General features: G+C 41.0%; 1 long non-coding RNA gene across 2 annotated transcripts; it reads left to right on the top strand.

The window, feature by feature from the left end:
- The first annotated feature begins 35427 nt into the window (after window positions 1-35427).
- On the top strand, window positions 35428-99382 carry LOC108544140 (uncharacterized). 2 transcript variants are annotated; one of them, XR_001889745.1, is made up of 6 exons: window positions 35428-35568; window positions 71529-71629; window positions 72370-73551; window positions 73771-73838; window positions 77575-77762; window positions 99262-99382. It is a non-coding gene; the product is annotated as an uncharacterized LOC108544140 (long non-coding RNA). The 2 variants fall into 2 exon arrangements; XR_001889746.1 differs by lacking the exon at window positions 77575-77762.
- Window positions 99383-134076: the final 34694 nt, after the last annotated feature.

Below are 134076 nucleotides of genomic sequence, written 5' to 3'. Positions count from 1 at the left end.
AGTCGCCGGCCTTTCTATGCACCTTCTTCCTCACATAGTTCCCTGGTATCCAAGCCCCATGTTTCGGTGCCACGTGTCCCGTCCAGCGGGATCGTTAACACAGACCTTGGAGGAGGGGGTGGGAATTTAGAGAGACAAGAGACACAAGAAATGGAGACAAGACAGTATCCGGATCAAGTCTCGTTTATTGAGGGCGTTGGTACAGCTTATATAGGCTGGTAAGAAAGAGGAAGTGCGGCAGAGCAGGCGGGGAGGTGAATAATGAGAGACGTCACCAGACACATGCTCAGTAGACTTAGTCTTTCCCGGGCACGGGAACTTATCTACGGGGGCACGGGAAAAGTTCGCGTGCACGGGAAAAGTTGATGATGAAGAACCAGGAAGTGCGCCATCTTGTCTCCGCAATGCGGAGCTTAAGCAACAGAGGCCGTGGCAATTTCCGGGCCTCACGGCTCTGGACAAAAAGGAAGAATGGATACTCTTTTGTTGTGGGGCTTAGGTACGACATGATTGCATAAATCTTGTTCAGTGTAGATGGTCATGGGGCACTAAGAATGAGAGGAGGCACATAGATTCTGAAGAGCCATTCAAACAACGATAGGCTGAGGTACCACAGACAAAAAGTATTCCTGAGAGTAGGCAGACTGTGTGGGAGGACTTACCCACCTGATGCATTGGGAGTTGGTTGTATCTATAGTAGTGCTAAATTTTACATAGGTGAGGTTTGAGGTATTGGTTATTTCCAGATTGGAAACAAGAGGTCCTACTAAAACGAAAGTGGTATTTATTTCTGTGCTGAAGTTGTTCCATTATTCAGGTACAGGGATTGAAATATATGGCCTGGCCGGGCGCGGTGGCTCAAGCCTGTAATTCCAGCACTTTGGGAGGCCGAGACGGGCGGATCACGAGGTCAGGAAATCGAGACCATCCTGGCCAACACAATGAAACCCCGTCTCTACTAAAATACAAAAAACTAGCCGAGCGAGGTGGCGGGCGCCTGTAGTCCCAGCTACTTGGGAGGCTGAGGCAGGAGAATGGCATGAACCCGGGAGGTGGAGCTTGCAGTGAGCTGAGATCTGGCCACTGCACTCCAGCCCGGGCGACAGAGCAAGACTCCATCTCAAAAAAAAAAAAAAAAAAGAAAGAAACATATGGCCTGAAGTGCAGGGGGAGGCACATCTGACAGTAGTGTTTTGGGCTGAGACCTCATGGAGCCCAATGAGGGTGGTATTAAATAGGCTTACCAGGCGAGTATGTGTGTGGAGGGTTTCATGCAGTTTTGAGAGATCTAGTCCTTTGTAGGGGCTATGGGTGCTATGTACCTGGGTCAGTTGGGAGATTACTTCCTTTATGTGTTTTTCTCTTGCCTGATCTTGAACCCCACCGCCATCAGACATACCAGTATGGGTGAAGTAAGTCCAACAGACAGTGGCTGCGAGTCCTCCAGGACAACTAGGATTAATCATTTTCCCTATCCAGTAATGAGTATTTGCATGCATGCAAAGAGTGTCAGTTATAGCAGTTTCTGGGTATATGGGTGTGGGCAGTGAAGGTGGGGGTTCCCTTAGATAAACTCCTATATGATGGGGTATCAATATTTTTGGGATGCCACATTCTCCACAGTAACTCTTGGTAAGGGGAGCTACTGATCGTACAGTGGCATGGAGGGGGTGCAGTGAGAGTGAAAGGGGGTAAGAGAACAGTAAAGAGAAAGATATGATAAGGGAGGGCCATGAGGATTTATGATTTTGTTACTTTCCTCCTGGTTGTCGTTTGAAGAGCAGGCACAGATCCTCTAGAGGTTCACAGCAATAGCTAGCGTTGTCTCCTGGATTTTTGGGTTCCTTTGGCAGTATCCAGGGTTTGACTCGAGTGTGATGTATCCAAGACTCCACTTCAGTCACTGTAACCGTGATTGGGGTAGATAAAATGACTGGGTAGTGTCCTTCCCAGGATGTGTCTAAGGATGGAGAATTAGAGGGAAGGGACTTGACTAATACCAGGTCACCAGGGTGGAATAGTTCCTTTCCCTCTTCTCTGGGACAGGCTCCTTGTAATGTTTTAAGAACTTGTTAATATTTGGCTAAGGAGGTGATGTCTGCAACTAAGTATGCCATCTCTCAGTTAAGTACAAGGTCATTGGCTAGGAAGGGCCATCCATACAGCATTTCATATGGACTAAGTCCTTCTTTTTGGGGAGAGTTTCAGATTCTTAGTAAGGCTATAGACAACAGAGCAGGCCATGCGAGGTGGGTTTCCTGGGTTAGCTTTTTTAGATGTCATTTGAGTGTTTCGTTCATTTTCTCGACCTTCCTTGTGGACTGTGACCTCCAGGTGCAGTGTAAGTGATATTGTATACCTAACCCTGAGATACTCCCTGGGTTACTGTAGCCTTGAAAGCAGGGCCGTTGTCACTCTGTAAGCCTCAGGGAAGTCCGAATCTGGGAATTATTTCATGAACTAGTGCCTTCGTTACCTCTTGGGCCTTTTCTGTCCTACAGGGGAAAACCTCTGTCCAACCAGTGAAAGTATCTACCCAAACTAGTAGATACTGAAATCCCTGAGATTTGGGCATGTGGGTAAAATCTAGTTGCCAGTCTTCTCCTGGGTAATGGCCTGTCCTTTGTTCTCCTGAAGGAGTTTGGCAATAAGACAGGGGATTATTTCTTTGGCAAACTTCACAGGCCCTGATTATCTGCTTGATAGTTTTGAAAAGGCCTGGTCTGGTAAATAATAATCCGGCCATCTGATGGGTGCTATCAATGCCTAAGTGAAAGGTTTGGTGAAGGATTTTAAGTTATTTCCATTGGTTAGTTGCAGGCAAAAGTATTTTCCTTCTTCGGTGGCTAGCCATCCTGAGGGAAGGAAACTATGTCCTTGTGAGGTTCCCTATTCTATTTCTNTGCTATCAATGCCTAAGTGAAAGGTTTGGTGAAGGATTTTAAGTTATTTCCATTGGTTAGTTGCAGGCAAAAGTATTTTTCCTTCTTCGGTGGCTAGCCATCCTGAGGGAAGGAAACTATGTCCTTGTGAGGTTCCCTATTCTATTTCTCCTGTTGAGTACTGGGGCTTGGTTTCCTGGAGGGGATTACCCCATACTAAGGGTCCTTCTATAAGCATTTCTAATGGAGGGTCCTGCATGCGCCTCTTTTGGCTTCAATATCTGCTTAGTGGTTCCCTTCTATTTCCCTTTCCTTTCCTTTCTGATGACCCCAGCAGTGGAAGACTGCCACTTCTTCAGGATTCTGTACCGCCAATAATAATCTGCTAATGGCTTCCTGATGTTTGATAGGTGTTCCCTCAGAAGTTACAAATTCCCTTTCTCTCCATATTGCTGCGTGGGCATGGAGGACTAGGTAAGCATACTTAGAGTCTGTATATAGATTTACCCTTTTTCCTTCTCCTAATTCCAGTGCCCAAGTGAGGGCTATTAGTTCTGCCAGCTGAGCACTAGTTCCTGGAGTGAGGGGATTACTTTTAAGTATTCCCTTATCACTGACCACTGCATACCCAACTTTTCAAAGTCCTTTTTCTACAAAGGAACTTCCATCAGTATACAAGTTGAGGTCAGGATCAGTCAAGGAACCTCTAAAAGGTCCCCTCGAGTGGCATAAGTTTGAGCAATCACCTGTTGACAGTTATGTTCTATCTTTTCTTTATTGTCTGGAAGAAATGTGGCTGGGTTAAGATTTGCAAAAGTGTGCAGTTGCAGCACTGGCCCTTCAAGTAATAGAGCCTGATATTTAAGTAAACGGTTGTCTAACAGCCACAAGTGTCCTTTAGCAGTGAGTATGCCATTCACATCATCAGATGTCCACACAGTAAGATCTCTTCCTTATATTATTTTAACTGCTTCAGATACTAAGACTGCTACTGCCGCCACTACCCGTAAACGAGGCCAACCCTTTGCCACTACATCAATTTCCTTACTCAGGTATGCCACGGGTTGCAAGCTCGTCCCTTGGACCTGTGTAAGGACTCCTAGAGCTATTCCTGTTTTTTCTGTGACGTATTAAGAAAAATCTTGCCCTGTTGGCAAGCTTAACACTGGGGCTTGGGTTAGGGCCTTCTTTAGGGCCTGGAAAGCTGCTTCTGCTTCAGGTGTCCATCTTACTAAATGGGTTTTGGCTTTCTGAGTTTCCTTAATTAGTGTATATAGTGGTCTGGCTATTTCACCGTACCTGGGAATTCATATTCGGCAGAAACTTGTTATGCCAAGGAACCCTCTTAGTTGCTTTAGGGTTTGGGGATGAGGATAAGCCAGTACAGGCTGGATACATTTCTCACTGAGGGCCCTGGTGCCTTTGGATAATTTTAGCTGTAAGTATTTAATGTGCTGTGAGCAGAGCTAAGCCGTTGGCTTGGAAACCTTGTAGCCACAGGTAGCGAGGAAATTTAAGAGTGCTTGGGTGGCTTGATGGCACAAGGTTTCTGAACAGGTGGCTAAAAGTAAATCATCCATGTACTGAAGGACAAGAGTGTCCAGGTATGAGAACTGGCTCAAGTCTTGGGCTAATGCCTGGCCAAATAGATGGGGGCTATCCCTGAACCCTTGGGGTAAAACAGTCCAGGTGAGTTGGGATGTTGGGTTTGAAGGATTTTCAAAGGCAAACAAGAATTGAGAGTCAGGATGTACAGGGATGCAGAAAAAGGCATCCTTAAGGTCCAGGACTGTAAACCACTCTGCTTCCTCTGGTGTTTGGGAAAGCAGAGTGTAAGAGTTAGCTATAGCTGGGTATAGGGGAACAACGGCCTCATTGATAATCCTGAGATCCTGCACTAACCTCCACTGTCCTTTGGGTTTCTGTACTCCTAACTAGTATCTACCCAACTGGAGTATTGCAGGGGCTATTGCATGGTTTTACTAGGCCTTGGACTTTTAAGTCCTTAACTATCTTTTGGAGTCCTTGTTGGGCCTCGGTTCTAAGTGGGTACTGCTTTGGTGGGGAAAGGAATCCTTTAGTTTAACTTGAACAGGACAGGCATTCTTTGCTCGTCCATATTGTCCTTCTCTTGCCAAGACTTCAGGATTAATTCCTCCACAAGCGGGGCACAACAAACAGGTGTTCCTTCTCCTATGTTCAAGTGTATAATGGCCCCTGTTTTTGCTAGAATGTCTCTCCCTAACAAGGGAATGGGGCTTTCAGGCATAATTAGAAAAGCATGTGAAAGAGTAAAGTTCCACAGTCACAACTTAGTGACTGGGAGAAGCATCTAGTGACTGGCTGTCCTAGGACCCCTCGGATAGTGACAGATCTGGAGGACAGTTGTCCGGGACAGAGGAGTAAGACTCAGAAAGCCGTGCCAGTGTCCAGGAGACAGTTAACCTCCTGGCCCTCAATGATCAAGCATAGCCGGGGCTCTGGGAGGGTGATGGCATGGGCTGGCGCTTGCCCCAGGCACCCTCAGTCCTGCTGCCGGATCATCTGGTTAGTGGCTTCTGACTCAGAGGACCTTCATCCCCTGGGGCAGTGGGCCTTCCAGTGATTCCCTTGACATAAGGGGCATGGACAGGGGGCAGCTTACTTCTACTTGGACAATTTTTTTAAAAGTCTCCTTGTAGACTGCACTGGAAGCAAGCCCTATTAGGTGTTCAGTTTGCCCAGTTTTTCCCTTTTCCAGAGCCTCGAAAGTCTGCTTGCCTGAGGGCCATGACTAAAGCGGTGGCCTTTTTTTATCCCGTTTGTCCCATTCTGCCTGCTCCTCCTGATCTCTATTATAAAAAACCGAGGTTGCCAAGTTCAATAGGGTTTCTAAGTTTTGCTCTGGGCCTAAGGCAGACTTTTGAAGTTTTTTTCTAATGTCTGCAGCTGACTGAGTGATAAACTTATCCTTTAAGATTAGTTGGCCTTCAATAGAGTCAGATGACAGGGAGGTATGCTTCCTCAATGCCTCCCTTAGTCTCTCCAGAAAGGCAGTGGGATTTTCTTCCTTTCCCTGTGTTATAGTGGACATCATTGAATAATTCATAGGCTTCTTCCTAGTTTTCTTTATTCCTTCTAGCACGCAAGTTAGCAAATGTCTGCAGTACCGGTCTCCATGTTCTGATTCTGTGTCCCGATGAGAGTCTACAGTGGGAACTGCTTGCTGGCCTGTGGGCAATCATTCTCTTCCCTCTGTTGTCATCGTATCATTGACCTGACTTAGATACCAGAGATCGCCAAACTCTTGGGCTGCAGTTATGGCGGCACTTCTCTCATTTGGGGTTAGTGTCTGATTTAGCAGCAACATTATATCTCTCCATGTCAGATCAAAGGATTGCCCTAACCCTTGTAAAACATCAATATAGCCATCAGGGTTATCTGAGAATTTACCTAGGTCTATTTTAATTTGCTTTAAGTCTGAGAGAGAAAAAGGTACATGCACTCTGGCCAGGCTGAATTCTCCTCCTCCAACTGCTTGGAGGGCACGTAATCGGGGAATATTGGCACGCTTTGGTTCATTGTTTACCCCTTTGTCTACCTCCTTTTGGACCGTTTGGGTTGAAGGGGGGTCCTTATTAGTTGGAGGAGTCGGGGGGACACTGGAGTAGGGAAGTAGACTCTGAGGGCTTCCTGTAGGGCATAAATCACACTTTTTACATATTTGTGAGTTGTCTCTTAATGAAAGGAAAGTTTGTATATATCACACTTCACTCCATTTGCTTCTTTTCTACAAAAGAGGTCTAGCTGTAAGGTGGTGTTATAATTTATATTTCCTTCAGGAGGCCAGGTTTCTCCCCCTTGAAGAGGATATCGTGGCCAGACAGTACTGCAGAAGAATGTAAGTCGTTTCTTTCTTAGTGTCTGAGGGTCAAATTCATCCCAATTCTCTAGAATGCATCTTAGGGGCATTTTTGCCTTGGGGGGGGAATGTTTTCCATCTGAAAAAAGAACTTAGGGATGCCAGCACCCCTAGTCATTTTCTGATGGACATTAGTCCTAGAGCATGCTCTATGGTCCTAATGCTTATTCCTTTCCAGGATGCGTAACCACCCATGGACCTCTGCTTATTGGATTAGTTACGCTTACCGATGTCGCAGTCCTGTACCCCTTCTCCCACCTTTCTTAACCACAAAGAAAGGCATCCGGGCTGCTGGATTCTAGTGGTTCTTTACCAGCATGCCCAACATTGCCTTTGTGCTCAGCGGTGAGTCCTAGAGCTGGGCTGGGTTCCTGAGTATTTCATAACAACCCAGCTGCCTCATCAAGATGCATTCCCATAACAATAGTTTTTTATGCAAATTCATTTCAGAGAGGGTGTACGTAACCTTTTGAGTCAGGATTGAGGTAGTCCTTTTTTGATTCTGTAAGTACTTTAAGACTTAGCTGAGTGCAAAGAGCTTGCATGTTTGAGGAGACCAATTACTAGGCAATTTTTCTAACTCTGCTTCCATAAGAGTCTCCCTATCAATTACTGAATACCCATTGTGGTTTTTTCCTCAATCACCTAGGAGGAACCATCTATCCTCCCGTCCTGAAGGGAGTTCCTCCTAGGTCTGGTCGGACCTTTCTATGGTAATTAAGATTTAAATTCCCTGTAAGGAAATCTGCTGGGCTAAGGTAATTATCAGTGGTTAGTGTTAAATTATCTTTTTTTTTTTTTAACAGAATAATCCCATACTTTAAGATTTTTGAGTTAGTAAGTTACCTTTTTGCTTTTTTGACTTAGAATAATTTTGAACTGGTGAAATGTGCTCACAATGAGGTTTCCTCTAAAAGTTACTTTTCTACTTTCTTCTTTAGCAAAGCAGTTGTTGCTACAGATTGAATGCATCTGCAGGTTACTGGGTTAAGGATTTTTGATAGGAAATCTACAGGTTGTCAGTGGTCTCAGTGTTTTCAGGCTATGCCTTTGTTTACACTGACATCAAGGTAGGATTAGAGTGTTATAGGGTCACAGAGAAGACCTTCAATTATCAATTATAGGTTTTAAATTTACCCTGGCTTTTAAAGGAATAGGGCACACTGTTTTTGTGTGTGTGTGTGTGAGTGTGTTTTCTATTTCTATCTTTCTCTTTCTTTTTCTCTTTGACTTCCTCTTTGTCTCTCTCTCCATCTCTTTCTCTCTCTCCGTCTCTCTCTCTCTCCCCATCTCTCTCTCTGTCTCTCTCTTTCTCCATCTCTCTGTCTCCATCTCTCTCTCTGTCTCTCTCTCTCTCCATCTCTCTCTCTCTCTCTTTCTCTCTCTTAGCCATTACAAACTTGGGGCCCTAGCAAGGGTGGTGGGGAATGGGTCCCACATAACTGCCCATGTCAAGAGCTGTATACCTAAATTGGGAGGGACACCGGGGATAAGACTTCCTGGGTTTATAGGCTAGATGCCTAAGGATGCAGCATAGAGCTTCCTTAGATCCCTTTGGAGATACAACTTGCTAGAGGAAATGGAAGTCTGAACCATTAGTACCTAGGAGGCAGGAATCAGAGGAAGTAGATTCAGAGGTAAGGAGAATTTTGGAGCTACATATTCGAGAAAGTCATGGTCGGGACCCAGGTGGTATGGGTCAGAAGGAAAGGTAGGGGCGCACACATGGGCGACTGTTGAATAGAGACTTCTGGCTGTGCCATGATCTCAACCGGCTAATGCCAGGAGTTCAGAACACAGCTTTCTGCCTCTAGTTGGCCCTTGGCTTCTCCAAGAAAATTGAAAGTGGAAGCTGGCTCCAGGCAGACCAACGTTCCCAACTCAGAAGGGTTGGGGGTTGTTAGAAAGCCCTTCCCGAGATAGCCTCACACCTGAGTCTTAAGTCCAGTGACAATGCTAATCATTTTTAACTGGCCAACAGGTGCCTGGTATTTTCCTCCAATTCTAAGGAAGGATAGGACAGAATAGCAAGTGAAAGTGGTCCAATATTACCACTTTGGAGGTCCCTTTGTGGTCACCAAAATATTATCAGGGGGTTCCTTGCTCCCAGAGCTCCCAAGATGGCGGTGGGCCACTTTCAAGATGGTGGCAAGCCTCGTGTTCTCTGACCTGGGGTTCTTGGCCTCATGGATTCCAAGGAATGGAATCTTGGGCCATGTGGTGAGTGTTATAGCTCTATTAGAAGCTGTGGGTCATGGAAGAAAACCTTGGAACCCAGTGACTAGTGTTCAGCTCAATTAGGATGAACCCAGGCACTTAGCTGTGCAGGAACAATGGCAAGCCTTTAGCCCAATCGGGAACAGCAATGGGCACCTCGCTGGATCAGGAGCACAGCAGACACCCTGCCAGATCTGGAGGGATGGAAGTCAGTGGCAGGTCTGCGATGGCAGCAAACAGCAGTGGTGGACAGCTAGCAAAAGCTCGGCTTGAGCTGCAACTCAGCTTGAGCTGAACCAAGAGAGAGTGCAGTTGCAAGATTTAACAGAGTGAAGACAGAGCTCCCATACAAAAGGAGGGGACCCAAAGAGGGTAGAGCTGATTTTTTAAATTATAGCTGTCCTAGTGAGTGTAACATAGTATCCCATTATAGTTTGATTCACATTTCCTTGAAAGATAATGGTTCTGAGCATCTTTTCATATGCTTATTGGCTACTTTTTGTATTTTGTTAGGTAGATGTTTATCCAGATCCTTTGTCCCTTTTAAATTGGGTTATTTGTCTTTTATTACTGAATAATGAAGGTTCTTTATATGTTTTGGATACAAGTAACTTAGTAACTTAGATGTGTGAGTTGCAAAAATGTTGTCTTAATTTATAGATTGCCTTGTTTTACTTTCTTGATGATATTCTTTGTAAAAAGTATTTAATTTTGAGGAAGCCCAATTTATCTTTTTTTGTTGCTTGTGCTTTTGGTGTCATATCTAAGAAACCTTTGTTTAACTCAGGACACAAAGATTTACTTCTATTTTTCTTGTAAGAATTTTATAGTTTTAACTCTTACATTTATGTTTATGATCCATTTTGAGTTAACTTTTGTGTATGGTATGAGGTAGAAACTCAATATCATTTTTCAAATGTGAATAACCAATTGTTCCAGTATTATTTGTTGAAAAGATTTTCTTTCCTTATTGAAATGTCTTGGCACCCTTGTTTAAAATTGATTGTAAATGTCAGAATTTCTTTATAGACTCTCAATTCTATTCCATTGATCTGTATGTCTATTGTTATACCACTACCAATCTGTCTTAATTACTGTAGCTTTATAGTAAGTTTTGAAATAAAATGTGAAGTCTTCAACTTTGTTTTTCCTTTTCAAGATTGTTTTGGCTATTATGGATGTATCACATTTTCCTGTGAATTTTTGAATCAGCTTGCAAATTTCTGCAAAAAAGTCACTGGGATTTTAATAGTGGTTACACTAAATCTGTAGATCAATCTGGCAAGTATTGCCTGACTAACAATGTTAAGTCTTCTGCCACATAGCATGAATGCATTTCCATGTACCTAGTCCTTTATAGATTTATTTCAACAGTATTTCACAGTTTTCACTGGGCAAGTCTTGCACTTTTAAAATTTAATTCTAAGTTTTTTATTCTTTTTGATGCTATTGTAAATAGAATTGTTTTCTTAATTTCATTTTCAGATTTTTTATAAAATTGACTTTTGTACATTGTTCTTGTATCCTCCAATCTTGTTGAACTTATTTATTAGCCTAGTAGTGTTTTGTGCATTCCTTGGCATTTTCTATATAAAAGATAATGTCATCTACAGATAGACATAGTTTAGGTTCTTCCTTTCTAGTCTGGATACTTTTAATTTCATTTTTGTGCCTAATTGCCCTGGCTGGAACTTTTAGTACAATGTTGACTGAAAAGTAATGACAGTGGATATCTTGTCTTGTTCTTCATCTTAGGTGGAAATAATTTAGTCTTTTACCATTAAATATGATGTTAACTGTGGGTTTTTCATAGGTAATCTTTATTAGGTTGAGGAAGTTCCCTTTTATTCATAAGTGTATTTGTTATCTACTTAATCATCAAATGGTATTGGATTTTGTTGGATACGTTCTCTGCATTTATTAAGAAGATCAAGTAGGAGGGTTTTTGGTCCTTCATTCTATAATGTACATATTAATTGATTACACTGATAGAGTTTTGGATGTCAAAACAACTTTATATTCCTGAGATAAATTCCACTTGGGCACTTTTACATGTTGCAGGATTCTGCCTGCTAATATTTTGTTAAGAAATTTTGTATCTATATTTATGAAGAATATTGGTCTGTAGTGTTATTTTCTTGTGATACCTATTTTGTTTTGGTATCAGTGAAATATTGCCCTATAGAATGCTTTAGCAAGTGTTCCATCCTCTTTTTGGTAGAGTTTGTAAAAAAATAGTATTATTTCTTCTTCAAATGTGTGTTAGAATTCACTAATGAAGCCATTTGGGTCTTGACTTCCCTTTGGGGATAATTTTTAAACTGGTAAATCCATCTTGTTATTTGTTATAGGGCTATTCAGATTTTCTATTTCTTCTTGAGTCAGTTTTGGTGTTTTGTGTCTTTCTAGAAATTTGTTCATTTTATCCAGGCTATCTAATTTGTTGGTGTACAATGGTACATAATATTTCCTTATAATTCTTTATATTACTTTAAGGTCAGTAATAATATCCTCTCTTTCATTTTTTTAGAGACAGAGCTTCACTCTGTTGCCAGGCTGTAGTGCAATGGCACAATCATAGCTTACTGCAGTCTCAAACTCCTGGGCTCAAGCTATCCTCCCACCTCAGCCTTTCTTATTCCCAATTTTGGTAATTTGAGTTTCCTCTCTTTTTCCTTGGTCAAGCTAGTTAAAGATTTGTCTATTTTATTGATTTTTTCAAAAGCCAACTTTTGTTTCATTGATTCTCTCTGTTGTTTTTCTATTATCTATTTCATTTATTACTGCTTCAGTATTTCCTTGCTTTCAGTTAAGTTTGCTCTTTCCTTTTCCATTTCTTAAGGTGGAAGGTAAGGTTATTGATTTGAGATTCTTCTGTTTTAATGTAGCTGTTCATAGCTGTAGATTCCCCTGTGAGCACTGCTTTTGCTGCATTACAAAAGTTTTCATTTGTTGTGTTTAGTTACATGTATGTCAAAGTATTTTCTAATTTTCCTGTTATTTACTTTTTGATCCATTGGTTATTTTGAAGAATGTTTAATTTTCACATATTAGTACATTTTCAAGTTTCCTTCTGTTACGATTTCCAATTTTATTTTATTGTGGTTAGATAACATACCTTGTATGATTTCTTGAAAATTTACTGAGGTTTGCTTTATGTTTATTGTTTATTCTGGAAAATGTTCCATGTGTGTTTGAGAAGAATGTGTATTCTGCTATTGTCGGGTGGATTACTTTCTATATACATCTCTTAGATCTAGTTGGTTTATAGTTTGTTCATGTCTTCTAATTTTTTATTGAACTGCTGTCTATTGTTGCACCCATTATTGAAGATGGGGTATTGAAATCTCTGTTATAGTTGAATTGTCTATTTCTCCTTTTTATTCTGTCAGTTTTTCTTTCATATATTTTTGGGCTCTGTTGTTAGGTGCACATATGTTTATAATTGTTATGTCTACCAGATATATGGAAAATTTATCATTATAAAATTTCCTGCTTTGTTTCTGGTAAAAATTTTTGTTTTAAAATGGATTTTGTCTCATATTAATGCAAACATGTCTGCTTTCTTTTTGCCATTATGTGCATGATGCATTTTTTTCTGTTTTTTTTTTTACTTCTAACCTATTTGTGTTTTGAATCTACAGTGGAACCTTATAGCCAACAGACTGATGAATCATATTTGTTTAAAATCCATTTTTCCAACCTCTGACTTTTAATTGGAGGGTTTAATCCATTTACATTTAATATAATTGTTAAAATAGGATTTATGGCTGTCATTTTGCTGTTTGTTTTCTATATGCCTTATGACTTTTTGTTCCTCTATTCTTCCATTATTGCCTTCTTTTGTTTTAAAAGGGTATCTTCTCATATATAATTATAATTCCATTTTAACCAAATTTTTTGAGTTATTTTCTTAGCGGTTGCACTGAGAATTATAATTAGCATCTTAAAACATCCTACTTTGTACACTGGCAACCAGGAAAAAGCAAGCAGGAGTGCTGTAGCCAGTGCCATAGAGCACAGAGTCACTGCTCTAAAATGTAAGTAGCCAAAAGGATAGAACTCTTTTCAACCATTTTTGTAGCAGAATGAAAGCATACCTTCAGCAAGTACCTGGCTTCAAGCTGCTAAACTACCTCCGTTATGCAGATGTGAAAAGATTTTTTGTCATTGAATATAAACGATTAGCATACACAGATAGCCTCTTCAATCTCCATGTGAATTTAGGATGAACTATGTATGACATGGTGCTGTAAATTCTTCCACTTGTGGACTAATTTTGGTGACCATCTTTCTGTCTCTGCAGTCTCTTAAGCAGATTGACTATGATGCATGTCACATTCAAGTTTGATTTTGTAATAAAACAGTTTTCTTTTTGTTCTAAAAAAATCCTACTTTGGATTAATATTAATTTTATTAATATCTAGGAACTTAGTATCAGTATTGCTTGATTCCATCTGTACTCTTTTTTGTTTCAATCACAAATTAAATCTTGATATATTATAAGCCCATCCATATCATTTTATAATTGCTTTGTGAAACTCTCTTTTAAATCAGATAGCAGAAGAAAATATTATAAAAAGTACATTTATACTGTGATTTACATTTGTCTATGTAATTACCTTTACTGGTGCTCTTTATTTCTTTGTGTGAATTAGAGTTACCATCTAATATCCTTTCATTTCAGCCTGAAGAACTCCTTTATTATTTCTTGTAAAGCAGATTTACTATTGATAAATTTTCTCTATTTTAGGTTGTCTGAGAATGTTTTAAATTCCTTTCTAAGGATAATTTTGCTGTATGCAGTGCAGAATACTTGGTTAACAGACATTCTCTTCCCCTCATCCTCTAGTACTTTAAGTATGTCATTCCACTATCTTCTGGCCTCCATGAGTTCTGTTGAGAAGTCAGCTACTAATCTTGTTAAGGATTTCTTTTATGTAATGGATTGTTTTTCTCTTGCTATTTTCAAGATTCTGTATTTGACTTGGCTTCCAACAGTTTGATTATAGTATCTCCTTGAGATTACATTACTTAGTGTTTGTTCAGCTTCTTGAATGTGTTGATTAAAGATTTTTGTTTCTCCTCTCTTTCTGAAATTCCCATTGTACACATCTTAATCTGTTGGACAGTGTCTTGCAAGTCTCTAAGGCTCTGTTCATTTTCTTCCATCTTTTTCTTACTATTCTTCAGACTAGATAATCTTTGTTGAATGATTTTCAAGTTTGTTGCTTCTTCTGCCCACTCAAGTCTGCTGTTGAAACCTGATAGTATTTTTTTGTTCAAATAATTGTATTTCAGCTCTTTATTAAAAATAATTTCTATTCATTTCTTGATATTTTCTACATACTGAGTCACTGCTGTCATACTTTATTTAATTGTTTGGCTGTAGTCCCTTTAGTTCTTTGAATATATTGATAAAATTTAACATCTTAGTCTGGTAAGTTCAACATCTAGTCCCCCTTCAGGGATAATTTTCATTAACTGCTTTCTTTTCTTTGTATAGGTCACACCTTCCTATTTCTCTGTGTGTTTCACAATTTTTATTGAAAATTGGGTACTTTAGATAATATTATGTGGTAATTTTGGGAATAATTTTCTTCCTCTCCTGAGGGTTTGTTGTTGTTCATACTTTTGTTGCTATTGTCTGTATTCTTTGTGGTTTGTGAAGCTTCTGCTCAGTCAGTTTAGTGATTAGATGATGTTTAGTCAGAGATTTTTTTTTTTTCGAGACGGAGTCTTGCTCTTGTCACTCAGGCTAGAGTGCAATGGCATGATTTCGGCTCACAGCAACCTCCACCTCCTGGGTTCAAGCGATTCTCTTGCCTCAGCCTCCCAAGTAGCTGGGATTTCTTTTTGGAAGAGCCCGCCACCACACTGGGCTAATTTTTGTATTTTTGGTAGAGATGGGATTTCACTATGTTGGCCAGGCTGGTCTTGAACTCCTGACCTTGTGATCTGCCCTCCTCAGCCTCCCAAAGTGCTGGAATTACAGGCGTGAGCCACTGTGCCTGGCCGGTCAGAGTTTTTTTTTTAATGCTTTGAGCCAATACATCTTCCAGTTTTTGCTGAGGGACTCTGAGTGTGTAAAATCATGTCTTTCAACACTTAGACAGTTTACACCTTTACCTTAGACTTTACTTTGTAATAGCTCAGGGCCTCAAGGTCAGCCAGTGAGGAGTGATTGGGGTATTCTCAGGTCTTTTCTTCAATGCATATAGCATTGCATGGCATGCATCCTTCTAGGTCCCCAGGAATATGTGAGAGATTTTCAAGGTCCTTTATGGCATATTGCTCCCTAGATCTCCCTTTTAATTATTGGTCAGGTTCTTGTTTACCTCAACTGGTATTACAGGTTTGGGAAGCTGTGATGTTAAATAATTGACACTGATTTTTTAAAAAACTTTTTCATTAAAACTTTTAACTGACTAAAATAACTGTACATATTCATAGGGTACATAGCAATGCTTTCATCTGTATAATGAAGAATATTTGAATCAGGATAATTAGCATATTCATCTCAAGCATTTATCATTTCTTTGGGATCATTCAATATTATCCTTCTAGCTATTTGAAACTGTGTATTGTTGTTACTGTTGCCACTGATTATTTTGACAAATCTTCTGGAGTAAGGGCTTTTCCTATAGGGTGAGCTCTGAGTTAAGTAATGACAGCATGTTGCACGTGGGATTTCTTCAGGGAACTATGAGGTAGACGGCATAGTGACAACGCCCTAGGGTGGGGCTTTTTGAGAACCTCCAAATGCAGTACATTTTGACTGAATGGCTGCTGATTTTCAAGGCTACTGTAGAGTTAGAAAGACGGGAATGAGAGTAGGTGAAGTTAAAGTGCCGTGAACCCTGCTGTTCTTACTGAGGTAATCAGTTTTCATCAGATGAATGGTCTTCATGTTGTTGCAAGGCTTTGGTTAATCTTAGAGTTCTGAAAAGTTTGATTAAAACATTTTTGGGACTGTTTTATTTCTTTTTGGAAGAGCAGATTTATGGAGGCCTTTCTTTTAGCAATTTGGATGTCCAATCTTATTTAATTTTTTAATATTGTGAATAGTGTGATTACATTTTCTAAGAGTTCATGTAATAAAAATGAGAACAACTGCAATACAAATGCCAGCATAACCTTGACATTACTGGGAAAACAAAAGGCTCATTGACTGTGTAATTTTAATGAAAGATGTAAGGACACATACAACTGGATGAAGGAGATAAAGAATCAAAACATAGCATACTATGTGATATGTGAAAAAAAAGTTGAATTGTGCCTGATGGGGAAGGAGATATGAAAACAGATGGACACTGAATCCCTCAAGTCCAGAAAGAGACAGATACGTACTTCTAAATCAATCAAACAGTTTTTCATCTCTAAACAATACAATAAAGCTTAGCTGAAAACAGCACCTGCTGAATTAACTCGAGATAATCACACAAACATGCATTATCATGTAATTCCTCTGTTACCTGAAATTGAGTGAAATTTCCTTTCTTGATTAAAATAGCAATTAAACACAATTATAATGTCCTGAGAGTAAACCAAATGGAAAATTTTGGTAATAGATGTTGGTGTTGACACATTACAGTGTAGTACAGATTTTTTTCAGCTCTTACCAATGGTCATACTTTCTATCAAAAATACATTTGTATCAAAAAATGCATCTTATCCTGAAAACCAGCAACAGCTTGTAGGAATTAGTTTCCAGATCTCCACAAATGTCCATCCATTTGGTAAATACGGGCTTGTTTTGAAGAGCTAGAAACTAATTCCTATCAATCTAAAAGCCTGCTGCTGCTAGTAAGCAAAATATTTTTGTTATATTAAGTAACCCGTGCCAAACACTTTCACTGAGACCTGAAGGTATATTTAGCTTGATGTAATCACATTGAACCTATACCAGAATCCATATAGCATGCATTTGATAAGAACAGAACTACAAGTCAAAGTAACTCTTACGTTTGACTATATTCAGTTTTACCCCTACATAAAAGAAAAGAAAAAATATCCTAAAGGTTCCAGGGAGTTCAGAAAAGTATTATTGGCAAAGAAAAATCAAGGATAAAAATACCCTATTGTATCATCGAACAAAAAGAACAAATTTCATTGTTTTTTTTTTTTAAATATAGGTAATGTCTCTTTACATAACCACCATTGAGGTACTTAATCCTGTTCTTTTCAGACAGTCCTACAGTTTATGTATGTTAAGAATAACACAATATAGCCTATAAAATTTGAATATTGATTTAAAAGCTTTTTTAAAAAAAGAGTTTAAATAAGTTGCCCTATCAGAAGACAGAAAAAAATTATAAAAATGTTATATTTTATTACATATTTATTTTATTGGCCCTACGATTATTTGTTCAATGCTGCTGTTAGCTAGTCCTACTGTTGTTTTGTTTAAATAATAACCTTTTGTTGTAGAAAAGTAAATAATACAAAATAATATCAGTTGCACATAAATATTGTTCATATTTTATATTAAAATAGTAAAACGTGTATGATTATTACATACATTATTGTTATTATTTTATTTCACATGACTGTGTTCTGAGTTGGTTCTCTACAAAGTAGATACTATCCACAAACTACAAAACATCCTGGTCATTTTAGGGGCTTGGGTGCCCCAGGGTTGTTGGTGAAACAGAGAGAGGAACCCTGCCAATCTGTGCCAAGAGCCTGCAGTGTCCATCTAGAGGCTCAGAGAGCAGCAGAAGTTGGTGGGAAACTCTTGTGCCCAGGGAGAGATTTGAGGGCTGTACAGTACCTACAGGAAACAAGCCCATGTGATACTCCCTGTGACTCTCAGAAATACTGGGTGGGTAGGAGGCCTTTGGAGAGGAAACTAAGGTCTTCCACTAATATGTATGGTCAAATGCTGATAAATTTGGGTTATTAATGTTAATGTAACTGTATTAGATAGCTTGGGCTGCAATAACAAAATATTGTAGGCCAGAAGGCTTAAATGACAGAAATTCATTTTCTCACAATTCTGGAAGCTGGAAGTTCAAGACTAAGGTGCCAGAAGGGTTGGTTTCTCCAGAGGCTTCTCTCTTTGGCTTGCAAATGGCCACCTCCTCGCTGTGTCCTCACATGGTTTGTCCTCTGTACACTTTTCTTATAAAGCCACAGTCCTACTGGATTAGAGGCCTATCCTTATGACTTCGTTTACCTTATTACCTCCTTACAGGCCTTATCTCCAAATTATAGTCACATGGAGTTTTAAGGCCTCAATATATAAATTTGGGGTAGCACAATTCAGTCCATAACAATGGCCCTCATTGGCCCCCATAGGCAGGCAGAGCCCATAAAGCAGAAAATAGAAATGAGATCAAAGAAAGGAGATCAACTGAAGAAATATCAGTGGTTACATTCTCCTGTTTAATTATACAGACTCTATCTGAGTCTTTGAAAGATTATGCAAACCATTAATTATGATAGAGGATTTGAGTAATACATCAATAAAAATTATTAAATAAGTGTCCAAGGATCTTTGTGTTCTCTAAATAGAGAATATATATTCTTTTTTATTGCGTATAGCATATACCCACATACACAGAGACACACACACACTATTCCACACTCTTTGTTCATAATGCCACAAGATGTAAAGTAATAACAAAACCTCTAAATACATGGAAATTTTAAAATGCTATCCTTTAAAACTCTTGGGTCAAAGAGAAAATTCAAACTATAATTAGAATAATAGGAATAATTAATAACATAGCAACATTTGTGGAATGGGCCCCAAAGCATTACCAAATGGGAAATCAGTGGCCCTAAATGCTGCCATTAATAAACAGAGAGAATGAAAATAAATGAGCTCCTGATTCCATTCAATAAGTTCTAAAAAGAACATCAAATAAAGAAAAGAAATTAATGATGATAAAACGCAGACATTAATTAATTAGAAAGCAGAAAAGCAGAAGAACTGATAAATACCTTTAAAAGCTGGTTCTCTGAAAAAGGCAAAACAATAAAATAGAAAATATTCTGACCAGTTTAACAAAACAAAAGATAGAAAACACAAATTAATGAAATTGTGAATGAATAAGTGATGCAACCAAAATGGCTTGTAACAATTTGATTCTAAAACTTGTTAGAAAGGCTGTGACTCTCAATCTGCGAGGAAATCTAGTTTGTTCATTTAAATTGCAGAATTCTTTCCCAGCATGTGACTATATCACAGTATACTTATCTGCTCTGTCAATGAATATTTACATTGTTTTCTGGGTTTTTTTGCTGCAACAAATGCTACTACAATGGACATGGTTGTACATATACCTTGTGCATATGCCTAAGAGTTCTGCAAGGGCATTGATTTTCAAAGTGTGGTTCCTGGACCAGTAGCATCATCTGGGAACTGGTTAGCAATGCAAATTCTCAGGCCCCACCCCAGACATACTGAATCAGAAACTCCAGGGTTAGGTCCCAGGACTCTGTGTTTTAACAGGCCCTTCAGGTGATTCTTACGCATGCTCTAGTTTGCAAAGCACAGCTCTAGAGTGTATACCTAGAAATAGAATTGTTAATTGCAGGGTTAAGTGCAATTCATTTTTTATAGGACATTGCCAATGACCTTCCTAAAGGCTATGCCAATTTATACTTTGATAAGCAGTTAATAAGATTTTTGGTAAGCTGTAGTCTTGCAAACACTTGGTATTATAAGACTTAAAATGTCAAAGTGATAGGTGCAAAATAGTGCTTCATTGCTTTGGTTTGCATTTCTTTGATAACTGGTGAAGTTAAGCACCTTATCCTAGGTTTTTTTGATCCATTGGTTTTCTCCTATGTTCGTTGCCTGCTCATATTTCTTGCCCATTTTTCTGTTGGGTTGATGATCTCTTTCTAAATGACATGCAGAAGTTCTATATGTATGTCAAGCAAGCATATTGCAAATATCTTTTCCCACTCTCTGGTTTGTCTTTTTACTTTAATTAGGGAGATTATAATTAAACAGAAGTTTGACTTTCTATGTGATAATAAAATTCATCACTTTTTCCTAATTTGTACTTTGTGGGAGGTCTTGGTCAAGAAATCCTGTCTGACTCCAGTGTCATATAGAACTTCTCCACGTCTCTCATAAAACAGAGATAGCCTGAGAAGTAGTGCATAAGCATACACTTAATGAATATGCCAGAGTTCCAGAGCCATTGCCCACTGGCCTTCTTGAGGGCTTCTCCATGAAACAAGAACAATTATCTTCTTTTTGTAACTTTGTATTTCCATCCCTCGCCTCTGTCCCCACCTTGCTTCTGTTACCTTGTCTTTCCACTTCTAGGCAGAGACTGTGAATCCCAGACACTAACTACACCTGAAACATTGATGGTTGCTTATGATGGTGATGAAATTTATAATGGAAATGAGGTAACCAATTCTGAGAGGTGTAACCACCACAGAAACACCACTGGCTATACAGAGAACAGAAAATAAACCTAATAAAAATCTACCTATAGAATTATTGTTTTCACGTGATACATTATTTAGAACACAGATAACTAGGCAGGTAGAGTGTTTCACAAAAGGCTTCCTAAAACTGGCACTGGCTGTTGCTGCCATTAACATGTCCTTCAGACAGAGATTTGAAAAAAAAAAAAATTTGGTAGAAACCAAGGAAATCTATTCACCCTCGTATTTATGGATCGACCCTGTTTGAGGATAGAGAGAAAACTACCAACTTGTGGGATTTTCAAAAAATACTGAAGGAAAAGGAAATGGAATTACATCCAGAAGATTCAAGGGATGAGCACCCTTCTGAAAATGATCTGTTATAGGACCCAGAGGGGACAAAAACTGAGAAATTAGTCAGCATTCTTAATAGAGTGCTAAGTATGGAGTCTGATATGATTTGGATGTTTGACTCCTTCAAATCTCATGTTAAAGGGTGATTACCGATGTTAGGGTGGGGCCTGCTGGGAGGTGACTGAATCATGGGGATAGATCCCTCCTGTATGCTTTAGCACCATCCCCTTCATGAGAAGCTTGTTCTTGCTCAGTTAGTTCATGCAAGATCTGGCTATTTAAAAGCGTCTGGGACCTCTCCCTTCTCTCACTTGCTCCGGCCTTGCTATGTGATGTGCCTGCTCCCACTTCACCTTCCACCATGATTGTAAGCTTCCTGACACTCTTATCAGAAGCCAAGCAAATAGTGGTGCCATGCTTGTACAGCTTGCAGAACTGTGAGCCTATTAAACCTCTTTTCCTTATAAATTACTCAGCCTAAGGGATTTCTTTGTAGCAGTGCAAGAAAGGACTAACACAGAGTCTCTAGGAATCAATAGCATAAAGTCATAGAGAGCAGGCTAAGGTGATAAGGCAACAAAAAGAGAAGAAAAGAAAGTGAAATAAAAGAAATGAATGAAAAGGAAGTATTACATGGAAACTAAAATCTCAGCAACAAAACCAGTATCTCCATTGAAATCGGAAGTTATGTTATGTATTGTTTTATATTGTTATATGCTTCTATAAAGATGTTCTATACTTCTTTACATTGTTGGTATAGGGAAGTTATGTCAAGGGAACTATAAATAGTAACATGTTAAACTAAAGATACTCTCCCAGAATGCAAAGAAATATACTAAAAAGTGACAACGAAGGAAAAAAAATCATAAATATAGAACAATGAATACAAAGATAATTGATTCGCTTGAAGAAGGCAAGACATAATGAAACAAAAACAATACTAGTTCACCCATTTATTCAACATGTATTTATTGAGCTATCTACCATGTACTGTGCACTGTGCTATGTGCTGCATAGGCTGCAATGAGCATATTAAATGTGATTACTTCCTTCAATTAAGTTTCTATCTAATTAGATAGTACAGAAGCAAATACACAAATGAATATGTACTTGCAGATTTTGGTAAGCATTACAGAAGAATGTAGAACAATAATTAACAACATAACAGAATAAAACATTAGTGAGTTGAGGAAAGACCTCTGCATGGAGCTTGAAAGTAAGCTTTCCCTGTCAGGCAAAACCAATAAAACAGAACTATACCAGCTAGATAAAGACAGTATCTAAATTGTCATTTTTTAATTGTAAGAGAAAAAATTCGTAAGGGGTCATGCAGAACAATAACAACAAATTACCCTAACAGGACTCATCTCTTCAATGCTGAATGTCAGAAACTTCTGGATCATCTTACCTAGAGACTTTGGAAAAAGATCATGAATTTCATACCCAATAAAGTGTCTTCCATGTGCATAGGCACATGACTTTATCAGATAAACTCTTCAAAATATCTCTAATCCATGTAGTCTTCTTGTAGAAACTATTAGTTCAACCAAACAAGAGGAGGTGAAAAAGTAAGAGCTTAAGTATTAAACTAGTTTGAAATTAGATAAAACTAAATTATTGATGCACACAAATTAGAAAACTGAAACTTTGGGGAACCAAAAGGCAGCCAATGTGGGTGGAGTGAGATGGAAAACATGGAGGGCATAGGCTGCACACGTGTACTTGGGCCAGGTCCTACAGACCTTACAGGTCATGCACTTTTGTTTTCCTAACCTGTTCCTCTTTGAAAGAAGTATGTCTAACTTCCTGTAAAACATATTACTCTGATAATTGAAAATAGGTCTCTGCCTCAAATTATACAAAGCTTTCCCATTTCTATAAAATAAAGGTGAATACTCAATAGAAAATTTCTAAAAAATGAAAAGACTGGATCAAAAGGAAGACAACAAAATGTAATTAAAAATGCAAAATTAAAAAAATTAACATATCAGAATAAAAATAGCTGAAGAAAAGATACTCTGTAGTATTGGCAAGGGCAGGAGGAAATATACATTGCTTATACAATGTTTGTAGAAATGTAAATTGGAATGATTTTCCTGGAGGGCAATTTGCAACATATGCCAAATGCCTTGCAAATATGCTACTCTTTGACTCTGTAATTTCACTTCTAGGAATTTGTTCTTGTGACTTTCCTTCATAGCATTTTCCTCAGATTTTTAAAAATAATTTTTTGTATGATCATATGATTAATGCCTGTTTCTGTAAAGGCAGAGATTAGTCTTTTTTGCTTATTATTGTAACCTAGCATGCAGTATTTTCTTGAACACATGAATTATAATGTTTTGAGAAAATATACACATACGTATGTACATGTTATTGAAAAATTTTCAATGAACTGGGGCATACTAGAGCTGTCTTCTACCAAGTATCCTGAATCTTGATTGTGATGATGGTTACACATATTTATACCTGTGTTAAAGTTTATTAAGATGTTGATTATAGGGTATATAATATTTAAAAAAATAATAAAAAAGGAAAAATGTAATATATACTCAAAATTAATTACTTATTATGTTTTACTGTTTCTATGCTTTTGAGGTGATTTATGTGAACTTATGGTGAACATTCTGCATGATTGTGTGCTACGGCATTTTTATTTCCAACACTTTGTTCAGTGACTTCACTATGTTAGCTTGAAATTGATCACATGGGAGTATTTACACCACAGAAAGTGACAAATGCTTACAACTTAAGGTTTTTCTCTTTGGAGAGAGCCAGTTGTTAAATATTTATCAGCTCTCCCTTCTTATGAAGCCGGGCTTTGTAAGCAAATGTACCATGAGCATTTGGAACTTGGATACTGCTGATGAGAGGAGATAAGAGGGTGGGTGGGCATAGAGCCTCCATTTGCTTATTTTTCTGGGATCCTAAATGTATACAGGAACAGAGGAACTCTCTGGGGAAATGTGAAGGAGGTATAACATTTTCCCTTTTTAGGTAAAGTTATTAAACTATGTTTGAAACACAGGGATCATTGTGATGGAAGCCACCTGTTAGGAGAGGGAGCAAGACCCCTGTAGTGAATATTGTTGGAACACCCATATCCACCTGCTGAGAGTATTGGGCTGCTAATAGCTCACAGTTACCCCCTTCTTGAGAGAATTACCCTTGACTGACTGGAAGCTGCCTTGCCTGGAAGGTTATGCTTCCCACTCCTCCTCTGGGGACAGTCCATAGCCAATGACAAGCTTGCATGAGGTATAAAAGGCTGGATCCTTGAACCTCTAGGTGGGACAACTCTATGGTGCAATTGACTCATGCTGAGACTGCATCCTTGCTTAGCTCCTTCTCCTCCCCTGCCCTACTTCCCTTATTCCCTTCCCCTGAGAATCATCTTCAATAAATTATCATAAATCTCCAATTTCAAGCTCTGTTTCTATCTGGCCTCAGATAGAACAAAGAATGGTTTCAATAGGAGAGTAGGTGAAGACTTGACCAAGAACAGAGGCATGTGTTGGCTTCCAGGCCTGTCCTAGTCCTGTCCCAACAGTCATTCTGTTCACAAATGATGCTCTCAAAAAGTGGACGTGTGGATGAAACTAAGATCAGAAGGTTGAATGACCATGCACTTTCAATCATGAAGTGCCCTTATCTATACAACACACTGAGGTGGGAGCATCCTCACCATCACTCTAGGAACCATGCAGCTTGGGCAGAGACTAGGAAATGCAGGATCAGCAGGATTTCTATCTCTATAGATTCCTTGGGTTCAGTAAGCAGTGATAATAAGCCTCAAGATTTGTAAAGACTAGTGGAGGCAGGATCCAGAGACACTCAGAAATGGCGGCCAAGTTGGGATCTTGTCTCTGGCCACCGTTATGTTAGGCTGTTAACAAGAACTGGATGAGGCTCCTGGCTTCATCAAGAATAGAGGAGACAATGATGGGAAAATGTTGCAATAGTGTTGATGGTTGCACATGAATGGCTGACTTCTGACTTCCCCGGGACCCAGTGAAGTTTCTGTTTCATTGCTGAAGAGTTAAAGGCAGCAAGAATGAAGAAAGAGCCCCTAGGGAGTTCTGCATGTATTCATTCAACAAGTATTATTGAGCTAACCACTTGTCAAGCACAGTTCTACATTATCTTACATTATGCTCCCTGGAAACAAGCTGTGTGGCAGAAGTTAGCCTGCAGGAGGTTTACTGGGGAGTAATTGTAGAATAACATCAGTAGGGGAGTTAGAGGAGGACATTATAGGCCCCAGCCAATTCCACAGAAAGCTCTAGATTTGGAATGGCCCTTTGGAGTTGTTCCAAGTTGTGGTGAGGGGTCTGGGCCTTTAGGTACCTCCAAACCCATAGCTCATTGGATGTGGGCTACCTCTGGAGGATATGTAACTTTGGAAGAGTAGCTCCCTTGGCTGAAGGCTCTTCTGAGAGAAGAATTCATATATGAGCCAACCCTTGGAGCAGGTTGGGTAATAAGTACCTTGGTCCTGAGCATGTGATCTGGAGAGTGAACCTTGCCATCCATTAGCGATACTGGGATGCAACAGTGATAAAAAGAAATAAACTCTTGCTTTATGGAGATTACATTCTAATGGAGACAGATAATAAGCAAATGATATTCTCACAAAAATGCTACCACAGTGATCATTTTTGGTTGGGTAAGTTCATAAGGGATTTTAATTTTTCCTATTCTTACTTGTGTACATTTCCTAAGTAGCCAATAAGAAGTATGTATTACTTGGATAATTAAAACATAAACATTATTTTAAAAATATTCTAGAAGATGGGCTGGGTGCAGTGGCTCACACCTGTAATCCCAGCACTTTGGGAGGCTGAGGCGGGCAGATCACCTGAGGTCGGGAGATCAAGACCAGCCTGACCAACATGGAGAAACCCCATCTCTACTAAAAATACAAAATTAGCCAGGCATGGTGGCCCATGCCTGTAATCCCAGCTACTTGGAAGACTGAGGCAGGAGAATCGCTTGAACCAAGAAGGCAGAGGTTGCGGTGAGCCGAGTTCGACCCATTTGCACTCCAGCCTGGGCAACAAGAGCGAAACTCTCTCAAAAAAAAAAAAAAAGAAAGAAAAAAAATCTTCTAGAAGAATGTATGGGTAACAATAGTCAAGATTAATTTTGATTATGTAGAATCATCAGAGGCGTTTGTCCTATCAGCTGTTTAAATAATAAGATGCAAGTCTGTACTAACAGATCAATGGAACCAAACAAAAATTTCGGAAAGGAACCATGCTTGACGTAACAACTTGGTCTGTGATGCAAGTGGCATCATAGAAAGGTGTTTAAGGGAAGGGGCTGTTGGGAAGCAGAGTGTGTGTTGCTGGCTGTGTCCCTGCTCGACCTTTCTGAGGCTCAGTCCCCAGATCTGCATAGTGTTGTGAGGTTTAAAGCAAATGATGTATGCTAATGTGTGTAAAAAGATTTAGCACAATTCCAGGCATGTAGCAAGTACTGATAAGTGGTAGTGGATATGATTATTAATAAAATCATTAATATTCACTCTAGATGTATTAAAGATTTTACATTAAAAAAAGGAAGTACATTCCAGGAGAATTAAATAATTAAATGTAAAAAACTATCACTACATTTCAAATGAGTTTAAAATTTTTTAAAACCCCATACATTAACATTTAAATGTACCCAAATCAAAAGTCCTAAAATTATAGCTTTAAATGCAATTCAAGCAAAAAGAATTTTTTTTTGAGGAAAGGAATTTGGGTGTCATTAGAAGTCTCCTCACGATGACTGGACTTTTCCCTTGCAGAATCAATTTTCTTCCCTCTACTCTGATAGAAGTAGGAACTATGCTTCTTGTTTGGAAATTCCTTCTAAGTATCTATTTAGAATTCTGCTCTTGCAGCCCACCATTTTCTCTCCACCCTCTGCCTTGTATTTTACATCATCCAAAGCTCTACTAATAGGAGCCATCTCCAGAGACATTATCTGGCCTCCTCTACCTGAGATCTAATAACTCTGAGAGTTTTCAGATGTTTAAAGTGTCAGGCACACCATTATCCAAGGAAATATTTTACCTAGCCATTTACCAAGTTTCACAAAATCATTTTCCCAAACACTGACAGTGCTTTGTGAAGGATAAATAAGTATAGAAAATTGCGATGATGAACCAAACACCCAGTGATTTTGTAGATGGATCATTGCCAGAGCCTCCTGAAACTTTGTTTATCTTATTAAAGATAAATTAGTTAGAAATGAACAAAATGGTTTTGACAAAATAACTGTATTTGGCATATGTTTACTCTGACCTTCAAAACCACTCCAAGTGTTTCACATTTTAATATTCTGTTTTTTCACTAGCTCTTCCTGCTCAAGTAACATTAAAAATAATTTTGTATATTACTATTATTTTATTTATTGTTTGTCACTTCTTAAATTATGGTAGTTGTATATTATAGAGAATTAGGAAAATAGAGAAAAGTAGAAAGAGATGGAAAGTCAATATTAACCTCATGAAACAGATATAACCATAACTAACATTGTAAGATATCTCTTTCATGTTATTTTCAGGTATATACAGAGATATAGCAAAATTGGGATTACACAGCATAAAAGTTTTATCTCCTTTTAAAATTAAAGATTATGTAGTAAATTTATTTTCGCATCTTTAAATGATATTCAGAAACCTTATTTTTAGAGATTATCAAGTGTATGTTTATGTTGAATTACTATAATTTACCTAAGTGAGTTCTTCTTTTGGATATATAGGTTATTTTAATGTTCACTATTATATGTAACTTCTTTGTATATACCTATCAATAAATCTATTTTTGGATTTTTTATTTTGTCAAGTTAAATTTCTAGAAATGTAGTTACTAGTCATATGGCATGAACATTTTAAAGATTTTTCACATGTTAATTTACCCTCTCTGTATCTCAGTTTCCATATTGTAAAATGGGATACTATTAATGCAAACCTCACATGACTGTTAAAGGATCTAGTGAGATAATTTATTGTCAGTTTTTAGCAAATTATAAAGTACTATACAGTTTATTATCATTAGTCATTCCATTCCACCCCATTCTAATCCAAGCCAGTTGGTTCCCAGGCAGGCTAATTAGCTGCATCCTATTGCAAGCTTGCTGAACACAAAGGCAGACTATTAATAAATTCCTGGGTAGCCAGTGGCTGCTGGAACCAGATACTAGCATTTCATTCCCTTGAAAAGTCTCTGGTGCTTTTTGCTCCATTTCCCTACCTGTAGTTATATGCTTTGTATATAACACATATAACTATATGGGAAATGCATGGGCTAAAACAGAGCAGTATGAGGAGTGGTAAAAAGCTTGCACATTTTTTGCCATTCCATACCCAAAGGTTCAGCCCAGCTCCAAGAAGTTTGATCCCAAAGCTTCACTGTTTTGTGGAATCATGAAGAGTAACTAATAAATATAGCGTTTTATTTTGTAATGGAAAAAGGTAACTTCCTGAATGTGTTCCTAGAATCCATATTTATAGTCATAGGTACAAACACACACACACTCCACACACACGCATCATATGCATCATTACCAGGTTCAACATCCAATTTTAGGGAAATCGTCAGGGACAAGGCCAGCACATCCAGGTTCATTCCGGGTGGCAGCCTGAGTCTGCACTAGGGAGAATGAGAAAACTAACCCAAGAAAGCACTAGCTGAGTCCCTCTGAAGGCCCAGAGCTCTCTGACCATAAGCTGTCAAAGGGATAATGAGCTTCAAGTCACAAAGTGAAGCAAAATGCAAGAGAAATTCAGGCCAGTTAAATAAAGTTGAAGTGACTGGTATGCTGAGGGACAGCAATGGCTCACAAGGAGAATCTCATTTCATTGTTAATTTGCATATGGTGAAGATTGATTTTCTACGGCTAATCCAAATTTATGACACATCAGGTGATATTTAAAGGACTCAATGGAGCATTTAATAGCCAAACATTTTTCCTGATTAGTACCCACTTGACCTGGTGGCCCAGAGATGAATGCTGATTACCCTGTCCCCCTCCTCCTTCCAAGTGGCTCTAAGCAGAATAGCTGCCAATCAGGGAGCAGAAAAACACAGCCAGACTGTAGTCAGAACATCCTGACACTTAGAAGTTAGGAACTCTCGAAGTGTGGAAGGGGGTTGGTGGAGGGGAACTGATGGGTTTGTCTCTTTTCAAAAATTACACTTGTCAGAGACTTCATAGCTTTCACATCCCAGCCTCATTTATGCAGAGCACACTTATAGGGCAGTCATTAGATGCTATCATTTTTCTGATAAATAATCTCAACAATCTTGATAGATAAGGATTCTTAATCCCAATTGGCAAATCAGAAGACTGAGTCTCAGAGAAGTTAGGTAATCTATTTGTCCAATCACCTAGCTAATGAATGAGTGGTGGGGTCAGGATTGAAACTTGGTTCAGGGTAACTCCAAAGCTTAGACGAATTCCAGTTCTACACTGCTCATTGAAGACTTCTGGATCACTTCTTCGGTTGGTGTTGGATCTGAGAAGAAACTATCAGGACTCTAGGTCAAGGCATGGGGGTGAGAGTAGGCAGAGCCAGGCCAGAGGTCTCTGCATAAATCTAGACATCAGATATCAGAAAATTTTGATCATGGCTTTTATTTCTTTGCAACAGTCATCCAGAGGTTCTGAAGAGAAATCACTGGTTGTAGAGTCTGTGTTAATCACCCAGCATTAATATTTCCATTGCTCCATCATCATGTGTAAGCCTATCACAGCGTTTCTTCTCCAGAAGTAAACTTACCCAACCTTTAATTTCACATCAGTGAAGGCAGAATCTTTCACCAAGATAGACTTGTTTGTTCTCATGAAATCCATACAGCCCTGGTTGAAGAATTCAGAAATGCATTATTTATCTATTGATGCATAAAAAGCACCTATACAATTTTATGGTTTAATACAATGAGTTTTTCCTCATAATTCTGTGGGTCAGCAGTTTGGGCTGGGATCAGCTGGGCTGTTCCTCTGTTGGTTTTCCTGAGGACACTCATGTGACTGTTATCATCAGGCAGTTCCACTGGGGCTGGGTGATCCACCATGACTCACTTACATGCCTGGCTATGGGTGACAGCTCTTCTCTGGGACTTACTCTCCACGAGCTTTCTCATCCTCCAGCCAGCTGGACTGGGTTTCTCCACACAGTGTTCTCAGGGTCTCAAGAGAGCAAGAGCAGAAGCTGCCAGGCCGCTTGAGGTCCAGACTTGGCACTCTAACACCATCACTTCTACTGCAATTCATTGTTCAAAGCAGGACATTTGTCCGGAGCCATGAGGCCCGGAATTAGCCGACCTCTGTTGCTTGATCTCCGCAAAGCGGAGAAAAGATGGCACATTTCCGGGTTCTTTATTACAAACCTTTCCCGCGCGCCTAAAGTTTTTCCCCTGCCCGCCTAAACCCTTCCCGCCCGCGCCTAAACCTTTCCCGCGCGCACGCAAGCCTTTCCCGCGCGCGCGCAAACATTTTTCCCGCCCAGGAAGATATGCAGCCTACGGCGCAGGCGCCATCCCGCGCCCGGGAAAATTACCAACCAACGGCGCATGCGCAATTGTAATTTGAGAAAATCCGGCCCCCCGTCGCCGCCCTGGCCCAACCTCTTCCTCTGCCAGCCTATATAAGGCATTGCACTGCCACCATTAAACGAGACTTGATCAGGCTATTTGTCTTGTCTCCATTTGTCGTGTTTTCTTGTCTCCTCCATTCCCACTCCCCCTTCCAGGGCCCGTTCTACTGTCCTGCCGGTCGGGACAGACATTAAGCACCCGTATTCAAGGGGGTAGAGAAATAGACTCTACCACTTGATGGGGAAAGCAAAGGCACATGAAAACAGAAGTGGGAGAAATCTGTGACCATTTTTGTAGTCTTTCACAAGGAGAAAATAATCTTACCTGGACAAAGAAGAGGCTTCACCCCAGTGTTCTTTCAACTTTAACATGTATATGAATCACCTTAGGAACTTGTAACAATGTAGGTTCTGATTCATTCAGTCTGGTGTGGGACTGAAGGAATTTCTAACAAGCTCTCAGGTGATGCTGATGCAACTGGTTCACAGACTACAGTTGAACCAAGGTTCTAATCACCGACATGGGGTAAGTCCATACCCTTTTCTCTACTTAGTGGGGTGAGTGCTGGCCTGCCCAATAATGTACTGGTTCTTCCAAGGGTAGAGAGCCACCCAGCCTATGCCTATAATTTAAGATATGCAGCCAGTGAACTCAGTTAATGGAGTATGTATATTACAGGTCTACTTTAAGAACCACAGTGGCCTGACACGGATCACATACCTGCTGGAATTACTTGATTCTCTGTTAGCTCTGTGTCTGTGTTTTCCGGTTTGGTTTTGTGACCACACTGGGAAAGATCCACAAAGGTCAATATTAAAATGTTCACTTTGACTTTAAAAAATGTCATTATTGCCTTCTATAGGATTTTAAAATTAGATTTTAAACAGTTTCACATTTCAAGCATTATTATAACAGATTGCTTAGGCCAGATGGATGGTTCTCTGAGTTCTTTACCAGGACTGGTAAAGCTTGTCTAATTACATTCAATCACAACTTTCTCACATTTTAATTCCTCTTCCATCAGAGGCTGTGCATACCATCAAGTCAGGAAGGGGTCCCAAGCTTGGGGACAGATACCCAGATAACAGAAACATGGGTTAAAGTCGTTAAAGCCCGGGGCTCCGGTCACCAGGAGCCCAGAGTATCTTTCTCTTTCTGATATGAACTGATGATGCAGTTTGTAATACAGCTAAGGTGAATGTCCTGAGTGTGTGTCTGTTTCTGGCTGATGTGGGAGCAATAAAGCATTTATACACAAGAGTGGCCAATAATTATATTTGTTCACTTGTTTTATTTTTTGATGCCACCAAGCCATTTTATTTTTGTCCTCCCAAATGCTGATCACCTGGGGGAAACTGAGGCAATGCTTGTAGTTCTTCTTCTGATAGTATGGTGCTGCAAATTTGAAAAACAATTATAAGAAACACAGACATAGATGACGGGCCACAAACATAGTTATCTTTCTCTTTGAATGAAAACAAATAAAATTCAGGGATCGGGTCAACACCAAGAGACAGTTGTTTGTTTTTAATGGTTGCCCAGTTTCCTTTCAAAATGGAAGGCTGAAGTATGATACAGTTAGATAAGGAGAAAAAAAAGGTCTAGTTATAAATTGATAGAATGATAGCATTCCAAAGAACCACAGAAATCAATGAATACAAGCCTCTTACTTTACAAATAGGAAAACTGGGGCCCAGACTGGTGACATGACTTCCATGAAGCCATGGAGCTTCCCCCCGTCATCCACATTCACTCCACAGACTCCAACAAATCAGGAAGGAAATTTTACACTCTGAAGTTGATGTCGTGCTATTGGTCCCGCTTCTACGATTTCTTGCACCTTTACTAGAAACTTCTGGTCTTGTATTTGAGATTTTCCAAATTATTTGTTCAAAATCATGAGTCTGATAAAAACCCTGTTTTCCCCTTATGGCCTGTTCCATTCTTCCCTGGAAGTTTCTCATTTCACACTATCACATTTTTATTAAAGTCACACTGACAAATGAGGGAAATAAAATCCTTCTGAGGGTTGCTTTCCACCAAACTTTCTTTCTCTTCTGCGCTTTATTAAAGATAGAAAGGACAAGAAAAATCTCATATTATACTACGCCTCAGGCTTTCTGGAATTATACATTAAATTGGCTGCTTCTGTGAGGGTCCATCAGGGTTCGTGGGGGAGGAAGGGGAAGAAATTTTGTGTACAATGCTGGACACTTTTTATATACAAGACCATTTAATCCTCGTAACAACTTTCCTCTATTTTACTGGGAAAAAGAACTGAAGCTCAGAGTAGTTAAATAGCTTGCCCAAGATTACACTATTAGTAAGGAGAAGAAGTTGGTTTGGAACCTACATCTCCAAACTCTTTGGTCTTTGTTCTATACCAATGGTTCTCAAATGTTTGTCCAGGTTGTATTAGAATCATTGTGGAAATATTCAAACAATTAATTATCAGGATTCACTCTCTGGCATGATCTTATAAATCTGAGTTGGGATCCAAAAATTCTATTATACATCTTTGTTTCTATTTTATTTTCTACTTCTATATCTGCATGTATCTCTATCAATTAGTACTTGATACATAATCAGTTGTCCTCAAAAGTTTAATATACACTTTTTTAGCTCACGATTCTGTGACTAGGGAGTTGGGGCTATCCTCAGCTGGTTGGCTCTTCTGCTGGTCTTGCTGGGCTCATGCATCCATGATTGGCTGCCAGGTTGACTGGGGATTAGCTGGTCTATGATGGCCTCAGTTGAAACAGTTGACATTTGCTCCATTTGGTCTCTCACCTTCTAGCAGTTTAGCCCAGGTTTTTTACATGGTAGCGGTAATCAGGGGTCCCAGCAGCAAAGAGGGCAAGTTCCAATACATAAGCAATTTTCAAGCATCTACATGTATCACATTTGCTATTGTCCCACTGACCATAGCAAGTCAAGTGACCAAGCCTGGAGACAACGTAAGGGTACCACACAAGGGCAGGTATACAGGGAAGACAATTATTATGACCATTTTTGCAACCAATATACATCTCTAAGTAAATATAGATCCTTGCTGAACATGCATGGAGATAAAAGCTCGAACAGTATTTAAGGGTATGGAAATACGTGTGCACTTCATCTAGACCCCTTCCTCATAATCCTGCTCTCCAAAGGATCCTACTTTTACCTATGTTTTTGGCTAGTGGTGTATAACTTTTTTACTGTTATTTAACAATTTGAAAAAATATTATAGTTATATGAGTAAACTTACAGAGTCAAATTCTTCAATAAAGTCTGTTACAAACAACAGAAGCTTCCTTCTCATTTTGTTCCCCTCAGAGGCAAATACTTTCAATTCTTCTGGCTGATTCTTTTGGTAGTTACCTCCATATTACTAAGAATTCTTTATTTTGTTTTCACTTCTCAACTTTTCAGTATCTATTGTTTTTCTTCAGAAGAGGAGAGCCCAGACCTCTTTTACCTCATGTCTGCCCTCATCAAACCACACACCCTTTGCACCCCATTCCTGTCAGTGAAGCTGTCTTAGAACTTTCTTTACTACCAGCCTGGGATTCAGCTGTCCCAGGTTAGTTGAGAGTTAGTTCCAATCCATTTGCTTCCCAGCTTCCAACATTTTTCTGATGGTATACTTTACTCTTTCCTTTTGTTACTATGGGTTTTTTTTTGTTCTGTCATGTAAAAAGCCCCTTTACTGTTGTTTTGTTGGAATTTCAAGACAGAGTAAAAATATATCCATGTGCTCAATCTATCATCTTGATCTGGAAGTCCTATAGTATTTTTTCTTGTTTTGTCAACGTCAAGAAATATCTATTGATGCTCTACTTTGAAAAGCAAGCATTTTAGGTCATTTATACTACCCCTTTCATCCTCTTTTATTCCTTTTGATTTGGATTAGTTATATTTTTATTTTTATTTTATTTATTTGTGTCAGATCCTAGGCAGTAGGAACACAGCAACTAAAAAAAATAATCAAAGTCCCTGCACTCTCAGAGCTTACATTCTCATAAGGCAAACAGAGTCTAAATTATATATGCACACATATACATGTTGTTATTACAAACATAAAAGTATAATGTATAAAATTATAAAAATAAAATACATATATATATAATTTCTGGATCTTCTATATCTGAAGTCTTGTGTCTTTCTCTAGCTCTGGAAAATGTCTTCTATTGTTTTTAAAATATTTTCTCCCCTATATTTTCTGTTTTCTCTTTCTAGACTTTTACTTGATGGATGTTCCCCCTCCTGGTTAGACCTTTCTGCCATTTCCAGCCCTGCCAACAATTGCTTTCTCATCCGCCTTCTCTCTCCTCTGCTCCATCCCTCTCTTGCTTTACATCCTAGGACATTTTAAATTATAGCCCCTGCATTCAATGTTTAATGTAGTGATCATATTTTTAATTTTCATAATTGTATTTATGAACTTTTGTAAACTATTTCTTATTCTCTTATTGCTCCTTTATATAGCTGTGTGCCCTTGCGTAAATGGATGCAGTAGCCACTCAACTTTTTCTGGGAGGTAATGAGATTTCTTTGAGGTTTTCTTCTCCAAAAGTTAATTCTGCTTTCCTGGGGTCACTTGTTCTATTTGTATCTATTTGATCATATTGGCCCATCTCCTTCGTTTCACTTGTTTGCTTCAACAGGTAGTGAATCTTGGTAGTCCTGTCATATTTATGAAGGAATAACTATAGCAATTACCATGGATAAGTGGCTGGAGTTTTCTCTACTATTTTATTTTATTTTGTTTTATTTTATTTTATGAGACAGGGTCTCACTCTGTAGCCCAGGCTGTGGTGCAGTGGCTTGATCACAGCTCATTGTAGCCTCAACCTCCCAGCCTCAAGCAATCCTCTTGCATCAGCCTCCTAAGCAGCTGGGAACTACAGGCACATGCTACCACGCCTATCTAATTTTTGGGTTTTTTTTTTGTAGATATGGGGTGTCTCCATGTAGTCAAGGCTGGTCTTGAACTCCGGGCTCAAGTGATCCACCTGCCTCAGCCTCCCAAACTGCTGGGATTATAGGCATGAGCCTATAATCTGGCCTTTCTCTACCTTTTTAAATTTTCATTTTTATCGCAGGCTGCCTATGAGTGGACCAGATGGATAAACCAGAGACCTTCACCTTAAGGGGCCCAGCAGATCAGATGAGCACTTAATGTCCCCTGAAATTGTCAAGACGAAAAAGAGTCCAGCCCAAAGGTTCAGCCTCTCCATCAGATGTACAGGTAGGCATGTTGTTCATTGATTTTGAATCCTTCTCCTAGGACCGAATTTCGACACAACATATGCTCAGAGCAAGGGTCATCTGAGGGAGGGATCCTTTATAGCTGGCTTGACTATGGAAGCCATGGAGAAGGTAGTGTTTAAGCCAAGAATTCCTAGGCCAGGATGTATCAATTAGGAATCTTAGGTTACGTACAACAGAAAACATCACACAAAAATTTATTGACTCAAGTAACAAGTCCTGAGTTAGGATGGCCTTCAGGGTTGGTAGATCCAGTGACTTAGCTGTCTCATTGAGGAATTTCCTCTCTTCTATTCTCACTCCCTTGCACAGTGCTGACTTTGTTCTAAGGCTGGTTGGTTGACGGTTGACAGCAGCAGGTGGTGCCTTTGTTTCCCCTTTTGTGTCCAGTGGGTGAGAGGCAATGCTTTCGCCCCAGTGTTCCAAGCAAGAGACCTTAATTCCCAATGGGATGATGGCTTACATCACATGTCCACTCCTGGACCAATGACTGGGGTCAAAGGGTATAACATTCCGATTGTTCTGAGTCAACCAGCGTCTGCCCCTAGTGCTGAATGGAGTGGAATCAGCTTCCTGGAGTGGGAGGGTGGATAACTAAACAAGACTGTGGACACTGATAGGGTGGAGAGTGGGTGCAGGAGGGGCAACCAGCAATATTTACTGCAGCAGAAAATCGCAGATTAGACAAGGCATCAGTAGGAAGAGATGGCTGAGACTGAGCAGTGTAATCTGAGTTTGGGGGTTGCTGAATATCCCAATGTGACTTCATAAAAAGTAGAGTAGCATCTTTGTGCCTATCTTTACCTGGAGTATGGCTTTCCTCTCTAGGTCTTTAATTTGCTTTCCACAACTCTTCAGATTAGAGATCTTCGTGTTTGAGTCAGTATCCCAATAACTCCACTGGACAGACTCAGGAGATCTGTCAATCTCATGCAATTACATACAAAGCTGGATGTATTTGTACATTTTTCTGGGACAAGAAGGCTGGCACCCTATCGCCTTCTTGCTGATCAGCCTACCCTGATCCCTGTGATTCCTGCCCACCTGTATCCTGGACACAAACACATACCTCTTTCTTTCTGCTTCTACCAATTTCCATGGACTTGTCCTAGTATATACTTGATCCTTTCACGTTCGTTGACTTTTAAACCAATGAGGAAAGGCCAGATGGTTGATAAATGGAGTTGAGATATCTAGCTAAATATTTAGAAAAGATAAGCCTTGCAATTTCTACACAAAAATAGATTCCATATGGTGTAAGGGAATAAATGTAAAAAGTTTTACCAAGAACATACTAGAAGACGTTATACTTGAATAACAATATAATTTTTAAAGTATGAAAGGAATTTCTTAACATAAGCTCAAGGGCAGTTATCTTAAAAGAAAATTATGTAGGGATTAAAACCTCTGAACATCAAAAGAAACATAAAAGATTAGAAAGCAAATAAACTAAAAAATATATGAAACATGTGTGGCCAAGGATTAATATAATTAATCTATAAAAACATCCTTATACATCAATAACAAAAGATGAATTCTCCAAAAGAAACATGGGCTACAGACATGAACAGTTAGTTTACAAAAGATGAGTTACAAAGTACTAATAAAACTAATAAAATATAAAACCTTCCAACTTACTTACAACAGAAGAAAATGAAAACAATGAGATTTTTCTTAAAATTACAACAGTCAATAAAAGAAAGCTGTAAGGAAATGAACCAGGGTATAGTCTACTGATGGAGTTTAAATTAGCACCACATTTTTTAGACTGCCATGGTAGTTTTTAGCTTATAAAACTATAAAGTATCAAAACCTTAAAATGTGTGTTTTTTGATTTAGCAGTTCCACATTTGGAAATTTAGTATAATAAAATAGTCACACAGACAAAAATGTAGGTTCAAGGATATTTATTACAATGCACTTTGTTTAGTGAAAAATGGGAACATTCCACTGTTTACTAAAAGCATGTTGATTGAAGAAATTATGGCCCACTTTTAAAATGAAATGCTGTGGCTATTACAAATAATTTTAAAGAAATATGTCCAAAGGCGTGGAAATATGTTGAAATACATTACTAAGTGAAGAATGGGGGTCATGAAATAGAAGTACCACGATCCTTCCCTTACAATATGTATTTATGTACAGAGATACACAGAAAATTATCTTCTGAGCAACACTGTCCAACAGAAATATAATGCAAACCACCAATATAGTTTTGTTTTCTAGTAGCCACATTAAAAAAGGTAAAAATAAACTAATATAACAAATAATATGTTTTATTTAACCTAATATATTAACAATATTTTACTTTCAACATGTAATGAATCCTAAAATTATTAATGAGATATTTCACACCATTTTTCCATATTAAGTCTTCTGATGTGTATTTTCCTCTTACAACACATCTCAATTCAGACTAGCCACATTTCAAGTGCTTAACAGCCATGTGGGACTAGTGGTTATTAATTTGGAGAGTGCAGATCTAGAATTATATTCACCAAGCTGTTAAAAGCAGTTGGAATAATTAGTGTCCTTTTTTGTTTTTTTCTGTTATTTTGTATTTTCTGGAATAATCGTGAACTACATTTTTAACAGGAAAAAATGAGCAAAGGAACTTTTCTATTTGCTGAAAAGGGGAATAAAAATAACAATTTCAATATCAGACCAGGCAGAAGCAGAAAAGAGAATCCACTGCATTGATTGCATACTCCCAAAGAGTGGAACAGAGCTCCTGAGATCTCCACAGGTAAACTCCCAGTATAGTACACCCCATGAGGGTGCTTAGTTATTTCAGGGAAACTGGAATTTTGTTCAAGTAAAATTACTGATTTTAAAAATGGCTATCACCTAAACTTTGGAAATCAAAGTAATTCTACGGACATGTGATGAGAAAAACATTTGAAACCTTTCTACATATGGATGGTAAATCTTAAATGAAGAATTAGAAGAATCCTGAAATATACTTGTCCAGTAAGCCAGATCAGTGGGTGGAATTTTTCCTGAAGAGATAACATAAAAATGGAATCATTATTCAATTACAAATCAATTATTCAAATCTCTTCACATCATGTATACTTTAATTGAAGAGCTTGGAACAGCTTATTCTGGTCATTAGGATACACATGTAACATAGGTAGTGGTGATTCCCCTCTAGCTGTAAGCCTGTGAAATCCAGCAAGGGACCCACATGAAGCAAAGTATGTAAGCTGAGGAACTAACAGCATTCTTGCAAGTAAGCTTGTTTTGCCAATTTTGGGCCTGCCAATTAATTTTCTTTAACTATCCCAAGGGTTAAAGATAAATAAGCTGTAAATTCCATATTTTATTTGCTGGTGCCTCCACAAGGTCTAGCAGAGGACCTAGTATATGATAAAAGTTGGTTACTAATTTACTTAATAGCACTATTTAGTGACTATCTATTGCATGTCATCATGCTTAGAATGCTTGGAATACATCAGGGAACAAACAAGACAAAAATCCCTCATGGAGCTTCCATTTTTGTGAGGTAAAATAGATACTAAACAATATACGTGATAAATAAAGTAAATTATATAATGTTATAAAGTGATAAATACCATGAAAAAAATAGAGGTGAGTACACACTCATGTTCATTGTAACATTACTCACAATAACTAAGAGATGAAAGCAACCTAAGTGTTCATTGATGGATAAATGGATAAACAAAATGTGAGTAGATAGATAGATAGGTAGACACATATATATATGTACAATGTGTCTTAGTCTGTTCCTGCTGCTATAACAAAATACCTTAGACTGGGTTATTTATAAACAACAAATTTATTGCTCTTAGGTCTGGAGGCTGAGAATTCCAAGATCAAGGTGCCAACACATTCAATGCCTAGTGAAGGTTTGCTCTCTGCTTCAAAGATGGCGCCTTTCAGCTATGTCCTCACATGGCAGAAGGGGTAAACACTGTGTTCTCATATGTTTGCTCCCTGCAATCTCTTTTATAAGGGTATTAATCTTATCCATGAGGGCAGGGCCCTCATGAGAATCATTTTCCAAAAGCCTCCACTTCTTAATACTATCATATTGGATATTATATTTCAACATAAATTTTGGGGGAAATACTAACAAGCAGATCAAAGCATTCTGGTCCCCTGAGTTTTGTCCTTTTCACATGCAAAATACATTTATTCCATTCCAATAACCCCAAAAGTCTTTGTTTCAACATCAATACAAAAGTCTAAAGTACACAGGCTCATCCAAATATCACCTAAATCACATTTGAGTAAGACTCAAAGGTGTGATTTATCCTGAGGCAAATTCCACTCCAACTATCAGTCCATGAAATCTAACAAGTTCCGTGCTTCCAAACTACAATGGTGGGATAGACATACGGCAGGCATTTCCATCCTAGAAAGGAGAAACAGGAAAGAATGGAGAGATAACAGGTCCCAACCAAATTTAAAACCCAACAGGGCAAACATTAAATCTCAATGTTTCATAATAATCTTATTTGACTCCATGTCCCACTTTCTGGACACATGGGTAGGGTTTGGTCTCCCAAGGCTCTGGGTGACCCTGCCGCTATGGGTTCCTGAGTGTGGCAGCTCTCACAGATTGGAGTTTTGTACCTGCAGTTCTTCCAGGCTGGGGTTGCACAATGCGAGCTCTATAGTCCTGGGGTATTGGGAATAGCCCTGACTCCCATGGCTTCACCAGACATTGCCTTAGTGGGGACTTTCTGAGGCAGTCCCACCCTCAGGGTTCCACTGGGTATTGCCCTAGTTTGGGCTCATTATAGTTGTTCCACCCTTGCTGTGGTTCTCTTCCTGGGCCTTGAGGCTCTTTGGGGCATCCTTCCAAATTGAGGTGAAGGTAGCCATTCCTTCACAGTTCATCCACCCCTGCACCCTGGTGGAGATGGCACCTCATAGATGCTGCCAAGGTTTACCACCTGTGCTTCCTGGAAGGGGTGGACAAGCTGCACCTGCTTGAGTCACAAGTGGAGTGGCCAAGGAGTGCTGCACTGTAGTCAGGAGAGTGGAGCCATGAACTCATTCTGCTCTCAAAGTCCTGATATTCTGGGCCTGTGATGGGTAGGGCACCCCTCAAAGATCTCCAAAACATTCGTGCATTGTCATAAAGAATAGCAGTAGGCTTCTGCCCACCCACATTAATCTCTTTATCAAATGGTCACTTGGCCATGCCCTTGGCATTATCTCCCAAACATGCCTTTCAATTCTTTACAATATGGCCAGGCTGAGAATTTTCCAAATCTTTAAGTTTTGCTTCTCTTTTGATTATAAATTCCATCTTTAATTTTTTTTTGTTTCTTCCTCTATTTTACTATAAGTAGTCAAGAGCAGCCATGCCACACCCCCAACACTTTACTTGAAGATTTCTTCCACCAACTATTCTATTTCAGCACTCACAAGCTTTGCCTTCCACAAAACACTAGGACATGAATACAATTTAGCCAAGTGATCACTGATCCTTTATAACAAGGATCACTTTTCCTCCAGCTTTTAATAACATGTTTCAATTTCTGTCTGAGATTTCATGAGAACAGTTTTGATCATCCATATTTCTACCAATATTCTAATCATGACCTCTTAGGTAATCTCTAAGAAGATTGAGGCATTCCCTACAGTTCTTTTCTTTTTTTGAGCCCTCACACTAATCACCCTTAATGCTCTGTTCACAACAATGTAAGCTTTTTTCAGCATGCACCGCCAGACTCATTACCCATTACCCAGTTCCAAAGCCATTTCTACATTTTTACATTTTTAGCTGTCTGTTATAATAGCACACCACTTCTCAGTACCAATTTCTGTCTTACTTCAGGCTACTATAACAAAATACTTTAGATTAAGTAGTTTACAAACAATGTGAACTTATTGCTCACAATTCTAGAGGCTGGAAATTCCACGATCAAGGTGCCAGAAGATTCAGTGTCTGGTAAGGTTTCACTTTGCTTAATGCATCTGGCCTTCTGACTGTGTCCTCACATGGCCTAAGGGCAAGGCAGCCCCCTTCAACCTCTCTCATAAGGACACAAATCCCATTCGTGAGGGTGGAGCCTTCATGATTTAATCACTTCTCCAAAGGACCCATCTCTTAATACTCTCACACTGGATATTAGGTTTAAACATATGAATTTCAGGGGGACACCAACATTCAGACCATAGTACAATGGGATATTATTGAACCTTAAAAAGGAAGGAAATTCTGACACACACTACCATGTGGATAAACCTTGCGAAAAATATACCAAGTGGAATAAGCCAGACACAAAAGAATGAGTACTATATGATTCCACTCATAAAATAACTGGAGTAGTCAAATTCATAGAAACAGAAAGTAGAATGATAGTTGTCAGGGGCTGGAGGGGGAGGAAAAGGGAAGTTGTTGTTTAATAGGCACAGAGTTTCAGTTTTGCAAAATGAAAAAGTTCTGAATATTAGTAAAACAATGTGAGCTACTTAACACTACTGAACTATACACTTAGAAATAGTTTAAGATGGTACATTTTATATTAAGCACTTTTACCACAATTTAAAATATTTGAAAATAGAGAGTAGGACCGGGGTGCTGAGGGCAGGGGGCTCAGAGAGGTCTCAGTTTTAATGGAGTGGTTAGGATAGGTCTCACTGTGAAAGTAACATTTCAGTGAAGATTTGAAGGAAGGAGGGGATGGCCACATGGCTATCTGGAGGATATTTACATTCCAGGCAGAGAGAACAGACAATGCAAAGGAGAGGCCTTGACTTCGTATGTGTGAAGAATGGTCAGGAAGCTGATATGATTGGAGAGGAGTGAGAGGACAGGAGAGGGGATGAGGGTAGTCAGGTGATGGGAGCCAGGTCATGAAGGGCCCTGTACACCATTGTAAGGACTCTGGCTTTTTGTCTGAGATGGGAGCCATTGGTGTCCTTAGCCGAGGGGTGACATAATCTGACTTAGGTTTACAGGGGATGGCTCTAAACAAGGGAAAGGGTGGAAGCTGGAAGACCATTTAGGAGACTGTTAGAATGGTAAAAATGTTGCTTTAATACAGAAATGAATGAAGAAACAGGTAAATAAATGGAAACCATAAAATTAGGGAATTTTGAAGCTGTTATATATTATTGTGTAGTGAAGAATTAACTTTACCCAAAGCAAGTTCTGTCCTTTGTCCTCAGCTGCTAGAAGCTGATCTCTAGGTCCCTTGAATGTCTTGTTTGGTAGAAGTATTTTTGTTTTCCAAGGGTTTTTAGCCACTGGACAGCCTAATATTGCAATATGATGGGGACTTATGGCACATGCCATATCAGTTCTGATCTTTTCCCAGTTTCAGTTTAAGAACTGGAAACTAAAACTTTTAGCCCCAATCTCCAGGAGAGGCAGAGGGACTAAAGATCAGCTAACATGGGCAGTATGCGATCAAGCCCCGATAAAACACTGGACAGTGGAACTCAGTTCAGCTTCCCTAGTTGGCAGTACTCTTGAGTATTATTACTAATTGTAGTTGGGAGGAGGTAACATGATCAAGGACTCCACAGGAGATGACTGACAGTTTTCTGTTTGGGACCTTCCCAGATCTTGGCCCTATGTATCTCTTTCTTTGGCTTGTTCTGACTTGTATCCTTTTGCTATAATAAAACCATAATTAGAAACATAGCTGTTTCCTAAGTTCTGTGGGTACTTCTAGCAAATGGTCATGCTTGAGAAAGTCTGTGGGTGTGGACCCTTGAATTTGTAGCCAGTTGGTCAGAAGTGAGGGTGGCCCTGAAGATCTCTAAACTTTCAGCTGGTATCTGAATTTTGAGCAGATGCGATAGTTGTGTTGGAAGACTGTGCCCTTAACTGTGAGTTTGGCAAACTCATTGCAGCTGTGTATTTCATTACAGTGGCTACTGAACTATATCATATGCATTATATCACAAATCGTCACTTCCTGGATCAGAAGTTTGCAAATTACAGCCCATAGGCAAAATATGGCCCACTGTCTATTTTTACAAATAAAGTTTTATTAGAATGAGCTATGCTCATTCCTTTATGTATTGTCTGTGGCTGCTTTCATGCTACAACAGCAGAGCTGAGCAATTGTGGCAGAGATGGTACCGTCTGCAAAGCCTAAAATATTTACTGTCTGGCTCTTTATTAAAAAAAAAATTGCCAGTTCCTGCTCCTGATCTGGACCTGACCTTGACCTGGGAATTGGGAGTATGAACTCAGAGGGTCACTAAATATGGGCATTGTCTTTCATGGGACAACATTGTCATGATGGTTCATACAGGACAAGGAGAATGAGGCACAGTAATGGATTCAGCAAAAGAAGGGCAAATTGCTAGTTAAGTGTGGCACTATTGCTCTATTAATGTAAAATGACAGCCCTTAAAACTGGCTTCCACCTTGACCTCTGTCATCAAAATATATTCTATAGGCCAGATGCTGTGGCTCATGCCTATAATCCCAGCAATTTGGAAGGCCGAGGCAGGTGGATTACTTGAGGTCAAGAGTTTGAGACCAGCCTGGCCAACATGGTGAAACCTTGTCTCTACCAAAAATATAAAAACTAGCCGGGCATGATTGTGCATGACTGTAACCCCAGCTACTCAGGAGGCAGAGTCAGGAGAACTGCTTGAATCCAGGAGGTGAAGGTTGCAGTGAGCTGAGATTATGCCACTGCACTCCAGCCTGGGTGACAAGAGCAAGACTCCATCTCAAAATACATATATATATACTATATAAGGATTATTTTTTTGGTCCCCATGACACACATCTCTAATTTTAGGCTTAGCAATGATGGTAATTTACATTCAATATTCTACAAACCTTGCCAACAACCAAGGTAATAGGTGTTCAGTTCTTTTAAACAATGCCAACTGGAGTCATTGCGTCTGAAGATTGGCTCAAATTCCATTCTGAATCCTGTAGAAAGTGAAATGCCGCCCTGATATTCTACCAGGACTCTGGAAGTTATGTCCAGAGGGACACTCACACCGAGCTCCTGTCTCTGCTGAACTAGTTATGTTCTGGGCTTCTCTTCCCACCCGTGTGTGTTGTTCCCAGCCTGCCTCCTTGAACCATCTCTGACACTCATCCACTTTTAGACTCACAGAAGGCTGTTTCAGGTTTATGAGAATATGCTGAACGTTAGGAAAGACAGAAGAACTTGACGCAGCAGTCAACATCGGCAACTTACAAGTAAATACTACAGCACCATGGTTCCCAAACTGTGTGCGGAGACACCTTGTGATGCTGTAGCCAACTTACGGAAATGCTATGAGGGAGCTGGGTGTGGTGGCTCACGCCTTTTTAAATCCCAGCACTTTGGATTTTTTTCGCCATGTTGCCCAGGCTGATCTCGAACTCCTGAGCTCAAGCAATCTGCCAAGGAGCTTGAGATGAGCCTGGGCAACATGGCGAAGCCCCATCTCCAAAAGATACAAAAATTAGCCGGGTGTGGTAGTATGCACCTGTAGCCCTAGCTACTCGGGAGCATGAAGTAGGAGGATGGCTTGAGCCCAGGAGGTGGAAGTTACAGTGAACTGAGATCGCACCACTGCACTCTAGCCTGGGCAACAGAGCCAGACTGTGTCTCAAAAAACAAACAAACAAACAAACAAAGAAAAGAAAAGAAATGCTATGAGGTATTTTACATTTTCAAGATAAACAAAGCGATACTCAGTATCTGTCAGGTACTGCAGCAGAAGTTATTGGCTCAAAGTAGTTCACTGTTTCAACAGTAGATTGCGCCACATCCTTTCAATGATATCTTTGTGAATCTGGATGTTCTGGGTTACTGAGACAAAAAGCAAGCACTGAGTGAAAATCAACATGGAACAGGAAATGAGGGTGGAGGTGTCCAATCTTAGGCCAAGGTTTGAGAGGTGTGCACATCCAAGGTACACACACCTGATTAATAAATCATTTTAGCTATTTAACAATCAAATAACACTCTTTATTTAAATTTACATTATTATTTCAAACTACAATTAAGTTGTTAGGACATATGAAGCTGGTTGGGTTTGCACTTAATAAAGGTACTGTTCTTTCTTGTGGCCCAGGGGAGACTATGAAAAAATGCCGGAGGCACCAAGGGACCTGTGAACCAAGAAAGTTTGGGAACCGCTGTTACAGTAATTAATACTGTTGAAAATAAGTCACTGGGTCATTTCTACCATCTTAAGTGTCAGCTCCTGGCTAAGGGGCTAGGTGTTTATTGTCTTTCTCGGCTGTGTTTCTATTTCCCAGCTGCTATTTGCTTCCCATGCAGAACCCTTTAGTCATCTTCTCTGTTTCTCGGCCTCCTTTCAGATCATGCCCTCAGGGCGCTGCTCCCTTCTACCCTCCAGTAACTTATCAAGGTATTCCCCTAAACAAAGACAATTTCCTCTCTAAAAGAAATTCTTTTACCAGTATTAAATAAAGAATACACTTATTCTTCTAGTATAAATTGCTGCACTATGGGTCTTGAATCACCTGAGCACTGGCACTCAAGGACAGGGTGAAAGGAAGGCCAAATCAAAGGTAAAATTGGGGAATAAAGGCAGAGAACAGGCCTAAGAAAAAGTTGATTGCTTCACAATTTTACTGTAACCACAAACTGTGTGCCCAAAACACATTTAAATTTGTCCAGAGTCCAAATACAGAGCATGTAACAGATAAAATCTTTTTCTTTAACTCTGTAAACTGAATATTTTGTAACCTCAAAAGGCAGGATTTTATATCATTGGGATGCTTTATTTCTTCCTGCAATTAAATATACTGGTATAAGCTGTGAAAGGAAAAGCTGGAAATTTAGTCCAGCAGATATGTCTATTTTCTCAAACATTTAAATGAAATTTTTCTTGATCATCATCTTTGGGCTTTGACCATACACACCAACCACTCCTTGCCTTGCTTTATCCTTTATTCCATTCTTATTTCAGAAGAACATTATACAACTTTCCAATCTGGGAGTGTGACGGAAAAACAACTGATTCTTTCATGAGAGCAGATTGGTCCTGGCATTTATGAAGCCCTGACTGCACTGAGGTCCAATGAATGAAAATATCCGTGTTCTCTCCACCTCCGGCTAGCTGCAGCAATATCCTCTTCCACATCCATCACTGTCTCATGCCTGACAGAATGATAGACACACAAAATCATTCCTTATTGTAGTAGAAATCTTCACCCAAACGGTTTTCTGGTAGTTACTCTGACTCAACTCTGGCCAACAGGCTCCTGTAAAATGGGTTCCACATTCTGCTCTGCATTGCAAGAACCACATGTTTCCAGGTTTCTTTGGATTTATTTGCATTAACCTCCATGGAAAGCAGGACCTCTGCACTGCTTACAAAACTCCAAGAGGCCATTTACATAAGCCTTTACATTTACATGAGGCATAGATTTAATGGATGAGGATAAATGTGGCATTCTTGGTGCTTCTGTTGGGAATGCTTGCTAGGAATTATTTCTAGTTCATCAGTCTGAAGGACCCAAGATCTCCTGAAATTTTGGGTGAAAATTCCATGTTTTATTTCCTATCCTAAAGTGTCTAGAGATCTCAATCTGATCTCGACCATGCATTTTTTGTAAATGACTCCTACTTAGTCCTTAGTCAGGCACCAGACTAAGTGCTTATGGTAACACTTCTCCAAACATGGCCACTGTCAATTCCTTCCCCTCCTGGATGCACATGGTTCCTCATTTGAAAAGATGATGCTTATTTCTCCTTCCCTTGAATCTAGGCTGGCCATTTGAGTTTCTTTGACCAATAAACACTGGTGGAAATGGCACTGTGCTGGTTCTAGGTCTCACCTTTAGGAAGACTGGTAGTTTCTGCTTCCTCTCGGGAGCCAGCTGCCAAGTAGTGTGACCAAATACTCTGATACTACCATGCTGTATGAAAGCACAATTAAGGCTGGGTATAGTGACTCGTGCCTGTAATCCCAGCACTTTGGGAGGCCAAGACAGGAGGATTGCTTGAGCTCAGGAATTCAAGACCAGCCTAGGCAACACAGTGAGACCCTATCTCCATAAAAAATAAAAATAAAAAAATTAGCCAGATGTGGTGTGCACTTGTAGTTCCAGCTACTTATGGGACCGAGGTGGGAGGACTGCTTGATCCCAGGAGCTCGAGGCTGCAGTGAGCCATGATCATACCACTGTACTCCAGCCTAGGTGACAGAGCAAAACTGTTTCAGTAAACATGAACAAGAAAAAAAAGAAAGCCCAATTGCCAGATGGAGAGGTCACACACACACACACACACACACACACACACACAGAGAGTACACTCTCTTAGATGTTTCAGCCCCAACAGCCACCGCACAGAGAAGAACCACCCAGTTGAGCCCAGCCTAGATGGCAGAATTATGAGAAATCATAACTATTGCTTTAAGTCACTAAGTTTCAGAATGATTTGTTGTACAGTAGCAGATAACTGAAACAGTGCTTAATAAGTATTGTTTAAATTAATAAATATAGCAATCAACCCTGGTAGGTATGAGCTACTCCCCACATTTCAGAAATGAGGAAACTGAGGTTTTACGAATTACATGACCCGCCGGATGTCACACTGCTAGTAAATGGCTGAGCTGACACATGATCCCAGGCTGCCTGATTTCAGTCTTCTCACTTAACCAAAATACCTCTCCACAGGGAATCAGGACTCCCATGTACATGGAGCGTAATACTGGTGCCCTTTGTTCAAAGGAAATATGTTAGAATGCTTGGATTAACAGATGCTAATGGCTCCTAACTACCCCTTTCCTTCATGGTTCCCTAAAGAAGCCCCTATGTCAGACTTTTTACAAAGATAGATGGTGGCCGTGTGAACCATGTCTGGGAATGACAGCTGCTGACAGGAACAAGAGGACAAGAGGACAGCTGGGAAAAGAAGTGGCATTTGTTGAATAGCTGCCATGTGCTGCTATCTGTACATGACTGACTGATTAATCCTTAGGCAACCTAATAAGGGCGGCATAATTATCTCTGCTTAATAGATGAGAAAACTGAGACACGGAGAAGTTAAGGAACTTGCCCAAAGTAACCTAGAAGTAAATAACAAAGATGGGATTTGACTTCAAGTCTATCCCTCTCCAAAGTCTGCAGTCTTTCTGAGTTAACCAAACCAAAAACCTGGGCTTATGCCAGTTGTATAAGATTGAGATTTGAGATTTTTACTGTTAGAGAAAAGGAAGTTTTCAGGTTTTAAACTTTATTTCTCAATGCACTAATTTTGCCATAACAAAAATCCAACCTGAGGGTAAAAGCAGAGGAAAAACAGCAACAATGGGAACGAATTAAAACATAAACCTGTGTGGGAAAGCAAAGTAAAACAGAAAGAACTCTTGACTGCAGCCTTCTGAGAAAACCAAGCATTGGGAGGGTTGCTGCTCCATGGAAGGTCTTGATATCAGATAGTGGGGCTAATCCTCACAATGGGGTCCTCATGCTTACACAGAATGATACCCAGTTCATTCCTCTGCATCAAATACCTATAGCAGAGACTGCTAGTTGTTACAGTGAGTCTCTAAGGAATTTTAAAATGTCTTGAGAAGTTAAATCAATCTCTAAAAATTGCCCTGCATGTTTTATGGCTCCAAGGTACATTAGCAAAGATTCTAGAGTCCACCAGAACTTCTGCAGCCTTGTAGTTTCTATCTACTTAGAGGAAGCCTAGCTCAGTAGCTGAATCCTGGGACAGTTTGTCTATCTTTGTGAAAACACACACACACACACACACACACACACACACACACACACACACACAAACACACCTGATAAGCCTCACAGTGTAGACCTTTATCAGCAAGCCAAGCACTCTTCTAGCTTCCTTTGGATTTCCCAGTTACTTAGGAGTCAGTCTGGATAGCTCTCTCTCTCCCTCTAGCTCACTCGCTTGCTCTGTCTGTCTTCTCTATCAGAATAGAGGCCGCAGGACCAGCTGAGCATTGTCTGTGTTCCCTGTAGGCTGCACTAGAGACACGTGCAGTCTGCCCAGTCTGTTCCTGTATTCTGTTTCCTTCTGCCTTCATCCCTAGCACACAAGGGATGCAGGCATCTTTGGAATGCTCCCCCTTACCCAGGCCCACAGCAGGTGCTGAGGCTCTGGAAGTCGGTGGCTACTGACTATCACTGTTCCCTCTGGGATTGCCTTGGGAGAGGAAGCATGACCAGCCACCCACAGGCTGTGGGGGTCCCCTACTCCTCCTTGTAGCTAGATCCAACTAGGAGGCTGCAGCAGGGAGTCTGGAGGGGCCTTCCCACCTCTGACATTGTAAGACCAGACAGTCTTTCTCCATTAGCAGACTGCCATGCTCAGAAGGGCAAGCCTTTCCTTCCCACTCTCAAAGACTCAGCCCTGCCATGCCCATGTGGGGAGCCCTTCTCGGGTCATTCTTGGAGGGGCAATGCATGGATGAATCTCTAAGCTTATGTGGGTTTTGCTCTCCACACATAGGACTATCTGCCTATTTACATAATAAGAGGGAAGCAGACACACATGTGGGGTTGCCTTAGTAATTAGACACATGGCTGTTTCCTTCTTTTGTTGCCAAGTAATTGCAGCATCTGGTTTACCCCAAGAACGACTCTCCTATTAAAAAGCAGAGGGGAGGAAAGAAAGACCTTATAAACCCACGCATATCTGCTGGTAGAGCTGCTGGAGAAGCAGGCAAATTAAGAGCCTCATTTTGTAATTTTGTTTAAAGCAAAGCAGCAATAAGCACCACTCCTGCCACCCCTCTCCCCATCTCATTCATAAATGCTTCCAAAAGCTTTAGACAACTGGAGCTTATGAGAAACTGACTAACAATATTTTTGGAGCTACGAAGTCATCTGTCACACCACCAGAAGGATTGGATCTGGGGCTCAGGGCTCCATGACCATATATAATATTAAATCTTACTTGCTTTTCTGCACACTGAGCTATAAGATCATGTTTATTGTCCTCTCCACAGCTGCATTAAAATGATCTGTGAATCTGTCTGAAGAGGTTCTTTGCTCATCACTGCAGAGCAAGGCTTAGGCTCATGGCTGAACAGGGAGGCACACACTCTCAGATAAAAATGGTAAAGTATGGAAGAGAAAAGACTCAGATATGGGATTCTGGGTTGGAAAATGACTTTGGCAAGTCATGCAATTTTCCTGAGAGTTTTCTCGTCTAAAAAATGGGAATAAGAATAGCTAGCTCACCAGGTACACAGCTAGATATTTGCCTTGCGTGTCTCACAGGGTTATTTGGGGGCTCAAATAAGGTAGCAAAAATAATGTGGGTGTTTAATCACTATAGAAATATGAGATGCTATTATTTGGCCCAGCCATATTGCAAGGAGAATTCTCAGGGCAAACATGGAGAAGAGCCTGCCTTGATTGCATCAGTTCGGAGTTACTCTTTTAAGGACCCTTTTCCTTATGATCATTCCCAAGGTATAGGTCGATTTCATTTTCTTCCTCTGTAAGAAGAGGAAATGCAGCCAGGTGTGGTGGCTCACGCCTGTAATCCCAGGACTTTGGGAGGCCAAGGCAGGCGGATCACTTGAGGTCAGGAGTTTGAAACCAGCCTGGCCAACATGGTGAAACCTCATCTCTACTGAAAATCCCAAAACTTAGCCAGGCATGGTGGTGGATGCCTGTAATCCCGCTACTCGGGAGGCTGAGGCAAGAGAATCACTTGAACATGAGAGGTGGAGGTTGCAGTGAACCAAGATCACACCACTGCACTCCAGCCTGGGTGACAGAGTGAGACTCCATCTCAAAAAAAAAAAAAAAAAAAAAAAAAAAAAAAAAAAAAGAAGAAGAAGAAGAAGAAGAGGAAATGCACATCTAGGAAAGCTTATAGAATTCCCAGTCGCAGGTCTGTGAAAGGCAGAGCAGGGTAGGAGCATCTGGGAGCTTTAACCACTTTGGGGTGGTTCCCAGATGACAGTTTTGGTGGTTTCATCTCCATAAGGAGGGAGGCACTCATGTGCCAGTTTCTCAACTCATTCTCAAAGTCATTCTACCTTGACATCAATACAAAATAGGTACATGTTGACTTGGTTTAATGAGATGCTAATTAAAGCAATATAAAGTAAAATGTCATTGGAGAAGAATTATCCTAGTTAAGTGACAAAGTTTGTAGACAAAGACCAACTAGAGAATGATCAGCTCTGTCCACCTAAACTGAGGAGTTTCACAGGGTCTTCCTGCATCTCGGAAAGCAAAACTACCTCAGATCAAAGTGGATAGGAGTCAAGGCACTTTGGAGTTGGAAGCATATTTAAGGATGCTTCCAACTCCAACGCTCATTTCACAAATAAGCAAAATGAGTCCCACCAAGGGAAAGGATTTGGCCAGAGTGACAAAGTAGATAAAAGGTAGGGCTAAGACGAAAACCCAGGTCCTCTATAACCATTATATTTCTAACAAATGCAGGGCTATAACTTCAGTAAAAAGTAGTCAAAGTTCTAGGCCCACATTTTCAGTTCTCCATGCAGGACACCAAGCTATGCACCAAGCTGTGGCTAATTCCTTGATGCTTAATCATAGCCTCTTATATAGCCAGATTACCACGGTCTGGCAGGGCAGACTGTTGAGGCCTCTCAGGCACCGAAAATATATCACAAGGCTGCAAGTGACCCAGAAAGTTCTGGAAGGATGTAAGATGTCATCTGGACAGTAGGTAGAAGGACAGAGTGTCCTGGTAGAGGTGAATTAATAGCAAGATGTCTTGGCAGGAGGCAGAATGGGAGAGAGAGGGAAAGACGGAGTGTCAGGGAGGTGACACAGAATGGGTAAGAGCGAAAAAGTTCCTGTAGGAACTAAGGCAGGTGGAGAAAGAAAACCAAAACCAACCTACTGGAAGTAGAGTGTAGAACAGCAGCTCGCTTCCAAAAAATGAAAATAAATAAAGCAAAAAACCCCAATGGGATGATGCCCCTGGTACAAAGCATGCAACACAAGACCAACACAAGTCTTGTGTGGGTAGAACAGAATGCCTGGCCTAGAACCCCATTAACTACCTTAGGATCCAGAAAGAGTTGAAGAGACTAGTGAGAGTGTCTCCAGTCATGGAGGCTAGAGGACTGCAGCAGATGAGAAAACAGATGGATCCTCTTCTTTTATGCACTGCACCCAGAACCTATTTCATCTAGAGATAAAGGAAAGGAGACAAAAGGCAGCTGAGTTGATACATAAATATTTCTAAAGCATTTGCTTCCATAACACAGTCTTTTTTTAAATTGAGAAATAGTGACAGAAAGATCTAAGGGGTACAGCCCTTTTTTATTGAAGTGGCATTGCTCAGATAGTCCTACAGTAGATAACCAGAATGGGAAAGCAGAGCTCTCTAGACGTGGCCCTGGAAGGCATCCGGAGGAAAGCCAAAGCCACTGGGTCTCCTCCCACTTCCGGTCTCCAGTATATTTTTGGAAATATATGGTGTAGGTAAATGTCCCATTCTCATAAAGATTTTAGCCTTGAAATCTTTGGCTTTATTCTCAGCTGGACCTAGGCCCAGGGTGACCATCACTTAAGTAATTCCATGCCTTGGGGAGCCTAAGTTAGGGCTTTCATGTTCAAAGGACATGGTCCATTGAAGACTTGGAATATGGACTTGCTCTGATCTTCATAGTCTTCAGTTCTCAGAGCCAAAGCAGGCTGACTTTAAAAAGGTGGCTTGTATTCTCTTCCTCTCTTCCCCACCCCCAGTATTATCAACTGTTCAAGGGCAGAGGAAGATAATGGAATACAGGATTGGAGGAGCTATGGCCACACCAGCAGAATTTAACTCGGACTTTTCAGAGCTTTTCTCCCCAATAGGCAAACCTTTCCTAAGACACCCTTTTGTTATGAAAAGCAAACCATGTCAGTCAGACTTTTCAACCAGACTTTGAGGGCTGGATCTAAAATAAAAGGAAAATGTTTTTGAAATCTGTATTCAGCCAGCATAGTTTGATATTCCAAATTTGCACAAATTCAGAGAAGGGTGCAAATTCTTTCCTTGGGAGAATAACGGGGGGTGGGGGTGGTATTAATGCTTGTTCCAGGTCAAGACATCAATTTGAGCTGGTTTAGCTCAGATCAAGAATAGGTTCTAACACATGAGACAGTCACGCCAGGCAAGGAGGGACCTGCACCATTGATGAATGGCATAACACTGCAGGGTGGGTAGAAGGCACACACGTAGTGACAGTTAGAACATATGTTAAAGTGGCATTGCTTGCTAGTTCGTTAGAGGCTTTGTGTGTCAGATGGGGGATAAGAAAATAGAATTGGTGCTGGAGCAATTCAGGAAGTTCTGCAGAGGCATAACTAGCACAGACACTTAAAGTTCACTCCAAGGGGAGAGAGCAGTGCTTCCTGTGGGAGAAAATGTGATGAGAGATATGAGAAGACTAAAGACTAATTGAACATCCCATATGAAAAATTCTGTGCTAGGCACAGAATTACATGACAAATACAGTTTTTCACTTAGATATCCATCCACAAGCTAAAAATTGTTTCCTACTTTACAGAAGTGGAAACCGGCTAAAAGACCTGTTAGAACTGTATGTCCAGGCCCCAAAGGCCTGGGCTAATGATGGTGCAAAGACACCAGTGGACATGAGCAGGAACCACTGTAGAGAACAGCAATGGAGGAGAGGATGGAGGGGGTTGGAAGGTGGTGGGAAACGGTGAAGGCACAGTGGGCCAAACCATAGACAATGTTAAGTGGCAGACAGGTTTTCAACTGGAGAATTTTAGAAGAGGTGTGATGACATTAGTGTTTTGATTAGGCTAGGAGCTACAGAGGTTCTAGCCTCTTGAACGGAGGCTAAATGGAAGCAGGAGAAATTGGAAGTGGGAAATGATGAAGAAACTGACATGGCAATCCAAGAATGTAGATCCAGACTAAAGTTTCTTAACAGGAGTGGAGAGGAATAGATGCAAATAAATATCCCAGGAATAACCCATAGAACTTGTTTTTTCACTGTGTGATAAGGAAAAAAGATTTCTCTTAGTAATGGATCATATTTAACTGTTTCAAATCTTCAAGGAGAGACCACGCAATGTAAAGCCACCTCCACCTTTAGGCAAGGCTGCACACAAGTCATCCCAGCCATATGTTTTATTCTGAATGTTTTCCCCATCTCTCTGGAGAGAGTTTCAATGACCACTAGGATTTGGGGATTGTTATACAATAACACTACAATTTTTAAAACCTGCCTAATAAGGTAACTGCTGCAAACTTTGGTTGTTTTCGATTTGCAGTACATACTTCTTGCAGCTCCTGGTTCCATGAGTTTCAAAGGAAATACCATACGTAAGATACTAAATATAGCATGTAGCATGTATAATAAGTGCTTCAAAATAGTAGCCTTGTCATCATCATTAATGTTAATAGCACTACAAGATTCATGTATTGGGTCCTTTTCAATGACTGTGGTACACACACTCTGCAGTAGGTTCCAGATTAATCTATGGCCTGGTTTATAAAGCCAGATCTCACATGACACCTAAATCAGCTGGGCTCAGATCATACTTGCTCTCTGAGGTGACAACATTTTAACTTGAATTTCCTTTCATATACCAAGTGAATACTGTATGAATTGCAGGTGCTAAAATTTATTACCAGATCACTTGATTTGAGATCTGTGGGCCAAGGGAATACACCATCACAATCTCTACACATCATTAAAGAGCCGGTTTTCTTGAGAACATCAGGTAAGGGGAGTAATTTAATGAGAGCAATAACAGACTTCCAAATAAAAATTCAGGTTCTGAGAATTAGGTCATCCTAAGTGGAACTCAGAAACCTGGGCCTAAAAATAGACTAATTCCATGCAGGGTAAGAGATGAAGCATTTGGACCTATATGAGGCAGAAAGTTAGAACTGGAATCTTTGTATAAATCCAGAATCGTCAAATGTCCCACAGTCTCTGACACAATGTGATGATTAATCTTGCCCATCAACTTGGCTGGGCTATGGTGTCCAGATATTTGGTCAAACATTATTCTGTATGTTTCTGTGAAGAGTTTTTAAATGAGATTAATATTTAAACCAGTGAACTTTGAGTAAAGCAGATTACCCTCCATAAGGTGAATGGGCCTCATCTGATCAGTTAAAGGCCTTAATTAGGAAAAGACTGCCCTGACAGGGAGAAGAGGAAATTTTGCCAGCAGACCACCTTTGGACTCCAGCTGCAACTCTTCCTTGAGTCTCAGCCTGCTGCCTATCCTGCTGACTTTGGACTTGCCAATCCTCCACTATCACGTAAGCCAATTCCTTAAAATAAATCTCTCTCTTTCTCTCTCCCTTCCCACACACACAGACACATAAACACATACCCTATTGATTGTGTTTCCCTGGAGGACGCTGACTAACAGACACAGGGAACTAGAGAAAGTCTACTTGCCCTCAAAAGAAGATGGCCAACAAGCTTGAATCTCTCTTAACCACTCGTTTTAATGAAAATGAGTCTACCTACAAATTTTGCAAATGTATCGCAAGAGACCCCAAATCTAGAAATTAATAAAAAGTGATTCTCAGCAAGCAACATCTCTGGAGCATCTGGAAGGAAGCAAAACTAAAACCGTTTAGGAAGAATGTAGGATGCTTCCACCCTAAGCTACACAGGACATTCACAAATAAAGCCTATGAAATATGAACTCACAATTTCAAATTATGAAACATATCCTGGAATAAAATGCCATGAACCATAGGAGAATCAATTAACAGCAAATTTAGACTTTTAAGAACTTTAGACAATAAGTATCAAATTCAGAATATAAAAATAAATCATATAGAATTTACTTCACTGGAAAATTTTGGGCAAGTTACTAAATCTCTATGCCTCAGTTTCCATATCTGTCAGTGGATCTCCGAAATCTTCATTTTCACAAGATTGCTAAGGGAATATGATACACACTCTATCTTGGAATCTACTGCCCTGGTCATACTACATCAGGAGGATTGTAGGACATTACATGTTCGCCTGCCTTCTGGATGGAGGTCATTCTTTCCATTGCCTGCTCACTTTCCTCTCACCCTGCACACAGGTAGGATCACTTCCCCCTGAGTGAAAGGGACATAGAGACTCTGTGTGGTGTTTTTACTATTTAATACATGCCTGCTACTACCGAGAAAAATGCCATTAGGTTTGGTTGGGAACCTTGGCTGCCAACCATCTCTGCTGAAGATAAGCAAAGAAAGTGAGCCACAGGATCAAGAGCACAGGTGGCCTCAGAGCCAAAATATGGTAAGAGTACCAGTTAGCCACCACTATTGTTTGCCACAGCAAGGACCTGATTAAATTATGTTGCTACCCTAAGATTAGGCTAGGAGCTACAGAGGTTCTAGCCTCTTGAACAGAGGCTAAATGGAAGCAGGAGAAATTGGAAGTGGGAAATGATGAAGGGGCTTCAAGAAGGGGACCAACTGAGGAACAAAACTAAGGATAGCAATAGGAGGAACAAAATGATCAATACTGAAATTTCCCAGTGTGAGATTTGATTCTTCACCAAAATATGTAGGAGAGTGGAGGAGAGCACACTAAGGTTGTTCAGGTTAGAAACAACTGGTTATTTCTCCTAAGGAGGATAATAAGAAAATTGTCCTCATGTGTGCAAATATCAAGTGTAGGTGGGGTCACTTGACGAGGGACAGGAAAGGGGGCTTTCTGGAAAGGTGGGTCTGAGGGTGGATGCCCTTGGGTTGTGGCAAGAAAGTAGAGCCTTAATTGAGGAAAACAGAGGCAGCCACAAGAGAAGGTGGTCCCGGGGGGCCAGGGAGGCAAACACATTTCTATAGCTTCAGTGAACACCTGCATGATGATGTTGGAGCCTAACTACACACACAGGGATGGCCCAGAGGTGGACAAGAGATAGAATCATTAGGAAATCACACCCTGGGAGAAAAAGCACAAAGGAGGTGAGCAATTCACCCAGGGGCCCTGCTAACACACACACTCAAGGAAGCCAGGAGAGAGAGCCACTCCCTTAGTGGTGCGTCGTGTGTCCACCCAATGAGAGGAAGTTGCTCCCCTGAGGACACAGGGATGCGCAAAGGATCGCTGGCAGGAGAAAGTGCAGCAGGAATGGACTATTCAACCTGGTTGTACATGCTGACAGCTGTTTTTCCTCCCCTTTTTTTTTTTTTTTTCTGTCTCATTAGCCGGGCACTATCGACTTTGGGAGTGGAGGGCACTTCCCACCCACCAAGGTGGTACGTACCTATGTCTCACCACTTGCTCGCAGAGTTTAAAGAGTAAGCTCATCTTGCCCTCGAGGAAAGGGGAGCCAGTTTTTATGATTGCTAAATATGGGAGCTCTGGGTTTTAATGAGCCAAAGTTAATTGTGAAAGGATAAAATAGAGCTTTTGTGTGTCAGAACCGGAAGGAAGACTGTGGGAATAAAAGCAAGCAAATAGGATCTGGGGCAGAGCCTGGAAGCTCGAGACATGCCATCTGAACACCTAGAGGGGAGGTTGGTGGGAGGCCCAAGACCCCTAGTATGTGATAGGATTAGTGATGCCTTCTTTACTTTGGCGACATTACAGAATTAGTGTGGAAATCCCCAGATACTAGCTTTTACACCAAAAGAAGACAACTTATTAGCCCTTCTGGGGATGTGAGTGGCATAACCAGGACAACAGGGGAGACAATGTGTTATTTCATAGCAAGTTGCTGACACCATCTGCTACTGACCTATCATGTACAGGCCTGTCTGGAGGGTGTATCCAGACAAACAATAGGCACTAAACCCACTTGTGGCTTTACCTCTTTAAAGGAGATAGCACAGCAAAAACATTCCATCCTGTAAAACAACAATAACCCAAGTAGAGCCCAGGGATACACAGGCCCACCTCAGGCCTCTTGCACTTGCTGTTCCCTCTGCTTAGGACTCTTTCTGCAGATATGTGTGTGCTCCCCTCCCTCACTTCACTCCATGGTCTTCTGAAATACTAATCCCTCAGAGAGGCCTTATATGGCCATCCCAACTGAAATAGCACCACCCGCGACCCTAACTCTGCCTGAATTTTCTTCACAACACATGTTACTCTTCGTATCATTCTGCATACTTATTTACTTATTTTCTGTATCTCTCTCTAAGATATAAGCTTAAGAGGGCAGAGAAGTTGTTTATTTTGTTCACTGCTATATCCCGATTATCTAGAGCAATGTCTGGTACATGATAGGCATTCAGATAATATTAGTGAGTAAATGGACCATCAAAATAGAAAAATTAGCCCCTGCATAAATACTTTAGTTAAAACATAGGTATATTCATAGGGGTTTTATTTCAAGTCAGTGGGGTGTCATCCTAGCCCAATCTTTAGCCCCTACAAGCTAAAGAAAACCAGATTGTCTTACTAAACTACTCTGCTATTAAAAAAGAAAAAGTTGTCTAGAGCCTGAATTACCTGTTGGGCTGCTCCATCAATTGATTTCTCAGCCATTGATTTATCTTTTTGGAGTTGTCAGAGCTTGAGAACATCAATCAGCTAATGGCTGTCACTAATCCACAAGCAAGGAGATAGGGCCTGTCCAATCACTTCTGTTCTTGGCTTCATTGTTTTCCTTCTTTAATGTACATGTAATTCAATTTCCTTTTTTAAATGTAAAGCAATACAAGGATGACGTAAAATAAATTCAACGCAAAACAGTAAATGATAAAAAGTAAATTTCCTCTTAACATCAGTGACCCTTGGCTTCCCTCATCAGGAACATCTATTGGTATCTCAATGTGGTGGTTACAATTTATACTGCCCTCATTACAAAGAAATTAATCAGCTTTTCATGTTCTGTTTCGGGTTTTTTTGGCCATTTGTGTATCCTCTTCTCTAAGTGATTTGTTCTAAACCCCTTGCCTATTTTTTCATTGGGTTTTATGCCTTTTTCTTATGAATTTGTAGAACTTTACATTCCAGATGCAGGTCCTCTGTCAATTTTGTGTTCCAAATATTTTTCTCCCACTCAGTGGCTTGCATTTTATGCTCTTAAGTGTTATTTTTGTGAACAGAAGTTACTGATTTTGAGCCTGATTTTGAGTAATCATTTCCTTATGATAGTCAGTGGTTTTATTTCTTATTTAATCCAAGATAATGAAGATGTTTTCCTACATTGTCTTCTAGAGAATTTGTTGTTTTGCCTTTCACATTTATGTTTAAAATTCACCTGGAATTTAGTTTTGTGTAGTGTGAAGTAGGAATTCAGTTAAAGTTTTTCATGTTGATACCCCATTGATATGCCATTGTTTCAGCACCATTTATTGGAAAGTCTTTTTTCTAATCCTCTCTAGTACTGCCTTGATTTAAATTAAGTTTCTACACCTGTATAGGTTTGTTTCTTGGCTCTGTATTCTCTATCATTGTGTATTTGTCTAGATTTTCACCTTAGTTATCTATACTGTTATTGTGTGTGTATGAGACAGAGCCTCACTCTGTTGCCCAGGCTGGAGTGGAGTGGCACAATCTCAGCTCACTACAACTTCCACCTCCTGGGTTCAAGTGATTCTCGTGCCTCAGCCTCCCAAGTAGCTGGGACTACAGGCCTGTGCCACCACTCCCTGCTAATTTTTGTGTTTTTAGTAGAGATGGGGGTCTCATCATCTTTACCAGGCTGGTCTTGAACTCCTGGCCTCAGGTGATCTGCCCAGCTTGGCCTCCCAAAGTGCTGAGAGCATGAGCCACTGTGCCCAGCCTAGACCTTAATTATTAGACCTTTATAATAGTTCTTGTTTGTTAGAGCAAATCATCCTGCTTTATGTTTATTCTTCAACAATGTATTCGTTATTCTTGGCCCTTTGCACTTCCATATAAATTCTAGAAAGAACTTACTAATTTTCAGAAAACAGAAAGCTATTCATATTTCATTTGAGATATCAATTTGATAAGAATCTTTTATGATATTGAGTTTTCTAATCTCTGAACGTGGTGTGCCTTTCACATACACATACACAGATGTGTAATTTTGATGGGAGAGGCTTTCTAGTTTACAAAGTATTTTATACTATTATATAGACAATGTATTTTATTTATAATTTATTTATTGCTAATACACGTAGAAATGAAATGGATACAAATGTAGATTGATTGATTTTGCATTCTACAATATTGCTATTAAGTCTGATTTATTTTTAATACTCTTGAATGTTCTGTGTATATGATCATAGCATAGCTCAATAAAGGCAATTTTATTTCTTCTGTTCTAATCACTGTGTATTTTATTTATTATTCTTGACTTACTGAACTGTTTAGGACCTCCAGGAAAATGTCGCCTAGAAGACGTGATAACTATACCAGTTATTTCTTGTTGCTGGTCCCAAAGAAAAAGCCTTTAATATTTCATCACTAACTATAATGTTTCTGCAGGTTTTTAAAATTAGATACTCTTTAATTGGATAAGGAATTCTCCTCCTCCTAGCTCATTGTTATTTTTAAGATTATGAATGAATATTGAATTTTGCCAAATACTTCTGCATTTTTTGAAAATCATGATTTTTTCATTCTTATTTCTTAATGTGGCAAATCACATTAATGGGTTTGCTAATGTTCCACTAACCTTGCATCTGCATTTCTGGACTAAATCTAAGTTGGTTATGATGTATTTTCTATATACATATATATGGATATGTGTGTGTGTGTGTGTGTGTGTGTATGACTGGATTGTGTTTGCTAACTTTTTAAAGGAATTTTTAATGTATGATCATGAATAAAATTAACTTACTTTTGTCTCTTATTCTGGTATTGGTATCAAGTTATACTAGCATAACTTTATGTGTACACACGCAGGCTTTGTATCAAGTTATACTAGCATCATAAAATGAATTGAGGCATGTAATTTTTATTATTTTCCATTCTCCAAAAGAGTTTGTTTAAGATTGGCATTATTTCTCCCTTAAATGTTTATGGAATTTAACAATGATGGCTTTGGGGCCTATAGTTTTATACAGGGGAAGTTTTTTTTAATTATGGATTTAATTTATTCAATAATAATAGGATTATCCAGGTGTTTAAAATTCTCACTTCGTGTCTTTTTTGTAAATTGCATCTTTCTAGGATTTTGTCCGTGCATTTAAATTTTCAAACTATTTGGCATAATGTTTAAAACATTCTTTCATTGTCATTTTAATGTCTGTGTAATATTATTACACTGGTCACTTGTGGGCCTTTTTCTCCTTTTTTGGATCAATCTTACCAAAAGTTTATCCATTTCTTTCTTTTCTTTTCTTTTTTTTTTGGTTTTTTTTTTAGACGGAGTCTTGCTCTGTCACCCAGGCTGGAGTACAGGAGTACAGTGGTGCAATCTGCAACCTCTGCCTCCTGGGTTCAAGCAATTCCCCTGTCTCAGCCTCCTGAGTAACGGGGACTACAGACCCATGTGATCACGCCCGGCTAATTTTTGTATTTTTAGTAGCGACAAGGTTTCACCATATCGGTCAGGCTGCTCTCGAACTCCTGACCTCAGGTGATTCCCCTGCCTTGGCCTCCCAAAGTGCTGGGATGACAGGCATGAGCCACTTCACCTGGCCAGTTTATCAATTTCATTAAGCCTTCCAAATAATCAAATGTGTTGGTCCTGTTGATTTTTCTCTTTAATATATTTGCTTTCTATTTTATTAATATCTATGTTTTTCTGTATTGTTTCTTTCCGTTTATTTACCTTCTTTTTGTAATTATCTGAGATGAATGAATCTTGGCTTGGTAATTATATGTAGAATTACTAAGCTGAGATTCAGAGAAGAGGGATGAACCTGGAACTTGGAGCCACTTTTGCCCCAGAGACAATTTACATATACATGTATATATATTCAGTGTGTGTACACATAAATGAGGGGGTTTGGCTGTAAGCAACAAACACTCACCTCTGCACAACTTAAGCACAAAATAACCACTCACAGAATGGAAGGAAGAGCTGAAGAACCAGGTTTCAAAGAGAATAGGTGCGAGGGCAGGCCAGGGATCTGAGGAGCAGAAACTAATATCATTTTTTTATTACTCTGTTCAAAAGTCAGATTCCAAGAAGCAGGCATCTGATCTGTGTCAAGCGCCCACCTCTTGGCTAGGAGCAGGTAGGGCAGACTGCATGCAGTGAGAAAGACTGGTTCCTCTGAAGCAAATTCAGAGGCTATTTATCAGAAGATTTGGGAATGAATAATGGGCAGACAAAAATAACAAATGTTCACTGTAGATAGAAAAAAAGAAATACAGCAGGAGAGACACAGGAGCAAGGAAGCAGAAGAGAAAGAAAGAAAAGTGGAAAGAAATTGGTAAAATGAGGTAGGGTGGTTTGGATCTGTGTGAGCCATCCTAAATGAGAGAATGTGCCAACAATCTAGAAAAATAATTGAAGCTCTTCCTCTATCCAGGGACACATATGACTTTTGTCAGTCTTCATGGGCCCTTTCCTCTATTAAAAATATTAAAAATTATATTTTACGATGGTATTGGTATAAAGACAAATACAATTCAGACTGGATTTATTGTTATGTATCGTGAGTATTATATTCATGTTTTTCTGCTGATCTTAAAAGGAATCAAAATTAAGACATTTTCATGAAGCCCTAAAAGTATCATGGGTCCTAGATGCTCTGCCTACTCCTCCTTCTCTTCTGTAAGATGCAGCTTGCATTGGCATTTACTACCATCTCCATGCACGTCAAGTCCATCTTCCAGCTGCCAGCACCCACAGCACTTCACCTGAGAGCTCTCTCTGGCTGTTGGAGGCAGCTGAGATTTGCCATCCTTATCCCACAACTCTTAAACAATAGGTAATGGGAGATGGTATTTAAATACCCCAAATCCTTCCCCTCAGAGGCACATGTTCATTGACTCCCAGAGGACCTAAGCAAGAGAAACCTCTAGTCCCCCAATGTGGTAACTTGGTTGGTATGAACTTCTGTTGGCTACTTTCCCTTTCCTGCTTCATGCCTCCACTGCCCTGCCAGTGTTTTCCGGGACCTCTTCCCCCCCCAAAAAAAAACATTCACACTCAAATCCTTGTCTCAGTCTGCTGCTGGGAGAACTCAAACTGAGACACTACAGCGATAGTTCAGATCTGAGTCCCTGTCCAAATCTCATGCTGAATTGTAATCCCCAGTATTGGAAGTGGGGCCTAGTGCAGGTGATTGCGTCACAGGGGTGGATTTCTCATGAATGGTTTAGCATCATCCCCTTGGTGCCATCACTACTCATGATATTGGGTGACTTCTCACAAGATCTGGCTATTTAAAAGAATAGCCAGTATGTGTGGCACCTCGCTCTCTCACTCTTGCTCCTGCTTTCACCATGTGACATGCCTGCTCTCCCTTAGCCTTCTGCCATGATTGTAAGCTTCCTGAAACTTCTCTAGAAGCCTAGCAGACATTAGTACCATGCTTCCTACAAAGCCCACAGAACCAATTAAACCTAAAGTTACCCAGTCTCCAGTATTTCTTTACAGCAATGCAAGAACAGCCTAACACAACTACACTTCAGGTTAGCTTGCACTGGGGCATGAGGAAACAAAGCTCTCTAAAAGATCAGCCTTGCAACCAAATACAAAGGGCCAGTGCCTTCACTCTGCAGAGAGGGAAGAACAAAGGGTCTTCTACTAATTATTTTCTTACAGAGCTGTGACCTTGTTGGGAGGGGTAATCTGGCCTTGAATATTTTCTTGGTTCACTGTCGTGAAAATATTATTCCAGAAGTTTTTCTGGTCATCGGACTCTCTTGGCCTGGCATTTGTTCTTGTTTCAATTTCATATGAAAACTTTAGTGTTGGCCAAAGAATGCTGGACTATTTAATTCTATCAAAGCCTGGTGAAATCTTTCTTCCTGGTGTTTTGGCTGGCGGCGTCACTTAATTTGTATAAACCAACAGCAACAGGGCAAAGCACTTTGACAACATAAAGGGTTATGGAAGGAATAATTCATATTAATCATCTGAGTTATGCTTTCATTTGCTTTAATGTGGTGGATTTGGCTATGGGGGCAGTAGGTCTTATGACCGCCCCTCAGAATAGAAGTTTAAAGGAATGCGTATTTCTGGAAAATCACTTTTCTGTAACACACCCAGAGTTCTTTTAAAGACACTTTAGTTTGCAAAACTTCAAATGAAAAGCCATTATTTACTTTACAATCCAAGGCAGAACACGTGGGAACCCTGGGAGAGAAGAAGCTGGAGGAATCATACATGTTTTCATGGTGGAACGTTGCAACAAATGTAATTTATTTTTTCTTTAAAGCAGTTCTTATGGTTTTCCCCACATTGATACATGGGCAATTTTCATCTCTGGTGTTCCCAAGGGGTGAGATCACAAAACAGCATAATGCTTAACAACATGAGCTTCAAACTCAGAAAGATCTGGGTTTGAACCCTACCACCCATGTGTGACTTTGGGCTGGTTACCTAACCTCTCTATACTCCTGTAGATTGAAGATAATTATTTTACCCTCCTCATATACACATGAGGTTAGTGAGGGGATAAAAAATAATGCACAACAGTACTTAGCATGCACTGAATGTATTATGTACTAAATATTATCATTTTTTGTTTCTTGATCTTAGCCAATGTTCCCTTAACCTGAATCCCTCTAATAACTTTTCTAGACACTCATAACATCCTCAGCAACTACCAAGCAGCTTCCACTCAAGGCCAGCATGTCCTCTGCATGGCTGAACATCTGATGTAAGATCTAGAGCTGCAAAATCCTGCCCATACCTGTGAGTCTCCTGGGAGCCTGATCCCTAGCTTCTGTCCCCTTGTCCACCATGTCAGACACTCTTTAGGATTAGGTGACTAGGGTGGGACTTGGCCAGGTCTGGTGTTTTGATCTCTAAAGACCATTAAAAAGCTAACTGGCCACCTACAAGGGATTTGAGGGCTTGCCTCAACCTTCTCACCTTTGTGAAGGCAAGGTAATTAGGTGACAGAATGAGCAGAGGCCTGGAGCACTGAGAGGCAGGAAAAGTAAACTTCAGTAGGGGATGCTGAGGGTACATCAAAACCCCAAGATGCCCAAGGCAACCAGGTCACACACGGAAAAGATGAGGGTAGGCCGTGGTCAGGGCTGTCCGGATGAAGTCCAGAAGTGAGATGGCCACCAGAGGTGAGTATGAACTTCGACATCCTAAACAGTCAACCCAGATGACCCAGGAACTAAAAGTAACAACCACAAAAATAGTAACACATTCTGCTGGTCTTTTGCTTTATCTCTGATATGGTTTGGCTGTGTCCCCACTCAAACCTTATCTTGAACTGTAGCTCCCATAATTCCCACCTGTCATGGGAGGGACCTGGTGGGAGGTAATTGAGTCATGTGGCAGATCTTTCCTGTGCTGTTCTCATGATAATAAATAAGTCTCACGAGATCTGATGGTTTTAAAAGGGCAGCTCCCCTGCACATGTTCTTGCCTGCCATCATGTAAGACATTGACTTTGCTCCTCATTTGCCTTCTACCATGATTGTGAGGCTTCCCCAGCCATGTGGAACTGTGAGTCAATCAAACTTCTTTTTTTTTTTGAGATGGAGTTTCGCTCTTGTTGACCAGGCTGGAGTGCAATGGCAAGATCTAGGCTCACTGCAACCTCTGCCTTCCAGATTCAAGCGATTCTCCTGCCTCAGTCTCCTGAGTATCTGGTATTACAGGCATGTGCCACCACACCCAGCTAATTTTTGCATTTTTAGTAGAGATGGGGTTTCTCCATGTTGGTCAGGCTGGTCTCGAACTCCCGATCTCAGGTGATCCGTCTGCCTCGGCCTCTCAAAGTGCTGGGATTACAGGCATGAGCCACCGCAACTGGCCAAACTTCTTTCCTTTGTAAGGTATGTCTTTATTGGCAGAGTGAGAGCAAACTAATATAATCTCCATATCTGGTAGAGTGCTAACCAGTGGCTGCTTCATGTAATAGTCACCAACATCCCTGTGTGTTTCTTGGGCAGAAGTGCCAAGGCAAAGCCCACAGTCAGCAGTGGGAGATCTGGGAAGAAGTCTCCACCTCAGCCCTTCCATTCACAAGCTGAGCGACAAGAGCAAACCACACAGCCTCCCGAATCTCAATAGAGTCACTCTGCTGGGCAGTGGGGACAGCCAAATGAGGCAGGGCACGTGAGCTGCTTTGTAAACTTTACAGAGTTGTGTGAATAATATATGACTCAACTTATGGTGCTTAAACCAGGGCCTGGCACCTGTACTAAGGTGTTAATATTGAAGTTTCCACAGACATAATGAAACACAATAGTGTGAAATTCCAAAGCCAGATCTCTCATGCAAAAATTATAAGGAAAATTGTGAGGAACTGGTTTCATAACTTCTAAGTCCCCTCTTTACCTACTCTGAGAATAAAAAACAGAAGAGACAGAGAGAAGGAGAGAATTTTGAACACGTGTGTGAGTATGTGTGGTGTATTCATTTTTCAGAGAAAGCTGTGGTCATGTCGTAAGCTTCCCACTCCACCCGTGGGAAGGAGGTAGGGAGTGCCATCTTTGCCTCAGGTTTAGCAAGGAGGCCTCCATGGGATCACTCAGAAAACTGTGAAACGCATTGCCTGCATTTGAAAGTATGGAAGGAAAGATCAGTGTCTTATGGTGCAACTGCTATAGATGAAATGGCCCATGGTTTCAAGGTTGAGGGGGTGGGGCTGGGTGGAGGTGGACCCTGCAGGAGAGAGGAACAGAGTGGGATTTGCTTGGGTTCATCTCAACAGGGACCCCAGGAGCTAAGGGGAGATGCTGGATTTCTAGGGGCTGTGGAAGAGGCCTCAACTGACTCCTGGAAGAGAGAAGCATCTATCAGGATGAAGGAAACACCCAGGGGAGGGCCAGCAGGACACCTTCAAGGAGCCCTCAGATGCTTCCTAAGAAAAACGATCAGCTCCAAACATCTGCCAGACCAAGAAAAGACAGATCTAGTTCTGTTCATAATCAAGCAGATTTTTCCTGCTCTTACGTCTCCATTCTTCCTCTGCAGCTACCCTGACAGTCAGCAACTGTCCACCATGTTGGGCTCTGTACAGTCTGATGGTTCTGTACTGTGAATATACTCTCCCCAGAGATACTTTTTAACTGCAGAAATCGGCCCCTGTGCCTTTAGAATTCACCAGCATCCTGGGGTGAAAGAGATCCCAGGGAAGTTTTACATTTCTCTCTGCCTCTTGGCAGGCAACCTGCAACAACTCTTGATGCATGATCCCAAACCAGACTAGCTACATAATCTGTGGGGCCTAAGGTAAGATGAAAAGGTAGGGACCCTTGTTTAGAAATTATTAAGAATTTCAAGACAGCAACAGCAGAACATTAAACCAAGAGTAGGGCCCTTCTAAGTGTGGAGTCCTGTGTAATTGCACAGGTCAGAGGCCCACGAAGCTGGCCCTGACCCCAAATTATCTCTTCCATTAGTAAGCACTTATAGAGGAGGCTGGAATGTGGCTGCCTTTGAGGGAGATCTTCCTTAAACTGCACCCTTCGCAGTGAGTTAAACAAGCATCAGCCAGCAGTTCTCTTCTACCTCTTTCAAGCAGGAAACAAAGGCAATGGGAGCTGACTAGTGGCCATTGGAACAGGGGAACTCTATGAATGCGAGAAAGTCTCAGCCCAGCAATGTAGTCATGGGTCCTGGGGGCAGAAATTCCTTGGCAGGTAGTGTCCATGTGAGAGCTCAGGATGGCTGGAACATTTATTTACCTGCAATCATGAGAACTGAAGAGTGACTGTCAGCTCACAATAGCATGGGCTGGTCCCGAGTTGTTCAGGATTTTGTGGGCTGGGTGGTATAAATCCCGGCCAGATTCTCCTGGGAGGCAGCCATATCCCCTGTGGGCAGGAAGGCTTCCTGACAGACTAAACAGGGCAAGCTTTTCAAAAAACAAAATAATTAGTAAAAGGAGGAGCGAGCACTTTCAAGGGGTCTCCTTCGGGGTCCTCACGCCTTTAACCGCCCCTCCCTTCTTGGCTCACTGGTGAGTGTCAGCCCAGCGGAGACACAAAGAGATCCCAGCTACATCTCAGCAGCTCCCAAAGCAGAAGAAAGGCCCTGGTGTCTAGGCTTACTCCTGTTCCTTCATCGTCTTAGAAACAGGGACTTGGAGGCAAACAGTCCCTGTTAAATGATGAAGACTACTCTCAACACGATGCACGCAAATGAATGCATTTACCAGTTTGATGTCTGCCTTTTCTCCTGGATTAAGCTCTATGAGAGAATGGGCTGTGCCCACCTGATTTCTTGTGTGCCAGAGTGTACAAAACATGTTTCAATGTGTTTGTTGAATAAATGAATGAATTTAAAAGGGATAAGTGAATGGAAATTTTGCAGAGATTTGTCAGGGCTCCTTAAAAAGTCTGGCTCTATCTCCACTTGTCTTAGATTGCATTCCCTAGAAGCAGATCCTGAGAAGGTGATGAAGTGCACGTGTCTGTTGAGAAAATGCTCTCAGGAGAAGAGGGGAAGGTAAGCCAGGTGCAGTAGAGGACAGAGCAAGGTTGGGGTCTCAGCTGGACACTTCTTGGACCTGTTCCCACGGGAGCGCTGGAGCTTGAACTGTACCACAGAATTGTCTCACCTAGTGGTAAGGGGCCTGCCTTTTGTACCCTATGCCAGTCGTGGATTGCATGCGGCCCCTGCTGGGAAGGTGGGGAACCTCCCGAGGGTGATTCTCTGAAGGCAGCTGTGATTTCCTTAGCAGACAACACTCTCAGCAGCTGGGAGATGGGTGTAGCAACCACTCTCCATGAGACCACCCATTCTCACCCCCTCCAACAACAAACATGCCTGAGCAGGTGGGTCCAAAGATCTAAATTCTCAGAAAAATTGGGAAACTAAGCTTTAGTCTGCTAGCCTAAGCCACATTCAGCCTGAAGGGTATCTTGTCCTTTCCCAGCGATCACAAAAAGGATGCTTTATTTTCTGTTTGGCTGCTAGTTCTTTTGAACACAGAAAACTCTGTCCGGGACCCTGGAGGGGAGAAGCAAAGGGAGTTGGAGGGTTACCAAAACCTTTCTCTCTTTCCCCATTAGACACTGCCTGTGTAGAGAGAGGTGTGTGATACAGAGAAGAGTCGAAGTGACTCAAAGTCTCAGCTGAGAGGTGCTTCTGATGGACATCAGCTCCCATAAGCTGCTGCTGGAAACCCTGCCTGACTTTGGACAGCACTTGGCTTAGATTCCAAACTCTGTAACCCGTTGCCAAAGCCTCACCTCATCTAATCACTGGCCACCTCGCTAACCTCATCTCCTCCCACTCTCCTGTTATCATGCTCCAGAAGCTCAGCATCTTTTCTGTTTGGGGCCTTGGCTCTCTCAGGGCTTTGGTGCTTGCTGTTCCCTGTACCTGGAATAGTTTCCTCCCTGATCGCCTCCCTGGAGAAGCCAATGTTGGTCACTCAGTCCAAATGGGTCCATACCCCAATCCATAACCACCTAAACTGTCATTTCCTGCTGTTTCTCTTCTTCATTTACTGCTCGTTTATTGGATTCTCTCACCCCTCTCTAAAATGCAAGCTCCACAAGAACACAGATATTGGCTAAATTACTTGTAGCTGTAACATCAGTGACTACAAGTAGGAAAGTTAGGGAAGGGAGCTATTTGAGAGTGAAGGAGGAGGAAGAATCATATATTATATTTGGTTGAAGTTGCAATTGATGTTCCAGTGAAATATGTGGATGGAAATGCCCAGGAGACAGCTAGAGGTGCCTGGCTAGACCTAAGAGAGAGTTTGAGCCTGGGATACATATTTCAGAGTCCTTCCCATAAAGCTAATAGCTAAAGTCTGGATATGGAAGAGAAGATAGTGAAGAGCAGAGCCTTAGGCAACACCCACATTCTGGAGATTTATTTTATCACATTACCTAGAATGTTCCTCCACCTCCTATTAAGCACCCCTCTCTCAAAACTGAAGTTGCAGCTTAAGAATTACTTGCTTCTTTCCCCACGTTTATAATCCCTGCCCCCTGTTGCAGATACAGAACAGCAACCCAAGTCCCTTCTGGAAGCAGCCCTCTCCCTCCTGGCAGCTGGCAGAAGGCTCTCTGGCCAGACCAGCCTTTTGGCTGCTCTGCATATGGAAGTTCAATTACTGTCAATGGGAGGCCCATCTGCAGGGTGAGGGCAGAATACACAATGGAGATCGGTGTACCAGATAGGCGCCTAGATCAAAGAAGAACCCAGAGTTTGTGAAGTCCTTTCATCCTCCCTGATGAAAGGTGGATACATGAAGGCAAAATTATTATGATTATTTCATTGGGTTCCAATTGGAGATGGGCTATAGCTCACTACTGCGGACAATAGCAAGCAGCCTGCATGGATCTCTCTATAACATATACAGACAGGTTGGACACAAATTCTAATTGTGTGTGTATGTGTGTGTGTGTGTGTGTGTGTGTGTTTATTCATCAATAACATCACCTAAGCACTCCTTATTGTCAAGGAAGCCCTAAAGAGAATCACAGACTTGAACTCTCTGAGTCCTATAGACACAGACATACCATGAAATATACATACTTTATAAATGTGTACAGAAAAAGCCATAAAGTAAGGGGCAAAGAAAACAGTAAGGACATTTGAATTTGTCAGCGTCTCTGCAGAGAGAGCCCTGAGGATATACCATTCTTAGAATAAAGCTTTCATTTCACAGTGCATCAGGAGGAAAATTAACAAGCTCCCCTCATCCTGTTCCATAATTCATTCTCTTTGTTTTAGGTATTGAGCTGAGCTGGTGACTTAAAACCATGAGAAATAGCTTTTAAATACAGATCTGGCCCTGCTTGCCAATGACAGAAGACTAACTTGTCCCATCATTAGGGAGATGGACATAATGTCACTTTGTCATTCAAATTCCTTTTCAGTTTAACTCCATGTCCTTCACTGGTGCTGGCTGCTGTGCTGCAGAGCTTGTGGTTTCCAGGATGAATGTTTTCCTGCCATCCCAGGATTGCTACTGTGGCTGGACCGAGAGGTCCTTAACTTGGGGCGAGGATAAGATGTGTCTGTGGGACGGGGGAAGGGAGAGCTTTCTCTGGTCCTGTGTTACCTGACCTTACACACAGCTTTTTCTTTCTCAGGGAGAAGCTTACTGCTGTTTTCGTGGCTCTGCATGCCTGGGGAAAGAGGAAGGCCACAGGAAGGTGACAGCTGAGGCAGGGAGTAACAGCAGTTCCCCAGGGTGGGTCATTCACTGGGCTGACAATCCAGTTGATGCTTGCTTGGGTTGGGGCCCTGTGCTAATTTGGATGCTGACAGCCTGGTGACAGCAGCAGAGGGAAAGTAAGCTGAGAAGCAGAGAGGGGAAACCTTGAAATGGTGCCCCTAAATGATGGTTGACTTGTTTGTGACATCAGACCCCTAAGGCATAGCTCTTTCCCCTGGGAGGGATGCTGAGGTGTCAAGTAGGCAGGCTGGGTACATTTCCTTTTGGGATGTGGTAGCGACAGTGTCCTACAGAGTCAGACTGGTGGCTTTAACATCATAGGACTTTGTCCAGCTGGGTCCAGATATCCGTTTGTCTGGATTCCATTTTCTCTGCTTCCTTTTTTATTCCAGTAGATATAGCAGGCTTTCTCCCTGTAGCCATGCAGAAGAGATACAACTCAGAGATGATTCCTCTCAAAGGACATATCAGATTCTTGAAGAGAGTCTAACAGGTTTAAGTGGGTCAGATGCCATGACTCAACAGCTTCCCCTTGATCCTTTAATCTCACATCTGAAGCATAAGACCTATCCAGGTTACCTGGGGCAGCACCACCATGGTACCATTAAGGCTTCTCTTTCAGAAGGTTGAATAATCCATCTGCTGCACTATTTTACACTCTAGTTCAATTCAAGGCTCTGAATATGATTTATAAGTGTGAGCTATTATTTTAAGATCAACCAGGGTTAAGCCAGGGAAATTCTGTCTTCTGGTAGGGAACCTCAATGACCAGACCACTGTAAAGCACCATGAATGCCAAGAACTCTCAAGAAGAAAGATTCACCTCTAAGTGAGTTGGAAGCAAACACAAAAAACAAAAAACAAACAGTACACGCCTTAGACTAAAGAGTGTGGGAATGAGTTTCACCTCCATTTCCAGCAACTGCTACACACAGTCTCTTCCAGAAATGCCAGTGGCCTCAAAGAAGAGACAGCTGCCTCCCCAGCCCCACATTCATCACCTGCTTGCTGGCCTAGGACTGATAAGACAGATCCAGATCAAATTACCTGGCAGCTGGGAGAGGAAGGAGATAAGGAAAGGCGAGCTCAGGAGAAGTTCAGTAGAGTAGCAAAGATAAAATTGTTTTAAATCTTCCAGGAATTAAAACCTTGCTCCCTCTGCAAATCTAGGGGAGACACCTCCAATCAATCAGCACCAAACAGGGTTCCCAGGAGAAAAGCAATGCCTTCAGCTTCTACTAGGAATTAAGAAAACAGAGTACTGAGACCAATTTATTCTCACACAGTTGGATGATAGGAAAATGAAAACAAAGATCAGAATGGCCAGAGAAACTCCGGGCAACAGAAAGAACACTGGGCTGAGCAAAACACTTGTGTTCTTGTTCTAGCTCCATCTCTCTCCCTTTGAAAATGCACTTGAACCCCTCTGGGCTTTATATTTATCTATTTATTTATTTGTAAAATGGTGGGGTGAGGATTTCTGCAAGCTAAGATCTCCTTGGCTTGAAGCTTTTAAAATGTATTACTGCAGTCTTCCTAAGACATTCCATCTCATGGCTTACTCTTTTGACTCTGCCATTTTGCTCAGCTAAATCTCAAAATTCTTGACTATGGAAGCCTCTAGAAGTATTGTCAAAGCTTTAACTCTTTCATTAAAAGCCATGTGACTTGCTTTATCCAATGGGAGGTTAGTAGATGTGACACAAACAAATGCTCGTGTTTCCATTTACATTTCTGTTCTTGCCTTCTGTCATCACCATGACAACATGCCCAGCCTGGCTCCTGGAGAATGGGACACACAACGTGGGAACGGGCGAGTCACCAGAGTCATCTCAGCCAAGATGGACCAACAGTCAGTTACCAGGAATGTGAAAGAATTCTGAGACCAGGACCGCTCAGCCACCTCTGCCCAAATTACCAACACACAGACCAGTAAAGTGAATGGATGTTTATTATTCTAAGCCACTATATTTTGAGATTGTACCTCATGCAGCACTATTGTGACCATAGGTGACTGATATAAAAAGTAAGGAATTATGAATCATAAGAAAAAGATAGATGAACCAAGGAAAGAATCAGCTTTGAAGAGGTGGTAAACTATGGGAGTTGGGTATGCTTTTCTGCAATGATCTTGTCCTATTTTCTTTTTTTTAAAGGAAGGCCTACCTAAATAATGCTGTGCAGGAAGATAAAAGCAAGATTAGAGCGGGACCAATTCACGGAGGTATCATCTTGTGATCAGTTCATGATTATACTCAATAATGAGGGTCTCCCTACATATCTGAATTTTAATCCTTACATATATGGCCTCGGATGAATTAAAATAATTATAAGAAGTAGTGTCCTTGTAGACTTCTATGAAGAAACATATACCTACACGTATACATGTTTATGCACAAGAATCAGCCTGTATAGGCACATTTACCTAGGCGTGTTCATTGCATAGTGCTCTCACGGTTGTGACTTGGTGGGTGTGGCAAAGTGACAGGCCAGGATCTCACTACATAGGAAGAACTTTGGTCTGGCCAAGACAGGGCCAGATAGTGGCCTCCCTGCCATTAGCTCTGTCTGCCACCCGAGACAGAAGAAGCTAACAGTCCAAAGGGACATAGCAGCTTCATTTTGATTCTAGTTAGTGGTGCCATAGAAGAGGAACAGGCAGATAGGATCTCATCTAGGCCATGAAACAAGCAAGAGTTCCAAGAAGGGTAGAATCTTAGAAACAGGAGGTCAGTGAGACATGGATCTAAGAGGCATATCCAGGTAGGAGCAGGCCTAGTCAATGGCTAGAAGTATAATGTCCCAATAAAAGAGGCATTCTTAGAAAGCTGGGCAGCTTCTCAGGGCCACACATGACTGGGGAAAAGGGGTTGGTGAGGGGCAGACCCAGCCAGTTAGGCCTGTAGATGCTGGGACAGGGTGGGGGATGGCATTGACCCGCAGAATAAAGCCAAAGAGTGAATAGCAAGACCACATTGTGGATCACCCTTGTAGCAGGTGTCAGAGTTGAAGCCTGAGATATGGTAAGGCTCTAGGAACAAGCTCTAGGAACACAATGGTAACCAGGGGAATAGAGGAAAAAAAGAGAGGTTTCAAGGCCTCGATAAAGCTGAGACTCAGGAATAGCAGGTGTGCACAAGTGCTAAGTGGTCTGGATTAATTCAGGAGCTGGGTGGCAATGCCTGACTCAGCTTCTAGGGGCTTCTGAAGGATCCCAAAGAGGTGATAAAGTTCAGGTAAAGACAGTGGACTGGGACCAGGCAGAGCCTGGGATCCTGGGGTCATATCCAGCCCATTACCAAATCCTGCCAATTAAATTTCCAAAATGTCTCTGAGATCTGCCTGGGGCTCTCAGCATCTTTTCCACCACTGTCTCTTGTCTTGGTTTAGGCCGTGGTCCTTACTTGTCTTCCTACATGGCTGCCAGAGTGGACTTTTAAAGATGTAGTTTGAATAGCATCATTCTCCCTGTTTAAAACCCTCCAAGGCTTTCTGAATTCTTTCCCAATAGTTTCAAACACTTTACTCTGAGCGTCCTTGTCCCATGCATGCCATTCTCCCCCTTTCTTGCAGCCATAGACACAGTGATCAGGCCTTGGTTGTATGATGCCTGCAGCTCATTTCTAAGTCAGGACCTTCACTTTTGCTCTTCCCTTTACCTATAGGCTCTTTCTCCCACTTCTCATGGGGCCTCCTCTTTCTCTTCATTCAGGCCTCAGCCTCAGTGCTACTTCTTTAGTGATGTTTTCCTGGGTTACCCAATCTGAATGACTTTTTTACAGTTCCTGCTCTACACATTTATATAGAAATAGAAGTGGCTTAGAATCCCAGGCCTTCCTCCCTGCACAGATCCCGCGTCCTAGGTCTGCATTACTCTTCAGGTTAGGTTTGAGAAAATTGGGAGACAACAAGACAACATGTGTGACCTAAACTTCATGGAATTAAATAAACATTGAACATTTGCAAAGCCACAATTTGTGGTCAGAGAAAAATTGGTAGAACCAGAGGGCCATTCAATAGTGGAAGACCTAAAGTGACCACAGGGGTAAGGGCCTTGAATGATCAGAATCCTGTTGGCAATTGGCAGCCTGGATGATATTCTTTGTCCTGCTTATCATCAAGGAGGCTCAAGCCCCTCCGCCCTGCCACCACCTCTGCAGGGCTGGACACAGGCACTTTGTATAGGGAACCTTCAAAGACATTTTTCAAAAAGCAAAACCAGAGTGCACTTATATTTCAGGAAAAATGAGCTCCTCCTGAATTTCCGACTTCACAGATTTATGCAATCACACTTAGGTACCAAAATAACAGAGCAACAGAAATAGAATTGCTGAATTGTAATCAAGACAGAAAGTCTCCATATTTTAAATACTGGACATTGAACAACTTCTGTATTTAGCAACCTAGCTCAGACACAAGAAAATGATCAATCCAATGTGAGTCTGTTTATACTGATTTGGGAAAAGCCCCTTCATGGACTGTTGAAGGAAGTAAGATAAAGATGGAACCAGGGCAATGTGAGAAGAGATTCCAGAGCAGACATTTATCGTCAACCTCTTCTGTCAAAAAGATGCAACCGTTCCTTAGGAAGGAGGGATGGGGAGTAATCACTGGGCCCATAAGGGTTAAGCCTACATATATTTGTAATCTGCTTACATGGTATTTATGCATCTTAATGTGGGCATAATTATGAATTTAATACATGCATTTAAATAGAACTTTCTGAAGACACTGCCTTTAGTGACTTTTAAATACTGGTTCCAACAGTAGGAAGTTCAAGCGCAATGGAAGGGCAGTAAAGGGAGACACTTTGGAAGTGGACAGTATCTTGCACTGTTACTGATACCATCTCAAGGAAGCAACCTTCTAGACTGCTGCTGGATAGGGCCAATTCTGCTCAGAATACTGTACACTATATTGCAAATGGGATTAGTCTGCTGAAAAGTTAACCCCATGTTCCAGGAAATTTGACTTTCCATCACAAACGATGCTAAGATCAGGCCCCATGCCAGAGGGAGAATGGCCTGAGTACCAGGCATTCACCCGAAGGGCAAGGTCTCTGGAGGCTGCTGCACATTCCACAGGGCGGAGTCGGAGCCCTTGCTTGGAAAGGAGACTCCTGAGCCCTGGCCTTGGGTGTGCCCCACCCCATCCCCATTCAGCTTGCACCTTCCCTCCCCCATCTCTTAGTCCCGAGACCAGGCATCTAGAAAAGCTCTCTCCTTGTTTTATCTGGCAGAACTTTGGGACAATAATTGGACTGAGTTCAACTGGCCAGGAAACCAAAGCCCAACAGAAAAATGCCTCACGAGTCCTGCCAACCTCCTGCTCCTTGCCAGGCCCAGTGCCGGACAAACAGCCCTGCTAGCGTTTGGGTTTGTGAGGGGAAGTACATTCCGTATGTGGAAGCTACATAATGGAAGTTATGTACTTTTCGGGAACTGTATAAGCAAGCACAACTGCTGCTCCCATTATGTGGCTCATGAAAGGGTTTTCACCTCCTGGGCTGGAAGGGAGTTGGTCTGTCTGCAACAAAGGCGTTTGCCTCTGTGGCTTTCTGAAAAAGAATGTGTGTGCTTGTCAAAACAGAACTTTCCTGCGTACTTGGAAGAGTGGGCCTGTCTGCCTGCCAGAAAGGAGCAAGGCTCAGTTTGGTTCAAAAGGGAAAAAAATTCCACTAAGCAGCCCCATTAGCCACTGCTCAGAGCAGCCTTCTTCTCTCACAAAGACATTTGTTCACTGTTGCAAAGCTGGCTTCCCTAGCAATTTCCCCCTACTGCAGTTTGACTCGGCTGGAAGGTGGAGAGCTGGCATTAGGGATGAGTGTTTTCCCATCATGGAAAGGTTAAACAAAACTTTTCTCTGCGGTGGTCCAGAGCCCCAGGGCTCAGAGAAATATGAATACAGTGTTGGTAAATGCTCTCACTATGCTTTTCCAATCTTTTTTTTTTCCTCCAAAGTAGGCTGCTGTTATTCCTCTAATGGTAGCAGAAAAACAGATGCAAAGATAACCTGACCCGGAGCGAGGCTTTGAAAACCCACCTGAGTTTTAATCAGCTGATTGTGGCAATGTGGCCCTCCTTCAGAAGTTTGCTCTTGGTTGACCCCTGCCCATGCAAAGCCCGTGGTTCATATCAAGTATGACTCTGTGAGTAAAGTAAATCGCACCAATTTCTTCTACAAAGATGTTCTAACATCAGTGTGCCTTGCAAACATTCACTTCCAGGACCTGATAGCTCCACTTCCTTAGTGGCTCCAGGTTCCCAAGGGAATCTTCATGAAATTCAAAATTGGACCTAGAAGAGGCTGTCCCATCCTCCTCTGTGAATGGATCATGTTTTCTCAAGACGGGTCTCCACAATAGAACAACTGAGACTACATGTTTATTTTAAGCCCTTGATTGTGAGAACTCCATCCATTTAATTTGAGTAGTTGGGTTAACTTTCCTTAGCCGATGAAAATTACCTCCCTGGCTCCTGGGTAGAAAGGAAGAAAGGAGGCAAGCAGAACCTGGGACTAATCTCACAATTACCTGGTTCTTGGTAGTTGCTTTGAGATGCCACAGCCCTCAAGCAAATGCCTAAATTTCACCAATGAAAGTCCTGGTAGCATGGAGGACATTTCAGATTGAATTCCTAGAACCATCATTGTGAGCTCCAGGACAATGATTAATATTATTGCAGCTGAGAATTATGGTTTAATCAATTTATGCAAACTTGCTTAGATGCACCTGGGAGTTTCTGTTAAATAATACCTGCAAACTTACAAATGGTTTGTCAGTATCAATAACTCAGACCTGTGAAAGTGATTGCTTTGCTTTGTAAGAACATGCCTGACTCCTCGGAGCTCTGAGGACTAGCATGGAACACGGTACCTGGCCGATGCCGTGGACTGTTCTATCCCAGGCATAGCTTGATCTCTACTTGAGAGGTTAAAAATCAACAACTGGGTATAATGATAATTAGGGACAACAAATGGAACTTCAGGAATAACCTCCTGTGTTGTACCTGCTCATCTCCCAGAGGGGTCAGCTGCTTGGAGTACCCTGTGGTTCATGACAGTTTTGGGATAAAACATAAAGTCAATAGTAGGAAACTACAAGTGTGGCCAGATTGTAATTCAAGAAAAGTATGTTAAATTTAAGAAAAATGATAGCATACATTTAGTAAGTATGCATTTACCATGAGCTAAGAAGATGTGAGTATTAGGTGTCTCCTCAAATTAGTAAGAACACAACATTCCCTAAGCAGTGTTCTTTCCAGAAATAATTAAGCCTGGATTTAATCATACATCTAGATCTAACTACCAGTTTACAGGAAATTCAAGAGATTGAGGAACATGCTAAAAAACATTATAAGGAAGAAAGAAGCCAGAGCCAGAATATGAGGAATTCTATGGGACAGAGAACTTGACTCCTTTAATACAGGCATACTTCAGAGATGCTGTGGGGTCAGTTCCACACCCTTGCAATAAAGCCAGTCACACAAAATCTTTTGTTTCCAAGGGTATATAAAAATTATGTTTCCACTACATTACAGTCTATTAGGTATGCAAAAGCATTGTCTAAATAGTACATACAGGCTGGGCGTGGTGGCTCATGCCTGTAATCCCCACACTTCGGGAGGTCAAGGCAGGTGGATCACCTGAGGTCAGCAGTTTGAGATAAGCCTGGCCAACATGGTGAAACCCTGTCTCTACTAAAAATACAAAAATTAGCAGAGCATGGTGGTGCACACCTGTAGTCCCAGCTACTCTGGAGGCTGAGGCAGGAGAATCGCTTGAACCCGGGAGGTGGAGGTTGCAGTGAGCCGAGATCGTGCCACTGCACTCCAGCCTGGGTGACAGAGCAAGACTCCATCTCAAATAAATAAATAAATATAAAAAGTACATACATTAATTTTAAAATGCTTTATTGCTAAAAAAAAAAAAAAAAAAAAAAGTGCTCATGATCATCTGGGCCTTCAGTGAGTCATCTTCTTTTTGCTGGTGGAGGGTCTTGCCTCAGTGTTGATGGCTGCTGACTGATCAGGGTGGTGGTTGCTGAAAGCTGGGGTAGCTATGGCTATTTCTTAAAATCAGACAGCAAGGGAATTTGCTGCATCGGTTGACTCTTCCTTTCACAAAAGATTTATCTGTAGCATGTGATGCTGCTTGATAGCATTTTACCACAGTAGAACTTACTTCAAAATTGGAATCAATCCTATCAACCCCTGCCAGTTCCTCATCAACTAAGTTTATGGAATATTCTCAATTCTAAACATTCTAAATCACTGTTGTCATCGCAGCAATGTTCACAGCATCTTCACCATAAGCAGATTCTTTTTTTTTTTTTTTTGAAATGGGGTCTCTCTCTGTTGCCCAGGCTGGAGTGTTGGCCAGGCTAGGTCTTGAACTCCTGACCTTGTGTTCCATCCACTTAGGCCTCCCAAAGTGCTGGGACTACTGGTGTGAGTCACTGTACCCAGCTACCATAAGCAGATTTTATCCCAAGAAACCACTTTCTTGGCTCATGCATAAGCAGCAACTCCTCATTCATTCAACTTTAATCATGAAATTGCAGCAATTCAGTCACATCTTCAGGCTTCACTTCTAGTTCTCTTGCTATTTCTTCTTCTTTTTCTTTCTTTTTTTTAAAATAGAGACAGGGTCTCACTATATTGCCCAGGAACTCCTGGGCTTAAGCAATCCTCCCACCTCAGCCTCCCAAAGTACTAGGATTACAGTCGTGAGCCACTGTGCTCAGTCTAGTTCTTTTTTGCTATTTTGACCACCTCTGCAGTTACTTCCTTCACTGAAGGTTTGAAATCCTCAAAGTCATTCATAAAGGTTGGAATTGACTTCCTCCAAACTCCTGTTAATGTTGATATTTTGACCTCCTCCTATAAATTACAAATGGTCTTAATGCCATCTAGGATGGCAAATGCTTTCCAGAAGACTCAATTTACTTTGTCCAGATTCATCAGAGGAATCACTATCTATGGCAGCTATAACCTTATGAAATGTATTTCTTAAGTAATAAGACTTGAAAGTCAAAATTCTTGATCCATGGGCTGCAGAATGGATGCTGTGTTAGCAGGCATGAAAACAACCTTCATGTCCCTGTACATCTCCATCAGAGTTCTTGGGTGACCAGATGCATTGACAATGACTGGTAATATTTTGGAAGAAATCTTTTTTTCTGATTCATAGGTCTCAACAGGGAGCTTCAAATATTCAGTAAACCGTGCAATAAATAGATGTGCTGTCATGTAGGTTTTGCTGTTCCATTTATAAAGCATAGGCAGAGTAGATTTAGCATAACTCTTAAGCGCCCCAGGATTTTCAGAATGGTAAATGAGTACTGGCTTCAACTTCATGTCACCAGCTGCATTAGCTCCTAACAAGAGCATCAGTCTGTCCTTTGAAACTTTAAAACCAGGCACTAACTTCTCCTCTCTAGCTATGAAAGCCCTAGATGACATCTTCTTCCAATGGAACATTGTTTTGTTTACTCTGAAAATCTGTTGTTCAGTGGAGCCACCTTCATCAACGATCTTAGCTAGATCGTCTGGATAACTTGCTGCAGCTTTGCATTAACCCTTGCTTTTTCCCTTTACACTTTATGATGTGGTGATGACTTACTTTCTTAAACCTCATGAACCAACCTCTGCTAGCGTCAAGTTTTTCTTCCACAGCTTCCTCACCCCCTTCGTAGAATTGAAGAGAGTTAGGCTTGCTCTGGATTAGGTTTCAACTTATGGGAATGTTGTGGTTGTTTTGATCTTTCTTCCAGACCACTAAAACTTGCTTCATGTCAGCAAAAACGCTGCTTCACTTTCTTATCATTCATATGTTCACTGAAGTAGCACTTTTAATTTCCTTCAAGAACTTTTCCTTTATATTCACAACTTGGCTAACTGGCACAAGAAGCCTAGTTTTTGCCCTATTTTGGCTTTTGGCCTATCTTGATGCGCCTTCCTCACTAAATGTAATTATTTCTAGGTTTTGATTTAAAGTGGGACACATATGACTCTTCCTTTCAAATGAACGCTTAGTGGCTACTATAGGGTTATTGATTTGTCTAATTTCAATATTGTGTCTTAGGGAATAGAGAGGCCCAAAGAAGGAAGAGAGATGGAGGAACAGCTGGTCAATGGAGCTGACAGAACACACACAAGAGTTATACATTGAGATTACCCTATTCTACGGGTGTGGTTCATGGCACCCTAAAATAGTATCAACAGTAACATCAAAGATCACTGATCACAAATCACCATGACAGATATAATAATGAAAAAGTTTGAAATATTGCAAGAATTACCAAAATATGACACAGAGACACAAAATATGCTGTTGAAAAACGACACAAATAGACTTGTTCGTCTCAGGGTTACTACAAACCTTCAATTTGTAGCAAGTGTAATAATCTTGAAAATACAGTAAAGCAAAGAACAATAAAGTGAGGTATGCGTGTACATAAACGGCAATGAAAATGTGAGAAAAGACATGGGTTAAAAGAAACTTGAGATATATTTTAAAAAACAGTGCATGGAATTCATTTGGATCATGATTCAATCATACCAACTATAAAATTTTTTTGAGATAATCTGGGAAATTTGAACAAAGATAGTTTATTAGATAATCTTAGTGATAATATATTATGGATATGTTAAACATGAAAGTTTATCTATCTATCTATTTAATACACAGAAATGAAGTAGCTGAGATTTACTTTTAAATATTTCAGTGAAGAAAGTGGGATATAGATAAAACAATATTAGCAAAATGTTGATATTTGAGTAATGTGTACATGAGATTTCATTATACTATTCTGTCTACATTTGTGCACACTGGAAATTTCCAGAATAGAGTTCCAAATTAATGGAAAGAAAGTGCTGTGAGAGTTGCAGCTTTCTGGCAAGGGAATCTTGAACACTTGCTGCTGCCTTGCTTTGGTGGGGGCGAGGTTGTGCAAGGCAGCAGGGTGATCACAAAGCCTGGGGCTGATGGGGATGGCTGGCCTGTGGGAAACATGGAGCATGCTGGTTCTCAAGGCAGCCCACGAGGCTAGCCATTGCTTAAGGACTAGAATCACAGAGCTTGACGCCTTCCCCTGCCCTCTTGGCTTACTTCTCACCCTCTCTTCCATTCATCCTCAAACATACATCTATCACCTAACACAATGTTTCCTGGGGAAACAGAAGGAATAGGCCATATGTCCCACTCTTAAGGGGAGGATACACAAATACTCAGAATGAGAGAGTTAGCTCAACAGTGCAAACCCTTAAGCATCTTTGACCACTTGAGCCAGGAGTGTCCCAGAATATATCAGAGGCCAATCATGGTGGTCACAGGAAGACTCGAGGGTCAGCAGCCCTCAGAGGGCCTGGCAACTTTGGCCACAGTCAGGTGCTTCAGAATGCTGGTCAGGCTTCCCCTCACAGTGGCCTTTATGATCCTTAAACCAGGATCAGAGCAACCAGACCCTTTCTTTGCTGCCTGGCATTCCAGCTTGGGTGGCTGATCCAAGCATAGGTATGCATAAGCCATAGCTCCTTGGCTGAAGGCACTTCTGTAGCCACCCAGTGGCCTCATCTTGCCTGCTGCCTAGGCAGAGCCTATTTATCAAGACAGGGGAATTGCAATGGAGAAACAGTAATTCACACAGAGCCAGCTGTGCGGGAGACTAAAGTTTTATTACTCAAATCAGTATCTCCGAGGCCAGGTCCTGTGGCTCACCCCTGTAATCCCAACATTTTGGGAGTCTGAGGCGGGCAGATCACTTGAGGTCAGGAGTTCGAGACCAGCCTGGCCAACATGGTGAAATCCCGTCTCTACTAAAAATATAAAAATTAGACAGGCTTAGTAGCACACGCCTGTAATCTCAGCCATTTGGGAGACTGAGGCGGGAGAATTGATTGAACCTGGGAGGTAGAGGTTGCAGTGAGGTGAGGATCATGCCACTGTACTCCAGCCTGGGCAATAGAGCAAGACTCCATCTCTAAATAAATAAATAAATAAATAAGTCTTCCCAAGCATTCAGTGATCAGAGTTTTTAAAGATAATTTGGTGGGTAGGGGCTTGGGAAGTGGGGGTGCTGATTGGCAGGTTGCAGATGGAATCATAGGGGATAGAAGTGAGGTTTTCTTGCTGTCTTTTGTTCCTGGGTGGGCTGGCAGAACTGGTTGAGCCAGATTACTGATCTGGGTGGTGTCAGCTGATCCATCTCGTGCAGGGTCTGCAAAATATCTCAAGCACTGATTTTAGATTTTATGATAGTGATGTTATCCCCAGTAGCAATTTGAGGAGGTTCAGACTCTTGCAGCCAAAGGCTGCATGACCCCTAAATGATAATTTCTAATCTTGTAGCTAATTTGTTAGTCCAACAAAGGCAGACTTGTCCCCAGGCAAGAAGAGGGTCTTTTGGGGAAAGGGCTATTATCAATTTTGTTTCAGAATCAAACCACAAACTGAATTCCTTCTCAAGGTTAGATTGGCCTACACCCAGGAATAAACAAGGACAACTTAAAAATTAGAAGCAAGTTGGAATCGGTTAGGTCTGATCTCTTTCAATATCAGAATTTCCTCAGTTATAATTTTTGCAAAGGCAGTTTTACTTCCTTGTTGATTCAATTGCCAGCCTTGAGACCATGTCATCTAGATCAACCTCCAGGAGGCACATGGCACAGGCCTGCTGGCAGCTGCCATTCCTGGCAACATTGCTCCATACCCCTGGGGGACTGAGCACATTTGAGAGTGTATCACATAAGCTCCTAAGAATAACCATTTCACACCTCCTAACTCTGTGTTCCCCTATTCCCTTCCCACCTCCTTTCCTGACACAGACACAGCCCCAGGTAACCTCTGCCATTCATTCCACTGCTCTTCTTCAAAAGTGTGTGATCACCTGCAGCCCAGTTAGTATGTTTTGCTCACCTCTCCTCCATACGTGTTCTATTTGAAGAGCTCCAAACAATTGTTTGGGCTAATTGAAAGAACTATTTTAATGAGAACCAAGTTTGTGGTGAATGAACAGCCATGATTAGAGAATGTTTTGTTCAGAAGCAATCTTATTTCTACAAAGCATGCACAGTACCTCTAACTGCTTATCAAACAGCTACAAATAAAGCCCCTTCCTGTCACAATGGTGGCTTTTAAACTGGCCTCCCTGATATCACAGGTCCCTGTGGAGGTTCTTAAGGGGCTAACACTGGCAGTGCAAGAAGAATGAGATGGTTAGGAGAATCTAAGCCTGCCGGGTCCCACCCAACCACCTCAAAGAATTCCTCTTTCTTTGGCTACAGCTGTTAGAGTTGTGCATAAGATAGACAGAATGAGAGAGAGAGAGAGAGAGAGAGAGAGCAAAAGAAAGATTCCTTATCTATGAAAACAAAGTTAAACACCAATCACTTCAATAAATATTCTAATTCACTGTGGATTTACGTAAGCCTTGCGAAAGGGCTTGAAAAATGACCCCTTCAGATATCAGAATACGCCATTTGCATTTTTGTTTAATCTATTTGTTTTGTTAGCAAACTTTTCCTTCATAGCTATCGTGAAAGCAAATCAGCCCAGTCCTATGTGATCTTACACAAATTTGCAGAACTGGTGGATTCAAAGGTAATTACATTTTCTGTAGCCCTTTCTTTTCTCCAAGTGGAAAAGCCCTTTCTTTTCTCCAAGTGGAAGTTTATTGTCACCAATAAGCCCACATTCCATTATGGCATGCCCTTGTGGCTCAGTGTGCCTGGTCAGAACCCATATCAGGGCTTAGGGAGCCACTGAGTGCGGCAGGAGTAGTGGGGGTGGAGCTGTGTGGTAATTGTGTGGAGGAAATCATCTCTCTTGATCATGAGACTGACCAGCTTCCTGCTGGCAATCCAGGTTGATAAATCCAAGTGACCTCAGACATGGTCCTCCTAACCCCTCCTACTCCAATAATTCCTGCAGCCAAAGGCCAAGCAACACTTGACAGCGACAGGAAAAGTGGCCACACCATCAATCACAAAGGAAATCCCACAGCTCCAGAGCAGCATTGCGAGTTCATCACTGCTTTCTTGTCACCATTTCCAATAAAAATGATGGCAAGGTACCATCTTACAACTACAAAACTGCTTCATTTTGCAAAGCCGATAAACAAGTGTGGATGCCACTATCTCTTTCTGTGGATTCTCTAATACTTGAGGGGACTACATCAAATGGAGAAGAGGGCAGAGAGTGATATCCAGGCAATGGTTGTATTCCCATTCAGGAATCAGACAACCATAGTCCCTGGCCAACAGCTGGGGACAGGGCATTCTATTTGTGTCAACAAATCTTTATGGAGCACACGTTCCAGGCAAAGTCCTGTGATCTCACTACTGGAGCCACAACGATGGAAGGGACGTGGTCCTTTTCCCGGGAGCTTGCAGTCTAGTCAGAAAGTGAGGTTGTTGTCAGCTAGCTGTCACATTTAACACAGAAGGTGTTAATGCCATGAGAGAAAGTGAGCAGACACTAAGGAGGTGTTGGGAATGGTACACAGCCCTGAAGGCCTGGACAGGAGGACAGGGGGTGTGAACCACTCCCCAGACTGAGTTTGACTTGGGCTATGCTGTTGGGATGCTCCCAGTAGTACTGCAGCCCTTTCCATGTAAACAGTGCTTATGAAGAACAGAGGATACCATGTTCCCAGGGACACCATGGGAACCCACAGAGACTCCCTAGATGCTGGTTTTGGTGCCAGGAAGTGCCAGCCAGATGAATGGCACCTATATAAAGGAATAATGGTCAGTAGTCTACTTGGTTTGATTTTGAGACATATCTCTGGTTTGCCTCTTTTGAAATAAAATGTTTGTCTTGTGAAAAAAAAATAGTAACACCTTTGTAAGGGACAAGGGCTAGCATACTGGGTTGATAGCAGGTCACTGGCACACTAACATGCACAGATGCACAGAGCTGACAGGTTCCATAAAGAATGAGAACGTGTCACTCAGCGGCTCCTACTCTTCCTGGTTCTTCAGCCTCATCAGGAACTTCAGGCCCTTGATTTCTCGATTTCCTTCTGTAAATTATCCTTTTCCTTCCCATACTCCCCTACCCAGCTGAACAGTAGATACTCACTCTAGGGAAAGTTATTGTCAGGTTACAGAGAGGTCCTTTGACTTTCTGCTGCTGAAGTTACAAACAGGCATGCATCATTTCCATCCTCTACTCCTTCCACCTTGGTAAAATACAGGAGCCCAGTGATTATTGGGCTGAGACTAGGCCCACCCCACTGTGCTCTGGATCTCTTCTCTCTCAGCTTCCAGGGATCTCCTCCACTCTGTTATCCCCTACTCCACCCCGTTGGTTCTTTCCCATCAGTATTTATAGCATAATCAGATCGCTTCCATCTGAAAAAATAAATCCTTCTACAACCCATGTTAATCCTCTCCAGCTGCTCCTCAGAGCCAAACATTAAGAAAGTCTTAAACTGTAAACGCTTTCCACATCCTCACCTCCCATCTTTCCTCAACGCAATCAAGGTGGCTTCTGTTCCCATCGCTTTGCTGAATGTGCACCAGTTTCCCTTGCCACCCCCTATCACATTTCTTAGTTGAAAAACCATGGCTGTCTGTTCAGGCTTCAGCTCAAAGATCACTTCTTTTTTAAAGGATTTTTTTTTAATTTTATGTAAGTATGTATGTACGTATTTTGAGATAGGGGTTCACTCTGTTACCCAACCTGGGGTGCAGTGGCACAATCATGGCTCACTGTAGCCTCAACCTCCAGGAGGCAAGAGAGATCCTCCCACCTCAGCCTCCCAAGTAGCTGGGACTACAGGCATGTGTCACCATACCTGTCTAATTTTTTTTCTTTTTTAATTCTTTGTAGAGACAAGGTCTCACTATATTGCCCAGACTTGTCTCAAACTCCTGGGCTCAAGTAATTTGCCCACCTCGGCCTTCCAACATGCTGGGATTACAGACATGAGCCACTGCTTTCAGCCTTAAATATCACTTTTGGGAAGCTATTTCTGCCCTTAAGACTGGGTTGCATACCTCTTATCTTCCCATAGCATTTGACTTTTGCTCTTATCAGGAAACTTATTGAATTGATTTGCAATGACCCATTTGCTTCTCTGATTATAACCTCCTTGAGGGGAAGGGCTGGTTTTTGCTGGCTAAGGTACCCCACTGCCTGGCACAATGTCTGGAACAAAGAAAGGTGTTCAAGGCTATGGAGCTAATGATGGGCAATATTAAGCATCAAGCCCTACCTGAAATGGGCTCTATCTCTAATGACTTCAATAAACTGATTTCTCAAGACCAGAGTTTCTCAAACTTCAATGTGCCACTCATCACTAGAGCATCTTGTTAAAAGGCAGATTCTGATTCAGGAAGGGTGAGGGGAGGTCCAGGATCTGCATTTCTATCCAGCTTCCATGTGATGCTGATGCTGCTCGTCTGTGGGTCACACTTAAAAGCAAAGGTCGAGCTGACATAAAAACACAAGTTTTATAGACTATATTAGAGAAAGAGGATCACCTAATCTATGTTCAGATCCCAAAGACAATGTAAGAGGGACTGCAAAGGGGGTTCCTCTGCCCCTTCTCCTCTTTCTCAGAGCTGTCTGCTTCCTAACAGTCAGTGAGAAATGAGAAATTCCTGCCAATGCAGCTATATACTTTAACTCGCACTGCAATTCTTGACTGCATTTCTCACTCTAGGAAAGATTCTAATTTGACAGTGGAAGGTGAGATAAACCCTGAGTTATCAAATTGTATTTCCTGGATCTGTCTAAACAAATTCCCTTAAAACCTGCTGAGGAAATAGTTCTGCTGTTTCCCCAGTAATCTGGGTAGAGTTGATGTCATTCAAAACTTAGAGATCAGTCAGGGCTGTTCTCTTCTGACAGTTTAAGGTGCCTCACTCAAAGAACTCCATGCTTTAGAGACGTTTTCTCTGTAAGAAATTAAAGAGATAGTGCCCATGAGCCAGCCAAGCAGGGGACTGCCATTCCATGGCTGGATAAGGACACGGGAGGGTCCTGAGGGCTGTGATGTACCCGCGTTACAGATACTGACTGTCGAACATTTTTCATGTCAAGTATACATAGCTTACTATTTCTTATGGAATTAAGCCACACCTTTCCTTCTAAGTTTGCAGCCACTATTATCTTACTCTACCATAACTACTCATCTTTATTAATATTGCTCTAATGTATTTATCTTATCATGTATATTGGTACGATGGGGCACCAATGAACCGCAAATATAACAATGCAACAACAGCTACCAAAAAGTCATTAAAACAAGAGAAAATAAACAAAACCTAAGTCTGTAGGACCTTAGCAGACTTTAATTCTAAATATATCAATTTCTTTCTCCCTGTGCCAAAGTTGTCTAGGAAAGTCCACATCATAGCCAGCTGTCTTGCAAAATCCAAATTTGGATCAATGCTCAAAAAGGAGACAGAAATAAATGGAAGTCTGAATCAACTTAAGCCCTCTCTTCCATTAAGAAAATCTTTCATGTATGCTTTCCTGATGAAGGTAGGGTCAATGGCAATGTCTTTATTGCCGTGTATACTAACTTTTCTTCCCACCTCAATTTTAAATTTCTACACAAGGGTATCTCTTCCTGCTCTGCCATACCCCTTCCCTTACTATAGTGGATTTCATCCATTTCTCTAAGCAAACAGGGGTTTGTTTATATCACTTGGATAATTTCAAAAATCATCTTAAATTATTGTGCATGGTGAGAACCACATTATGTCATTCCCAACCTCTGAGTATTGAAGTCAACCTGGACCCTGGAAGGTTACAGTGGGTACAGGGGACATCTGCTGCATTGTCCTGCTCAGCTTTCCTCTTTCCATCCTATGTCATTCTGGTGGTAGAGCGTGTGGATCACAGAAACTTGCCTGTGTCTGTCTGCAGAGATGTGACCTGTCCATTAATACCTTCTGTATCTGGATAGACAGAGACTGAATCCTGGTGAGAACATGTGAACCCCTGGCCCCTGCTTTGCCTGAGTCAGTTCACTCCTGCCTGTCAAAGCACACAAGCCAACAAATGTCCCTACCTGCTAAGGCTGAGTTGAATTAGGCTCCTGTTACTTATTTGAAAGAGTCCTGTCCAAACAATGAGTTTGAGAATATTATGCTGTTTGTTGTTTTGAGGACTAATTCTTCCACCATCAGACTGTGATGACATCAGACAGAGAGAGGAGTGGTCACTGCATTCACCATTGGAATGTCAATGTCAGCACAGTGACACTGTGCCTTTGCTCTGAGGACCATGGGGAAGGTTATGTTTGCCTGAGCAACAGTTTGCTTTTGTTTTGTGGACACTAAATTGTACAACTAATCTGTTTCTCTCCTTGCATTGGCTGCTAAGAAGTCCTCAGGGAATTTTTGTTCTATTATTTTCTCCCTTCATTGCCCAATTTCTTCACATATTTTATCTCCTGTACCATAGGCATTTGTGTACACCACTGCAAACCTGGGTGTTTTTTTCTTTTTCTTCTTTCTTTTTCTTTCGAATGAGGAATATTGTAGCAGATGCATTTCTACCTTTTGACTTCAGCTTGTAACCCCAATGAACTAATCCCATAATGAACTAAGTAAAGCAATGTTGAGCTTCTCTCCATTTTCCTGCCTCAGGGCTTTCTGCAAAGCCAACAGGACAATCAACACAAGTATAGCCCAGAAGAGTGGGGGAGTTGACATCCCCCAGAGAAACCCTCAGTCAAAGCAGGATGGGAATTGGCATGGAAATGCCCCAGCCTCCTATTCAAGGGGACAGTTTTGAGAGCGTTCTACACAGTTCCTCAGAGAGCCCCCAGAGAGATTGAGCTTCTGGGGACCATGACAATAACTAGCTTTGATTTGCTTCAATAACTCGCCCTTTATTGACTTTTCTTCCTTCTCTTGTCTCAGTCCCCCACTTGCTCACTTCTACTCCCTGGAATCACCTTCCAAAAATTTGCCTGCACCTAAGCCAGTGTTTCAGGCTGTATTGGAGAGGACCCAAACCAAGACAGAAACAAATAAAATAAATAAATAGATAAATGAAAGAATACATAAAATTAACAATCTTTTTTTTTTTTCTTAACCCATCCTAGAAAATGTGAAATGAAACAGCATTTTGTTAAAAATAGTGCAAATTGGGCTGTGAAAATGGCACAGAGAGGATCCAAGAAGGTCCGCATGTGAGGTGCAAGAATCATATCCCCTCGGCAGTGAGGGACGTGATGAAATTATGGGGTGAAGCCAATTACAAGGGACAGTTGGACATATCGCTGCCTCTTGATTGCAGAATAAAAGAGAAACTGCTAAGGGGAGGAGCTCCTAAACTGCAGCCTTTCAGACACATTTATATATACATACCAAGCCATTATACTAAAGAGAGTTACATTAGAATAAAAGAAAAACAAACACGAGACTCAAAACTTAACTGAAATTAGCTAATTATTTCCACATCTAACCGTTTGGTACAAATATCTAGCAGGATATACCATTCTCTCTCTGCATTTTGTGAAGAAAATTTCCATAGCATTTGTTCTCAACAGTGTAATTCATTTCCTGTTGTGATTTGTGAGCTGTTCACACCAACCTGATGGTTTGCTTCAATTAAAGCTTCTTATACTCACAGAAACAATTGCGCCCTCAGGGATGGGATGGGTCCCCTCCTACCCCCAGACTGGGAGCAATGCCTCCCTGCTCTGAGACTATCACAAGTCCCCGGCCTGGTTCAGGCAAATGATCCCTGGGAGCCTCAGAGAAGTCACCCAGAGGCCTAATCACCAGGGACCTAGGGCAGAAGCACAGAAGTGTCTGCTTACAGGAGTGGGACCTGAGCAGGACCAAGCCCAGAATTCTCTATTTCCACAGGAAGAGAACACAAGTTAAATGTAGCCCATGGAGTTTGGCCTCACCTCAGTCGAACACAAGTTAAATGTAGCCCATGGAGTTTGGCTTCACCTCAGTCTGTTTACAAAAAAAACCTTTTTTTTTTTCTTTGAGACAGGGTCTCACTTTGTTTCTACCTGTGGTTGAAGCCAGGCAGTCACCCAGGCTGGAGTGCAGTGGCGCAAACACAGCTCATTGAAACCTCAACTTTCCGGGCTCAAGCAATCCTCCTATCTCAGGCCTCTGAGCAGCTGGGACTACAGGTGTGAGCCACCACGCCTGGCTAATTTTTTTGTGTTTTTGTAGAGATGAGGTTTTGCCATGTTGCCCAGGCTGGTCTTGACCTCCTGGACTCAAGAAATCTGCCTGCCTCGGCCTCCCAAAGTGCTGGGATTACAGGCATGAGCCACCATGCCCAGCCAAATATATCCATAAATAAATAAATAAATAAATAAATAAATAAATGGCCAGGCATATATATATATTATTTATTATTGTATATATTATATATGTATTTATTTATTTATTTTTTTAATGAGAATTTAGAGTTGAGAGAAAGAAAATGGAGAACGGAGGAGATGGTTCTCCTGGTGCAGGCCTCCTCCAAGGGGAGCTATGAGGCAGGGAGGGATGCTCTGGCCAGAAGAGACCTGGGCTTTGCCTCGGTCTCAGTGTCTTCACCTATCATTGCAGGAGTTTGCACCAGCATGCCGCAGTCCTGGGCCACAGAACAGGTCCTGGACCACAGAAGGCCCTCCAGAATTACGGGCTTGTATGTTAGTGAGTGAATGAGGCCCTGCAGGCTCTGACAGATGGATTTAGCCAAATCCACGGTCACTGAAGTGTCAGGGCTCAGAGACTGGCCTTGGCAGGTCCCAGAGCTGTCCTCTCTACGTCTTCCCAAAACATGGGGGAGGAGCAGGTGACCACATGGTTCCTGAGGAAGGGCCCCCACAGGGGCATGTGGTAGTCCCAGGCCAACTTTCCCCTGGGTTCCCTCGAGGAGTATCTGACTCAGCAAGCTCCTGGGAGAGCCTTGCCTTAAAGAAATCTGAAACAAGAATTGTAAAAATAGAGCCAAGAAACTGTTCGCTGCAGTGATGACAGAGGGTATTGCTTCAACCTGCAAAAGACCCTGGCTTTGAATGCCTGCCTTACACTGAGCGGGGCTTGTGTCAAATGAGAGTGGGCCTTGGGCCTTTGTTTCCACCTGTGGTTGAAGCCAGGCAGGTACCAAATGACTCCCTGAACCACCTTTGCCACAGCCATTTACCTGTGAAAGTAGCTGGCTCAGGGGCTGAGAAAGCCCATTTGCTTCCAATGGAGGATTCCCTGGGCCTTCCTAACCTGAGAGCAGCTTGAAGCAAGGAGGATACCAGAGAGGCTGTCTGTGTGTGGGATTGGGAGCTCTGGTTCTGGGTGACAAAGCGTCATCAAGCTTGGGGCCAGTGGTGTGCCATGGAAGGAAGAGACACAACACTCTTTGTTCATGTGGAAACAAGAGAGGGAAGAAAAGTCAATAAAGGGTGAGTTATTGAAGCAAATCAAAGCTAGTTATTGCCATGGTCCCCAGAAGCTCAATCTCTCTGGGGGCTCTCTGAGGAACTGTGTAGAACGCTCTCAAAACTCTCTGGTTCCATGTGGTCTTGGGAAGGGAGGGGCCTATTCATGAAAATGTTCTAGCTCTGCCCTGTGTCTCTCTGGCCCTCACTGTGTCCCCACCCAACCAAACGAAATGAAAGGAAACTAAAGTTTATTGAACATCTCCCAGGAACCATCCATATATGATCTCATATAATTCTCATGGTAATTCCAAAGTTAGGAGTAATTATCTCCATTTCACAGATATTAAGTCTCAAGGTCACATAAGGTAGAAATGGAGAGAGCTGAGAATCAAACATAAGCCTCTAACTCTGGAGCCTCTGTGTTGTCAGTTTCACGCTTTCTCAAGGGTGGGCCCTGGAAGGACTTAGAATCTCCTTCCTTCCCCTTTTACCTTCAGCCTGAGACCCTGAGTCCAGGAGGCCCACCTTGTTATCCTCTTGATTCAATTCAAGAATAGCTCCATGAAATCTCTATGTCTCTTTCTCTGTCGTATCTTTGATCATACTTGGTATTACCTCTGTACAGTCAATTGCCTGGCTTCCAAAGCAAATATCCTGTTTTCATCTGTGTCAAGCCCTATTCTACCCAAATCTCTCTCTCTTTCTGTCTGTCTCTCTTTCTCTCTCTCTCTCTCTACACACCCTTTTAAAAGAAAATGTATTAATACTTCTCACTCCTAGCCAAACACACTCCAGCAGGAATGAAGGTTCCAGCAACTGATGAAAACTGCAAACCAAACCCCAGTGTTCCCTTCCTTGTCCCTTGCTTCCGTCACGTACCTAGCTGTCTAATTGAATTCAGAGGCTATCTGCCCAACATTTGGATTGCAAAGGAATGAGTCTGGCTCTAGGAGGCTGCTTCTCTGCAAACCTCCCAGGTGCTGTCCTAGACATGTCCCTATGGAAGACTGCCAGAGTCGCAGGTAACACTTCTAGGTGGAAGATGGGTTCAATTATTTGAACCTCTTGGATTGCAGTCTATATGATAATGCAAAAGTCAGTGGACTATTCCCTAAATCCTGTTTCAGGGATTAGTCAGCTACAGTCATTCAAACTAACACACAGACAGCCCTGCTTGACTCAGCCTACACACATCCATCCATCACTCACTCAACAAACACACAGTGGAGCCTCTGCAATTGCCAGACAACAGACAAACAAGCCCCGTCAGCTCCATCCTGTCACCTTTCCATCCTTATGGCCATGCCCAAGCCCAGAACATCATCATCTCTTATTGGTCCAGGACAACAGCCACCGAATAGATTACCACCTTGAACAGCCTGTCAGGCCCCATACAATCTCATGGTGCCTCATGTTCAAGCCTCATCTCCAGAGCCTCTGTTCATATATACGGCATTCCAGTGAAGGCAAACTTCTTGTAGCTCCCACATATTAGTTTTGTGGAATGTATTAGTTATCTAATGCTGCATAATAAATGACTCCAAAATTTATGGGCCTAACACAACAATTTATAATCCCTCACTGTTTACATGACTGGGATCAGCTGGGAAGTTCTCACTTGGGCTTTCTCATGCAGTTGCAGTCAGATGGTAGATGGAGCCGAAGTCATCTGAAGGCTCAACTGGACCACATGTCCAGGATGGCTTATTCACTTACATGTTCAGAGACTCAGCCAAGATAACCAGAACAGATAACCAGATAGGATAGCCAGCTAAGACAACCAGAAACAGAGCTAATCATCTCTCCATATGGCTAGCTTAGGTTTCTTCACAGCATACAGTCTTAGAATAGTTGGACTTCTTACACAGTAGCTGGCTTCCCCCAGTATGTGCATTTCAAGAGCTATATATTACTTTTTAAAGAGGTATTCCTTGAACCATTGCAATTCCACTGGATTTCTAAGACTATTACTTGTTCACTTCACAAGGCATTGGCCATGAGTGAAGTGAGGGAGTTGCACTCGCCTAAAACAGAAAAGCCAGTCCATCCACTGGTAAGCAGCAGTTACAAGGTAAACACTAAGGCGCCCGAGAGAGTTGGGATTGTTTAAGAATTGATTGTGCCTTCATTGCTTGATGAATATGTAGTCCTGAAGTTGGGGCCTCGTATTTTCAGAATTTCTGGAACATATTTGACCTGACATTCTCACCTGACATCAGAACATTTGAAGGCTTGCTTCTTCATCTGATACCAGAACCAAATCTACTTGCTTTCCATCTCACTCAAAATGGCATAATATTGAAACTGCACCTAAGATAGAGCTAATGACTAGGGAGCATCTAGTTTATTTGGGAGGTGACCCCAGGAAGCAGAAGTGATAGCATGAGGAGAGTGAGGTGGGGGAGGAGGAGAAGCCAATAAGGGAGATGTTAAGAAGTGAGGTGCCACTGTGTGCAAGAGGGGCTCAATTCCATTGGGACCTCCTAAGTGTCATCAAAAATAACTTCTACAAGCTAGAGAGCAGAAGGATGGTTACCGGAGGCTGGGAAGGTGGTGGGTGAGGTGGGCAGCAAGTGGGATGATTAATGGGTACAAAAAATAGAAAGAATGAATAAAAGCTAGTATTTGATAGCACAATAGGGTGACTATCATAATTTTATAATAATCAACAATAATTTAATTGCAAACTAAAAGTATAAGTGGAATGTTTGTAACACAAAGGATAAATGCTTGAGGTGATAGATACCCCATTTATCCTGATGTGATTATTACATATTGCATGCCCATATCAAAATATCTCATGTACCCACATAAATATATTCAACTACTGTATACCAACAAAATTAAACATAAAATATTTTAAATAAAAAATAAATATCTCCTACATCTGTCCATCCAAAGGATGGGAGTCAGGCATTTATCCACTGGCTTCCCACTAGTTGGGGGTTGCCCCTGAGAGTTTATCCATACACTCAAGCTCAGGGAGACAGAGAGTCTGGCCTTGGAGAGGATTGGGGCAGAAAGCTAAAGAACTTAGCCGTGACTAGATGCTGTCAGGTCAGGTGGACCTGAGTTTGCCTACAATCATTCTCTGTAGGTGTCGCTGAAGAGGTGACCTGGAAATGTGATGTAGGTTACTGGAGGCATCCGGTACGGTTTTCATAACTACTTCTTTCTATCCAGAGGCAAAGTTTTCATCTCAATCCTTGTTCTTATAGCTTACATGAGGCCATTTAGCCAGCTCATTGCTAAATGACAAACAGCCAGGATTTGTCTTCTACAGTCCCCTGATTCACACTCCTTGCATTTCTAAGAAGAACAAGTGTAAAGGTTTGCCTTTCCTTTACCTAAAGGCCCTACATAAGAAGGGTTTTTATTGCTGAATGACGTTCTTCTCAGAAAAGGGGTCCATGACAAGCAAAGACGCCAAAGGAACATCCCCACATATTACAGGGAATGAAACTGAAATTTGTTTGCTCAGAGATGTCATTTTCACACATCCCTGTGAATGGGGGAAACTGGGGTCCCCCTTTTTCCTTCATGTTTAGGGGAAATTGCTTTGGAACTGCCTTCCCACCTCCTCCAGTCCAATTCCATGGCCAGGGGAAATCTAAAACTCTCTTTCAGGCTCCTGCCAAGTCTTGGGAGTTTCTGTTCTCCTGGGTCCACTGCCTCATAGGCTCCAGCTTCCTTGAATGTTTTATAACACATCAATTCCAATGAGAAACTCAAGCGTATGTTTTTTCCAACAACAAACAATTGTTCACATGTAGCATACGTAAATTTGGTGAATTTTTCTCAAGATTGAGAGAGGGCAGATAGCAAGAGGCAGGTCTTGCCCCACTTAAAACACCTCCCTGGTTCCTTCTTGAATGCCCTGAGAATTCCAAAAACTCCTTCTGTTACCATAGCTCTCCCTCTCAGGAAATTCATCTACTGGACACCTTTAGAAAGTTTTTTGAATAATTTTTTATTTACAAAAAAATTTTTAGACAAGGACAGTTTACTTTACTAAGAAGAGTTTGGTGCCAGCTACTAAGTAATTCCACCTAACCCCTTTCATTATTGATGTTCAGCCAGTGTGTTATCTGAGATTCTGTGCCAGCTACTAAGATAATCCCCACCTACCCACTGCATTACTGATGATCAGCCGCTGTGTTGCTTGGCTTATTAACCAGTACTCCTTGCGGCACACCCTTTGCCTGGCCAGGGAGGCCATCCATACAACTTACACCCTGGGTGCGACCCAGAGGACATGGCTATGGTACTAGTACAAGCAATGGAAGCCATTAATTAATACATTATGGGAATTTGCTAAAAACTGCTAAGGTAGCTCATGGAATCCAAGAAACAGGAAAACCCCAGCCCCAGGAAGGCTGGGATCAGTGTTGTGTGGAGTCCACAGCCCTGCGAGTTTGCAGTTTCTTTCCTGTTTTTGTTTGTTTTGCTGCTGTTGTTGTTTTGAGACAGTGTCTCACTCTGTCACCCAGGCTGGAATGTAGTGGCGCTATCTGCACTCACTGCAACCTCTGCATCCCAGGTTCCAGCAATTCTTGTGCCTCAGCCTCCCATGTAGCTGAGATGATAGGCACTCACCACCACGCCTGGCTAATTTTTGTGTGTTAACTAGAGACAGGGTTTCACCATATTGGCCAGGCTGGTTTCAAACTCCCGACCTCAGGTCATCCACCTGCCTCTGCCTCTCAAAGTGCTGGGATTACAGGCACGAGCCACAATGCCCAGCCAAGTCTGCAGTTTCACACTACCTCTTTGTCTACAATTAATGTGACTCTGTTGGAAAGACTGCCAGTCATATTGGTATATGTTCTAAACTTCAGATTCCCAAAACAGAGTCTGATTGGGTCAGCTTGGGTAAGGCATCTGCCTGTGGACATATGAATGATATTTAAGGGCCAAGGAAAGTGATAGAGATATGGCCATTTCCACAGGTGGGGTAGTGGGAGGTGACCAGGGGAGTGGGCAGGCATTTTGGACTGGGAAGCCTGCTTGGGAAGGTGTGCTTCAGCTGTGCATTCATAGTCTGTCTCACACTTACAGGAGGTGGACCCTCCATTCTGAGATCACCATTCTGAGTGGCCCAACCCTTAACCCTATGTGACATTGGTGGTGTTGGTTTTTAAAGAGTATAAGCTGTAGGCTCTAGTGAAATTCTAAGCCTTGTTTTGAGGTTTGAAACTGAAGAAGCATTTCAACCTTTCTGCCACTGCCATGGTGGGCCAGGGCACAGCATCTTGGGTTGTATTTCATGGCACTTGTCCTCTTTGTCCTGTTTGCTGGCTTCGCTCTGGAAACACTCCCTCCTCCTTGTCAAACAGAATCTTTCCACTTGCCCCGAGTCCTCTTTTTTCTTTTTTTTTTTTTTTTTGAGACAGAGTCTCACTCTGTAGCCCAGGCTGGAGTGCAGTGGCATGATCTCAGCTCACTGTAACCTCCATCTCCTGGGTTCAAGTGATTCTCCTGCCTCAGCCTCGTGAGTAGCTTGGATACAGGTGTATGCCACCTTGACTGGCTAATTTTTTTTTTTTTTTTTTTTTTTTTAGTGGAGACAGGGTTTCACCATGTTAGCCAGGATGGTCTTGATCTCCTGATCTCGTAATCCACCTGCCTCGGCTTCCCAAAGTGCTGGGATTACAGGTGTGAGTCACCACGCCCGGCCCCGAGTCCTTTTTCTTTTGTAACCATTTGATGTAGGCAACCACCCCACTTGTATTCTCCACTGTCTTTTTTTTCCCCTCAGGGCTTGCACAATATTTTATAAGGAAATTTGGGAATTAATGCCACAGTTAGATTAAGCTATATAGATAATTAGAGTTTATAGTTTGAAAAATTTTCCAAACTGAACCTAGATACCTATTTCTTATGAATTTTTTTATTGCTATGGATTCTTTTAAAATTTAGTGTCAAGATGTATAATTAAAGTTAGTTGTTTAAATAAAGTTTGCTTTTGTTTTTAGTAGTAGGATTTGGGATTTGGGTGGAAAAAAATAGAAAAAGATGCAGATCCTCAATTAATAAAGCCTGTTATTCTAACCTTAGCCTTTCTGACTTTGCAATTGCCATACTTCTGCCATCCACTCCAGAATACTCTGATCGATGCTTGAACATTATGAGGTGTAAATAATAATTATTGGAGGCATTTATCAATTACTTTCTATGTGATAAGCACCCTGTTGAGCCCTTTGCAGACTGCATTAATTTCTGTGGGCTGCCATAACAAATTACCAGAAACTTGGTGGTTTAAAACAACACAATCTTTTTTCTCTCACAGTTATGAAGGCCAGAAGTCTAAAATAAAGGTGTTGGCAAGACCATGTCCTCTCTGCAGCCTCTTGGGAAGAATCTTTCCTTGCCTCCTCCTCTTCTGGTGGTTCTCATTATTCCTTGGCTTGTGGCAGGTAAGTCCCATCTCTGCCTCCATCTGCATGTGGTCTTCTCTGTACCTCTCTGTGTCCTCTCCTTTTCTTATAAGGACATCAGCCATTGAATTTAGGGTCCTCCTTAATCCAGTGAGATCTCATCTTTATAGTTAACTAATTACATTTGCAAAGATCTTCTTTCCAAATAAGATCACATTCTGAGGTTCTGGGTGAACATGAATCTTGTTGAGGGGGCGGGTATTCAATCCACTCTCACATCGGGATTAGTAGACATAGTTATTTCCATTTCATCAGTGGGAAAGGTGAGACCCAGGAGGAGATGAACTTGCCCTGCCACTCAACTAAACACTGAAAGAGTTTGGTTGAGGACTTAGCTCAGTCTGATGCCAGCTTTGTTCTCTTTCTGCTATGTCATGCTGCTTCTAGAAAACCAAACTGCAAACTCAAGTCTAGAAAGCAATGGCATCAACATTTATCCATCCATTGACTTCCAGACCATACCACTTGGAGGCAAAAGATCAGGAGTAAGTAGGTAAATTCTCATAGAATATGAGAATTTTGAACTCCTACTAGGTGCCAAATTTTTATATATCCCTTAAATAGCCACAATACCTTATGAAGTGACTATTTGAGGTGCATTCAGGGATGGGATGGAGACTCAAACATCATGACTTGCCCAAGGTCCCATAGCTAGTGGTTACCAAACTCAAATTTTGGTTCCGATATTGTGTTGCATTTAAGTTCATGATGAGCTCATCATTGTTTGTAAATGGCAGTGATCATGCCATGTATTGCAATATTATGTATTCCACCAGGACCTAACTATCCAACCATCACACAATGGCGAGAGGGCCAGGATCATTCTCCTCTAGGTAGTTCTAACTAGTGAGGTGACCTTAGGACAAGTCAATTTTCTGGGCCTTTGTAACAGGAGGAGCTAGCACTGGACAGTGCCTTCATTGCTGATGTTTTGTAAGCATATGCAACACTTGTATAGTTACAGGAAAGTGCCCTTGCCCATATATGTTAATATTTGCTGGAGTGTGGTCAGGGTAATACAAAGAATGTTCTCACTATTGACTTTTCACCCCCGAGTTAATAGTTAACTTTGTCTCCTTGTTTGACTATGCTGTCTGTTGGCTTTGGTCAGAAAGAAAAATTCTGAAACACCTAGTGGAATGGTGCTAACATTTGTCTTTCTTCACCTTTACTTCATGTGGTTTATTTCTATTAAGGTATGTCAGGATAGCTTTTCAAAAACATGATATTTCAAAAATACAGTTTAGTATAAAACAATGTACCATGTATATCTCTGAACAGATAAGTGTTCAAAATAGAAGGATTTTCTTTATATGTTCATGGTATTTTTAAAAGTTAGAGTCATCTATTGCAACAATTTGGAAAATCCTTTTTTGCAGACTGTTCAGGAAAGGAAAGGTGGAAAGGTCTGTGGCCACACTGTGAGGTGGGAACAGTGGGAACTTTTTTTTTTTTTTTTCCAAACAGGGTCTTACTCTGTCGTCCAGGCTGGAATGCAGGGGCCACATGTCGGCTCACTGCAACCTCTGCCTACCAGGTTCAAGCGATTCTCCTGCCTCGGCCTCTCAAAGTGCTGGGATCACGCCGTGAGCCACTGCATCCAGCCAACAGCGTAAACTTTGGGGTCATGCAAACCTTTGATCAATTTGAGTTCTGTAACCCACTAGCCATGTGACTTTGGGCAAGTCACAGTCTCTGAGTCTCAATCTCATCTCTGAATGCACCTCAAAGAGTCACTTCATAAATTACTGTGGCTATTAAAGGGACATATAAAAATTTGGCAACTAGTAGGAGCTCAATTAATCCACTCCTCCTCCTCCCTCCTTTAGTCAGTTGTTTTGTTGAGTAAAAATCCACCATTTTGGAAATGTGGTTAGGATCATATGATTTAATTCCCTTCTCTTTCAAGTCTACTGGTGAAGTGGAAAAAGTGAATCTCTTTGTCTCATTTTGATTAGGCCTCAGGGCAATATTCTGGAAGAAACTCAAGCAGCATGGAATGTTATCTCCCCATTCAAAAACAGTGCCTACGTTCATACATGTAAATTGAATCTCCCATTCTGTCTCACCACTGGATTTTACCTCTTGTGCCCTGAAATGAAAGGAAGGTTTGAAGCAGCACTGTGAAACTGTCAGCGAGCTCACCTGATAAATCATTGTTGGAACTGGAGGGATTTTTGCTGTGGAGGTAACAAGGGATCATAGCCTGCTTTGGTGCCCAGCCCAGAAAAGTATAGCTGAGACTTGGGCCTGCTTCTGGTTGCAAATTGTTTACTGTTCAGCACTGTGGGCACATTTCCTATTGGCCCTGCACAGAAACGACAGATGCCTATGGTCATGCACCAGGACTTGGCCTGTCAGAGAAGCTTGTTTAGAAGAGATTTAGACTATGGAGGGAAAACCATCATGAGGGTGAAAAGGGTTGCGTAAGGTTGCTGTGCACAGAACCCTGGACAATGAAGGCAGGGGCAAGAGAATGGGCCTGGTCACCTTGGCAGGCCTCTCCAGTCCCAGCAGCAAACAGGTAACGAGCCTTCCTATGCTGCTTTTGTGTGCTAGCCCCTGTGCTCCTAGCTGGAGGAATGAGGGTAAATGAGAAACAGCTCCTGCCTCCAAGGTCAGAATTCAGTGCAGAAGACAGCCTATTAGCCATCCAGTGTAACAAGGCAGAACAGAGGCCTCTGCTCCACACAGAAGGAGGACGGCATAGTTAAGGACAGGGCCTCTGCGGCCCTGCAGCCTGGATTCAAACCCTACCCGAGCTGATACCTAGCTGTGTGACCTTGGGCAAGGTGTCTGACCTCACTGAACCTCAGAGGCCTCACCTGTGAAATGGGGAGTCTAATAATACTAAACTCCTGGGGTTGTCAGAGGATGGAAAGAGCATTTTCAGAGTGCCTGGCACATTGGAGACACTTTGCAGTTAAAATATAACCCTCAGGAAATCTGTTTTCAGTATGAGCTGAGACAGAGACCACGTTTTGCAAACTGAAAATCAAGGCACCTGAATATGGCAGCAGAGCTTTCCTGATTTACACACATGTATTTGTGAAAAGTCTTACAGAGGGTGGAAACCTTAAAGCACATTTGAGTTTAACAGGAGAATCCAAGTGTTTGACATTAGCACCTTGTGTGCCTTTTGCCCCTGATTCTTTCCAGCAGAGGCTTATGGGGTTCTTTCAACGCTGGGGAGGCCTGGAAGCATCCCCAGGTCTTCAGTAAACTTCCTTAGGTAAAATCAGAGCAATGTAGGAAAGACTGACTCTGTGATAAATCCTGAAGACCAAACCGAAAGACCCCATGATGCAGCGAGAGCCAGTATGGGGAGAAACAGGTGCTTTCCGGGATAGCTCTTCTGTCTTCCCCATGGGTCTGCTTTCTAATAGTCCTGTTTCCATTCTATCCATCCTGACCCCACACTGCCATGGAACACATCCTGAGCACAGATATGTGTACATATGTTTGTAAGCATTCACATGTGCCCATGGGTGTGCACACACACATGTGTCAGAGCTGTCTCTCTAAGCTCTCCTGGCTCTGAGGAAATAGTCTTGCTTCTAACTGGATCTAGGCAGGCCCCTAATAGTACATCCACTCAGGCCCTAAGGCCTGTGAGCCAGACCGCGTCTCCCACATACCACAGGTCTATTGTCTGCCCTCATTCTGACCTTCTCAGCATGTCCTCATTTCCAGCCCAATGCCCTCCTCACTGACTTGGAGACAGAATTTGGCCCTCAGGGCTCCATGGGACACAGCCTGCAGTCACCCTATGGCTCTACACTGAAACCCAATCAAACTAGTTCCAGCCACTGGGACTCACCCAATGTAGATGGCCAGACAGGCCTGAGCACCTCTGCAGGTGAGGAGGCGAACCTCTGCCCCTCTGTAGCTGCAGCCTCTCCGTGATCCCCAGAGCCAACCATTTTTCCTCAACTCAGTTACGAACAGCACTTTCCCTCTCCAGGGAAGCATCATGGTGGCACACAATGAGAAAAGAATGGCCCTTGCATCGGAAGACTGTTCTAGTTGCGACACCTTGGGGAGATGCTGTAAAGATTCTGGGCCTTGATGTCTCCCTCCCACATTTTAAGTATCCCATAGAGTTTTATAGATGGAAACACTTTGTAAATTTTTAAGGGAAACTATTCTTTTTTGCCCTTTCTGTTCCTACCTGCTACCTTTCCGCACTTGCCCCTCACACCCTTCCCCCTCATATTTCATACCAGGAGCAATATTTTTATTAATTGTCAATTCCTCCAACCACCTATTTCTGGCCAATGATTCTGTTATAATAGATTTATATAAGCAATTAAAGACTGGGAGTGTGAGGACTGAGTTTTTCAAGAACAGAACTGTGTGCTAACTTCCCAGCCCCTAGCCCTGTGCCTGGTTGAGTGAATGAATGAACACAGGAATGCATGCCATGATGAGTTTGCTACTTAGCATGAAAGGCTGCTTTATGCTAGTCAGACCAAAGATGCCATCCGATAATGCGGAGCTCACGGCAGCATCCCATGAAGATTAGCTGCACAGCAAAGACTGACAGAGACAAGAGATGGTGTCCACAGAAATGTCCCCACTTCTGCACTGCCCTACTCCTACTTGGGACTCTTCCCAGAGTCCTTGTTTTGGCACCTGGCACTCCAGTCAGAACACAGGAGTTATCTTCAATATCTTTCTCCCTTACTTACGTTGTTTAGCCCTAGGGATCCCACATACCAAAACTTCTCTCTCTCTCTTTCTCTCTCCTGCTACCACCGTATTTTTAGCCATTATTACCTCTTGCCTTTATTACTGTACAATTCTAGATCCCTAATCCCTCCACTAATTTGTTTAGCTAGAGTAATCATTTTCTAGCAAAAATCAGGTCATGTCATTTCCCTGCTTAAAACCCTTCCATGGCTTCAGTCTACATTTAGAATAAAATAGGACTCAAAATAAAATTTTTGTATAATAGTTGTACAATGTGTAACTCTAACTTACACATTGCACAAAATAACTTAGCACAATGTATAAATAGGAGTAATGCTAGCTGCTGTAACAAATGGAACACAAAACACATAATGCTTGAAACCCAGTAGAAGGTTGTTTCTCAGGACATAATGTCCAAGGTGAGTGGTCCTAGTTAGCAATGGTTTTAAACTGTGGTTTGGGAATCATCTTCTGTCTAGCAAATTTACTATTGTTGAGAGCCTCGAAGACATCTGCTTCTAGCTAGGAGAATGGAAAAGAGAGCTCTGGGGAGGTAAACCTATCTCTTAAATGTCCCAGGCTAAAAATGACATGTATCATTTTCATTTGTTGGCAAGAAGCGGCCACATCAAAATGTGAGGATGACAGGAATGTAATTCCTGATTGGCCAGCCACTTCCCAGGAGCAACTGTGTATTCTGAAAGGGATAGCGTAATTTTCAGTGGGAAGGGGTCATCTCTATAACACATGGCACACAAGGCCATATGTGACATGTCCGACATTTTCTACTTCACTTGATTCTGCCAGCATACCTTTCACTCTCAGTGGGCCACTGTCTTTCTCATTTGACCACTCTCCAGCTCCCTTTCAGTGCCATAAGTATTTGTTGAATGAATGGATCTATGAATGAATGAATATCTTATTTTTAATATTTATGAAATTAAATTAAGTTTAGAAGACAGAGTAATCTTGTATTTATTGAGCATTTATTATATGTCACCACTTGACTAAAATCTTCACACACATTATCTAATTTAATCCTCAGACTAACTTTTCAAGATAAGTATCTTTACTTCCACTCTTCTCTGTGAGGGATCTGAAGCTCATGATTCCTAAGCATTTTGCCACAAATCAAATAGCCAGAACTTGGTGAAGTTGGAATTCATGCTCCCAAAGGTCAAGGCTCACTGGGATTTTACAGTGTCATTAAAGGAAATTCCACGAGTAGGAAGGACAGATGAAGCAAACTATATTAGGACAAGAGTTCTTCACCTACTCTTGCCCTCTCATTTATATTTTCTTTTCTTCTGTGCAGGCAGGTGCTGTGGAATGAGTGTTGTCTGTTTTCATCTCTTTATTTAAATATGTTTTGGTAACAGTTAAGTACTCTTATAAGCCCACCCACTTCACCCACAAAAATTCTCTCATCCATAACTTCTATGTTTCTGGAAAGTTAAATTCTAATAGTGCCTTTTCCTATGAAGTGAGTCCATTCAGAAGAGCAACTGATAAACAAGCACAGACTCAGCCATTGGTACCTGAGGGCTGCAAGGCCAAGCAAATCCATTCTCCATCAGGATTTCCTGGGGCTCAGAGGTCAGAGCACAAAGAGGCTCCAGCTGAGGGGCAGGAAAATAGTACTGAACCCCAAAAGGGAGAAAGAAGGACAGGACCTGCCCCATAAAAGCAATGTAAAATGAGGCTCCACTTTGGAAACCTCTGTAAGCCCTTTACCATCCTGCCCCCCAGCTTATTCTTGTCTCCCTTTAGCCCCAACACCAACACTTTGGTGTCAATTACAGAATTCATTTTGAGGCTACAAGTGAAGGGAAGAGGAGAGGGGATGAGGAGGTGATTCAACACATACATTCAATCAATGGTCAGACCGGGTCACAGCCCTGTCCCTGCTAGAGTAGCCAAATGTTCAAGTTTGAGACTGAAGAGCTACCCTGATTGCAGGACTTTCAGTGCTAAAATCTGCAAAGTCCTGGGAGAATGGTGAATTGGTCACTCTAGTCCCTGCTGACCTACTCTTCAGAAAAATATACAGGAATAATTTATAACCCAGAAGTCATTTTAAATTAAATATTAAAATAAATACCAAGATTCATTGAGTTAAGCACAGGATTTATACATTTTTCTGTAGTATTTTCAATTTTAATGTAAATTTTACTTTCAAAAGATCTCTAGTTTTAGAAGGTTGTTATTACTGTGTCACAAATAATAACTGCTATGACTTCATAGGTTATGAATCAGCAAATAGTTTAAATATTTAATTTGAACTCAGGTGATCTGTTTACAGATAATTATACAATGTAAAAAGATAGAGGGAAGTTTGTCATTAAAAATGATGGCATTTGACAATAACAACTGAACACTTTAAATTTTGATGTTGTGTGTTGCAACATTATCTTATAAAATAAAAACTACAATAATCTATTCAAATTAGAGTTATAACATAAATATCTATTATCTGCTTTTCTTATTGAGTCAAGTCCTTAATTCTATGGAAAAGTGAATATAAATCTGTAAAATATTAATATGAATTACATTTTAAAAAATAGTCTTGATTGAAGCATCCAAAAATAGGAAAACAAAATAATGAAAATGAACCTCAGATTTAACGTATGTGGATATTATGAGTCGGCCCATAGGACAGAACTTTATTGAAAGTCTCACTGCTTTATTTAAAATGTCAGAAATGGTAGTGTTCATTTGTTCAGATCCCAGGTGAATACAGCAAGCCATCCGAAATGGCTTTGCATATGTTGCTTTTAAGTAGAAAAGCTAAGGATAACCCGGGAAAGAAAACTTGCAATTTATTTAACATCATGACCTATATATGCAGAGAGGTAGGCCCCTGCTCTCTCTCACAGATAAGAGAGAAGGGAGAATGCCTATGCTCTGGATCTTTAACTCACAGTGACCGCTTCTCTTAGAAAATGCAGCCCAACTGCTGTCCTGTTTGTATGTGAGGCGAGAGCGAGGAGATGAGAGGAACACAATGAAGGAAGGAACTCTAGTGCTTCAAGGGGTACTGCCAATCATGGCACACGAGAAAACACATGCAATTCGTAGTGCCAGTCAGCACTTATTTCGACTGAAAGAAAGTAAAATGAGGCAATAACACCCAGATCTTGCTAAAATGTACAATGTTTCCCTTTCTTACTCTCTTCGTGTTTCTCCATATATCTGTCTTTGGGATGACTATTTTCTCCAAAGGAGACAGTGTCTGTTGGAATGTGTATGTGTTTGAGGTGATCTGTATCAGCATCTGTGATGGCTCATGTTCTGTGTCAGCTTCACTAGGCTATGGCTCCCAGTTGTTTGGTCAAACATCAGCCTAGATGCCGCTGTGAGGGTACTTTTTAGCTGTGATTAATATTAACAATCAGCTGACTTTGAGTGAAGATTAACATGAAATCAATAGACTTGAAGTAAGAAGAGTGCCCTCCAAATGACAGTGGGCCTTATCGAATCCATTGCAAGCCTTAAGAGCAAGATGGAGATTTCCTGAAGGAGAAATTCCCCTCAAGATTACAACATCAACTGTTGCCTGAATTTTCACAAATTTCAGGTTTGCTAGCCCACAGAATTGTGTAAGACAATTCCTTAAAGTCTCTCTATTATATATAATATAAAGTTCATAAAGCTACAGAGAGCAAGCTTTCAGAGGTGCTCTCGTATATGTATATATACACACACATAGAATATGTATATGTATACATATATACATATAATTGAGTACGTATATGTATTCATATATATATACACACACACACACATTATATTATTTCTATTTCTCTTATTTCTCTGGAGAACCCTAAGTAATACATCATCCTTTTGAAAAGAAGATCTAGAACATTACAACCAACGACTGTCACAAAAGGACTCCAGTACCAATCAAGCTGGCTAGAATGAGGCTGTCACACCTGACTAGGAAGGTCCTTCTGCTGATTCTAGCAAGCTGAGGAAAATGGTAGACAATAGGTACAGGGTAGCTTTCCCAAGGCTCCTGGTTGACCAGTTTGCTCTGCTTAAAATATAGTACCTATGTTCTTAAGAAGTCTTGTCACAAAAGTACCCATAAAGACAAGCTTCAGTTGGAGAAGGAAGGGGAGTCAGGCCTAGAGACTTTCAAATGCTCAATAGTAAAGTCCTGTTTATCCTGTGGGAATTTTGATCATGATAATTTTTAACAGCTGCAGTATTTATCTGCAAAACCCAAGCATCACTGAGCAGGGTTGGACCACTTCTGTTTTTTGCTCCTGGGTTCAGGCCTTTCTTCCCCTTTCTCTGCCAGCAATTTCTTTAGTTTGGGGAGCCAAACCACAGGAACAAAGCAGCCTCCTACATCCAGGGTTGGTCCTGAGAAGGGCTAGTTCATCACTACCAGGCCAGATCAACCAGAGACTTCACCTGAAAAGCTAACCTTATCCTTAAGTAGTTCCCTCATATTCAATGAGCGTTGCAAAAACACATGGTGCAGGGAAAAGGCCCTCATTTCAGTGTGAGTCATCCTGTGGGCAACTTCCGATCAAGGTTTTTCAGCTGTGAGCTAGCAGAGTTAGGTGCAGAGATTTAAAGTCCCCTCATTCTTTTAGTCAGTTCAAAAGCTAGAATTGGGGGTTTGCAATGAAATGGTAACCTCAAGAATCCATGGCATATTCCCTTAGAAAAGATTATTTAAAATCAGAAACCCAACTGGATGCTTCTGCCAGTACCTACCAAAGATTGATACTTTGATTCTACAGATGATTCCTGCACACGTAGACATGGAGACATGGGCCACAGTTTGCACTGAGGAAGCTCGAGGTCTCTGACTCCACCCCAAATGCCAACCATAGTGATTGTAGATATATCCTAGAATGTATTCATTAACCTACAAATAACTATTGAGTGCCTGTGATATGCCCAGTACTTTTCTAGGTGCTGAAATCTGTGTACTCAGTTTCCCAGAGAAGGTCTGGGTACGGCGCCTCTCTTAAGAATCTTTCATTACGGGGAGAGGGGTATAGAACTTGTGAGCTTGGCACTGGTACATGAGAATACTTGTGGCTACAGTGAGACAGAATATTCTTGATGGGAATATTACATGTTCCGTAAATCTGTATTCATAGGCCATAAATCAATTGCCTGATCACCTTACTTGGTACAAATTCCTCCAATTTCCTCTCCCACAACCCTACTGATGCGGAGTTTAAAAAGATGAAATGGCAAAGACACAGTGGTACTCAGGCCACAGCTGGGCAAAGGTCCTGAGAGTTTTCAAACTGTATTTTGGTTTGGGGTTTTTGGGTGTTGCTGTTTTGGGTTTTGTTGTTGTTGCTTTTAAACTGTGAAATATAGCTTACTCAGGTATCAGGCAGAAAGGAGAAGGAGGGCACCCTCAAATGTAGAATGTAATAAAGTGAAGACTAAACTCTGCTCTTTTTCTTCTCTTGCCCAAATTCCTATCTAAGGGGACTGGAGAGTCACGCCCTACAAACTGTAAAAATCTCACCAGAGGAGTTTCATTTAACCCTATATGATGTGGTCTGCTTTCTAACGTTGACTCTGGCACAATACCACATGCCAGACAGAAAAAACAAGGAAATCAAAATATTTTATCATACTTCTTTGTCATACTTTTAAATGGCCTGCAAAGCTGTTCGGTGGCAGTGGAGGGGCCAGGGGATTGCATCTGTAAAGGGTATCTATTACTATAACTAGATCTTTCCCTTTCCAGTCTCTCCCAGTCGTGAAGAGTCTAACACCTTTTAGAGATCTGAATAGCAAACACTTGTCACCACAGTCTCTAAAGGCAGCCACGCATGAGGCTTCATGTACATAACAAGAACTGCAGTCTCTATAATCCCTTATCTTGAATCTGACACTCCTTTCTGTTGATTCCAGGACTTTAGATCATAATAACAATTCTTTCAACCAGAAACTGTTTGAATCCACCTATGACCTGCAAGCTCACCCCACCCAACTTAGAGTTGTCCCATCTTTCGAACCAAACCAATACATACCTCATATGTATTGATCGTGTCTCCCTAAAATGTATAAAACCAAGCTGTGGCACAACAGCTTGGGCACCTTCCCAAGGGCACAGGGCCTCTTGGGACTGTGGCTCAGGCCTTGGTCACTAATATTTGACGCGCAATAAACCTCTTTAAAATATATTACAGAGTTTGACTCTTTTCACTTGACAAAAGGATAATTTTTGAGGATAAGGGCTGGGTTAGGAAGACAACAGGAAGCAGGGAAGCACCCGAGGCCAGTAGCTGTGGGGAGCACTTAGCTCCACCAGTCCTGAGGTGGCAAAGGGAGGGTATGACTACCTGCACAAGAGCTGTGGTCTCTGGGGAAGAACCACAACATTCATGTGTGGTTTGGCAGAGAGAAAAAGCAGTGGGGTCACCTCCCAACTTAATGCTCCCCTAATCCTGCAGTTTCCTGCCAGCGCCTCCTATAGCCACACCAAAAACAGGGATAGGCCGGGCGTGGTGGCTCACGCCTATAATCCTAACACTTTGGGAGGCTGAGGAGGGCAGATTACCTGAGGTCAGGAGTTCAAGACCAGCCTGGCCAACATGGTGAAACCCCGTCTCTACTAAAAAATACAAAAAATTAGCCGGGTAGAGTGGCGTACGCCTGTAATTCCAGCTACTTGGGAGGCTGAGGCAGGACAATCGCTTGAACCCGGGAGGCAGAGGTTGCAGTGAGCCCAGATCATGCCACTGCACTCTAACCTGGGCTACAGAGCGAGACTTTGTCTCAACAACAACAACCACAACGACAACAAACAAAAACAGGGATGAAAGAGATGCTTGCTACAGTCCATAAAGGTCAGCAGGATTGGAAGGGCAAATGGAAGCTCACTAGCACAACTGCCAATCAAACAACACATCAACAGCAAAAGCACTAAAGCAGTTTGTATTGCTTGAACTCCTGCTCCGAGGTAAGGTGAGAGGCACCAGGAACTGCATTCTCTCATTTGATCCTCCGAACAGTTGAGTTATGAGAGTTCCTGGATAAGGATCAAATCTGAAACTCTTAGAGCCCCAGAAACAGAAACAGTGTCACATCCATGGGAGGCAGGAGTGACCAGTTCCTGTCAAACCATTTGAAAAGAAAAAGGGGACTCTGAACAGAATACGGGGGGAGGGGGTCACTAACAACACAATAGCTCTCCGCACCTCCCCACATGCACGACCCGTAGCCTGGGCTTCTGAGTTCTGGTCTCCAGTTTGGCCACTAGCAAACCCACCTAAAGGAGTGCTTGGTTCCTAATAATTCAGCTTTGTTGACACGGAGTGAATGGAAATGAATTACTTCTCACTTCCTGTTTGGAGTCTGTAAAATTATCACACTGTCACAGAAACAAAATTAGTCAAAGCCCCGAGTGAGCCATTAAATTAACATCCCGTGAACTTGACTCTCCTTACTTGATTCATAAGACAGTTTACGATTTTAAACACCATTCTTGGGGAGGAAAATATAAAAAAGGCTTGTCTGGAACTTTCTAGATTGCCTCCTGTGGTCGCCCAACTGATGGACATACTCCGTTTTTAATACATTGCCCTGTTGCTGACCCTGTTGTCAGGTTTGGTCATTTGTGATGGCGTGCAGGTGACTTTCTGTAACTAGAATTCCACACCCTCATAGTATTAGAATCTGGTTTACCAGTTAGGATTGGATTGACCCTTGCAGTGAGCCTCTGATGCAGGCTGGAACTCACACTCAGAGAGGGAGTGTTCATAGGCTCCCTAAGGGTTGGCTGCACTGGCACTTTTACAACCTGTGTTAATGGCCAGAAGCATATTCCTTGACCAGTAGGCTTGTTCTTATGGGCAGTGGATGAGGCCAGCCTAGCTCACCAGGTGATGGGTCATTAGGTAGCTGGGAGGTGGGAGGCCAGAGGTCACAACCTGCTCTTTGTCTAGCATGTGAAATGAGGAAAGTGACTCCCGGGTTACACACCCATCTGTGCTTCCCATGGTTCTTGGTGAGAGTCTAGCATCCCATATAACTGAGCCAACCTTGTTCGGCCCCACCCCCCACACTCCCACCTCAAGTGCTGAGCACCTGCCTATCGGCCCTTAAGCCCTCCCCTGCCCTGCTCTGTGCTGCAGATGCCAGCCATTCAAACTGCAATTCCTAGGCTTCCTTGTCTACCAGTTTCTGCTTAGGTTTGGCTGATGGAAGGAAGACAGACAGGACATTGGAGGGTGGGAGGGAGGAGGGCAGAAGCCAGGGTTTTTCCCCTTATCTCTCTGCTTTGGGTCTCGTGTCTCAGGCAGCGGCAGGATCTTCTTTATGGATCCAGCTCACATCTTCAGGGCTCAGGTGACAGCACCTCCACCTTCGTTCCTCCTACTTAACTGTTGCTGATCTCTAAGTCACCTCACGGTCTCCTTCTATGTGCCCTATCAGCTTTTCTACTAACTCCAGTCCCCCGCACCAAATTCCGAGCTTGGGTTCTGTCTTTGTGTCTGGAACCATCTGATCCTCTGCCCCTCTTCTTATTACTTAAATAGGCTCTGCTACTTGCTCTTTCTAGTGTCTTCTGCAAAGATCCAAAATGCCTCTACACTTTCCACTAAGAGATCCCTCCATTCCTTGGTCCTCGCCAGCCCAGAGGAGTCTGGACTTCAGATTCCTGGAGAGCGGTCTCTTTACAAAACAAGCAAGGCCTAGAACCTTGAGCCCAAGGTGGCAAGGAGCCAACTCACTTCTACCTCCCTGAATTCTGAAAAAGCTCAGAGATCCCAGCACTTGCACAAAAGGTCGCTGCTCATTTTAATCAAACCACATTGCTCTGCACGGCTGGGCTGTGGCCTTCAGTCAAGATTTCCTGCATGGCAGATTTTCTCTCCTCTTGGATAACAGTGATACTTGCTGCAAGCATCTAATAGAGCTTGAAATTACCCTGGCAAGTTGTTTACTCTTCTTGAGTGTGGCACTAGGCTCTGAGCAGTGTTTGTCTAGCACCGTCATTATTTTTATTAACTACACCTTTGTACTTCCAATGTGTGCTGTAAGCTCTGTAAATATTTTATTAGCTTTTGTAATTAGTCGTTGCATCTCACAGCCCCGCTGAGAAGTGGGTCAGTGTGACAATTCCCATTTTACCACTGATGTGAAAGACAGCCACCCAGAGATGGGAAAGAGGCCCTGGATTTGAGGGCAGAGGGTACAGTTCTTTCTTTCAAGGGAAGGCAGGGACTTTGCTGGAGTTTATAGGGATCTGATGGTGTGCAAATACTGAATAAGAAGAACAACTATCCGTCCCCTGCAAATGGATGAAATTTCCCTACACAGGAAGGTGTTGAGAACTGGGTTTAAAAAATAGGAAAAGTGGCTAATGCATGGAAGCTGCTATCTCATAGCAGCCACCCAAGAGCCCCAGTTCCCCTTGCTCTCTTTCTTGCCTTCTCATTACTACCTAAGGCTTGATTTAACCGCCTTTGGAGGGGGATGGGGAGCAGGAAGAAACAAAGACAGCTACAGCCTTCAAGGAGTGTGGTCCAAGAATGTGACTTGTAAAATCTTTTATTGGAGATAGTTTATTTGTTTTCTTTTGTGGTCAGTATATGTTGATTTCTAAACATGTTTTCCAGGGGAACAAAATCAGAGAGAGCTATTAAGTTAGCTTGTTGGTTGTAATATTTAAATCCTTTCTACATTGCTTGTTTTTAATGCCTTAATATACCAAATACTGAAAGATGTAATAAAACCTTCTACTATCATTGTGATTTTATAAAATTCTCCTTATATTTCTAGGAGTTTTTGCTCTATAGTTTGCTATTGTATTTTTGAATGCACAAAGGTCTGTAGCTCTTTTATTGTCCTCAAGGATTATTTCTTTTATCATAAACAATCTAGTTCTTTTCTTCAATTCATGGTGTAAGCCTCAAATTAAGTTTTATAGTAACTTGTCATCTTTCTTGTTTTTTAATTGTTTGCATTTGCCTGGTATATCTTTGATCATTAAAATCAAGATTAAAATAAACATTTCTTTATTTTTTTACTTTTAAATATGTCTCATACACTTTATATAGATGCAAATTTTGTGGGGTTTTATTGTAGCCTGAGAGTCCTTTTTTTAAAAAAAAAAAAAAAAAAAAAGAAGTCAACTCATTTATGATTATTAGTTTAAATGGTACTTTTTTTTCCTTTTGTTCATGTTTTCTATTTATTATACTTGTTGCTACTGATTTATATATATATATTTTTAGTATGGCGCTTGACCGAGTTTTTTTTTCTATACTACCACCCCTGCCCCCACTACCACCATTAATTTCCAACTGCTATTATGCTTCTCCATTTTGCTTGTGGGTTCCTCCCTATCTTCATTACCATATTTAAGCCTATATTTCCCATTGATATATGAGATGAAACAATGGCCATTCTGTCCCCAACAAGACATTTTGCCAGCCCAATCCCCTTTACCACTCCTTGTGAAGGAAACTTTGTAGCATTTCTTATTTATTATAGCATTTCTTTCCTCCTTCAACTTTCAATTTTGCTAAGAAATTATCAATTCTAAACCATTAGTTTTCCTTTTCAAGTATTTATCTACTGTTGCAAAAAGTCTGCATTACCACTTTGCATTTCCTTGCTGCAGTATCATCTTCCATTTAGATCTTTTTTAGAAATTTCATCTTTTTTAGAAAGTTTCTTTCCATTTTGCACTTGTTTAAAAGTTTTCAATCATTTTAGACTTTTCTTGGGTTTGCCAAGAAAGCAAAGGCTGACTGGGACAATGATCCAGAGGATGGCGTGAGTGCCCAGACGGTGACAGTGGGAAGGAGGAAGATAGGACAAAGATGCACTGTTGCTCAACCATGACTGCAGGTGACTGTTTGCTCTATCCAGGGAGATTGCCATGAATCCTCTCTCAAAACTGTCTGTCCAGAGGAAGAAAGAGGATGTGTTTATCCACCAGCTCAGGACTCTCCACTGGTCAAAAGTTTGCTTTCTGGAGTGTTAACTCCCTTGCATTTCCAGGTTGTACAGATGTGAGAAGTGAGTGGGTTCCCACAGTGGCTCCTGCATGGGATTTCACAGAGAAGACCAAGGGCGTGAAGTCAGAAGTGCAGAGCATGGATCTGAGGCAAGACACTGTCAGGTTACACCTGTAGGAAGCTGGTCAGATCCTGTGTAGAATTGGTTACCACAGCTAAGGTTTGAATAACACAGGTGAGGTAGAGACAATCTGAAGCAGTACACAGAGGGTTTACAGTACAAGTGTAGTGCCTACAAATAGTTACACAGTCAAATCATATCAAAAGATTTAGAATAAAGAATTACAATACTCCTGCAGCCCTTCCAGTCCCCAAGCCCACTTCCTAGAAGCAATTTATTTTTGCCTCCTTGAACTGTTTTCTCCTGATATTAACCTGCATATTTCTAAGTAATTTTATATTGCCAGTGTTTAGAATCTACTGATTCCCTGTAAAAATGATTCAAAACTTCATAGTAATGTCACCAAAGGCCACTTCTCTGCTCCCATCCTTCTAAATGCTAACTAGTTTTTTTAATACAGTCAATGTTTACATTATTGTGCCTATGTAAATGACATTCACAGTGGAAAGTAGAGTATTATATTTTTTCCTGTACTCTTTTTCACTTTCCTGAAGTTAATGGTCACCTGGTTTTATTCATTGACCTGGGTTTTTTTATGTACCTATATTTTTTCCCACATGTTGCATCTGATCTATCACATACTTACCAGTGTTTTCTTTTGGAATGCTCCATCATATCAGATGACCTTTAAGTAAATAGTTCCCTTTTATTACCTTTAGATCCCTCTTTTGGAGCGTTGGCTCTTCTGCGATCTGAGAGGGCTGGTTCCCTAGACTCGCTACAAAATCCTTAGCAAGAGACTTCCCTTTGTGGTATTTTCTGTTGGAGACCATTTCTTGGACTCCATGTCTTCCTGTTTGTTGGTTAACTCCCTTAATTTACTACAATACATCCAGCAGTTATCTCCCACAGAAGGATGCCTTATGGGTTCTGTTTTTCAATCCATGCCTTTATTTCTCCTTCACACTTAAATACTTTGACTGCCTCTAGAATTACAGGTGAATTTGGAAGATGTTTTTCCTTTGTCTTCTAACATCCAGAATTGCCCTTAGGAAGACCCATCCCTGCCATTCTGACTTTTAGTTTTCTATCTTTTTTTCTCTCTCTCGCTGGAAGAGTTTTGGAGTTCTGATATACCTGTGATATTCCATAATCTCACAGTTTCATATTGGAGAGGATACTTTTTCACTCATTGTATTGAGCACAATCAGGGCCCTTTCAATGAAAAAGAAATGTGTCTCTCTTTTTTAGCCATTTTCTTTCAACTATATGCTCTTTTTCTGGAACTCATCAATTTGATGCTGAATGCCTTAAATTTATTCTCTGGGTACTTTATCATTTTTCTATTTTTTCCATCATCTTTTTTCCCAATTTCCTATGCATGTTTTATACATGTGACATTTTATTTTATTTTATTTTATTTTATTTTTTATTTTTTTATTTGAGTTCTAGGGTACATTTGCATAACGTGCAGGTTTGTTACATATGTATACTTATGCCATGTTGGTGTGCTGCACCCACCAACTCGTCAGCACCCATCAATTCATCATTTATATCATGTATAACTCCCCAATGCAATCCCTCCCTCCTCCTCCCTCCCCATGATAGGCCCCAGTGTGTGATGATCCCCTTCCCGAGTCCAAGTGATCTCATTGTTCAGTTCCCACCTATGAGTGAGAACATGCGGTGTTTGGTTTTCTCTTCTTGTGATAGTTTGCTAAGAATGATGGTTTCCAGCTGCATCCATGTCCCTACAAAGGATGCAAACTCATCCTTTTTTATGGCTGCATAGTATTCCATGGTGTATATGTGCCACATTTTCTTAATCCAGTCTGACATGTGACATTTTATTTCATTTCTTCTCTTATTCAGCTTTTATAATAAGCACTTAAGAGGCACTCTATAACTGGTTAAGTAAATGTACTTCTCTGGGGATAATATAATTATTTTTATTATTTTGGAGTTTTCTTCTGTTTTGGGTATTATCTTTTATATCCAGACTCTTTTTAATTTCTTACTTTTATTTGATGCCTTTCTTCATATATGAGTTTAAGCCAGTTAAAATTGGGCTTGGGGCAGAGCAATTAGGCAAGAAAAAGAAATGAAGGGCATCCAAATAAACAATTAAAGATAAGTAAGTCAAATTAGCCTTGTGCACAGATGACATGATCTTATGCCTACAAAAACCTAAAGACTCCACCAAAAAACTATTAGAACTGATAAACAAATTCAGTAAAGCTGCAGGATACAAAATCAACATACAAAAATTTGTAGCAATTACATATACCAACAGCAAACAATCTGAAAAAGAAATCAAGAACACAATCCCATTTAGAATAGCTACAAAATATAAAATACCTAGGAATCAATGTAACCAAAGAAGTGAAAGATCTCTACAAGAAAAACTATAGAACTCTCGTGAAAGAAAAAGAAGAGGGCACAAAAGAATGAAAAGATATTCCATGCTCATGGATTGAAAGAATTAATATTGACAATACTACTAAAATGACAATACTAGCCAAAGTAATCTAAAGATTGAATGCAATCCCTATTTAAATATCAATGACATTCTTTACAAAAATAGAAAACAATATTCCTGAAATTTATGTGGAACTAAAAAAGACCCCGAAGAGCCAAAGCAATCCTGAGCAAAAAGGATAAAGTTAACGGTTCACACTACCTAACTTCAAATTTTATCACAAAGTTATAGTAACCAAAACAGCATGGCATTGGCATAAAAACAGATACACAGAGCAATGGAACAGAATAAAGAACCCTGACACAAATCCACACATTTACAGCCTACTCATCTTTGACAAAGGTGCCAAAAACAGTCTTTCCAATCAATAATGCTGGGAAAACTGGATAACTATATGCCAAGAATGAACTAGATTCATATCTCTCACCATATACAAACACAAAAATCAAAATGGAACCAAAATGGATTAAAACCTTGAATCTAAGACCTCAAAGTATGAAGCTACTAGAAGGAAACATTGGGGAAATGCTCCAGGACGTTCGTGTAGGTAAAAACTTTTGTGTAAGACCGCAAAGGCAGAGGCAACCAAAGCAAAAATAGCCAATTGAGATTATATCAAGCTAAAAAGCTTCTGCACAGCAAAGGAAATAATCAAGAAAATGAAGAGATAACCCACAGGATGGAAGAAAATGTTTGCAAACTATCCATCTGACAAGGGATTCATACCCAGAATTCACAAGGAGTTCAAACAACTCAAAAGTAAAAAACAAAACAAAACAAAACTCCACAAATCATCCAGTTTTAAAATGAACAAAAGAAGGAGGCAGAGCAAGATGGCCAAACAGAAGCCTACACCATTTGTAACCCCTGTAGGAGCACCAAATTTTAACAACTAGCTACACACAAAAAGCATCATCACAAGAATTAAAAATCAGGTGAAAAATCAAAGTACCTGGTTTTAACTTCATATCACTGAAAGAATTATTGAAGAAAGCAGGAAAGACAGTCTTGAAGTGCTAATGCCACCTGTTCCCCATTCCTCAGAAGTGGCTACATGGTGTGGAGAATCTGTGTGCTTTGAAGAGGGCGAGTGTGGTGATTATGAGGCTTTGCATTGAACTCAGTGCTGCCCCATCACAGTGGAAAGCACAACTGGGCTGTACTCAGCTGACATCTGCCCACAGAGGGAGCATTTGGACTTGCCCTAACTAGAAGGGAATTACCTATCCCAGCATCAGAGCTTGCGTTCCTAAAAGCCCTGCCACTGTGCGCTGGAGTGCTCTGGGGTCCTAAGTGAACTTGAGGGGCAGTCTAGGCCACAGGTATTGCAATTCCTATGCAAGTCCCATCACTGAGCTGGGCTCAGAGCCAGTGGACTTGGTGGGCAGGGCACACAAACTACTGAGACACCAGCCAGGGTGGCTAAGAGAGGGCTTGTTCCACCCCTCCCTCACCCTCTGGTAGCAGCCATGCAGTGCAAAGAAATATGTGTACTTGGAGCACAGTGACTAGGGAACTTTACATTGAACTCAGTGCTGCCCTGTCACAGCAGAGACCTGGTAGGATTCACCAACTGCTGACCAAAGAGCCCTGGGCCCTGAATAGCCAACAATACACTGGCAATACGCTGTGGACCTTGGGCTCTGAGACTTACTGGCTTCAGGTGTGATCCAGAACATTCACACCTGTGGTGGCTATGGTGCAAGACTCCTTTGGTTTGAAAAAATCAGGTGAAAAGTAAAGAGCACTGTCTTGCACCCTGGGTAACAACTTGGCCACAGGTGGGTAGAGCACCAAGCAGGTTCTTAGGGCCCCAAGTTCAGGCCTAGGCTCTTGGTCAGCATTTCTGGACCTGCCCTGGGCCAGAGGGGAGCTTGCTGCCCTAAAGGTTGAGTCCTAGGCAGCATTCATCATAAGCTGACTGAAGAGTCCTTGGGCTTTAGGTAAACATTGGCAGTGCCCTAGCAGACTGCCCTATGGGTCAGTGCTCATGGTGGCCACTGGAGAGGAGGCTCCTCTCCTTTTGGAAAGGGGAAGGAAGAGTGGAAAGGACTTTGTTTTGTGGTTTGAGTGCCAGTTTAGCTGCAGTAAAATAGAACACCAGGTAAATTTCTAGAGTTCCTAGAGAGCATTTCTGGAATTCTGAGGCCTGGGGGCACTCGCCACCCTGAAGGGAGGGACACAAACCTGGCTGGCTTTGCTACCTACTCATTGTAGAGCCCTAGGGCCCTGAGTGAACCAGGTGGTTACAGTGAGCTTTGGGCAAAACCCAGTGCTGTGCTGGCTTCAGGTCTGAACCAGCACTATACCTGTCGTGGTAGTGATAGGAGTGCTTGTGTTCCTCCCACCCCCAGTTCCAGGAGGCTCAGATCAAAGACAGAAACTCTGTTTGTTTGGGAGAGAGTAAGGAAAAAGAAAAAGAGTCTCTGCCTGGTAATGCAGATAATTCTTCTGGAAGTTATCCCACACCACCAAGGTGATACCTGCATAAGTCTGCAAGAACCATAGTGTATTGGGTTGGGGCCCAAGTTCCTTTAAATACCTGGAAAGCCTGGAAGGACAGGCACAAGTAGTCCCAGACTGTGAAGACTACAATAAATGCCTAACTCTTCAATACCCAGACACTGATGAACAAGTATAAGCATCAAGGCCATGGAGGAACATGATCTCACCAAATGAACTAAGTAAGGCACCAGGGACCAATCCTGAAGGAAGAGAGATATGTGACCTTTCAGACAGCTGTTTTAAAGTTAGTATTTTAAGGAAACTCAAAGAAATTCAAGAAAACACAGAGAAAGAATTCAGATTTCTATCAGATAAATTTAACAAAGAGATTGAAATAATTAAAAAGAATCAAGTAGAAATTCCAGAGTTGAAAATGCAATGGACATACCAAAGAATGCATTAGAGTCTCTTAATAGCAGAATTGATCAAGCAGAAGAAAGAATTAGTGAACTTGAAGACAGACTATTTGAAAATACACAGTCAGAGGAGACAAAAGAAAAAGGAATAAAAAAGAATAAAGCATGCCTACAAGAATTAGCAAATAGACTCAATAAGGCAAATCTAAGAGTTATTGGCCTTAAAGAGGAGGTAGAGAATGATAGAGGTAGAAAGTTTATTCAACAGGCAGTAGATCACTTTCCAAACCTACAGAAAGATATCAATATTGAAGTACAAGAAGGTTATAGAACACCAAGCCGATTTAACCCAAAGAAGTCTACCTCAATGCATTTATCAAGCTCCCAAAGTTAAAGGATAAAGAAAGGATCCTAAAAGCACCAGGAGAAAATAAACAAATAACATAAAATGGGGCTCCAATATGTCTGGCAGCAGACTTTTCAGTGGAAACCTTACAGACCAGGAGAGAGTGGCATGATATACATGGCACATATACAGTGCTGAAGGAAAAAAAATCTTTTACCCTATAATAGTATATCCAGTGAAAATATCCTTTAAACTTAAAGGAGAAATACAGACTTTCCCAGATAAACAAAAGCTGAGGAATTTTATTCACATCAGATCTGTCCTACAAAAAATGTTAAAGGGAGTTCTTCAAGCTGAAAAAAAGGATGCTAATGAGCAATAAAAATCATCTGAAGGTACAAAACTTGCTGGTAATAACATACAGAAAAACACAGATTATTATAACACTGTAATTGTGGCGTGTAAAATACTCAAGTAGAAAGGCTAAATGATGAACCAATAAAAAATAATAACTAAAACAACTTTTCAATACATAGTATAGTAAGACATAAAGAGAAACAACAAGTTACAAAGTGGGGGAACAAAGTTAAAGTGTATAGTTTTTAATAGTTTTCCTGGTGCTTATTTGTTTATGCAAACTGTGGTAAGTTGACATCAGTTTAAAATAATGGCTTATAAGTTGACATCAGTTTAAAATCATGGCAACCTTAAGTGAAAAAATCATGCAATGAATAGACAAAATACAAAAAGCAAGAAATAAAATCATATAGAGAAAATCACCTTCACTAAAAGAAGACAGAAAGGAAGGAAGAAGGAAAGAGAAGATGACAAAGCTACCAGAAAACAAATAACAAAATGGCAGGAGTAAGTCCTTACTTGTCAGTAATAACATTGAATGTAAATGGACTACACTCTGTAATCAAAAGACACAAAGTGGCTGAGTGGATTAAACATGCACATGTGTACACACACATGCACACACACCATGACCCAATGATCTGCTGCCTACAAGAAACACACTTCACCCATAAATGTACACATAGACTGAAAATAAAGGGATGGAAAAAGATTTTCCATGCCAGTGGAAAGCAAAAAAAGCAGGACTAGCTAAACTTAGACAAAGTGGATTAGATTTCAAGACAAAGACTGTAAGAAGATACAAAGGTCATTATATAATGATAAAACAGTCAATTCAGAATGTAGATATAATAATTGTAAATATAAATGCACCCAGCACTGGAGCACCCAGATATATAAAGCAATATTATTAGAGCTAAAGAGATAGAGAAGCCTCAATACAATAATAGTTGGAAACTTCAACACCCCACTTTCAGCATTGGACAGATCTTCCAGACAGACAATCGACGAAGAAACATCAGACTTAATCTGCACTACAGAACAAATGGATCTAATGGGTATTTACAGAACATTTCATCCAACAGCTACAGAATTCACATTCTTCTCCTCAGCACATGGATAATTCTCAAAGATAGCCCATATGTTGGGTCACACAACAATTTTTGAAACAGTCAAAAAATGGAAATAATATCAAGAATCTTCTCTAACCACAATGGAATAAAACTAGAAACAATAACAAGAGGAATTTTGGAAACTATCCAAACACATAGAAATTAAACAATATGCTCCTGAATGAAGAAATTAAGAAGGAAATTGAAAAATTTCTTGAAACAAATGTTAATGGAAACACAACATAGCAAAACCAATGGAATACAGTGAAAATAGTACTAGAAAGGAAATGTATAGCTGTTGGTGCTTACATCAAAAAAGAAGAAAAACTTCAAATGAGTAACATAACAATGCATCTTAACTAGAAAAGCAAGAGCAAACCAAATCCAAAATCAGCAGAAGAAAAGAAATAATAAAGATCAATGAATTTGAAATGAAGAAAACAATATAAAACATCAGTAAAATGAAAAATTATTTTTTTGAAAAGAAAAATAAAATTGACAAACCTTGAGCCAGACTAAGAAAAAAAGAGAGAAGACCCTAATAAATAAAATCAGAGATGAGAAAAGAGACATTACAACTGATACTGCAGAAATTTCAAGGATCATTAGTCGCTACTACAAGCAACTGTAGGCCAACAAATTGGTAAATCTAGATGAAATGGATAGATTCCTAGACACATACAACCTACCAAGATTGAACCATGAAGAAATCTAAAACCTGAACAAACCAATAATAAGTGAAAAGATCAAAGCCGTAATAAAAAGTCTCCCAGTAAAGAAAAGCCCAGGACTTGATGACTTCACTGCTGAATTCTGTCTAAACATTTAAAAAAGAACTAATATCAGTTCTCTATTCCAAAAAATAAGGGAGAGGGGAATACTTCCAAACTTATTCTATGAGTACAATATTACCCTCATACTAAAACCAGACAAAGACACATCAAAAAACAAAAACTACAGGCCCATATCCAGCCTCTGGTAACCAACCACTAGTCTACTCTGCTTCTATGAGTTTGACTTTTTTAGATTCCACATATAAGTGAGATCATGTGATATCTGTTCTTTCTGTGCCTGTTGGTCAAAGGATACAAAATTTCCATTAGACAACAGGAATAAGCTCAAGAAATCTATTGCACAACATAATGACCGCAGTTAATGCCAATATATAAACTTGAAAATTACTGAGAGTGGATTTTGTGTGCTAACCACAAAAATGTGATACATACATACATGCATCTGTTAATTAGTTTGATTTTGCCATCCCACAATGTATACACAAATCAAAACATCATGTTGTAAACTATACATTCGTTTATTTGTCAACAAAAAAGAAAATAAATTAAAAATGCAAATTTCCAATAAATAAAAGTAAGACACTAAAAGTCTGATTCCTCATGGGTGGGGTTGTCAACTGGAGGATTTCTCTGAAAGATGATCAGTTAGAGAACTGACAATTCTAACAAAGTCTGCAAAACGTCAGCAAATTACTGTCAGTTTTGTGGTGCCCTCAAGGACGGCTTTTACTCACAGAAAATATCATTTAAAGGTTCGTTTCATTTTGTTTAAGATTTAATGTTAAATTTATTAAAGTTATAATTTTTAAGTCCTCTTTCTTTTGTAAAGTTTGACTTGTACTTACAAATGTTATAATCGAATTTATAAGTCTTGCAGATCTTAGAAATCATTCCCGAGAGGTATTTGATTATTTGGTCCTGTTTACAAACATAATTTATTATATACAGTTAAATATTTAAAAATGCGTGCATAAACTGAAAATATTCAGTTTTCAAGTATTTTATTTTTTTCTGAATTAACAAACTTTTCTGAGCACATAAGTAATTTTGCATTTAAAATATTAAATTTATGTATATGTTAAATCTAAAGTTAAATATTATAATTCAACCTAGAATTACAAATCTAAAACAAATATTGAGTACACATTTTAAACTTGAGTTCAAGGTTTTCATTTATAATTAGCCAAATACTAGCATTATAAATACCTAAAATGTCAAATATGAAAAGATTCCATTTTAACAAAAAATATCAATGCAATGATTTCTATTCTCTTAAGCCTTTCTATTCTTAATTCTAAATCTTGCTGGGGTTTAAAGATGCCTGCCCACTAAAGAAATAAAATTCTGCTCAGGCAGCCAGGGTTACTTCCTATGAAAGATTTTGTCAGACCTGGAGCTGCAGAAACTCAGAACCATCCTTCTCTCCACCCTTACTGTTGTACTGAGCCCCTCTTAAGTAGGTCAAAAAATATGAAACCAGCACTTTTATAGTGTCAATAAAGACATTTATATCAGAGGCTTCAAAGCACAAAAAGGCAATATTCTCATATCTCTCATTACTTAATTCTCTAGGCCACACAGTTCTTACACATATCTAAAATGACATTTGAATGAACTTGATCTATTTTCACAAAAATCATTTTCAGGAGCTCTTCTAATTTCTTCGCCCCTTGACCAAGGGTCAAATAATACCTTCTAACACTGGTTTACATTCACTGCTGTATTCTTTATTGGAACAATGAATAAGTTGATAATGCCCACAGATAGCAAGGTAAGAAATGAGATTGGGCCCAGCTCAGTGGCTGATGCCTGTAATCCCAGCACTTTGGGAGGCCATTGGCTTGAGCCCGAGAACCCCAGAACAGCCTGGGCAACATGGCCAAACCTCATTTCTACAAAGAAATACAAAACTTAGTCAAGCGTGGTGGTGTACACCTGTCGTCCCAGCTACATAGGAGGCTGAGGTGTGAGGTTCCTCTGATCCTGAGGAGGCTGAGGCTGCAGTGAGCCAATATCACGTCACTGCACTCCAGCCTGGGTGGCAGAATGAGACCCCAAATCAAAAAGGAAAGGAAAAGGAAGAAAGAAATGAGATCCCACAGTAATGCATTGCTATCCCACTTTTCTTCATGCTAACTATTCAGCCTGGGGATATTTACCTTCTTCCCGGGTTATTGCTTCAGTCTCTTTTCTGAGGAGTGCATGCCTCACCACAAGCCTTCTGGGGAGGGTTGGAAAGGAAAGCTGTAGGGGAGATCCTCTGGTCAGGATGCAGACTTTCACTTAATTCCCCTAGGTTAGTTAAGCTTGAGTCATTGCCTTCCACCCTTGACTGTGTCTGGTGTCTTCTGTCTTCTAAGTTTTTCCAAGTCAATCTACCCAGGCCTCTTCCTGTGAAGAGGCAGTAATGAGTCTCTCACTTGCCTTGCTCTCCTTGCCACACCCCACTTTAGAATTCAAGTTGCTATCTACCTCCTTGACAGACAGACAGTCTCTCCCAAGGGCAAGAACCACTCCCAATCCAATACACAAGCCACCTAGATGGTGCCTGACAAAATAATGTTTGCTTCATAGTTTGGCTTTTATCTCACTTTACTTCCCCCGCAGGCTTTTAGTAAAGTCTTTATCTTGTTCTCCAGAAAGCAATGTATATTTGGTTACTTATCAGTGAAAGCTGCTCAGCAATCACTGCCTGGGCAGCCACAATGGAAGGGCTGCCCCATCTGGTAGGCAGCTCCAGTCCCTGATAGAGCCAGTCGTCTGGGTCTCCAGATCTGAGCCACCAGCTCAGGCATCTGGGGTCCTGCAGAACAATCTCGTGGGTCTATAAAAGCCAGGTTGGCTGGGTCTACCCTTTCTGGATGTTGGGCCCACAGTGGAGAGTTCACTTCCTGTCTGCCATCTTGCAGAATGAGAGAAACGCAACTGCTGCAATTACGCAGCAAAAAACGAAAGGCCATATGCACACCTTTGATGAATACTCAGCTAAATAGGCGATCAACTCCAAAACAATCATATTAATGACCCTGTCCCCCTAGGCATCTCCCAAGAATATTGCTATCAATCTTTACAAAGTGTTTAAAAAGTCTTCTTGGCTTCTGGAAAAATGTCCTAAGTATAATTTATTTTGACACTGTAAGGATGGTTTCTGCAAATTTTTCAAAACTTCTTCTCTTGGGGAGGGACTCTCTCACTGGAACTCTGTTGAGTCTGATGACTGGGATTGTTGGAGCTCTCACCCTCATGATTCAGATGCCATAACCAATGGTGGAGGCAGGTTACTGTCATGAGTTTACCAACGGGAAAACTGAGATTCAAAGGGGGAAGGGTTCCCCACCCCCGAGTCACACTGTCCTGCAGTGACGGCGTTGGCAATGAGAACCTGGTTTTCAACGTCTGGGCTTTTGCTATCATCCAAAGCTGCTTCCACGATTGGTGAAAGGAGAAGCCAGAGACTCCAGTTTGACCGTTTCCAGTACTTCTCTGTGGCTGTTCTCTGTTCCTGAGACGTATGGATTGTGATCTGTACCTCTTGGACGCTTTACTACTCCACTAGGTTCTCATGCACAGAACGTTGGATTAGAGACATTGTTAGACCTTGGAGTAGCCTACTCAAGGAAAAAAATGTAAAGTGACTGCTCATAGTGTGACATGGCTCTAGAGAATGTGTTTCAATCCATAGCTTCAGAAACTAAAATATTCTAATCTAAGACTTAGTTTTGACCTCTAACAAGGAGAGTAAATAAGCAAACCCAGACAATACAAGCCTGAGCAAGGGTCACAGAAGCCCAGCCTAGCATTTTAGCAATTAGGCCTACTTGTCCATAAAGCACTTAAAAATCCATTCGACCATCCAAGTCGGTTCAAGCTCTTTAATCTTGGATAAAGTAAACAAGATTGTTTTAAGGTTTTATTTTTTTTTTTCTAGTTTAAAGTAAGAATACTGGAAGAGAAAAGAATAAGACACTCAAGGCCAGACCTTTGGACCCCAGTAATGTGTAACAGCTGCAGATGCTGGTCAGACGTCTTGGTGATATTTTCAGTCTGCTAATGCCAGCTCACCCTTTCACAGATTGAAAACAACTCATCTCTTTCAAGTACCCTTTTCAATTGCACCTCAAAAATTCCTTAAGGGCAGCGCCCAGACATTTTTCTGTACCCCACAAAGTGTAGCTCAGCCCATGGGGTCTCAGCAAATGCTTGTTAACAGACGGCTCATTGGAAGCAGCAGGCTTTGCGCTCCTCAACAATGGACAAATCTCACCACAGCCCCCAGACACTGCACTCTGTAGCCAAACCAGCTCCCTTTCCATTCTGAATCTCTGCCTCCCTGTTTTGCACATACTGGTTACACACCTGAAGCACAGTGCTACCTTTCTTTCTTCACTCCATCTCCCTTAGCTGAAGGGACACCTCAGAGGAGCTTTCCCTGACCTCTTTGGCACTTCCCTCGTTTATTTTTCTGCTACCAGTCTCTTGGCAGTGAGTTCTGGAAGGCACGGACTACTACATGTTGCTCTGTATTTATTTGTTCAATGTCTGTTTTCCCACCAAACTCCATGAAGGCAGGGACAACAAGTGCTTTATTCACCTCCGTATCCCCTGTGCCCAGCACAAGGCCTGCCAGCATGTGTACTGAGTTGAGCTGAGTAACTTAGACATCAAGAAAACCAGGCTAAACAAATCTCAATTATTCTCCCTTCCAGTTCAAGTTGTAAAGGATAATGTGTCCTTTAACCAACATGGCTCAGACAGCTGATTAGTCATCGAAGGCCACAAAACTCCAAGTTTATTGGGTGTGACACTCCAAAGTATGGATTTCAGGAGCCAGAGGAGAAACATCGTGGGGTTCTTGTCTGAACAATGTGTACCTACAAGAGAATTTCCAAGAATAGGAGGTGGAATGTGACCAGACCGGGGACAGCAGTGTCTATTTCTACTTGAGAAAATTGTTCAATGGAGCTACAGTCACACCTCCACTTTTTAAAGTTCTTTTTCAACTGGAAAATGTTGCCCTACGTGGGGGATTTCCTGAAGTCCTGGTCACATTCCCTAAGTAGGAGGGTTCCGGAGAGGCCAGCAGCCTGCCCCTGTGTGTGTGCTGACAGGTGTGGCACTGTTAGACAGCAATGTGCTGAACTTCGGACGCCCCTGGAGACCAAATACTTCAAAGCTGCTTGGAGACCTAGAAACACAAACAAAGCATTTAATCTTGAGGCCCTGACACTTTTGCAAGGTAGAAAAATGTTACCAAAGGACCACACTCCATTCCTCAACTTAGGAGAAAAGACATTGCAAACACACAGCTTTGAGGCTCATCATACAGCCCCTTTGGATTTTGTTTGGTTTTCATCTCCTATTCAGTTAGGATAGTCTTTGTTTAAACTTTTTATTTTGAAATAATTACACAGGAAGTTGCAAAGAGCAGAGAGGCATTGTGTACCCTTCACCCATTTTCCCCAAGGGTTACATCTAACATAATTATAGTAAAATACCAAAACCAGGAAAGTGACATTGGTACAATGTGTGTGTGTATATTTCTAAGTCATATTTTCTCACAGGTGTAGATTCCTGCAACCATCATCACAATCAAAATGCAGAACTTCCATCACTGCAAAGATCTCCCACATGCTACCCCTATACAGTCACAGTCACCGCCTCACTACCTCACCTGTAATCCCGGGAAACCATTATTCTGTTTTCCATCTTTATGATTTGTCATTTAAAGAATATTATATAAATGAAATTATACAGTATGTGATGTCTTGAGATTGGCTTTCTTCATTCAGTATGATGCCTTTGAGATTTCATTAGATTATCTTATGAATTAATGTTTTATTCCTTTTTATTGCAGGTGGATTTATTGTGATGGATTACCACAGTTTGTTCAACTATGCACTTGTTTGAGGAGCATTTTGATTGTTTCCAGTTCTTGGATATTATGAATAAAGCTGTATGAAAACAATCATATAGAGGTTTTGTGTGGACATAAGCTTTTGTTTCTCTGGGAGTGCAATTTCTGGGTCATATGGTAAGTGTACTTTTAGTTTTTTAAGATACCGCCAAACTGTTTTTCACAATGACAATACCATTTTACATTTCCATGAGCAATGTATGAGATCCAGTTTGTCCACATCTTTGTTAGCATTTGATATTGTTAGCATTTTATAATGACTATTTCATCTGTGTAGTGATAATTCATCATGTTCTTAACAGGCATTTCTCTAATGATTAATGATATAAACATTTTTCCATGTGCTTATTGCCACCGTATATTCTCTTTGATAAAATATCTCATGTGCTCACTTTCTAATTGGATTGTTATTTACTATTGATATGTGAGACTTCCTCATATATTCTAGATAGGAGTCTTTGTCAGATATGTGGTTTGCAAATATATTCTCACAGTCAATAGCTTGTCTTCTTATCATCTTAACAGATATTTAAAAGAGAAAGATTTTAAATTTTGAGATAGTCCAATTTATCATCTTTTATTTTATGGATCGTGTTTTGATGTCATGTCTAAGAACTCTTCACCCACGACTTAGGTCCTAAACATATTTTTCCTATTTTATCATCTAAAAGTTTTATAGTTTCACATTTTGCATTTAAATATATGATTGATTTTGAATTAATTTTCTCATAGGGTGTGAGGTTTAAGTCAAAGTTCATTTATGTCTATGGATACCCAACTGCCATGGTGCTATTTGTTGAAAAAACTATCTTTCCTCCATTGAATTGTTTTTGACCTTTGTCCAAAATCAGTCGCCCATACTTGTTCAGGGATACGTCTGGGTTTCTATTTTGTTCTATTGATCGATGTATCTGTCCCTTCACCAATACTGCACACTCATAAGTGCAGTACCTATATAATAAGTCTTGAAATTGGGTAGAATGATTATCCCACCTTACTCTTTTTCAAAATTCTAGTTGCTTTGTCTTTCCATATAAACTTTAGAATAATCTTGTCCATAGTTAGAAAAATTTTGTCTAGTTAATTGGTAGTTTTGGTTAAGCCTATCTATCAATTTGGGGACATTTTATACCTTTATGCCTATTCTAGACATTTCATACAAAAAGAATTATACAATATCTTGTCCTTTGTGACTGACTTTTTTCACTTAGCATAATGTTCTCATGCTTAATCTATGTTGTAGCACATATCCATATGTCATTCCTTTTTATTATCAAATAACATCCTATCATATGACTACACCATATTTTCTTTATTTAGTAATCAGTTGATGAGCATTGGGTTCTTTATACGTTTTGGCTATTACAAATAACACTACTGTGAGCATTGATGTACACATTTTTATGTGGACATATGTTTTCATTTTTCTTGAGTATATATCTAAGAGTAGAATTACTGGATCAGATGGTAATTCTAAGTTTAACTATTTTGGGAATTACCAGACTGTTTTCCAAAGTGATTGCATCATTTTACATTCCCATCAGTAGTGTATAATTTTCTCTACATCCCTGCCAACTTTTGTTATTATCTCTTTTATTCTAGACATCCTACTTTTTTGTTCTAGACAACCTAGTGGGTGTGAAATAGTATCTAATTATAGTTTTGATTTGCATTTCCTTGGTGACTAATGATGCCAAACATCTTTACATCTTTTCATTTGCTTTCTGGCTATTTGTATATCTTCTTTGGAAAAAGTCTATTCAGAACTGTTACTTGTTTTTAATTCTATTATTTATCATTTTACTGACTTTTAATAGTTTTTTATATGTTCTAGATACAAATCTGTTATCAGATATATGATTTATAAAGATGTTCACCAGGAGTGCTGGTTCATGCCTATAATTCTAACACTTTGGGAGGCCAAGGCAGGCAGATTGCTTGAGATCAGGAGTTCAAGACCAGCCTGGTCAACATGGCAAAACCCCATGTCTACTAAATCACAGAAAATTATCCTGGTGTGGTAGTGCATGCCTATAGTCCCAACTACTCGGGAGGCTGAGGCATGAGAATTGCTTGAGCCTGGGAGGCAGAGGTTGCAGTGAGCTAAGATCTCACGATTGCACTCCTGCCTGGGCCATAGAGAGAGACTCTGTCTCAAAAAATAAAATAAAATGAAAATAAAAAATAAATTAAAAAAAATAAAAGTGTCTTCCAATATGTGGGTTTTCATTTTATTTTCCTAAGGGTATCCTTCAAAGGAAAACTTTGTAATTTTGAGTTTAATTTGTGTTTCTTTTTTTTTGTTTTGTCTTGTTGTCTGTTTGTTTTTTGGGTTTTTTTTTTTTGCTCATGCTTTGTTTGTTATACGCTTAAGAATAATTACGAATCAGTTTATCAATTTCTGCAATGAATAAGTTAGATGGATTTTGATAGGGAGTTGTGTGGAATCAATTTGGAGAATATTGCCCATCTGAAGAATATGAATCTTTTACTTTATGAGTATGAAATTTTTCAAAATTGATTTAGGTCTCTTTCAATTTACTTTCAATATGGCTTGTAATTTTTCAGAATATATCAAGTTTTTATACTTTTTGGTTAAATTTATTTCTATGTACTTTTTTTCTATGCTGTTATAAAATGGAATTGTTTATTTTATTTTCCAGTTTGCTGCATTGCTTTGTATGTAAACACTAGATTTGTAAAGATTTATCTCGTATCCTACAACCTTGCCTGAGCCTCTTTTACTATTTCTTTTCTTTTCTTTCTTTTTTTTTTTTTTTTTTTACTGGATTCTATGGGGTTATCTATATACAAGTCCATGTCATCTGCAAATAAAATAGTTTCACTCTTTCCTTTCAATATGAATGCCTATTTCTCCACATCCTTACAGCACCTTGTTGTATTTCCTGACTTTTTAATGATTGTCATTCTAACTGGTGTGAGATGTATCTCATTGTGGCTGGTGGGGTTGTACAACTAAGGTTCAACCATTATGGAAAACAGTAATGGCGATTCTCAAGGATCTAGAACTAGGAAATTACGTTTGACCAGACCTAATCCATTACTGGGTATATAGCCAAAGGACCAAAGGATTATAGAATCATGCTGCTATACAAGAAGCCATACACACCGTAATCGTTTTTAGTTGTGGCACTATTGCACACAATAGCAAAGACTTTGGAATCAAAACCCCAAGCATGTCATCAGTGGACAGACTGGATTAAAGAAAATTGGCAACATCACTACACCATGGAATACTATGCAGCATAAAAAAAGGATGAGTTTGGTGTCTTTGTAGGGACAGGATGCAGCCTGGAAACATCATTCTCAGCACTCTATCACACACAGAACAGAAAACAACACACCGAGCAACAATATCACGTTCCTCACATCAATCCAGGTGGGGATTGAACAATGAGATCACTTGGCATTCGGAAGGGGAACATCACACACCAGGGCCATTATGGGGGGGGGAGAGGCGCGGAGGGAACTGAGCGCATTGAGCGAAATTACTACCTATGTAAACATGAGTTGATGGGTGCTCGACGAGTTGAACTGGGTGCAAGCCACACAACATGGAACAAGTATACATAATGTACGACAAACCTCGCACTTCGCTGCACACCTGGTACTCCTCAGAACTTAAAGTACTAATAATAAACAAAAAATGATGCTTTTATTTCATTTTCTATGCCTCATTGGCCTAGCTAGAACTTTCAGTACAGTTGAATAGACGTGGTAAGAACAAAAATGTTTTGTTTCTGATCTTAAGAGGAAAGCATTCAGTCTTTCACCATTAAGTATAATGTTAGTTGTGGGTCTTTTATAGTTATCCTTTATCAGGTTGAAGAAGTTTTTATTTCTAGTTTGTCAAGCATTTTTCATGAAGGGTGTTAAATTTTGTCTAGTGATTTTCCTGCATCTATTGAGATGGTCCTTTGATTTTGTGCTTTATCTTATCAGCCTATTTTCTCTCTGTTTTCAAATTGGCCAATTTCTATTGTTTTATCTTTAAGTTCATTAATACTTTTCTCTGTCTTATCCGTTCTGCTGTTGAACCAATTCACTGAGTTTTTTCTTTTTGTTATTGTATATTCAGCTGAAAAATTTTCATTTTAAAAGTATTTTTTATTTCTTTTCTGAGACTTTCTATTCTTTCATTGGTTCAAGTATGTTCATAATTTCTCATTTAGACATCATTATGATGGCTGTTTTAAAATTCTTGTCGGATTAGATAATTCTAACATCTGTGTCACCTTGGTTTTAGGGTCTATTGATTTCCTTTGTCATTCAAGTTAAGATCTTCCTGTTCTTGGTGTGACAGTTGATGTTCCAATGAAACCTAGATGTTTGGGGTAACATAAGACACTGGATCTTATTTAAATCTTGTATTTTAAAAGGCCTCTTCTTACACTGTTCTCATGGGAGAAGGGAGACACAGTCTCATTATTGCCAGTGGAAGTGGAAGTGAAGTCAGGGGTAGGGAGGAGGCTCTTTTCACCCCTGGGCAGGGTTAGAAGTTCAGTCCCCCACTAGGTCCTGACTGAGAGGCAGAGTACACTTTATCGCTCTTCTCCACCTCCTTCCACTGAGAAAGGGTGAACTCATTACTGTTGAGCAGTGATAAAAGTCTTCACTTTCTAGTAGGCGTTTCTAACACCACCTCAGTGAGGAGGGAGAGGGAGACCTCATTATCTTCCTCAATGGGTGCAGGTGGAATTCCAGGATTACCCCATAGTCTCCAATTGTCATTGGATGTATGTGTGTTCAGGCTGGGGAGACAGTCTTTACTCAGAAATGAAATTCTCTGCTACTTGCCTTCTCTGACATCACCCCACCCCACCAGGGGTCGAAGTGCCTTGTCCCAGGTTGGCAAGGGTGGTAAACTAGACTCTAATTGGTCTTTGCTAGATGGGTTGGGGTGGAGTTGAAGGTGTTTGACTGGAGTAGAGCAATTGTTACTTAAAGGTTTTCTGTCTTGCTAGACTGCCCCTTTCCTGGTCCTTTGGCAAAAAAAAAAAAAAAAAAAAAAAAGA

Source organism: Rhinopithecus bieti, unplaced genomic scaffold (assembly GCF_001698545.2).
Source record: "Rhinopithecus bieti isolate Rb0 unplaced genomic scaffold, ASM169854v2 scaffold_26709, whole genome shotgun sequence".
In the NCBI taxonomy this organism is placed as follows: Eukaryota; Metazoa; Chordata; class Mammalia; order Primates; family Cercopithecidae; genus Rhinopithecus; species Rhinopithecus bieti.
This window is presented reverse-complemented; position numbering and strand designations above follow the sequence as displayed.